The sequence below is a fragment of the Anopheles bellator genome, chromosome 1 (genome assembly GCF_943735745.2).
Source record: "Anopheles bellator chromosome 1, idAnoBellAS_SP24_06.2, whole genome shotgun sequence".
NCBI classification, from domain to species: domain Eukaryota; kingdom Metazoa; phylum Arthropoda; class Insecta; order Diptera; family Culicidae; genus Anopheles; species Anopheles bellator.
The window spans coordinates 15,390,748-15,531,019 of record NC_071285.1 but is presented as its reverse complement, the minus strand read 5'-3'; the positions used below and the strand labels follow the sequence as shown (position 1 = coordinate 15,531,019).

Genomic DNA, 140,272 nt, shown 5'->3' with positions numbered 1-140,272 from the left:
ATTGGTTGTAGGTTGGGGGCTGAATTCGGAAAATGTAGGAAAAACATAACTCAATTCCTGGCCTCAATTTTTTCTGTGGCCGATCTGTTTTAGATCCATGCAATAAATATTTCACATTGTTGACGACTTGGTAGGAGCGTCCGTGCCCAGCTGCAGTCGTAATGTTTCTGTTCTACAACAAAGCCAAAGCGGCACAAAAATGTGTCAAGCTTCGGGTGGAAATGCTGTTAGTGAATCCCAGTGGCCGCGAACGGTTTGCTTGATTCCGTTTCGATATCATCGATGGTGAAGGTGAGCAAGGTTTTAATGTGTAATTTGTGTGATTGGAAGGGATTCATGCATCAAGAACGGTTAAAACCTGATGAAGTGGTTTATTTGGCCCTTGAAGAAAATAATGTTAGATCACACACATCTTTAAAGGCTCGAAACAAGTCTAATGAACTTGAAGAAACTTTGAAGCAGTCACCATATAGCCGGGACCTTGAACTTTCTACACAATCTAATCGAATTTCTAATCAAATACTGATCGTAGAGTTGCTAATTGATCTATGTCTAACAGAATCCCATTAATCTTAATCATCTTAATCTTTATTTCACAGTTTGCAAAATATTGATTACAAATCGGTGCTGTTTTCACACAAATCGTTTCCACTATAATTTACTGCGAACCACGCTTGTCCCATAGCTCCATTTAATGCGTACTACAATCGTCACGTCGTTTGAATGAACAACAACGGGCAAAAATAAAGGATGGAATTTGCCATTATCATTAGCGAACCCCTCCAGCGGCCAGCGCCAAGGGCCAAGAGAGTCATCGCACAGACGACGCGGCAGAGCAGCGCCGGGGAAGATGCTAATCGCAGCCAGTCGAAGTGCCAGCGGCGGTTGTCCGGATTCCGCAAGCTCCTGGCCGGCGGTTCCGCAGAGGTTATCGGTTCCCTCCGAGGTACGGGGTTTCCAAAGATGGCGGGAAGCAGAAAAAAACAGGAAAACAAAATCCAACTCCGACATGCCGACGAGAACCACACACGGAACGCGGCGAGAGCGGCGTGGATTGTGAGCGATTCGAAAACATCATTCCTGCAACCTCATGCTGGTGACGGGTGTCCATGATCGCCATGGCAAAACATCGACCCATTGGGTGGTGGTTGTTGTCGAACCAACTAATCCGAACCATTCGTGGCTGCCAGACACGCAACGGATCGTCAACGTGCGCGTTAATATTTATGGAGTAGCAGTAGAACTCGGCCCGATGGATTCCTTTCTGAAGAGACTTAATGGGAAAATGCCAACCGCCACCGTATGCGGCAAGGACTCCTCCGAGTAGGAAAACGGAGTGGCCCCGGGCCCTGTCTGCTTACACGCGCCTGTTTGCATGCTGCCGACGATCAACATCCCGGCGATGGTACTGTGTGCCAATACCTTCCGTTACCGATGCAACATCCCGGCGGCTACCCTGCCATTTCCGGTTGCCTTTTTTTCTGTGCTATGTGACACAGAAAAACCGTAGCACTACCAGATTTACTACCGGCCAGCTGATGGGAAGTGGGAACTGAAAAGAGTTGAATATTGCTTCCGGCACTTCCGTAGGATCCTATCCCCCCCCGCCCGGGGTGGCAGCTGCTCCCGTGGTGTTATTCAATAAATATTTCATCGTCAGATTCTTTTCCGGCACACGAGCGACGTGTGCGCTGCCAGCATATGGGACCCCTCTGGCTAGACTAGAGTCGTGCCTGACTTTTTGCCTCCAGACCCCCAATTGGCATGCCTTAAACATGAGTGTACCGTACCGTGCGTAACCACAGGCCGCATCGTCCCCGGCTGGACCCAGACATTTGGGCTCCGACTGTGGTTTTGAGCGTTTATTATACGGGACATCATCGTACCGCCGATTCAAAGGGATTAAGATTTAATTTGTGCGCAAATTAGTGACTCACCGGAACGGCTCGGCCGTCACCAATTATTGGCGGTGCAAACAAAGTGTAATAAAGCTAATTAGATTGCGGTTGAGATGTCCAGCCCTGTGGGCGGCGGTGACCGTGGGGCGAAACGAACGGATTTGGTGATAATTAGATAAGTTATGCGCCACATAACACTGCCGTGGTCCGTTCCCCCGGTAGACCAACGGCCAACCATACATAATGCATGCAGATGATGATGATGATGATGATGATGGAAACGGACCGCAGTGTATCGGCAACCCTTCCCGAAACTAGTGGGGTCCTTCCTGGAAGCGCCTCGTCGCGTAAGACGCGCTTACGTTGGGCGAGGAGCAAACTTGCTAAGAAGCTTTAGCGGGAGAAGCTAAAAAGGTCAGACCAGGGCAAGGGGACTGCGATGTCCGTCCGCTCGGTTAAGTTAGCAAGAAGGAAGAAGAGAGCGTAAGAAAACTATTTGCTACTTGCTAATAGCGATATGGATGGCCGTCGGCCACTGGCCGGAGTTTGCTGAAGCGGCTGATGTCCTTATTAATACCCGGGAACTTTTCTCGTTACTAATATTTACTTATTTTTTATGAGCCCCAGCCCAGCCGAAGGATCGTAGTCATTGTGCTACGGTTGCCAATAGTCCGTGGTACAGTGGTGGAAAGTTGTAATTCTTTGTCGTCCTTTTTGTGGACGAAACAATACAAACTTTATGCGCAGCACAAAAAATCGCCGCACATCGCCGTTTTTTTGTTTAATTAAATTCGCCATTTCAAATGGACCCGTTCGACGGAAGCCACATTCAATTGTGGACAGTCTGCGACACTTGCACCGAGCACTCGGGGGAAAACCCGATTTTCCAATCGAATCGGATGAAAACAACAACCAGCAACCACAAAGCAAACTCCGGGCACTTTCTTGCTCGCTCTCTCGCATCGCGCATCGGCTACACGGGCCCTGTCCTTGTTGAATGTCCAACCGACGTAGGACGACAATGCTCGCTATACACACAAACGGTGTGTCCCAGGTATGCCGCACCGGTGAGGCGCCGTCGTCGTCCTCGGCGTCGTTGTTTATTTACAAACAGTCACACTTTGTGTGCTGCTGCAAGGCTTCAGTCTTCCGTCGCCGGCAGGCACGGCCTGGAACTGTGTTTGGCCATCCGCTTTCCGCTAGACGTCGGTCTCGGTCCGTTGTTTGGCCTCTCGTTTTGCCCCATTTTCCGCACCGAGAGAGCGAGCTGCGGACCGTTTTCTGTTTACACGCTTAATTTTCCAGCCCTTGTGCGACGACGGAGGCTACGGGTGGAAATCGAATGGCTCCTCGGGCGAATTCTAATTTCGATTCCGGCGGGTACAAATAAAACGCGTGGCACCCACTCAAAGTGCCTTCAATTAGGGGTAGCATTTTTTCGATTAACTTTTACGAGGTAGCGTGTAGCGTGTTTACGGTGCTACGTACTCTGTCGAGTTGACTTGACAGGACTCTGCCAGCGAGGTTTATGCCCGTTTGGTGCACGATTTTGATAAATGGAGGCCACCGCTGGTAAGGCTTGTCGGTCACTGTGCATGCAATGCACCGACGAACGGACGGGCAGCATTATCAGGACGCGAGCCTCCACAAAGCGAGTGCTTTTTGTGCTGTCTTGGAGTGGCGTAGAGTTTTCGCTCTGTGCTCCCCCGTGGCGGCAATTAAGCAAATCGCAACAAAGTGGACAATAAAGCGAAGCGGGGTGGTGGTGGGAAGCGAAATTAGGGACCAGCAGGACGGCAGCATGATGGCCGGCCCGTTTTTTCGCCGGTTCCGTTGCTCGCTGCTGCTCTCCGAAAAACCACCAGCTTTCGGGCCCGTACTGTGCTTCGTGTTGGCTAGTTTTATGTGCTTGACCGTCGCCGGTCGTTCATTAAAAATACGTTCCGAAAACCAAACCTGCTTTAATACATTGTATTAAAGAGCCCCGGCCAGGCGCAGGCCTGTTTAAAGGAGTTTCTTTTGGTCCGTTTGTTAGTGTGGTTTTTCATGGAAACGCCGCAAGCGTTTCCACGCTATTAAATGTCCCTAATTGGTTTTCGCAAACGACGGCGTGGTTTAAGGGAGACTGAAATGTGGGTTTTCGTATGAACACCGTGCACACCCTCGAACGATGCTCCCGGATCCTGTCCGATCATTAGACTGATTACGTTCGATTCGAGACGAAATGAATACGTTCAAGGATAATGAAAACACAACGCGCGGATGGTGTAATGGAAACCCACCACATGACCCACCGGAACTCCCGGGCAAATGAAATGTGAATAAAACCGCAATAACAAACACTTTTGCCCGGGAGCAAGGGCAAAACAATTCAAGGGCCCTTGAAATTCAATATCATGTTCCCAATCGGCAGGAAAGTGGAGATACGATTTCCCGGCTACTGCCAGATGGCGGTCACTGGATTTATTGGCCGACCACACGAAATCCGAGATCACGCCGGCAGCGCCAGGGGGAAAGCGCTATTGCGATGCGCATCGCAGCAATTAGCGCGCGGCGCAACAGCCGCAACATTAAGCGTTCGGGGCGTTGGTGGTTGGAATGTGCGGTCCGTCCGCTTTCCGTTTTCTTTTTCGTAAAAAAATACCGCCCATCAGCGCCAGCGATTTCCCAGATGGCGGACACTTCGGTTCGGTGATTCCTCGGCGACCAAGGTCAGCAGGGGAGCGCGCGCGCGCCCACGTGGAGTTTGTTGCGCATTTGCGGCAACGCATTTCGTTTGGGGGTCACGTTGAAGGATTAGATGGGTGTGTCCGTCCGCCCGATCGGATGTTACGCCGTTTAATTCCGCACGTTTCTATCCAACCTCGTCGGCCCAAGGGATCACTCGTTGGGGTTTTTGTTTTCTTTTTCGGTCACTTTTTATTTCTCACACGACACTACCCGGGGACACCCGGGGGGCAGGTTGTCGGTTGTAAAACGGGGTCGAAATGGTCGTGCCTTCCCACCGAACGCACTGCTCACACACGGCTCACCCATTATCATTAGCTTTAATTCGCAGAAACGGCACACATACAGATGCAGACACGCACAGCACATGCACAGCCCGATGACCCCATCTCAGCCCTCGGCGGGCGACGCGTATTTTTATTCTGGCCTTTCTGGCGCCTTTTTTGCTTTTTTTCCCCCATCGACCCGCCCGTTTGTTGATAGTAAGCCGACCTCCTGCCGTCAAATCCTGCACAACCACCAGCCGGTGGATTCGAGTGCCGCTTATCACCATCGGCGGGTAATGCGATTTTGCATTTCGCATCAGCCCAGCCCGCCCAGCCTTGGGCCTCGGTAACGCTAATCTTTTAACTGCTCACTCTCAATTTGCTCACAATCAGCGCGGCAGCAATCACACGCCGTGCACGCCGTACCGAAAACATGCGATTTGCATACGGCGCGTCGCGTAATTGGTACGCGACGCTCGACTCGCGGATTTTGCGCGACTTCGGCAACGGAATTCAGCCAGCGGCGACCCAGAGGGAACGTCTTCGGATGGAGTAGACACACGCTTTTCCTTCTGTCTCTGCTATCCGATTCTGGCGGGCGATGATTGGCCTTCGGTATTCAGCGAGCGGACCCAGCTTGAGTGGAATTTACTTTCACCGAGCCACGGAGAATATTACATTCTTGAAGCACCTTAATCACCAGTAGAAAGGCTTTAAAGCCGATACCCACCACCGTTCACTGCACACCACTGTTAATCCGTTTTGACGCTCTCGATGTGAACAGCGGACCGGAAGTTTACTTCCACACACACACAGGCACACGGGCACACGAAAACACAGTTCCAAAATACAGCAGTAGCAGGGCGAGGGTATTTATGATTCGATTCCGGATCCCGGATTAGCACGACCGATTCGTGTGGCGTTCGAGAATCAACTGCCGGTCCGGTGCTCGGCTCGCAATGTTAGTCTGTTGCTGTCTCGGCTCGGATGCTGCCCGACCGCCCGAGTGGACGGCTCTCGCCAAATCTCGCTCTCGTTGCGGTTCATTTCAGCGACGCGTGAGAATCGACACCGTAGCAAAGGAAGAAGTGCCGAAGTGCCGAGCGGCTGTTATGTTGGCGTTATGTTCTGTTTGAGAACGCGCTGCGCCTGGCATCGCGTGCCGTGTTTTGTTTTGGTCTAGCACGGCTTCGATGTCTCTAACGCCTCGTCCACACTATGAGTTTTTTCTGCAAGGTTTTTTTTTGCTATGCTAGCGTCCACACTAGCAGGTTTTGCTCCAGTGAGTGAAATGACAGTTCGTTTGTTTATGCTTTGACTTTTCAGTTGCCTTTCCTTCTCCTTCTAGTGCCATTTTTGTCAAAATCTGATCCGCTGTCGAAAACCTAGCCATATTTTTGGAAAGCAAAAAAAACTTGCAGAAATTTGGAGTAAACTGTCAAATTAAAAAAAAAAAACCCCGAAACGGGAAAATATCCCGTAAACATATGGCGCTCAAAAGCAACTCAAAGTAACTCACGGAACTCTAGCAAACGATTAACAGTTTCTTGGCCTGCCATACATTTTTACCAAGTTTCTCATAGTGTGGACCCCGGGTAATAAGGGGCAGCGATTCTTAAAACGGAGTTCCAGACCCCAGACTTATTAAAACATTAATCACACAAACCGCCTTGTGCCGCCTCGCGTGAATGTAATTTTAATCAAAAATTGAAGCACAAAACCTTCACTCTTTATTGTAAATTTACTAAACTAGCAAACTTTCCCATTCTTCGCGCGACTTCCGGCGCTGCAAAGTTAGCCGTTAGAAGCTACCGAGGCGCGCTACTCTGCTCACCGTGTTCATTCCCGTTCACTCACCGTTCACTCGCGCCGAAACCGTACGAAGCACCATGCGGTCTCCATCGCACCCGGGGCCACCACCGCCGCTGGTGGTCGCCCGCCTTTTAATGGCGGGATTATCGGTCCACGGCCCCAGGGTGGGTTGTTGTGCTACTGTGTATGGCCCACCAGACGACGCCGTCGCCACCGTCGGTCGGGGCAGCGTATTGGTTTGACGTTTATTAAAATTTTACTAAAACGCTCCCCGTGGCCGTGGCCCGGACCGTGGGTGCGAATGGGGAAAGTTGACGCCTTGATTCGCCGTTTTTGCTGGCCCGCCCATTGCATATGTATTAGCTTCATATGTTGCTGCCACCGGTCACCCTGCCGGCGGGTGGATCCTATTAGCTGTGGGTGCCCTTCTTTTTTCCTCCGTTTCCTTTCGCTGGCCACCGCCGTTGTCGGATCGGTTGCGCTCCACCGTGCGCGCGGTGAGCACAACCGACAAACAACAACTTGAGGTGAGGGAAAATAAATTGAATTGTCATTTCTTTAAACTCAATTTCCAGCACCAGGAACCGGCTGGAAGTGATAGCCGGTGGGTGGGTCGGTGCGTGCCCCCCCGGGGCGGCAATATTGCAGTTGCCAGTGGTGGTGCGAGTTTACACGCGGTGTTAGGATTATGGTTATTTTTAACCGGGTTGAGTTTGTCGCTAGCTTAGCGGTGTTTTCAAGGCTTGGGACCGGAAAAACTGTTTTGTTTGCCATGCGGTACTTCCATGGTCCGATATCACTCTAGCAAATTGCAGTGTGATTATGCTGTTTTAGCCTCGGCCACGGGGTTTCGGTACGGCAAACAGTGGAAACGATAGTGACATTATCGAGCAGTTCTAATCGGACGCTAGTATGGTCGCCGGCTGATGAGATAAGCGTATTGGATTAAGACATTAGGGCACAGAACTTTGTCTTAACTTTGCAGCGCTTCAGTCAGCCTCCCGCCGCCAAAAGAAGTGCCATCGTGCCCGGTATCGTGACAGGCGGATATGCGGGCTTGTAACAAATGTGTTCGTTAATTTTTTTCTTTTATTCTCTCTCTCTCTCTCTCTCGCCCTCTGGCGCTCGTGTAAAGCGCAAGTGAAACTTTCGTCATACGGGGAAAATTTAGTGGGTTGGTTTTCGTGGTGTGATTTATGGAGCCGGCAAATCTGTCGCCAGCGCGAAAAACTATCGACACACGCGGCTAACAAGTCACGGGAGCGTAGGAATTATTGACAATCAGGCAGCGGCAGTCAGCTCGGAGTAGCGTCGTGAGTCAGCAGCATTGGCCTGGGGAACTGTGGGAAGCTGAAGTTGCCATCTATCTTCGGAAACGGTGCACAGGAAAAGTCAGTTCTGTAAACAGTGTCGGGAAGGAAGGCTATTTGCACAGTGAGCAAATATTTTAATAGTGACTGGGTGTTTGCAGGAACCGAGAATCTTTTAAACTAAACTCACTGGTGGCGCCAGCGTTTGGGGAGCGAAATTGAAATATACACTCTCGTGGTGCCATTGAAAAACCGGATCCACTGAACGGTCCCTCAAGAACCATCTTCCCGCAGCGCAACGTGTGAGGCAGCGTTCGTAACCGAAAACTTTTGGGGCTCCGAATTATGGCCACCAGCTAGCGGATTCCATTAAAATTTCCACAAATGAAAAACAAATTTCGAAACGAACTGTCGTTAACGCGAGTGTGGCAAAACTTATTTAAATGTTAATTATGCTCAGCTCTCCTTTGGCAGCGGCCAAACATATGGCGCAGGATGGAACGATGGGAGCACAAATGGGTTAATTAAGTTACATGCATCTTAATGAGATTCTGTTCGCCAAATTTTATAATCTTCTACCCGGGCTCGGGCCCTGTACGGCTTGTCGATCGTGCAGGCGTGATCTGGTGAGCCCATCGCACCGCGCGCTCCACACTTGGCGTGCCGATGTAATGCATAATGCATTCGGTTTCCGGTTTCCCAAGAAAAAGCTACCACCGAAGTGGGGCGAGAAAAACGTGCAAATGAATAACACGAAACTTTGTCCTTTTTCTTAGGCCACGGGCGAGTACCGTGGTGAGTACTGTGAATGTGTATATCACTTCCTACACGGTTTCCGTTGCGATGCTTTCTAGATACAAACAGAACGCTGAAAACTGAATTTCTCTCTTCATTTCGATGAATTTTTAATATAAATTTCAATTAAGCAGTTTTTCCGTTCCACCAAATTATGCCTTCGCATTACGACATCAACACGGAGCGCATAATGAAACAGTGGGCCCATTATTTACGAACTTTGTTGCAAGTGGCACAGTGGAATAGAGCACGTGCCCACCGGAACGGAGGTACCGAAAAAATGCATTACGAATGCCGCATTTAATTTATGCCGACCGAAGGGAAATCGCATAGCGGACTCGGCTGGCGGGGTCGGGTGCGGAACGAACGAATGAAGACAAAGCACCCGTACTGCCACGTTTCAACGTATGCTCGCCTCAAGTACGGGGTAGATATGAGCATTTATGAAATGTTACCGCTTCGAATGCGTTACGGTACCGGCTCCGTCACAGCTCCTTGCTTGGTGCGTTGTGCGCTGTGCGGAGATTGGCCAGAGAAATTTCCCCGGAGAAACTATTTCAGTGTGGCTTCGGGGGCGATGTGCATGGTTGGAAGCGAAGGATGCGCTTCCCGGAGGCGTCAAACGAGTGGTGGTGGTGTGTAAATGGCTTAAAGTGCAGCGTGGCGGAATGAAGTTGAAGAGACTGGAGTGGATTAAAGCTGAGAGCTGCGTGCACTGATGCAGAGGTGTGCAATAGGCGTTTAGTTGGCTGACTACAACCCAAACATGGTGCTGTTAATCCAGTTTTTTTTCGACACACTTTTAAGTCTTACATCTTTTCCGATTCTAGCTGTCACCGTAACGGACATATTTTCCTGTCGGGTGCTGTTTTTGTGGGTATTGTTTTTGGTATTGGACAACAAGAGGGTACAAAATGGGCCACAACAAACCCAAAGTCTGAACCCAAACAAACGAGATTCTTTGAATCGAGTACATTCTTGTGATGTTGAACACATGCTGTTAGAGGAATGGCTACCAAATCGTTACGTAGTTTTCTTGTTACGTGATTCCGTGCGTGACAACAAGGGATGACATCTGAACTCATTTAGAATGCTTTCCAGGGACTAAATAATCGATGTGGCTTGCGCAGAATTTGGTCTCCTGTGGCGCTGCACTTTAAATCCGAAGAGAGTATCTGTTTACTACCATTAATCTAAAGGAAACCGAGATTTTCTTAGAACAAAATGTGATAAAGTAATCCTTTTGAAATAATGTGACAAACCTGATTGATTTTGTTATCACAACCCAAGCGGATTGGCTTTCAGTCAGCAAACACGATTCGTTAACTATTTTTGAACCAATTGGCTTTGAAACTTTCAGACTAGGCTTGTTGGTAAAGGGCAATGTTTAGTGTTGCGGAGGAAGTCTGTGGTAGGAAACGGAACAGCGATTAACATTAATTAACTATTAACAAGCGGTCCTGTCTACAGGAACATCGGCCACAACCTAGCGGCCCTAGTCAGCAGTTTGGTAAAGAATTATTCAAACAATTCGCACTTTATCTGTCCGTTAAACTTTGCAGTGCTGATTAGTGCCGCTGCCTGCTTCTTAACTTGTCACAATTGACGTGCTTACCGCCAGAAGCTAAGCGAGAGGAGCCCCGGCCCAGCGGAAACCTCTCCTCTTGCGTCGGCCCCTGTCTATCGCTTGTGACAGCCGCGACCATCGATTCGTGCACTACTCGTGCCGCCTTTAGCGGGATCCGGGCCACTCGGCCTCCAGCTCCGGTAGACTTCAGTTCCAAAACAAACTTCGATTACATCACCGGGAAGTAAAAGTTCCGTGCGCTGTTGTGTGTCGGTTGGTGTCGATCTCGGGCTGCTGTTGCCGCCCGGTGGAAAAGTTCGTGTACCCAGCATTCAAAACATTCTTTGTCCTGTTGGCCGTTCGGCTTCGGCCGGGGCTGTCTTTCGTTTATCTTTTCTTACACTGCTAGCACCGTAAGCCGCCACAGTCAGACTGCCGGATGCAGGATGTCTCCTTTCGGTTTTAACCTTTCAAAAACAGAGCGCTTCCTGAGCTGGAAACCTATTATGGAACGCCTAACCAGGGCCACCAGTAGCAGGGGTGTAGGTGTGCTTGTGTGCGCGTTAGAAGGAGCAACATTTGAGGGAGTAGTTGGCTGCACTGCCGCATCGGTTCGGTCGGCGTCATTCCCCGGTGGAGACGCATGGTGTCGCTGCCTAACCGATGGAGGCGCCTGGTGTTTTGTGTGTTCGGTGCCGTTCCTTAGGGACTGCGCTCTTATTTCAACAAATTGTCCTGTGCTTTGCTGCCGACCGAAAAGGGTTTTGCTGCCGAGAGCTGTCAGCAGTGCCGGACTGAACTCAACCTCGTCCGTCCGTCCGTTCGCCGGTCCCCGTGTGGGTTGCTCTTCCTCCGGTGGAGTTGGAACGGTTTACTAAAACCTCAAATTCCCGCACGCTAAAGCCATCCTTGATAGGTGGATTAAAACGGTCGCCCCCCCCGGAAAGTGAAAGGTTGGATGAACAGCACCGAGAGCTCGCACCCGTTCCCGAATGGAGCTCGGAAAATAAAACTCGTTCCAGGAAGCGAGCGAACGAAAGCGAGTGTCCTTTTTATTTTCGCTTGGAACGCATCGACATCTTCCCCAGCAGCATCGCCAGCAGCTGGTCGGAACGGATCTCGATTGTAAAAAGGAAGTGGTGCTCGCAAGATGGAAACGCTACGACACGTTCGCTTCCCCAGCGCAAGCCCGGTGTGTATGTGTTTTCCGCTTTTCTTTTGTGGCGTGAAAAAGTGAATATTTTTCGCACAGCATGAATTCGCAAAACTTTACGCCCGGAAGACCTTTGATGTCGACGGATGATTTATTCCTTCGCCCGGCAAACTTTTCCTCCGTTCACGGGGCGACGGCCGTCGCACCACCTACGTGGGGTTGGGTTTTCGGCCTGAGCGAACATTAGCCCCGCCGGGGATAGATAAAACCCGGCTCCCGGATCCTTCAATTGCATGTGACTTGCGAGTTCAAGCGGCGAAAAAATAAGCCTGGTTTGTTTCGCAGTTGGGTTTTATTGGTGAAAAAGCGTTGAAAACTTTGCTGCTTTTCTGCATATTCAACCGAGTTACACCACTTGCAAACAGCAGCACCAGCAGGTGAAGAAGATTTGGCGTACTTGTGGAACAATGCAGCATATCTTCCACTTCCATTGTTCCAGTTCTCTTTAATACCGTTTCTCAAAATGTCACAAAAGTTTTGTTTCTCTCCAAACAGCGAATTATCTAGGATACGGAATGAAGAGCAGCGAACACACGTTTGCAGGCAATATTTAAATATTTGTTGGGACATTACGTTTGTTCCACTGTCCACGAGTTGGCCATCTGAAATCACAAAGAAATACCGTGCATTCGTTGTCTGTAAAGTTATTCGCCACCAGCCGAAATAAGCGTCCGTTGGCTGGTGTGGTGTTCGTTGCATTTTGATGCTGCTCGAAGCAAGTTGGACCGGATTCCGGGGACTTCGTTTATTTCGAGTTATGAAAACAGATCCGAGTTTGCTGGTGAACTTAAGAAAACTCTGCATTGCTGTTCTTCTAGCCGGAATGTCAGCAGAACATAAAAAAATAAAGTTCAGCGGAAAAAAACGAAACTTGAAAGGGCGAATTATTGTTCAAAATAGAAATGTTAACCGTATTCAACACTCATCCGTGACTGCGTTGGAATGGAAATTGTATTCAAGAAAAGCTTTGCATTGATGGATTAATATGGGAAGTAAGCTAAAAACGCCGGGACGACCATTGTTCTTTTTGTAAAGTGGTTGAGTTTTTTTGATATTTCATGAGTACATAAGCAATTCATTCATAGATCTTTTGTCTACCCTACTGGTTGGTACCTTTGCGAAATATCCATTGAAAGTGAAATCCATTGTGAGGTTGCTCAACTGATGATTTAGATAACATGTTCAATTAACGTTCAATAAAAAAACACACAAATTACAGATAAATTGACTGATGAAACGATCTCTCTACAGACCCAATTGTAAGCATCGTTAGAGTTGGCGAATGCGTTTTCAGACAGAAAACATCACAGTACGAATAGCGTGAGCTCAACCTTCACATCGGATCGTCGTTTCTTGAGATTAGCAAGTTTTTGATATCTGTGTACTTTTCCTTGCTATGGATCCAACGGCACCAGCTCCCAGTATTCCGGATCGATTTCAGTACTGGAATGTTATCGATTCGATATTCTTCGGTATTGTCATTGCTGTTCATACGAACAAGTTGCCTCTTTGTATAGTTGGCAAATGCTGTTACAAGCAGATAACAAAAGATTATACGCAAAGTTAGCCAGCATTCCGATCGAACTTCTGTTATATTTGTTAGCCTCTCATTTATTATGGGGACTTGAACTGACTCTTCGCACTACTCGACCACTGCCTCGTTGGTCCTACAATCCAATGGCTTACAATGAGGATGCAAAAACGTGATAAGCAACGAATGCTATTCAACATGATTCCAATCCGAACAAAACATAAACAATTTTTTTTCAGAAAGGAACAATGCCGCAACATGAGTGATCAAGCAGCAATGATGCGCAGGCGAAAAGTTTTGCTCACAAAACTAAGTACATTAAATATTAAAACATAAATCGCGGAATTCTTGTTGCAAAATAGAAATGCTATCCTCTCGCGCTAATGTTACAATTTTTGTGCCATAAGAACTTCCCTTTCTTGCTTCAAATCGTTCTATAAGAAGAAGTTGAATAACAATTCTTTGTAAATACTGTAACGACGCTTGAAGGTAAACTTGTTGCAATGGTGCCACGTAAATGTTATTTAAGAAGCTTACTTTCTTTACCATAACTTTTACAGCAATCACTCGGCGCTCGCTGGTCAAGTAGCGACTACGACGCGGTGTGAGTTTCTTCCGCGCTAATCTTTCGCTGATCGCATAATCATTTCAACCTTGCTACTCGACGTACCGGACTGATGTGGGGAATTCCCGTGATCCCTTCTTCGTTTGTTCTTTAACGTAGTCTTCATCGACCATACTACAGTTAATCTATCGTTATTCCAACGTCTGGCCGTTGGGTCCTAAAACAAGCAACAATTTCGATTTGTACCCCGTCTGTGTTGATTGACGATTTGTTTCCGAGATGTTACTGTGCTCGACTCATTTCACGCCTCGAGTTCGTGCTCATTTTGTCAGTGTTTTTGCAATTCACAGGAGTTCCTTCAGCCCTTATAATATTTCTCTGTCGTCCTGCCAGATTACGTGTATTCTTTTACAAATGGAAACACAGAGCGTTCAGACAAAAGAGCGTTCAATGGCAAAAACAATAAAGTTGTCTTGAGTCTCCCTGTTCGTTTTGTAATGCTCCCGGACGGCTGTCAGCAAAGGGTACCTTTTTCCACAGACTCCATTGTAATCATCTTTTTCCACGCCATCGACCACTAACCCTCCTAAACCCTCACTGTGCGCGAAGTGTGCCTTCTCGGCGAGAGAATTTTCATTCTCATAACCAATCCAATCTGTACCGTGATACGCGTACGGGGCCATACTTTGCCCGTCCCAATCGATTGTCCAGCCCTCTTCCCGCACCTGGGAGCATATTTGGTTGTAGTCCATGAATGACGGCAACACGGAAGAATTACGATTGATAGGAGCATCAATGCCGTGATCGTCTGCGTTAGCCAACACGAATTTGATGCCACTAAAATAAATTTGAAGCAGAATCTTTTCACTGGGACACCCACGGTTGATCCAATGTTTGGTCGCTTCCACGACGTTGTAGCGCTCGTTGAATCGTGTGTCGAAGCTTCGTCTGTTCTTCGGAGACGGGACGTCCGTGTCCGTCGAAGTACGTCGAAGTACCGAAATGACAACAAAATCAGCCACTCTAAGGATTAGAAACATAATCGACCTTTAATTCCAGCTGTGGTAATGAGCATCAAACTGTTGCTACTACTAACTGGCAGGTGCGCTCTTGGTCGAGCCCGTCCTCAATGGCATCCGCCTTTGTTTGACCAATAACGGAAACAGTCCACGATTCGCGTCCTGCTCTCTTGAATGCTTGCTTCGTTTCTTCAATCAACGTAGGATAATTGTGTTTTGTGCGTTGGTTTCGCCATATCCAGTGATACGCTACTCCATCGAGATTATATTTCTTCAGAAGATTTATGGCACTTTCTATGAACGTTTCTCGGTTGTCGTTAGAATTAGCGATCGTTTCACAAACATTGATTGTGCACTTAACGCCCACCAAAAGCTTCACATCGGGCCGCCGTTTTTTTAGATCCGCCAACTGTTGGTATCTTTTCTCCTGGAAGGCGTGCTGTGCATTCCATGGACTCAGCTTATAGTGCCGCCCATCGATGAAACTCCCGTAGTAAATCACGTGCGTGCAGAGATCGATCGGAATGTCTTCGATTTGATAATCTTCGGCTCCTGTTGCCTGCGATTTGTACATACAAAACAGCTGTCTGCTTGTAGAGTTGGCCATCGCTTCGTCAGGCAGGAAAAAACAAAATATGAGCAACACCAGCCAACAGCTCTGTATGGGTCTGTGCTGTCTGCTGTGAAGATTCACTGGAACTGCTGTTTCACTAACGTTCGGTTCGCGAAATGGACTGCAAAACTTTACACACATTTCTGTTTTGGAAGAATTGAGTTGGCTACTGTTGACTACTAGGCTCACGTCTTAACACTAAGAATCACGAATTCAAACTGATCACAAGCTTAAGTGGATCGAACTGAACGATAGTGAAGCTCCGATCTGTTATCTCTCTCTCTGATTATTTTTCTATTGCTAAACCGACCCATCTCTCGACCCGACGATTGCCTCAACAATCCAAAAACGGATAGAAATATAGCATGATCGTTCCAGCGTGATAAGCAACGAACGCAATATAAGGGAATGTTATTATGAAACACGTAATACGCCACAGACATGCATGAGAATGAACAATTTTTGTCAAAGGATCGATTAGGACCAACTACCGAAAAGTCAATTTTATTTACATAACTCGAAGTCTCAGAAGGTCTTAACTTGCATATCACCATCCATCGCTTCGGCAAGCGGACGCTGCTTCCCTAATACTATATTTCAACTGGAAGCTTTAACAGTAACACCAACAAATAAAGTTATCAGGTTTAAGCTCGTTGCCGTCGCCACGTAACCGAACCGTTTCGTTTGTGGAGCGGCACCGCACAGTAATTACATCGAATAATCTTCATAATCGCTCCTGCCCCTGCCACGAAGGTATGTTTTTCTCGAGACCCCGGAACTCTCGAAGCCTCCAGGCGAGGCGACTGCCACGGGAAGCACGGTTTGTCTTGGCAGAGCCGCCCGGCGTTTTCCCCCTTACAGCCCTTTCCCGGCATGGGCCCGAAGATATTCGCCTCGAACGTCTCGAAGCCGACGGTTGAAGAAAAAGCCAAGTGATATTAATAATCACGAAACCACTTAAGCTCCGCGCCCGTCGCTAGTTAAACAGAAAGTTGATTTGCATTTCGGAAGGCCTCGGGCTCGTCGGTTTGGATTGAGTGGGTTAAATCGTTCGGAATTCGGAGTTTTTCGTCTTCACCACCGTCTAACACCGCATCGAACGGAATAATTGGAACCGGTGAGCGCACGCAAACACGGCCAACGGCGGTGATGATGGCGGCGAAACTCTTAAAGATTTTGCCCGTGCCCTGCCCGGGGTAAGGCTACGGGCAGTTTTCGTATAATTAATATTTAATTCAACCTGAAACGGAAACAAAATGGGTACAAAGTGAAGTCACGACCAACCAAGGCGGGACGCAAACCCAGCTTGCGGGTTGGGTGATTGTGAAGCATAATGATAACATAATCCAGCTACGGACGACGAGCAAACGATTAATGGGCTGAAACATTGAACCATTGTCCGTAAGGAAAACATACATTAAAGTTAAATTTCATAAATGATTGATGATTGAATAAGACCAAATTTGTTATATTGGACAGTCATTTGCAAAGCCTTTTGGCAAGGAAAAGCTGAACGAGAAAGTCGATAGATTGGAGCGCTTATGATTAAATTAGGGGCGATGTAATGTTCGGCCACTTACTGCCGTCCGTGATTAGGTTCATTAACAGTTGTTAAGATTGTTTCAATTTTTTCTTGTAAATGACTGCATATCTCCTTCATTATGCAACGTTCAATTTGCATCTTATGTGTCGAAATAAAACGGCACCATCATGTGATTTGGGAAAGACTCTCTGGTGTAAGCTGCTTCTCCGAGCTGTGCTGAGTGCATTTTTTTGCTATCACCGCGCCATTGGCCGGCCTGAACGGGCAATATAAACAGAACACCCCGTAAAACCGGAGTTAGCTTGAATTTTTCACTCGCACCGGAAACTCGCCAACGCCGATCGGAATAAAAAGGAACGCAAATAGTGAGCTTAAGGCCGGCAACATATCGCCAGCTGGTCCCGGATGAAAAAAAAAAAAACGTAAACCCCTTGAGGCTGTCGCGGTACCTGCGTCGGTGCCCCGGGCGCCGAGGTGGTTAAATTTTAAATTAAAATCCTCACTGGGCGGCCTAGGCGACGGCTCATCGAATGCTCGACCGCCCACCTACCGACCAGGCAACGATAAATTCTGTGGCCACATATGCTCCGACGCAGGTTTTTATTTTCGCAGACTCGTGCACGCACAGCTCAGGCCTTTGCGTTCCCGGGTTCCGGTTCGGGGATAGCCTCAAAAATCCGGCATTGTAAATATTGACCCAGGGAGGATTAAGTTTTTCCGGAACTGGGCGAACGGGCGGATGCTGGCCATCCGAAGCATCACCATAAGCATTTTAAAGCGGCAACCGGAAGGGTGCCACGGCTCGGAGGAACTGGGCGAAGTAGATTACTTTTTTCAACTCGCATATTTTGACTTGTGCGTAGGGCTTTGTTTTATGTTGGGTTCTATTTTTTCTCACCCATGTCGATACCGGTTCCGATGGGCTTTCCGAGTGCAGATCGGAACGCTCCGGTGCCACTGGATTGCTCAGCAAAGCGTGTACTAATTCTAATACTGGTCCGCTTCAATCCTCGGCCCAGTTTCTGTTATTTTGCTCCGTCGTTATTGAGGCGTGTAAGCTATCGCAAATTGAACTGGCTTTCGGTACGGACCCAGCGTGTGCAGCCCAATGGAACGGCTTCGCTATAAATCAATAACTGATTTATTATTGGTCTTTGTGGAATCAGGTCCGATTTCCAATCACCAACAAGCTGCAGGCGTCGAGAGAAGATGGAAAGATTTAATCGATTTAATGCACATTTTGCTGTGTTGTTCGCACTTCATTAGTTTACCCTTGTTATGGGCAACGCATTCTTACGGTTCCGGTGCCGGTGCCACCACCTGAGACCAGCTCGACAAATCATCGCTTTAGCTCAAAGATCTCAGACCGGTCCGGGGCCAGTCCTGGTGCTCGGAAAGTGTTGCCTTGCAGCACGCGTACTGAAACGTTTGTCAAATAAGGTACTCTGTTCTGTTTATTGATTTATGTATATTGTTTCGGGCCGTTCGGACCGGTATTGTTGATCCGCAGCTGATGATGATGGTTCGAAGACGTTGGATAAACATCGTTCCGTTTCAGCACCTTGCCGCTCTTGTGGCCCTTTTTTCTGTACCCTACGACCAATCTACCAGAAGTTTGTACTTTCCCCGATAAGGTCGGGTTCGGTTCGGCTGCCCATGAATATTCTACTCCAACACGGTCTCGGGCGAATCGTGCCAGGAGGTGTAACTTGGTCCGGTTCACTCGATTCCGGCGTCCGAGGAATTACAGTGCGCAGCACAACAGTCAACGCGAATGTTTGTTTCGTGTTGATGAAATCCGACATTTATTGTGTTAAAGTGTCGTCCGGCTAGAAATGTCCTAGAGAAATTTTTTTTAGTTTTCCATCAACTTCCATCAACGATTCGTGTTGCAAAATCAAACTCTCTAGCGAAACAAAGTAGAGGATTTCGGCCGCCCGGTCCACCTGAATCAACAGTCGATTACTCGTCAAAGTGCATCCCAATGCCCTGTTGCGGAACGGCGCAAGGAACCAATTGATGAAGGACCGCTCCGTTCCAGACCGGTTACTAGAACCGAACCGGCAAAAACTGTCATTCCCATCGAAGATAAACAGAGCGGCAAAAGAGCCATTCGTCAGGCTTCTGGCTCCTGGCTGTAGGCGCAGAGGCGATCCGTGCACGTTGCGTGTAGCTGTCTAAACAAAACGCGAAAGAGGCGGCCAGAGAAAAAAGTGGTCACCACCCGCTGTTGTGAAGCTACCGAAAGGCCGGCCGAATCACGTCGTCGCTCGTTTATCTTCAGTGTCTGCGGATGTGCGATGCGATGCGACGGGGCCAGGCTGAAGGTAGAACGATGATGATTGACACGACACCAGTGCCAGTGCCGGTGGAATCGGAATTCGGCGGATGGAGCGAACCTGCGAGCTGTCAAACGATGCAAATCCAGCGGAGCTTCAGATTTTGATGAAATTTCCAGAAACGTAACACTCCCGATGGTCGGTGGTGGTAGTAGTAGTAGTACCGGGGACATCAATCTCCTTCACCCGGCTGGGTCTGGGTGCGACCGTGAACAGATCTTCGATGGCTGCGTTACGATGATCGTAATTTTCGTAGCGATTTTGAACTTTTGGTTTCGCCGGTGGTTCTATTTTTTGCCTCCGCGAACGTTCGGAACGTTTCTGAAATCGAACGAGGAAATGTGCATCGAGACGGAAACTGTGTCATCTCTGCCACCGGAGCTGGAGCTAGGTTGACGTGGTTCGCGAAATCGTTTACGGAGGTCCGCGGCAGAATATGACAGTGAAGCCGCAGCGTACCCCGCTTTGTTTCGGAGTTTTTGATGAGACTTCAAGTGAAATGGTAATTCGTGTCAGGCCATTTTTCGCTTCCAGCGATCGCAAGGATCGATGCGGACTAAGGATTAAAAGCACCGAAGGGCTTTCGTACGAGATTGGCAATTTATTTTGTGCCTTCGAACGCTCGTGCTCCGGCTCGTCATGTCAATCAACCATTCTTCCATTTCAAAGTCTGGTACAGTTTCATCTCTACAGCTTTTGACCTTCAGGATGGTTTGTTTCGATTTTCTAGTGGCAAACCACAAAGGGTTCAAAGCTGGGCACTGGAAGGACCCTGGATATTTGCGTGCCAGGGAACCCCTTATTTGATGCTTGTAGTAAACATTCTTCACTAATTGATTAAGGCAGTACAGCAGACTGCATTCTGCGGCCCCGAACGGGCTTCCTGGCCGGCCCAGAATCGGGCCGTGTAATAGCGGAAGTGTTTTAGAAAGGCACCGGCAGGCGTTGAGAAGGTAATAAATTAAATGCGAAAAACGGCACTGCCTTTGACCGTCAACTCGAAGCGAGCCTCCTTTTGAGCCTCCCCACACCGACCGGATGCTGGTTGGCAGGTTAAGGACGGGCGAACGTAACCATTCGTAAGAACCCGTCCGTTTGGAGTTGTGAGAATTTTAATTAAAATACTTCGTAAACACACGCGAACGGGAGCCTTGTGAAGTGGCCGCTGTTTTTTTTTTTTACTTTCTCCCTCTTGTTTTAAACCCGCTTTGGGAACCCACGCTGGGGAGCACAAAAACTCCCCACGGTAGCCAACCACTTACTTAGCGTACATTAGCGTGTTTAATGTGGAATGCGTTTTTTATGACTCGCGTTACGTAGGGCTAGGGCGCATAAAAGGACACTAAATGTTTCGGTGATAAATAAATTCGCATCGTTAGCGACGGGACACACACACTTCACGTCACCGGAAACCACAGCAGCTCGACCCACTGGTTGACCAAAAAAGGACACTTTAATGGGGCACCTTCAAGTGGCATTTGCTGTGCGCCCGAAAATGCGATGTAAGAGGTACCGTATCACCGTTTGCCGAGAAGTGCTGCTTCACTTGATTTATTGCCACGCTCGTAATGACGACAAAAGCACGTGCATTCGATACTCGCCTGCCGATATGGGTATGGGGAGCCGAAAATAAAAAGCATCCGTGGGCAGCCCACGGAGCTGCCAAAGCAAAGCTTGCACGTGGTTTCTGCATTTGGAGAGCGGCACTTGGGGCAGAAGCGCTCCGTATAAATACGCTATATCCTTGCCCCGGCACGTCAGCGTCATGGCCGGCATCTCACCCGAGATAAACCATGGAAACCGGAAGACGCATCCATGAGTGTCCCCATTGACAGGACCGACGACGATGGCGAAAGGCACGGCGAGCGACGAGCTGACGACGACGGCTGCTTCCGAGTGGGATGAGCCCCGCTGCCGGATGAGAACGTCAAACGCTGACAGTGCCGGCTCAGCATTCGTCGCATGTACAGGCCATTGAATAAATGATGGTGGCACCTCATGCATAACATATGTGCCACTTCCAGGCTACGGTTCTGCGCGCTCCGACCACGACGACGGTGACAAGAAGCTGTTGACGTGTCCGGGCGCTTCGCAGGCCAGCGACACGCAGCATTTGGGGCCGCTCGCTTCCGGGGCAGACGGCGCGTGGTTACTAATTTTACTTCCCATTATGGGCATACGGGCGGTCACCCGACCCGAAATGAAATTGCTAATGGACTTGCTAGGTGCAATTTAAACGCATTTAGTGACACATTTGCCAGCGGCCGTTCGGAATTAATTTACTAGTTAAGGAGCGGAGCCAGAAAAAGAAGACCAGAATGAAGCACCCTGCAGCCACGCGCCATGTGCTTCGACGGCATCGGAAGAATGGCCAGTAAATTTCGTTCGAAGACCGTTGCCTGGCAATCTTCGTAATTGCTGACCTCCGAAACTGACTGGGCGTCTCCATCGCTACGGGCGTTACTTCGACAGAGTCCGATGCCGAGGCCCTTAGGGATGTTTGTGCACCAATCGGCCCCGGAATGCCGTTGGGCATGGTTAGTCATGCGCGAAAGTATGATAAATCATGACGACTTCAAACGGATTCCGACCATCTCGGACAGTTGGTTTCTGGAGGAGTGAATATTTTCCGACCATCGAGATGATGGACTCGGGTCGGCTCGCTTGTTTTAGTAATGTAAACTCAACAACTAGTTAATTTTTGACTTATCCGTCGGTGCTTAATTGAAACCGCTATGTTTTGGTTTCATTTGCATACGTCTCGGTGTTTGTGTTTCTCATTTTCCACAACGACCAGCGTGCCGGGATTCAATTATCAGAGCCAGGCCTCGGGCGGGCAGGCAGCGCGGTTTATTGGCGAATCAACTGTCCGGACTGTCCACTGTCGCGCACGAGACGCTGATGGCTGATAGGATCAGTGGAACGGTATGCAAAATTAATTAAAATCACTTTGCAACCTAATGCTTCATGCGTGTCGGACAGCAGTGCTTAGTCCGCACGAAGCGGGGAACGAGCTCCACGTTACATATGTAGATGCAGTGCCATCAAAATATGTTGGAAAGGGCCGAAAAAGTGTTTTATAATTCTATCACAACACTGCATTGTATAACAATCTCGTGTGAAAAGTTTTTTTGAGGCCTCCTTGGCTTTACACTGATTAATTAGAACCCGTGCGCCAGTAAGCCCAATGCCGGTGTAGGCATCATCGGTTCCGTTTTCGGAACACGGTCCGCCTTAGGCACGGTGGGCCTCATGCAAGTGTCAACGCATATATGCATAGATCAAAGTCAGGGTCCTTTGTTGCCTCGCGCCGTAGGCTAATTAATGCAAACATGTCATCTCTTCTGTCGGGTGAAGTGAGCACCCGACCTCGGTGACAACAACGAACGGCTCGTCCCGGCGCCCGGTAATGGCGCCTTGCCATGTAAGTTCTGGGGAACCCTCATGGGTCACAGAGCCTCTTATGACGTCCGCTACTTATCCGCGAGGCGTCTTCCCCGTTTCCGAGCGAGCTTCGTAAGCGTGTTGAACCGTGGTGAGCCTGAGCCTTGCGCTAATTGAGTAATGGAGGTTTCTGTGGGAAGTAATTTGGTTTGCCCGGCCCCTTGATATGCATCGGGCTCTGACACGTAAACAACCTGCTTACAGCATACCGTGGTGTACCGTTTTTTATGTGTCACTCTTCCTTGAACAAGGTCCTTTTTCGCGGGAGGGCCACCAACGTGTATGCATTATTTAGCGGGACGGCTTGCCAGAAAAGAGAAGCGCAACCGAAGTGAAACCGAAAATGAGCGAGCTTCTTACTTCCTTCAAGCCCGCGGCAAGTTGGTGGAGTCATCCTCTGAATCTTAAGCATCGCCCTGCAGGCCCGAGACCGTGACGGTGGCGGGTCGCTCTAATTGCATCTGCCCTGGTGCCGTTCCCCGGGCCGGGCCACCGGAAAAAAGCGCATCGTCCTGAAATGAAATTAAGATTTTCCCCGCACGTGATTTTGGAACAAATTAATCGGTCGCGAGTCGGGGCGGGCCCGAGTCCGATCGAAGCAGTGTTCCGATCGACGGCGAAAAAAAGGGGTCCATTGCGGGAATCGAACGAGAAGATAAATCAGCCATGGCCGGCACGTACCGAAATGAATCTTTCGCTGCCGGCCCGCATTCGGAGGTGCAGTCGGTGCAAATGGTACGGCGAAGAGTGCTCCAAAGAGGCAACTGGGTAAGTTTCTTTCTCGTTGCAAATCGCAAAGTTTCACCTTCAGCCTGGGATCGGCGGTGCAAAACAGAAATCAAGGTTGAACGTCAGAGCCCCGTGCTCCCGTGTTTTTAGCTTGATTGGGGTTTGCCTAGGTTTTATTGCACGACTTTGTGATTTAATTTTTTCGATTGAGCTCAGCAGTTTTATCAACTTGAAATCAGAACGATTCCGAATCGCGCGATGATTTTTTCCATAAATTATAGCTTAAAGTAAGGCGCTTGGCTACAGCAACGTGAAAATGTATTGCCCGTTGAAAGGAGCGAACGAACAACGCCTTCCAGACGCCTTTACAGCCTGTAGATTTGGCTGTTGCTATCTACGATAATACTGTACCGAATCGCAACTTACCACAAGCCCGGTCCCAGGCGACGAACGGAGCTTGTAAGCAGCACGGCGAATGGAGCCGCCTGGTGCGCCACTCGGAGCTGCGACCCGTGGGAAAGGATTTCAATTAGCATCGCATTTATGCACACGAGCATTTCGGTGCATTCCAATCAACTCCCGAGATGATGCATTGCCGGGTGCGAAGTGCGACGAACGCCGGACCGCCACCGGAAGCTCAGCCTGCGGAAGCGGACATCCTGTGGCAACGGTGGCACGGTTGTTCCTTTCACGGTTCGCTGGTTTTGTTCGCAGAGATTAGTAGAATGATGCATTGCCCGATCGAATGTTGAAATCGTATGCAGCAAGTTGATAAGGAACTGGAACTTGAGCGGAAACAGTGCACGTAACTCCTAGATCTCTCATTTACAATACTGGTCTGTGGCTGTTAAGCCGCAACTTAGTTACATTGCATCCCAATTTCCGTTAAGCCTTGGCCCTGGACTGGTGTGCACGTGTGTTTGTGTGCCCAGCAGCCATTCAGCAAACGGTTTCCATTATCTTCTTAAAGGATAATCGTGAGCAACAAGCTGAAGTAATGGGGGTCACCGTGAGAAGGTTGCCCGTCGGCGACATCAATAATTTGTGACAAGCTTCCCACAGGACGGAACGTTACATGATGTGCCTACCATCCATCCATCCTGGCGCCAATCCTCGTCTTGGTCTGCAGCCATAATCCTCATCATAACTGATGCTGTAGATGCTGGCACGCGGGCGCTTGTGTGACGCGATAAATGAGATGGCGACTCTTTTTCATCATCAAGAGACTTCCATCGAGGCCCACGCTCGGAGAGGGAAAGCTGAAAAGAAAAACCATTCGCTGTCACTATCGCCGGTGGCAACAAATCCATCCGTTTCGGTTATTCAGGTTCGGATATTTCGCCAGCCTCCGGATACCAACCCGCCCGGCTACCCTTTTCCTGTCTGTCGGCAGCGTGTTGGTCCCCCTGGGGCCTTGACAAGTTTTCTCCGACGATGACGGAAGCTGTTGGTTTAAAATTCGGCCTCGCCAGCCAAGCTGGGGCGGGTGGAAATATTAATCAATGTGGGCGAGTTTGTTTGCGGAGTAGTCATTTGCTGCTAGTGTTACGAGGCAGGACTCCAACCCACTCGAAAACGCCTGCCCTGGATTCCGATGCGGTGCGGTGAATTGGAAAGCACATGAATAAACATACCGAAACACATTAAATCCCGTGTAAAGGATGAGCCCGAGTCTCAGATTTACGGCTGCGAGCCGAGCTTTTGAGCAGCGAAAAGGAGCTGCACTTCAACTCATTTGGATCGTATGATATTGGTTTTCTGCCATTTCTTACGGTTCCTTTTTACTTTTCTTTTATATTATGGTTTTTCTCTCTTTTTTCTTCTCTCTTTTCTCTTTTTCCTTTTTTGTCTTCTTTTTTACTTTCTTCTCTTTTCTCTTTCTGGCTCAATCTGTAAGCTTTCACATTTAAGATCTTGACTGTCCCGTATTGACTCGCCAACACTCCTTTCTCGACTTAACAACCAGGAACTCGGTCCAACTTGGTTGGGCGGTCGTTTTCACCGGACATAATGACTCGTTTCTAGTTCTCTGTCGTACGTACAATCATTTCTCGTCATTTCTCTTTAATAAGACCATGGTCGTGATGTTTTTGCTTTCATGTCGTCTTAGTAACTACTTCATCGATGTTACTGTCGTGTATGTTCTCCTTTAATTACTGGTTACCACCTTCTGCGTTACTTTCTGTCAGTTGTGATTAGTTTTGGTTCTAAGTGCTAAGTTACGTTGTTTATTGTTACTTCTAAGTTCTAAGTTAAGCTAAGTTGTCTAATTAGGCTTAGTTGCGCGTTGACTGTTTTGTAATAATAAATAAATGAATAAATAGGAATAGATCTGTAAGCGACAGGCCATTCCGAAGAACTCTGGTTACCCACACAACTTCCAAACTTCCGCTCCGCTTGCACTTCCTAACTTCTGTGACAGATCATGGACGTTTATGGGTAACGCATTTCCAGCCCATTGCTCACTCGTTTGGAATGATATATTTCTGCTGCGCTAGCTTCTTGCCAACCTCCCCTCGGAACATCTTCGTCAACTTTTACCTTTTCATACGCCGGGCTCTTTCGGGCCCGGCCGTGAGTGTAAATAAATTGCCACTTTATTTACCAGCCGTTACCGATCCAGCAGCCACGCGGCCCATAATCATCATCACTCGTTCGGCCGTCGTCGTCATCCGCCAAATCGAAGACACATTCAACTTGGCAACTTGACGGTGGCCCCATTTTTATGGCCTAGAAAATCGATTCCAAATGTCAGCCTCCCGAGTGGGCCAGTTTGCCCCATTTATTTTCTCCACTCCAACCAAAGTTTTCCCCGACACGCAGCAGCGAGGGCCACGGCGAGCGGTCCCATATGTTCCAACTCCCAACCACACACCCGGGCGTTCCCCTGGTGGGGGGGACCATAACAAATTTCATAATCTTTCCGGTGCGTCAAAAGAGCAAAGACATCCGGGATCGGCGTGCAGGGATTTACGGCACGTCGTTGTTACGTCGTGCCGTGAAGCAGGGGCCCATTTTTGCGCACATTTCGCACGGCCGTTTAATAGTAATCAATATTTACTTTCGTAACCGTTGACATATCCGACCGGGAGTGGGCCACGATAATTGGTACGGGGTTTGGGGTTTGCCCATATGTCGGCGAAAGATGAATGACTCCGGAGGCCATTTCGATTTTATTTGGGTTTGCAAATAATTTTTCTTTTTTTTTTGGTGGAGCTAAAATTTGGCCGGCGGTGAAAAACTGTTCGGTACGTCGTTCGGATTCCCAGCCCGGCCTTGGTCTGCGACGCGAGACAGAAGCAGGCCCAAGGAAGCTTCGCCTTTACGGTTCGAAAGAAAATATCCTTATTTTTCACTTCGTCCTCTAGCCACTCGGCAGCCGCCGATGCTTGCCCGTATTTCGGAAGAGTTTCGTGAAAAATATACGATTCGGGAAACATTCCGGTGGAAAGCGAAATCCGGTACAACCCACCTGGAGGCAAATAATCAGGCGGAACGGAGAAAAACCGGCAGCTCCGAAACCGAAAAACACACTCCGGAGTGAAGAAACGTAAAATAAAAAAGGCCCCCGTAAACCCCGGTACCTGTTTGTAGGCAAACAGGACACACACGTTCAAGCGGACGGACGGAGCGGGCGCAAGGTGTTATCGGATTACGCAACACTCTTGCACACTGAAGATCCACCCGAGGCGGAGAACGGAGAGAAAAAGAAAATATTGTTTTCCGGCGTGCACTAAGGACACCACGGGCCATAATGGCCAACAATGCATATGAGCCGGAGTTTATTTTGCACCCGCGAGCATTGCGGGGAAAACAATACACAGCACCGGTTGTGGAAAACAATTTTCTTTCCACGCCAGAAACTAGAAATTTGCTCCGCTATTTGTGGTTGGTCGTTTTTCTTACTTTTTAATTATGTTGACGCAATGCACGCCGCGCTCAATGCTGCTGCTGCTGCTGCACGGTCGTCTGGGACCCTTTCAGAAGCGGTTCGCTCGAGAAACCGCGGACCGAAGTGAATCTAATATGGGTGATAATAAAAAGGACGACGTCGACGGTGATGTAGAAGCGAAACGAGAACACGGCGACACAAGGACAGGGATAGCAGGTTCCCGCAGGACTTTGTTTCAACATTCAATTTCGACGGGGAACGGAGAGTCTGCTACGGGTTTTCCTGCTAATGCCGAGTGGCAACTTTAACGAATGGAAGGGACGAGACAGAGCGGCGCACCGTAAGCCTCTTAGGATACGTGTTCAGAAGGAAACCATAAACCTGGCGGTGATGCTGTCTCCGTCTCCGTCAATAGTAGTGCCACTCAGCGGGGCCGCATCGAACACGTGACATAAGCGGTTGTAAGCAATGATTCGAAACCCCGACAAAGAGACAATCGTTAGCCGTCAGCGCCACGGCGACGGTTCCTGCGAACCCGCGTGGAGAATTGAAATTGAGACGATGTTTCATTGTGCACGTGGCCCTTCGGCACGCGGAACCAACCAGCAGCCAGCGCCATAGGTAGCTCCGTGTCCGCCTTGTCTACTGTCGCCTGCCGGTACTCCGCTGCTTTATGGTTCCCCCGGGAAGCCCTGACGGCGTTTTTCCGTGCAATTTGCGTTATTGCGAACGAGAACTCAATCACTCGGGCGATGATGGCAGCAGAGCGTAGCAGTTACGTCAAGTGGGGACGAGTCCTAAGCGAGCAGCAACAATGCTGGAGAATTGAAGATGCCATTCTTTCGCCGTTCGCCTTCGGGCCTTCCTATTGATTACTGGGGCCGCCTTCTCGTTGTTTGCACGCCGCTGATGAGCAGTGGAAAATGCAAAGCGGAATCAAAAGCGAAGGGCACACAGGGCAAATTATTATTTTCTTCCATCCTTCGGCAGTGGAAAACATTCACACTCGAGCGGCAACCGGGCCCCCTTTATACCTTCGGTGAGATCCTTTCGAGTCGGCCCCTTGATTGGACGGCTCGGCTCGGTTCGCCCCTTTGAGCGTGATTGGGAGATGCTGGCTTCATTATTATTGCATAGGAAGGGCCTACAAGGTCCTAAAAGGATGCCAATCTGATGGAAGCCAAAGAGCAAAAAAAAACAAACTACAGAAATAACCATCTCACCATCTCCCGTTACGGGTGGGCAATCAAAGGCCAGCGACCGAGGACTGGTTGACTGGGTCTGGGTCCCAAGGAGGGTGGCTACATTTTTTGTCATTAGGAAAAGTGCAGAAATGTCATTCCTATTGCGCATTGGCAGGGACGGGGAACGACGTTAAGCTAACAGTTGATTTTCAATTAAACACATTCATCACTGACCACCGGCCCCGAGTGTACCGACTCAGACGGTGACGACACCTCCTGTCTGGAGCCGGTTGGGATTTGTGGAAAACTTGTGCCAGCCAGCCATACCTCAGCGGTTGACCTGGTTGGTGTTGAAAAATGGTTCCCGTTCGGGTGGCCGGGCGGGCGTTTCCATTTTCCTATCCCCACGCGGCTCTGTTGTGAGATTCCTGGTGGAGAGGTTCGGTTTTGCCTCCCGGGTATAGCCCGAGCAGCAAAAACTTCTCTCCCGACGACAACCGAATGTGTCAATTCTGATGCTGATTTTTTTCCCGACCTGGACGTTGGCGAAATTTCCACGCTCGAAGCAACTTTTCCATTCGCAGCAAACGGCACGGCCTTTCTGGCCGCTCCCAAAGGACCACAGGCGCAATTATCGGCGAATGAAGTGGATGGTTGAAGTTTTCCCGATCGGGAAAAGGATTGCCGGATCTCGCACGCCAAAGTTGGACGGCCGATGGTCAGGCGTCGAATTGTGGTTCCTTGCTCGGGCGTCGAAAATGGTAGCCTCCGGGCCTGCGGTGACCATGGTCCGTGGGTCGTCGTCGATAAAATTAGGTTCACACCATTCCGGGTTCGGGCCGTCCGGTGGCTAATGCTGTAAATCCTACCGCGAGACCATAAGTGGAAAGTTGCGAACCATTTCAAACAATATCCGTCCACGGCCCTCGGTGGACCGGATTATGCAAGTGTGCTTGTGTTGTGAGTGTGTTTCTACCACTTCCAGACGGGCAGGACTTTATTGTTCTCCAATCACAGCCGGTGGGTTTCCGGGGAAAGCACACGGACGGGCACACATTCACGGCTCCATTTTTGCGCTTACATCTCTGCAAACCCATGTGGGTTTGATTTATTTGCTGCAGAGCTTCATGGTACCCGGGTCGCGAGAAAGAAACTTTCGAAGTTGGAACTAATTTTGGAAATGTTCGTCATACGGCATCCGGCGAATGCATTTTCGGGCTCACTCACGGCTGAGAGAAGGAGAGTTTTTCAACACCCATTCATTCATCTAAGTTACGGCACTAATTGAAATCAAAATATTTGGTCCCCCAAGTTATCGCACTGGGGCTGGAATGTTTCGCCACTCGGAATGTGATGGGAACGGGAAAATATACGTTCGAAAAGATTGGCAATTAGCAAAGTTTGGGAAACGTCACATCAAATACCGTTTGCAAGTTAAGCAAATTCTTATTCAATCTCTCATTTGTGTTGACGAAAGTTAAAGTAGCGAAGGTTTGTCATTACAAAACCCTCACATTTAAAGTTCCATTATTGTATTTTTAAATTTATTTATTTTTTTCAACTTTTCATTTTTTTCAAGACGAAAACGTTAATAGTAATCACCGTGCGAAGTTTATTGTTCTCTTTGGCGGTACCATTCATCAACTAGATAATCGCAGCCGTAACGAAACGGTTTCACGCTCCTTTAATGCTAATGAACGCTGCTCTAACTATTGTACGCTTCTAATCCATTCTCAGTCTAAATACCCCAATTTAAAGAAATTGAACTCCACGTTGCGGGGCTGTGTGACCGCAAGGGATAAAATTAATTTTCCCTTGCGAACGTTCCTTCCGGGTTCTCGGTGAGAAAATTGTCTTTTCTGAAAAAAAAAACACAGTGCAGCACACCAAAGAAAAGTCCTCCAGTTGCAGTGCGAGCTAAATTAACGACTGCACTTTCCCAGCCAGCCAGCCGATTAGTCAACGGTCCTAACGTTCGTCCATCCGTGTGGCGTCGGTCCTCGTTAGCCATTTCGACTACTACTTCCGACAGCACGGTCCATTCTCGGAAATGAATATCGAACTCAACCGTTCGGAAGAAGCCAAAATAAAACTTCTGCTTCGCTTGCAGCGAAGAAGTTGCAGCCGTGTTTAGCATCACGCGTCCAGTTTCCGGAGAGTTTTGCACCACCATTGCACGAAAGGCGTCGTCCCGGTCGCCGTCACCGCTGCAGCATGCGGACTTTGTCATGCATGGGAAATAAAATTAATTAGCTTCATCCCTCGATTTGTGTTCCTCTCGCAAAGGGGAACGCTTTAATTAAATTCTATTGCCGGTGGTGTCGAAGCGGAACGGCGGCCCGCCACCGCTCGCCTGCAGTCGGCTTACTGGTTGACGAAAACTTTGCAACTATTTCTGTGTCCCCCGGTGCCCGGTGTTTCCGTTCCCGAAAATCAGCACAATCATCGAGCGGTAGGCGTGAGGCGTGAAAAGAGAAACCCAAACGAGCATGCATTTAAATCCGAGCTTTTCGCCGAGCTCCCCGTGAACCTCGGGCCCGGGCCTGACGCTGGGAAGTGGAAATCTAAAACGCAAATGCAATCGTAGCGCAAAACTTAAAATAAAACCACTTCCGTACCTAAACACCCCGGAACGCAGAGCTTCGACGAAAGCTTAACTACAAACCAGCAAAACGGAGAGCAAACCAATGCTTTCTCGGTGCATTGCAACGGGTTCCCCGAGTGCTGGGGCTTGTAATGAACAAACAGCCACAAATTAAAGCCCGGAAACGGCTGAGCCCAGCGCAGCTCCGAGCCACGGCAAACGTTTACGCTTGATTAAAATGACTTTGTTTGACTTTAAGCTTCGCCGGACCGGACGGACGATCGCCGTCGCAGGCGAACTCGAAACGAACCGAAAAAATCAAACACAAAAAAGTGTCAGAAAACACTAGCGTAAACTGGGAAAGTGGAGCGATAGGAAAAAAAACACACCGGTTCACGATTCGTTTGTGGCGCGAAATGATGAATCTGCTTCAACACCCCAACCGAACGAGTTTTCGGACCGGACAGCATTTATCAACCCGGAGGGCCAACCCGTGAAACAACGGACGACCAACGGTAGTCCCTTTTACGGGACCCGCCTCTCGCCGTGTGTTCACGGGAAACAAAACGGTAAAACCCGCTTTCCGTGCACCGACAGGAGACAGCCAATTCAGCAGGTGAAGATTTATGGTATCACAAACCCGTGCCGCCTGCCTGCCTGCACTTCCCGGAAGGACACCACGAATTAAGGACCTCAAACTGGAGGACGCACACACGCCCGCGGCTGGCCCGGAAGTGCATCCCCCGGACGGGCCCCGTGCTAACGATTTACAGTCGCAAATTGTGAGCCACGCAAAGGCGCCTACGCCATTCCCGCGTGTCGTCGCCAGTCTTAATGATGAATGGCTCACATCGTTCCCCGCCCGCCCGGCCGCGCCCGGAGCCTGCTCCCTTCGGGTGACCCCTTTCCTTCGGATAATAATTAAAACCAACGACGACACCGGCGGGCTGGCCAACGCCGGTGAAGGCGTTGTCACGCTCACGCCGTGGTTCGTGAGGATTATTTCATCCGTAAAAGTTCCCCTCTCGAGTCCTTCGGGCTACCCATCTCCAGAGGGAAAGAGCGAGCGAGAGCGAGAGAGTGAGACACGGGGAGAGATTGAGAGACCGGATCCTGCTTTGGAAGGCATAGTGGAGCGCGAGCGCGTCATAATCACGTTTGGCACGTTCCACGTCGCCAATTACCGCTTACAAGGGGCTTCTCGGAACGCATCGTGAGGACATCCTTTTCTTGGCGATCGACAGTACGGTCGCCTCAACCTCATCCAATTTCCTGTCGACAAGGGCGTCCAATCAAATTCGAATCACTTCGAGCTTCATTTTAAGCTCCAACTCTCAAGTGCGCGTAATTGTTAATTATAAAAGTAGGATTATGTTTCACAAAACCTGCTTCATGAGTTAAGAAAAGGGTCGCTCACTTGAATTTTGACTCCTTAGGCAGTTCGACGACGACGAGTGGGCCCACTATGCGGCGACAGACAATTCGACACGGCCCTGATGCCACAAACGGTGGAAACTCGTCGAAGCAGCGACGGCAATTTCCCGCCATCATTAGAACACTGCCGTGCGAGCTCCCCAGCGAGCGTTTAGAGCTTTCCCGGGCTTGCGTGTGCGGCACCAGACAACGGTTTTGATCGGCAACCGACCGGCAGGCCAGGCCAGACCAGGCAAGCATTCAGCCCTACCACGGCATCAAAGGCAGGGCTGCAATTTATTTCAATTTTCCGGTGACTAATGTTAACGCCATTGTGCGATCACGGACCGGTCCGGTGTAGTCTGCGGGGAGAGTGAGAGTCTCGCTCACCGGGTCCATCCCGGTCTGGAGTCAGGACAGGACCCCCCCACCGACGGTGGTGGTGGTGTGGTTGGCTAAATATTGAAGCACAGAATATGGTATCAATGGGCCCTGGGACGTGCCGGGCCGGACCGGTGAAATTGAATCGAGGATCATCACCGTGCAGGCGTCGGTGGGTCTGTGTGAGTCGGAAACTAGTTCCGCTTCCTGATTTAGAGCCCGAGGAGGTGAGGCCCTTCGTTTGAGCTTGAGCAGTATGTTCGTGCCGCTTAACTCGAGCCAAGCCACCGTGCTAAATAGGCTGAATCCACTCCGGATCATGCTGCGGACACTTTGTACGCTGGCAACTTTCAGTAGCTTCGGATACGGTGTGGTCCAGGGAGTTTGTTCACTTTGCGTTTGCAAATATGAGTTCTCCACCCGTGACGGAGCGTGAAGCGCACACACATGGGGGACCGACTGACTGACTTTCCATGTTCCGCCCGAGACAGGTCCTTTTTTCGTTACTCGATCCGCACTTACTTGGTTACTGGGAAAGCATTGGATTTGAATTAAGTTAAGTTGCCTAATGGGCCTTTTTTCCATTCATCTTAAACACTGCACGGAAGACATGGTATTTGAAATCCATTCACTCAGATCCCTGGAGCAGACAATGGCCCGTCACCGTTCACTGGGCCCATAAATCTTGCTGCTCCGGGTTGCGATTCGAATAAACGATAGGCACGCAATAAATATAGACCAGGAGGCCACGTCCGCTAATGTTCGGCTCCCTAAATATACAATCAACTCCCCAGCCGAATTGGTCCAAAAGTTGGCCAGCTCAAATATTAAGCACCGAGTCGGGCGCCGGCTTCACCACAACCGCTCGCTTGCTTCACTCGGCTTTTCGGTGAACGGCGAAAGGCACGGTCACCTATCAATCTTCATGACCGCCCGGGTGGGCTGGTGGACAGGATGGTGCATAAAAAGGCAGTATCCCGAGCCGGAGGGCCGGGCTGTAAACAGACAAATGGCCCCATCGGAATACGGACGGACGGATAGATCGGCGAGCCGTTTGCCGTACGAATGACACGTTTTAGCGCCCGATGTCAGGCGAAACCATTAATCAAACACTTCCGAAGCGCAACCAGTGTGTGCCCCGAAAGGACACACAAGGACACACCGGTGGATTGATAAGCTGTTGCCGTGCCCTGGCCGTGAATAAAAACAAACGCCCCCCAAAACCGGACGAAGAAATTGTTGGCCGGCAGAGCTTGTGCCGCACTGGAAGCTTCGACCGATTTGTCCATCATCGATAACATCGCTGATTACGCTGAAATTGATGGATCGTTGGGGGCAGGTTGAACAACCATCGTCCGTATTGGCGTTCCCAGGCGTTCCCGGTAAGCTTCGGGGCAAGCGGAATGAAAAACCGCAAAAACGTTCCACGGAATGTGTTAAACAACCGACACGACTCGAGGCGTCCGAGGCGGAAGCGGAGGATTAGCCCGTTTTATCAACCCGCCACGGCAGCAAAAATGTTGCTCTGAACCACCGAAATCCGGTATTAGAAAATTGCTCACTCGCAGCAAATTGCCAGAGCGGCAAAAGCGGCTGCACTGCACGCTTCCGGTTCCCCCCCTTCAGGGATGGCCCCCGGGGGCCGCCGTTTGTCCATGAAAATATCGTGAATATATTAAACCCTCTCCCGTTGACAGGTGCTTTCATTATTCGGTCGGCCATTCCATTTTGCGCCGCCCGGCGAGCGGCTTTGCGGTACACCGATCCGTTTTAAATCCCTGCCAGCGGGCAAGGGCGGACCAATGAGGGGGGTTTAATGCACTCGCATCGAAATAATTGCAGACCCGCGGGACGGAATTACGTGCGCCCCGGCCCGAAAGCCAATGTGGTGGAAAATAATCTTTCCGGTTCGATGGCAAACCATCCGCTCCCGTTTGGTGCGATATCCGGACTAAGCGTGGATCTCCGTCCCCGAACCAAGTATTTTGTCCGCCACCAGGAAAAAGTCAAACCACCCGGTCCGTGGTCGGCCTGTTGGTGGCTTGCAATAATGAAACGGTGGGTCAGGTTTTTTCCGAAACTCATCGACACGAGAGTGGACCGAAACCACCAGAATTCGGTTTTCGGGATGCGTACTCGGGCCGATTGAATTCCGCCGGCCATTCGCATTGATCGAAGGTCGCGGAGTGTCCCAGAGGACCCCGAAGCGCGCCGATAGGGATGTATCGGGAAAGCGCATTAATTGTGGCACGGACACGATAACGTGGCCTTCAACGGTGGCGGCGGCGGCAAGCCGATGTCAGCATAATTTGCGGATCCGGGCTTAATGGCACGGACTTATCGGGCGGTGTTTGCTTGACAGCACAAATTGCCAACTCGCTGGGCACAAACGCTGGGTCGAGGGCACTGTTCTGTCGAGCATGTCAACGGCAACGGCCGAGAAGGATCCGTTTAATTCTCGACAATTTTCCTCGTTAATTTTTCGTCCTTTTTTCCCATAACCCAAGTGCATGTAATTTTTAACGCCACAGCAAAGTCCGGGGAACTTACGCAGTGCTATGCTGGCCTGAGCATCGGTCTGGCGCAAATTTAAAGGCGCAAGATTGATAGACAGACGCGGTACAATCGTTGTCCTAAATTTTTCCGCCCTAAATAATGAACTCCATCTCCAGAGTAAATGAAGTTGCCTATTTTGGCCGAAAGCAAAAAGCCGTTTCTCACTCATAAATGGTGTATTCTTTTTGGTCGGACCTTCGCCCGGTGCGTGGTGCAAACCTGTAGCCCTGGCCACTGGGGAGACCGTGGTATGGGTAGTAAAATAAACGAGAACTCGCAAATTGATCCGATAAATTAAGAACCGACAGGCGGCCCGACCGGTCCGCCACCCTCCCCCTCAGGGCACCGGGTGGCGTCTTTCGTGTTTATCCGCCGTGGTTCGTGGGTCGGAGCCGGAAGTCGCAAGAAAATCATTTCTGAAAACGAAACGAACCTCGGCAAAAGAAACGCGCGAGCTCGTCATGAAAAACTCATCACTCTAGACGGCCGCCTCTGCGGCGAAGAATCAGGACTTTACCATTCAAATGCCACACGGCGGCTGCACGGCGGCTGTACAACTTAATGAATGTCCCGGATGGCACTCGGTATGTGCGGTGCGTGCGGTCGCGGGTCCGGCGGCAGGCCTTTGGACGGATTACCACCACGAGATTAATCATTGAGCTTTCTTGAGGGATTTCTTTTCCCTTTTGCCAGTGGCCATCGTAAACTCTGAATGGTCCGAAGCATCACAAAAATCGGCGGAAATCACTTAATCACCCCCGTTTCCCTTTACAGTCGGCCTTTTTCCCCGGGTGCACCCGGGCAGTACAAATGACTGCACGAGAACGTGTCCAGAATGGTCAACATTCATTCCGGGCCGCTTGAGCCAATCCGGAAACCTCCGGGGTGTTTCACGCCTCCGGGTGGTTGTCGGATTTGTTGGTGATTTTTGCAGCTGCTAATATCGCGCCAGTCTCGCGGAATGGCCCCCCAGACTTTGGCCCCCTGGTTCGTTGTCGGTCGAATGAAGCTCAAACGGAATATTCTTCAGCACCATTTCAATGCTCCAATGCTTTGACCCGCAAGCAGCGCGGCCAGCAAACGTTCCTTGGCGCTGGCTTCCGGCGAAACTATGATGCGTGTTAAGCTGATGAATAAAAACGCAAAGGACCGTTCATTTTAATCATAACAAAATTGGTGAGGCGAATACGGGCGGCCTCGGGCACGCATAAAACCGTAAACCGTAAATGGAGGGTGGCCCTCATTTCACTCCGGGGGCCTTCATTTTGGTTGGTGATGCGTTTCTTTTTCAGTTGGCCAAAAACCGATTTAAAACATAATTCAAAATATTCCATCACAACGCAGGCGCTTTTTACTGTGATGGGTTTCCGTAATGCGTATAATAATAATTGCGTTGCTCCTGGCCAGGAAATTAATCCGCTACGATTTTCAAGATACGCGGCCAAACATACCAAACTAATGAACTTTTTTCGACCAATATTTCAATAAAATGTGTAATCTTGTTTTAAAAATAGCTATCGCCGACCGCGCTTTGTGGTTTACGTTTGCGTATCGAAAGAAAATCTTGTTCCACAGCTACGGATCCGATGTCCGCCGATGTCATAGCTTCGGGACGAAAGCGATTTTTTTTCTCATTTTTTCAGTTTTCACCCCAATAGGTTTGCATAATGCAGATAATTTTCACCAACCCACGCCACGCATCAATCATGAATGCTTTTTGCAGAATTGATGATAGCGATGAGTGTGGCGCTCCGACGGGCCAACCGAGAATCACCTACCGTGGACTTTGGCGTCATCCGTAGTGAGTGATACACGAACACGCGGACATTGACGAAATCGTGCCAGAGAAATTAATTATTTAACGAGCCACTTTTATCGACACCGGCCCGACGGATGGCCCGCGGGTTGTTGCGTGGAACTGAGTGCGAATTAAGTGTGGGTCAGATTGACCGAAAAATAATATAACTTATAATGTCAAAAATTGTGCAAATTTGTCCCGTTTGGCTGCACGCCATGCTTCAACTACACACCATTGCCTGTGCTTTCATAGTTCAACCTTTTGACTGGATAATTGATTGGAAAATTGGGCTGCGGTGGCCAACAGTTCTAAAACAAACAAAAAACCGGGCTTCTGTGGTCGCCTCCAACTTTGACACGATGCTTGTTCCGTCGGATGTCTTCTTCACGAGCAAGTTTAAACCCCAGCCAACAAAGACGAAACTTATGACAAAATGTCGGTTTTGTGAATTATTAACAGGAACGATGTTCTCGTATTTATGAAATAGTAGCAGTTCTCGGCGCTCTTCACCACGGCTCATTTGATTCTCTTTTCTCGATGTTCCGGCGTTGCAAAGGATCGGGCTTCCTGGTAACGTATCCGATCGTCTTTCCTTCTCGCTTCTCGTTGGATACATGGCAAAACTCGCACCAGCTGAATATGACCCTTTCTTTTCTTTCTAACTAACTAACACGACTTTCTTAAATATATAGATTTATTATTTATGCTTCCTGTCAGTAACAACAACTTTGTGGGGTTATCAATTTTCATCGGAACTCTCGGAGTCCGAGTATGCTCCGAGGAGTCCCAAGCTACCAATTCCAGGGCCGGTAGTGGCTGTTGCTGCTGATGCAGTTCCTGTTGCCGGAACTACTATCGGTGGTGGCGCTTTTGGCGGTGGCATTTCCTTCTCCGCCTCGGTCGGCTTCTTCTTGACGACCAGATTACTGAGTGCCGTTTTCTTCACACCGATACTAAAGTTATCCAACTTACGGGCCTTCGCACTAGCGAACGATAGAGCGTTGGAGGCAGCGGCAGTAGACGAACTGGCAACGGCGGAAACATTTGGTTTGGAATTCTCCTCCTTCTTCGTAACGGCGGCATCTAACTGCTCTTCCTTTTCGTCTTCAACAATTATTTCGGTCGCTATTCGTTTAACGCCAGCTTTGTTTTGGAATTTAACGGATCTACAAGAAACGGAAATAAATACCCGGTTACAGTGCTGATGGGCGATTTTAAACGTATCTCTGTACTTACTTAATAAACTCCTCATCCTGTCGCTCCATGCGTTCCTCACGCTCACGAATGCTCTCGGTGCGATCATACTGCTGCAGCATGCTGTCGTAATCGATGTCCTGCTGACGCCGGTTTAAATCCCTCAGCTCTTCCAGCGATTCGAGAAGCTCGATTTCGTTCCGCGACTGCTGCGTCCGGTTCTCGAGCAGCTTCATCGGATTGTTGGCCTCTTCTTCGCGCACCTCCTCCTCTTCACGCCGTGCCTGCTCTTCGGCCAGTTTCAGGGCCATAAAGTTGCGCGTGGCACCCGCCTCAATCTCGTAGTCCGTGTTCCGCGGATCCGTCTTGAACGATATTTCCTGCAGGCAGCGCGTACACTTGATGTAGAAGCGATAAATCCGTATGCCGAGGTAGTCCTCATTTTCCACATCCTCCTTGCGTGCGTTAAACTTTTTGCCCTTGTAAATGTACTCGCCACAGGTGGCACAGCGCATGTTGAACGGTGCCATCAATCGCACCGTGTACTGCCGGTTCTTCGGGAGCTTCACCCGCGGGATCTTCGACGGATCGAAATCCGGCGGATAGTATTTCTACAAAAGGAGGAAACAAGTACTATAGGAGCTGCGCCCGACCATTTATATGATGCGCACAATTGACTTACGTTTAAAACCTTTCTTTCCGACATATTTTGCGATAAATAAAGCACTAGCACGGAAAAGGCCGAATACGGTGTGATTTGTTTATGTTTGGCTCTAGCAGAGTGACAGCACAGCGGGCTGCGTGCGTACAGTTTTCCTTCGCCTCAAACGAACGCAGCCAATTATGGTTGAAATGTTTTTCACCGGGCGCTTTTCGGCGTAGGAAAAAAGATTCAAATTCTAAAGAAAAACGTTGCAGTTATAAAAAAAGAGTAACTTAAGTACATTTGATATTGGATGATTAAATTTTATTTCACAGTAGTACTACACCCCATCCAATCTCTTTTTGACACCAACTTTGTCCCATAATTCAACACGTTCGTTTGGCTGTTTCCGTTCCTTTATTGATAAAATACACTTTTGATAAAGTTTCACGTTATAAGTGGCGCGTTTTCGAGTTTCCTTTTTTGGTTTGTTCGCTGTGGATTGTTGTTTGTTTAATGTTTTTTTTTACTTTTGTTTCGCAAAAAGTCATTTTACAGTTAGCGATTACGAAGAGTAATAAAATGTGATAAGATTAGAATTACGATATGATGAAATAAAATGGGGCCACGCGCCGCCCCTCCGTTCGAATTTAGTACTCTTAAGCCACGCTTCTAATGCAACACGGAAAGAAGCGCATCTCGTCGCAAAGGCGTTATCAGTATATATTAAGTCTACGGCGTAGTCGCTGGTCGCCATCGTTCGTTCTTCTGTGGGGTGTTATGCGTCAGACGTGGACGATGCTGAGGAGTTTCTGTTTGCTTTCGTTCCACTCCGTTCCAACATGGCACAAGCGGAAGCACAAGCTTTTGGGGTGGCTTGAGATGCGCAATAAACATAAAACTGCGTGCTGTTGGGATGCCACTGTACAGCAAATTTATCTTCAATTTATCAAACACAAATGGAGCAAACAGTTCAACACAGCCATCGTCTAGCACTGTCGTGTATGTGTGTATGTGGAGCTGGTGTGCCTTTCGATACTGATTGCCGGTGATGCCGCTGGTTGGCCGAGGATGATCACTTTGGGCCCGCAAATCTTGAATGTGGATTCGCGTGCGTGCGTGTTTGTGTGCGTGTGTGGGTTGTGTGGTGTGTTCTCTCCCAGATGATCGCAGGCTACTGGCTTCTGGTGGGCAGGGCAGGCCTGGTCGTTCGATGTTCCAAAGTTCCACGAAAAATAATCATAATCTCTACCGTAAGCTTCACTGCAGCCCATGGAAAAACGTTTGTTCGATCGACCGGCGCATCGATCGCCGAGAACCCTACCGGGTCCTTCTGTGACTCTCTAATCCCTTTCCTTTTCTCCTTTTCGTTCTAATATTTGTACGAGCAGCAAAGCTTACATCTAGTTGTAAACAGAAAGAAAAAATCTTACTCTATGTTACGCAGGCAGAATCAATAGTCAGGGAGCGTCTAGACTAGAGCATCGGGAAGGTTAAGGAGAGAGAGAGAGAGAGGGAGAGAGGACCAAGAAAAAACTGAAACGTCGAGACGACCAGTCAACTTGGTGTCTCGGATGTGACTCGGATTCGGAATGCTGCTCGGCACGGGCACGGACTCTCTTGATCGCCGCGTGATCGGTCTGGTCTGTCCGGCCGCCACGTGTGCCGATTCGGGTGCAGAGCCGGGTTCCAAAGATCATCGTGTCAGAAAAGTCAGAAGAAAGTAAAAGGTAAGGTAGTCCATCACTGTCCTCCGAGAGTTCCGCTCAGGCCGGGCACCGGATTTAGGCCATCGTTAGCGCGCCTGCGCCCATGCCAAATCCAACGCCCCGTGGTCCGTAGTTCCGACCGTAGCAACCCCGGCAGTAGATTTCTCCGTTCGGTCCGTCGTTCAGGTTGGTCGAGTCGAGCGACTTGTGGCAGTCGAAGCAACTGAAACACCGCTTGTGCCACACGCGGTTTTTGCTCAGCATCTTCTCGGCCTCGTACACGGCGTATCCGCAGCGCGGGCATCCCTTGCCGTCCTTGGCCTTCGGACCGTCGGCCGGTTTCGCGTCGGTGCTGGAAAACCGCAGGACAACGATCAGATTGGGGCACACTGCATTCACTAGCTTAGGGGACACTTACTGTACGGGGGCCGACTGCACGTCGGTCGAAACCAGGGTTGGCGTGTGGCCAAACCCGAATCCCTTCGGTCCGAACAGCTTGCCGTAGCAGGCGCGGCAGTGAATCTCCCGATCCGGGCCGTCGCACGCAATCATGGAATCGAGCGGACGGTGGCACTCGTTGCAGTTGAAGCACTTCTTGTGCCACATCGTCCCCTTGGCCAGCTGCTGCTCGGCTGCGAACACCATACCACCGCAGCGCGGGCAACCCTGTCCTTGCGGCGCCTTGATGACGGTCGTATCGATGCTGACCAGCGGCTTTTGAGAAGCCAACTGATCCTCACTGGAACCGATCAGAAGAGCACGGGAGTAACTGAGGATGTTCCTAGCATCGTGCCACCGGCTGATACTTACGACATGCAATCGGTCTGCAGGAATCCGGATCCACAGGCGAATCCGTACCCATGCGGTCCCCACTTCTTGCCGTAGCACGTCTTGCAGTAAACGTCACGATCCGGACCATCGCAGGCGATGATCGAGTCGAGCGTCTTGGTACAGTCGCGGCACTTGTAGCACTTGCGGTGCCACTCGCGACCCTTCGACAGGACTTGCTCGGCCGCGAAAACGACTCCACCGCACCGGGGGCATCCCTGGCCCGGCGACGCCTTGATCGACGACGTATCCGCAGTCGATGGTCTGGAGGCGAACTCACTGGGCAAACGGGAGCGAACGGGAGGTGGGATTAGTAGGTCATCTCTTACACGGAAACAACGTGCACATCAAACTACATGTCCCTAACTGTGTACGGTGTACGGCGAGAGTTGGTGTAAAATGTGGACACATAAGTTGGACACACAATCTACCACAAACGAGTCTACGAAACGAACGGTTCTACCTCTTGTAGTCCAAATCTCGCGCATCACTCATTAAGCCAAGCGACGAGATTCCCGAGTGACCGTAGCCACGGGACCCGAAGCGACTGGCGTAGCAGCCTACAAGAAGAAGTGGGGAGAGACGAGAGAGATACCATGTAGTGGCAAGACCACGAAGGGCAAGATCTTCACAGTACACAGTTAGTGACAGGTTAGTCATGTGGCCTGCCTGCCGTTCCTCAGGCCTCTTACCCTTCGATGTAGGTACTGTCGCTCTGCAGGGCGCCACCGCCCTTTCCGTAGCCGTAGCCCTTCGGACCGAACTTCTTGCCGTAACACACTGCCACGGCCACGGGCACCACAAAGAGACGGAGAGTAACGGAGTTAAAAACAACGAACAACGGACGCCCAGGAACGGCGCATGAACACCGCTTACCTTTGCAGTAGATGTTACGATCCGGGCCCTCGCAGCAGTTTACCGAATCGAGACCCTTCTTACACTCACCGCATTTGAAGCATCCCTTATGGTAGGCCTGTGGCAAAAGGGGAAAGGACAACACGACAGCACGTTTTAACGGACACTGCTCAACGGACGCCACTCGCCGCTCGACGGGAAAGCAGCCGGGAGTTAGACGCGCACACGGCACAACACCATCGTTAGTTACATCGTTAGCCACTTCCGGTGGTTCGGAGAGGACACCGATGCGATTTACCTCGGCAGTAAATCTCTTTGTCCGGTCCATCGCAGTGCATCGTGGAGTCAAGCGTGCGGTTGCAGACTAAGCATTTGAAGCATCGCCGATGGTAGCCCTGCGGAGGTCAGCGCGGAACACAAGCGGAGCGTTGGCGGGATCGGGTGCATCGGTACAGAGGAAGAAACGAAACGAGTTAAGCCAGTGCGAGTTTAGGCAAGCCCGGCCAGGGACCAGGACGCGCGTTGAGCGTGTTAGGCTCCAGCAAGCCCCCCTTTCAGTTAGCGGGTGCTGAGATGGGATGGGTAGGGTAGTTCGGGTGGCATCGACAACATAAATTCAACTCACTCTTCCACGTGCCAACATTTGCTCGGCCATGTAAACATATCCGCCGCAGCGAGGGCAACCCTCTCCTTCAGGTGCCTTGGCAAAGGGTTTCGGCTCAGTGTGTCCGTTCGTGCTAGTTGTTCATAGGGTTGCGCGCGTTCATTGAGGCAGCACTCATTTTTGGGGGGCGGTCAAGGTTTAGTTTCCGGGGAGTTCAACGAAACCAGGGGCACACACCCGCGTCATGAAGTGGTACGATTTTTTGTGGGATTTATTTAACGTCAAATTGTGGTGTGAATGTGGCCAAATGTGCGATGAGGAATGGTGAGTGGGAATAGGCAGACAGAGAAAGGGAGAGAGAGAGAGAAGAATAAAAAGAAAGAAGAGAGAAAGTATAAGAAAATATTAGACATTCAGTGTGGCCTGTCTGATTCGGCCCGAGGATTGTCAAGGAACGCGAGAATATCCTTCAGAAAACGGAACAAATTTGAGTGGTTCTTTTAGATTTAGATTTTAGAGACGGTTCCCTACGGCCGGAGGAAAACGCAATGACTCCGGGACAAGGTAAGCTCCCCCCTCCCCCCAGGAGGCCCCGTTTGGGTTCGCGTATCGGTTCGGTTCGGATCCAGTTTCTTTCCGGTTCGGTGTGCATTGTGCATTGTTCTGGCACACCCAAGACATAACTTCGAATTCTCATCCTGTTCGCTCGAGGGCACTTTCCTTATCCCGTAAGACATTGGTTAGGTGTTAGGTGAAGATTGAGGGATTGAACGTAAAAGAAAGAAAATAAAACATCTAGAAAGTGTCACAGAGAGGAGAATAAATGGCAAATGAAAGGGGTAAAATGGGACCAACACAACATGCAACACGAATTTGGATGGCGCGAATGATGCAGTAGAAAGCGCTGTAGTGTTCTGTGCTGGTAGTGACAAGGTTGGCGAAACAAGCGAAAAAAAAAACAAAACCGGGAAACTCCAACCAAACGCCGGCGTGGGAAAAGTCGGTAGCGGAAACACTCCACAGCAAAACAGAAAAAGAACGCATCGAAAACAAATGGACAGGCACAACAGCGTGTTAAACAGTTGGAATGAAAGGAAGAAAAACAACAGACAAACAACAACACTGTTACAACGGGGCACAGAAAGGAGAAGGAGAATGGGTGAGAAAAAACGGAAGGAAGAAGGTACAAAAAACACTGAAGGGCAAAGTTAAAAACAGAGAGTAAGAAAGGGAGAGAGAGAGAGAGAGAGCGGCACAGCATCACCCATCGATAGTAAGACAACATCGATAACAACCACAACAACGAACAAACAAACGGGAAAACACATCAAGAACATAAATATCTCACCGGTCACGGGGCCAGATCGAGGACACACGGACGGGAACATGAAACAATGGGACACACAGGCACCACACGCCAGTGTCGCAGTGTGTGTTGGGTGGGATGGGCGCGAATGGGTACATTGACGTTCGGTGTCTTAGGTTGTACTGTTCCGGCTCTTGCCCTCGGGGAGCTTATCCGGGAGCATCGCTTTTCGGTCGTTGCAACGACTCTATTGCGCTTCCGGCCGTTGTAATGGTGATGCAGTTTTGGTTGGTAACACACGACGTACACAGATGATCCGCGTAACAACGCAACAATGAAACTCATACACACGAGCACAGACACACACAGAGAGACGTCACAGTGTGGGCATGGCATTGGGTTTGTACATCGGCGGTGTTTGGGGACCTCGGAAGCTCGGAAGGAGAAATTGGAACTCCGGGATGCCGGGAAGCTCCTGCAGAGTGGTGAGTCGTGGCGTGATTTGTGGATGGCGGTGTGGTTCTCGATCCTTTTGGTGGTGGCCATGGTCCTGCTGCTTGCATTCCTTCCGGCCGGCCGTGTGCCTGTGTTCACGTGCATGTGTGTCTATGAGTGTGAGCCATTGTTTCTAATAGCCAGTCTGGCGAACGAAGCAGATTGTGCATGGTGGCCAGCCAGTGGCAGCAGTGTTTACGATGCAGTTCTCATGCATTTTCTTTTCGGTGTGTTTGAGATCACAAAATTTACAAGACAAAAGAAGGACGACGACGGCGGAACCAAAAACCAACAGACTCACCAACCAACCAACCAACAACAACATGGACACAGTTCATTAGTCACAGATACATAATACGATTTATTTGCCAAATAACTCATCCAATATCCGGTTTCGGTACAAGTGGCGGATCGATCGGGTGGCGAACGGCCCCCATTTCAAAGGCGTTCAATTCGCGTCGGAGTTTGTTCACCTCCAGCTTTGCTTTGCTTTTTCGAGAGACACATTTTCGGGGAAACAGCAACAATGGGGCACACCTCAACACAAGAACTAGTGCATCTGTCCAGCTAGATGGGTTTTCCGACGGGGACGTCTACTACTACGCCTGCCGGGTGGGCCAAGCTATGGGGCCAATCGTAGTGGAGAAAAAAAAAACGCCAAACGCAACACAGAAAACAAGGAACCACGTGGGGAAACACGCCCGCTCTCTCTCTGCGCGGGTGTGGTTCCTGTTTTATGAACCTGTTTCCTGTTTCTACGCGGGACACGGGTCGTTTTGTTTGTTTAAATCACAAAGCCTTTTGTTTAAAACGTACGCACAACACACTAACAGTTAACGAAATGGCGCAAAGGACCTCCTTAAGCCCGCGACCCGCGGCCCAATTGGGTCCTAACGCCGGGCGAAACCTAAACCGGACCGTAACAAAAAGGGGTGATTTTTGGGGATATGTTTTGATGCGTGTGAAGAGGTTCTACCGGTTCCGGTCACCGCTAACACTTCCTATCCTTCCGCTAGAAACCTGCCTACATTTGCCTATCAATACTTTTAAAATCGGTGCACCGGTTTTGTTGCTACAAAATACTTCAATGGTTTCCTCTGTGCTGCACGGGGACAACGAAACTCGAAACATTAAAACTCACATCCGGATCACTAACATCCGGACGCTAGAAAGAGACAGAGAGAGAGAGAGAGAGAGAGAGAGGGCCCTTGCGGTTCCGGCGGTCGGTTGTGCGTTTAGTGTTGGTTTGTAACTTCTCTTCATTTTTCGCTTCTCTTCTGTTTTACTTTTTAACGGACGTTTTTTTGTGGGGGGGCTTGTTGCTTGGTTTGCTAGTACGTAGTGCAGGATTTACTTGCTGCTCTCGAAGGGCAGCGATCAGAGAAGTGATCGGCATCGATCGGTTCATGAGTTCGTTTGTTTGAGTGTTTTCACATACGATTTCGGGGAAACGATAAACAATCGATAGGATGCAGCACAATCGACAGAGAGTGAAAGAGGGAGAGTGAAAGTTGTTGGTAATGGCCGACGGCGACGACGAACGGCGAACGGCGGTGGTGTTGGTGGTGATGGCGGTGGCGGATGTAGAGTGAAGGTAATAGCAGTAGTGGTAGCAATAGTAGTTTGTTGGTGTGGTTTCATAGTTTTTTTTTTGATTTGGTTTGGCATGAAAATGTAAGAAAAAAATAACAGAAAAGTGGAAATCAGCATGCAGTCTTATCGGTGGTTTCTTTAAGGGTTTTTCATACTGTCTAACGGGTTTTTTTTTTCTTATTTTCAATATATATAGCAGATACCGAGAGAGAGACAAATGAGGTAAGAAAAAGGGAACAATGGCACTGTGTACAGTTCCGTCGGCGAAAGGGGAATGATTCCTTTTTCGATGCCCGCACCGATCCGGCGAAGGAAGCGATCAAGCGGTTCGTTCGGTTAAAGCATCGTGACCGTGATTAGCGCGGTGATGGATTCGTGTTTTTTAGCGGCCCAAAAGTTTTACTAAGCCAATACTCATAAACGTAACCCGGGGTCCACAGTATGAGAAACTTGGTACAAATGTATGGCAGGCCAAGAAACTATTAATCTTTTGCTAGAGTTCCGTGAGTCACTTTGAGTTGCTTTTGAGCGCCTCATGTTTACGGGATATTTTCCTGTTTCGGGGGTATTTTTTTCAATTTGACAGTTTACGGCCAATTTTTTTTTATTTTTCCCAAAAATATGGCTAGTTTTTCGACAGTGGATAAAATTTTGACAAAAAATGGCAGTAGAAGGAGAAGGAAAGGAAACTGAAAAATCAAAGCATAAACAAACGCACTGTCATTTCACTCACTGGAGCTCACGGAGTTTTTCGCCCTAGTGTGGACGCTAGCATATCAAAAAACCTGTAGACAAAACTCATACTGTGGACGAGGCGTAAAAGACATAAAAATGAAATGGTTTAGGATGATGCTTCACCGAAAGCGCATGACACAATTCCTTGCGTGTTGTTTGTCTTGCAACGAATCTTACAAACATCGAAATAGCAAAACATCACCCCGAGCAGTACGGTGTTTGAAACGGCCATTGTTTTCTTTTTTGGGCAACGCAAAAGGTTGATGTGTTTGTGTACAGTATATAGACACGGGGCTGGGATGGTCCAGGAAGGTGGGTTCATCCGTTCCTTCCGGTCGGTTTATTAACAAGAAAGCACTCGAAACAGTCTAAGGAAAGGCCCCCGGCGAGATGGGTAAGAGAAACGATCGCTCCTCCTGCACACTGATGATCGGAACGCAAAACGCAATAGAAACACCCAAACTTCGAACAGGTCGCTGAGATTGCAACTCCGAATGGGAATGTGCCACAATGGAGGAACCGAGTGGTGGGGGAATAGGGGGACTGTGAGCTCGTGACTTACCCGTCGGTCGACTGAAACTGGGCGCCAGTGTCCATCGAGAGGCACCCGGCGCCTCCACCGAAGCCGTAGCCCTTCGGTCCGTACTTGCGTCCGTGGCAGTTCTTGCAGTACAGCTCGCTTTCGTGCTCGGCGCAGTTTGTGGAGTCAAGCATCTTGCCGCACATTCCTGCGTGGGTTCGGAAACGAAACGGAAAACAACGTTGTAGAATGTATTTCGAGTAGTTCGATTTAAAAATAACCTGCCGGTAAGAAATATTGATTGACAACCGCCAAACCGCCGCGCGGCACACGCAGCTAACCCGAGTGGCAACGGATCAACATCGATCGTGCCGTCCAATCGCGGACAAAGGGGTGCGAAAATGTGCTTTTAATTAGCGGCCAATCGGGCGGGGGGGGGCGGTTCGATGGCGTTCGAGGCGCAGGCCGAATGACCACAAATGGGGTCACATGCTCGCCACGTCGCCCATGTTGCTGCCGCGAACCGCGAACTGCGTGACCCCCGCGTTCACGACGCCCGATCAATCGGCCACGAAGAAGAAGCAGAAGCAGTGGTTGATCGACGGCCTGCCTGGGCACGTTGCCAGGAGCCGGCCCCACCCGGCACCCGGGTCGGCTAATTAGCATTGGCAACGATCGAGTCGCTCCGAACGGCCTCTGGAACCGCTGGCCTTCCGCACCAATTAAGGTGCTGATGCTCGGAACTCGGATTAATTTGCCTAGAAAAAGGGACCTCTGAACTTCGAATGGTTGAGAGCAGGACTTCTCCGGCTTCTCCATTCCTGGCGTTCCAATGTGGCCGAAGCAACACGCAAATAATGGGCCGAAGCAAAGCAAAAACTGCAACTTCTAAACAACTGCAGCAACGGCAGCGGCAGTGTGTGCCCTCGATGTTCTATTTTGGGGTTGCGTCAACGACACTTGGCCGTCTGCCGGTTTCGGTCCCTTCCCCTCCCGACCGAGCCCGGCTAGTTGTCAACAAAGCGACAGACAGGACGATCGGTAGCGATTCGTTGCCCCGCCGCGTTTCGATTCCCACAGCGCGATGTTCGCCCTTGCAACGGCAGACCCGGCATCGAGCGCATTGCGTAACAGACCCCCCCGCCCGATACTTACCGCATTTGAAGCAGCCCTTGTGGAATTTGTGTCCACCGGCGACACGCTCCTCGGCGGCGTACACCGACTTGCCGCACTTGGGGCACTTGGGGTTCTCAGCTGGCTTGAAAGGCATCGTGGGGCGTTTGGGCGGTTCTGCTACGCTGCAAAAACTCTCCGGCTCTGAAGCACACTCTGGAAACGGGAACCACGGCGGTCGGCGAGTACTCGGAGTATTCACACTGACTTCGACGGACCTTTAGCGGACGGGGTTAGGGTTTTAGTGAAAATGTTGCTTATGTAAAAGCGTTGCACTTGCGACGCGAGCCACGCGATACGCGATCTCGGGTGTGATCTAACAATCTTCGGCTTTTGCGACGGATTTTCACGTGGAACTCAAGTCACTAAAGTCAAGCGCCCCGCCCCCCGGGTAGGATTCACTTTCTAGCCCTGTAGCCACCCTGAATCGAAACCGACCGTAAACCGTGTGTCCCGCCCGATAGTGCTGTGCGTGCCGCTGACGACTGACTGCTCTCGATCGCGGATGCAGCCCTCGGCGTAGGCCTTTCGGTTAGATAACCGCCCCGGTCGGTGCTCACCCCGTTTGTTTTTCCCGCCAGAGGGCGCCCGCCCCAAAATCCCGATCTCGCAGCATCCTTTTAGTGTGTCGCAACTTGAGTGCGTGTCGCGTGTACTAGCTGTTGGTGCTTTAAAAATATCCTGCGTCAGCGCGAAACTCACGCGAGCTCCACACCGTAAACACACGGGCCCAAGAAGTGCATCTTTCCCACAAGAACAAGAAGAGCGCGGGAAGAAGCAAAAGAAAGGCGCGGCAGGGCAACAAAGTTCCGCTTGGGAGTGGCGCAGCTCGCGCTCGGGTGTTTGTGGACGGCTAGCGTCAGTGCGCAAGGACCACCTGCCGATCGCGCTGTTGCTAGCGGCGGCATCGCGTGCCGGTGAACTTTTCCATTTTCCCGGACCGAAAACACCAAACGGCTGCGAGAGAGCGATATTAATACCTCACCACGCGTGTTTGTGTGGGTTGAGAATTATTTAATGTTGGCATTGGGCCAACATTAAACTCCAACCAGCATCGGAAAGGTTTCCCGACGGCTAGCCGCCGACGCCACCGCAGGAAATCGTGCCATGGAATGTGTAGCCATTTGGAAAATGGATGAACGAGATGAAGCGGCACAGCACAGTAGCTAGAGGGGCAGAAGCTGACGGAAGAGAGTGCTGCCTCGCGTCAACCGGGACAACTGCTGTGCCCCACAAATCATTACTCTCCTCGAGGATGCGTGTGGCCACAGTTTTGCCCACTGCACCAACAACGTTCCGAAACCGCGATCCGTTCTGTGTGGGCGAATGCTGCTACCAAGTCGGGACCGGGATCAGGTAGGTGTTGGAGTTGGAGCTCCCCTACTCGATTCCGCGATCAGTTTGAGAAATGACTAATTAAAATAAGTCAATCAACACACGAAAATGATGAAGAATATATCGTCTCCAAAAAAAGGATTCAATCAGAAAGTAATTGATTGGGAGCTTAAAAAAGGCGTTTGAAGGCCTAAAATGTCATTAGTCCTATTAGTCCTTGTTCACTTTTCGACCGCAACCCATCACAGTTCAATGACGAACGCTGCGCTAAGAGCTCATATTTTTGACGAGTCGAAACGACACATTTGACCTCGCGCGCTGCGCTAAGAAAACTTCGTCCATCCATGGCCCTGGGTCCATCGAATCGTGTTCATCATCGGAATCATCACCAAACCGATTTACCGAACGCTCACGCACACGGGGTGTGTGTCCCTTTTTTCACACTTTTAAAAATAGTATCTTCCGCTCGGCTCCAAACGTCGGGCAAGGTTATGTAAATGTGGAACGTAATGTTTCCCACGGCGAACAACGGCACCATCGCAGGCTACACATGCACGCTGTTCGTCCTCGTTTGTCGTCGAAACTGGGTTAGAAGGTTGGCCCCCATGTAGTGTTCCGTTCATTAATCACTAACATACGATCGGTCCACTGGCCACCGCTGGCAGTGTTTTTGGGCGAATTTCTGGGCCACAATTTCTTCTTCCGTTCACAAAGATCACACCAGTGTTCCAGATCGGACACCATGCTCACAGAACTATCCCGGGTCGAAGTCGAAGAAGGTTAGATCACGGATCGTCGCAGTTCGTAGTGGCTGTCCTTTGGTCACACTTTGATCACCGCAGAAACGTCTGAGGTCCCTGTTTCACAAAAGATCAGCAGTCAACTGTCACTCTCCCACAGACTTGTGGCGATCGCACCCCGGTCTCGGTACTAACAGGGATTGAAACAGAAACTTCTGCTGCTGCTGCTGCTGCTGCTGCTGCTGCTGCTGAGGCTGCTGGCCGAGTGTCGAGAAATGCTGGACAAAACTGAGGCCGGAGGTCGGAAAACAGAACTGAACTGAAAACGCAAAACACTTTCGAAGCTCTCGCTAGAGCACTCTCCGACTACTAACCGTGTGTTCGAATGATTGACTATGGTGCCGTGCACTCGGTAGTCTATGTATCAAGGATGCACACGGCACGCCACCGCTTTATTCGGCAGCAAAACGGACCCGGTGCGGACAGCGACACATACACACCCAGGCGCGCGCGGACACGGTCGTCGATACTGCAGTCCTTTTCTAGCCAAACGGTGGCCACCGGAGAAGGTGGGACAGCCCACTGTTCCACCACGCCGGAGCGCCGGGAAATTGAAATGGAAAACTCAGGCCATCACATTCGACATCCGTTGGCTCGACGGGCCTCGACGGACCGGTCTCTGTCTGTCGGTGTGTTGGTTCCCTCGTCGAAAAACACACGTCACTCTAGCTCACCGTCGTCGTCGTCGTTGTCCTGCCACCTGACTCCCAGAGATGGCCGCGTGAGCGCTCGCCGATGAGTCACCGGTCCGGTTTGGGGCCTGACGGGGTCCGCCGGGTTTTCGATGACGGGATGACGAAGATGACAACTGTTTGATCTTCTCCGACGATCACCGGCGATCGCCCCCTCCCCGGCCGTCCGTATAAATCATCGATATCTTCCGTAGTTCGAGGGCCCTTTCGACGCAGAGACGATGGCTTTTTAACTACTTCCCATCGTTAAAGGTTTTCACCATGCCGGGGGCCATGAATCATAGTGGCCAAGCGGGGGGCACGGAATGGACCTCTCGAGCCCGGGTTCGGTTGGTACGTATGCTTAATATCACTTCACCGAGCAGAATGGGGGGAGGCCATTACTCACTGACGATGCTGGTGGAGTTTGATTTGCCGTTCCGGAGCCGATCGTTTCGCGTTCCCCGGTGGCCCGTTGAGTAGATTTTTATTAGTTTGTCCGACCTCCAGACGTCTTAATGCTGTTTTCAAATTTGGTTTTGCTTTTTTTTGTACATCGCAAAACTATGCTGGAAGTGTGGGTCCTACGAACGCGAGGATTGTGAAGAACAAAATTACAAAACTATTAGGAGAACATTTCAGAGAAAGATGGAAATGTTGCGGAGTATTGTAGGGGCAGAATTCGAATTAAATCCGCAATTTGTTACGCAGATTGCCTATAAACAGAATGCCAGCCTATGCTACCCTGTTATCTTATCAATGTTGCTCGATTTTTACGTTTGCGTGCTTAGCGATCAACGATTTTAAATTATGTTAAAATTATGTAGAAATGTACAAGAAATTGAATAGAATGTTCTGGTATTACTCTGGGTGGGAATTTTGCTGCTTCTTGCAGCAAGCAACGGTGACTCGTGTGCTGCACCTTTGCCATTTCCGTCGGTCGGTCGTTGGATGGAATTTTAATTATGTTTGCTTACGGCGGTCTCTCGCCGGTGTCGGTGCAAGTACCTTAACCAGACCAGAGGGTTGAGCATTACCCAACAAAGTATTATAATCGATTCTTCGGTATGTCTCGGTCTCGGTACCGGCGGTCTGTTTTGGCAACTCGATATCGTGACCCGGCCCAGGGCCCCAAGGCAAGTAATTACTCTTCACGCGGTGTGGAACATTTTAAATCTCATCAATTATCGTCATCCACTCTGCTGCTCTGCGGCGGACAACACGAGCGCGAGGTCAAAGATGACAACCCCCGGCCAGCCCGGCCGCGGAAGGGTTCCGTAGGCGTTCCCAGGACCCCGGGAGCCGAACATTATGCACATTGGCGATGGCCCCGCCGGTGGCGTGCATAATTCCGACCGAAAACGGAACCCTGGCGTCGCAAACAACGGGCAGCGTTATTAGAACGGTGGCCATTAGAAAACGCAAGCGAACCGAACGGTGCTCACCCATCATCCGAACAGGCATCCGAATTCGGGGCGCATGAATCACGGCTAGAAACGGGTGAGGAATGTTTTCTATATCTCGACACATCCCTCCGGGCGGGCTGCGGGCGCACACCCGTGCTATTTCTAACCCGGCACGGCACGACGCGCAGGCGATCCTCTCGGGCTCGGGCCGGTCCGGAAAAAGCTGGCGGCGCACGCACGGGTTTGGATTGTGCAGCGCGATCGGTGAGGAGAAAAATTTTTCGGTACACCTTTCGGTGGGCCGGCCAAATTTTCGTGTGCATAGCGCTATTTTTAGTGCCACATGGCGGCAACACCTTGCGGCGACGACGGCCGACGGCCGACGACGAGGCACTTTCGACTGGTGGAAAAGGTAAATAACGGGAGCCGGAGTGCGATATTCGGCCCGGCTTACGGCCGGCAAGGGTCTGGACTTCTTTCTCGGCAGCCGCTAGTGGCCGCCTAACCGCTAACCGCTATTACCAAGCATGTGGTGTGCAGCGCTGGAGGAGAACCATTTTCTATTTTAATCTCTCCCGCCTCCCGGGACTGGAGTAGGAAAATCGGCCGGCGGGCCGCTATGCCGGACTCCAATGAAAACGTTTCACAGATCATAACAATCGATAAAACACGATTATCGCCCGAAGGCACCGGATTGCACAATGATTATTGTTCCGCGAACAAACAGATAGCCCGGAGCCCGGTCGAATGCGGGAAACCCTAAACGGGTCCGTGGAAAACCCCCCGGTGGCCCGAAGATTCCCCTTTTTCCCAATTAGGCCGGTCGGAATTTGGTCGGAAAGGTCGTTCGAGAGTTTTCACACGGAAAGCGCAAAACAAATCAACGGAAAATCTTGGGAAAACTATCCGTTGCGATGGCCCGGAACACGGACCACGGGCCCCGTGACAGGTGAAAGGCGTCCTACGGTTACGGCTTTTCCACCTCGTTACGCTTTTTTCGCCACGGACCGATGGATGGAAAAACCGGCTTCGCCTGCGAACCGAACAGTCCAAGCCGCGCCGGTCGTCGTAGTGGTGAGCAGCTCGAAAAAATTGGAGCTCCACTAAAAATACATCTCCGGCCTCATCTGCCCGAAATAGATCCGCAGGAGAAAATTCTTCGTCAAAAAGTCGACGGTCCGACGGTCCGGCTACATGATCCCTTCGCCAGGCCGGCCACACGCCAGCCAGTGGCCGGCGGCGGACGGTGGTTGGGTGAAAGAAAAATCGCCACGCATTAATATGTATTTTTCACCCCGTCGATCCATCTCGATCTCGAAGCAGTTGACGAAAGCGCCCCTGGAAAGGTGGGGTTTCAGGTTGCCCCACGGCCGACAGCCGTCCTGCCCAAAAGGTGATGCCATCTCGGGATTGTGCAATCGGATTGGGCCGGGCCGTAATGGAATGTCCGTAGTCGTAATGGTCGGAGCGCACGCCACGGTACAAAATGGTTTCCCACGCTAAGGAGACATTAAAATATCCCCCCGAACGATGCCGTTGAAACAAAACGTCCCATAAACATTTCCACCGAAGCGGCCAATTAAACCGACCGACCGACCGACCGGCCAACCGGTTCGCTCGATGACGGAAGCGACCATTTCGAGTCCCCCCTTCGAGTCGGACTGGGAACGGGTCTGGCCTGCATCCGCCACCACACGGCAGGATCGCGCCGATGACGACGATCGAAACGGCTCCATATTGGTCACGGTGGCGGCCATCAGTCATGCTTCGACGGTTTCTGGCCGTTGGCGTGATGATTCACGCCTTCGGTGCTGGGTTGGCCAAACGAGAAGAAACATCCGCAAAGCTGGGCTTACGAGCGAACGGACAACAACAGATGATGGCCGCCGGTAGCGTCGCGTCACGATCCGGCACCGTCCACCGTTGGCCACTCCGGCAGGATAATGGGTTTAAAAATAATGTTGCGCATCGCCAATGTGCACTTATTGGCCGTGTATTATTAGAATGATATTATAAATAAAAACCCACGTAAATATATGATGCCAATTAGTAGTGTACGGGAGCAAGTGGCAGCAGATTCCACGGCAGGGCAGGATAATAATGGCGCGCTTGAGAGTAGCACAGGAAAGAATTCCGTTTCACTGGTAGATTGTGGAACTACTATACTGGTGTTGTGGTTAAAAAGTATGATCGTACAGTATTCGTTTACAGAAAAGAAATGCCTGGACTTTTGGATGGACCTATCAATTAGCAAACCCTTCGCGATCTTCCTATTAACGAACATTGATAAACGTTTCGTTACTTTAGTTACTTTAGTTTGACCCAATAAGATGACAGAAGGAAGTTATTAAATGAACTAAATCATTATGTTTATTTATTTATTTATTACAAGACACAGCGAATGTAGCTACTAGCTGTTCCCGGCGTGCGTCGCCACGCCTCATTTCATATTAATTTCTTGATGATCCGTCGATTCCGAGGATCGGGCTTCGTTATTGCGGCTCCAGAAAATCGGGTCGACCATTTTTTTGGGTCGTCTAGCCGGAATGACGAAGTTTTTACGAATTTTTGGAGTTGAGTTTTCCTATTAAAAAAATGACCACACGCTGATTTTTGTTATACTAGTTTTATAGTGAATTCACGGGAAGGCGGTCGGATGTGGTAAAACTTATTATATGTCCCTCTTCTGATTCTAAGCTACTTCCCCACCAATTTTAAGCCAAATCGGTTCAGCCATTCTTGAGTTATGAGGGTCATCGAAGCGTTTCGAATTTGTATCGACTTTCACTGAGTCTTTTTAACCTGCTTCAATGTTGCAACTGTAACTGTAAGGTTGCCTCAATCCCATTGCTATTCAAAATGTATGTTTACTGATCATTAGTGTTAGAGAAAGCTCTACCTTCAACGCCACCAAATAAACGTCGACGTCGATTTGACCAACACTTCTTCAGTCCTGCGTTGGGGATGGGCATTGGTTTTGAAATATTTGAAAATACTGTGCTATGATTACTACATTAATGGCCGCATTCAAAAGCTGCTGTAATATCAATCAAACACCTCGAGATCATCGCCTGGGACGTAATAAAGTGCCGAAACATGACCGGCCCCGTCCACGCTGTTTGGTGCTTCCGTGCACGATTGTTAACAAACTAATAATACTTTCGCTCTCAGCCGCGCGCCGAAACCGCCATCGGCCTGGCGCACGGTTATGGCACGTGGAAATCGTCCCCCCGACGAAGGAAGACGGTCAACGGGCCACACACGGGGCACGGGATTCGTGGTGAGTCACGGACGACAAAGAAATGTTTTCATTGCTCACGGCAATCCCACGCACGCCTCGCGCTCCACGTCAGCCACTCCGCCGCAGCGCGTGTCCGCCCAGAGGCTCAGAGGTCCACCCGAGCGCGTTTTTGCCGTATGACGTTGCAAATGAAAATGACACCGCGCATGCTGGTCTAAGGTGGTTGAGATAGAACAAAACGGGCCTCAGTTCGGTGTGCCAAGAAAAGAAGACCGACGGTCAGTCTGATTGTGCCTCTTGGGGGTCCTTGGTCATAAAATCGGTTGCCTTAGCCGGAATAGCGCGGGACTGCAGGAGTGGCAAGCGGGCCGTGCGGCTCAAGAATTTGGACGGTAACTTATAATTTCCCCAGCACCAACCGCGGCGACCACACAGGTATCATCATCCTGATGAGAGGGGGGACTTACATCAGGGCCGAAAAGGTGGAACGGACCACACCTTGCGTCCTCCGACTCCTGACACTCGAATGACACTCCATCGAGGAGGAGGGAATCTATTTTCGAGCGTACACAAAAATGACGATATGCTGCTATATTTAGCCGTGGGCCATCGTACAGTTTTTGCCCGTTTTCATTTTCGATTCCTTTTCTTTTTGTTAATTTAAAACCCCTCTCTCTATCGCGCTGGTGGGTGGCACCTGATCGGTCCCTCGATAGTCGACGGAGTGTCAGCCTTATTTGTCCGTAAGGTTACGCAAAGGGTATTTAGTCTGCACTTGTGCTGCTGTTGCTGCTGCTACTGATGATGTTTACTTTGCTAATAAGCGTTGCAATGAGGTCCGTTCTCGTCCTCCCAGCCGTGTCGCCTTCTAGCTCTCTCTCTCTTGCCCGCTGTTGGAAGGTGAAAACCCGGTGCATTCCGATGGGGCTACCCATCGGGGGTGATTTGTGGTGAATTATTTCATGGCCCTCGCTTACGTAAATTCGCAGGTGAGAAAATGGGCCAGCGGATGAACTCCTGAGCAACTCCAAAATGGCTGGAAATGTTTGTAAAATGATCGATTGAAATGGGCTGAAATGTACTTCCTATTTGGATTGGACTGCGAATGTGCAACAGCATATTTTGTTTGGGTGTTTGAAAGCATGTCTGCTTTGAATAAATTAAATGTTTGAGCTTTGCATTCTGGAGTATTCTATTTTATTTGATAAAAATCCATTTCGTCCGTCGATTATACCCATGAAAAAGTAAATAGAATTTAAGTTAGATTTTTGCATGAATAAATTCGTAACAATAGCATGCCGAATACTTTAGCGGTACGATGATCTAAAGTTGTTTTAGATTTATGAGCTCAGCATAATTAAATTTATTGAAAGTTTTTATTTAAATTAACAAAAAAGAAAGAAGCCAACTACTAAAAACGCCGCACCAACATAGAGTTTAATCGCTAAAAATATATACGACGCGTAAAACATTTAAAATTTAACAGTTGCTTCCATTCTAAACCAATTCGAACTGTGAGCGGGGCACATAATTTTCTCTGCCGAATTTTCCTGCTCTCTGTCGGAAAAGCGCGCGTCCACGATTGCGAACAGGTGCAAGAGTTTCCCTGCAGAGGGCATTCGCATCGGTTGCGTGCTGCATCCGAGACACACGGCACCATGTTTTCCTTCAAAACTCTGCACCAAACCTGTGTAAACAAAGTTGCCGATCAGCTAAACATCGGGCCGGCGATCGGGTAGTAAAAATCGGCTGTGCGAATCGGCAAAGACTAACGTAAATAAATCTTCGCAATCTTTGCACTGCGGTTCCCAAGCTAAAAGCTGCGCCCTGCATACGATCTTTCATTTCTCATTTCACCCACAGAAAAAACCTGCTCCATTAATACGCTTCTGTTACAACCAATCTTAGGTTTCGAATCTACTGCGTCCTGCGCCGGGGCCACACAAAATTAGCGCGAAGGTCTGCTCGAGCTACGAGTGCGAGTGGCCTCCAAAAGCGGAGCGTGGCGAAGGAAAAACAAACACGCAGCTGGCAGCGATCGCCACGAGTGGAAAATATCCTCTTAGAAACCCCCGGCCCTCCCGGTTGTCCGGTTGGTTAATGGACTGGAAAGTTCTCGACCTTTCCCCCCACCGGTGTCTCTCTCTCTCGCTTGCTCTCTCTCTAACGCATGCGATCGCGAGTGGGACACATGGCGAAACGTGCTCCCTGTTCAAGCGTGGGGACGATTTTTATTAGCTGTCAGCGGTGAAGTCCTCGGGCTCGTCCTCGGTCGAGAAGTAACACACTTCTCGTCGTCTTCTGGCGCGCGCGCGCGTGGGATGTCTCAAATGATGCAATAGGTCACCAGTCGCAGTGACGGAAGATTTCACCGACATGGCCGTGGAATGTTTTTTTTATAGAAATATTATTAATTTTATTACAAATAAGTTATCAACGAATTTGGGTGCCCTCACTCAATCAACGTTCGCCAAAGACGGACGAACGGCACGGAAAAGCTCCTACAATCTCCTACAGATGTCAGGTAGTCGTAGTCCAACATAGTTACTTCGAGAGGCCGACACCATTCCCCGTCACCTTTGCGGACTCCCTTTCGGCCGACAATATCTTACAAATTCTTTCTGGCTACCATCGCTCTCTCTCTCGCTCACCTCTATCTAACATAAAATATTGTCGGCGGGAGGCGCCCCCAGGGACCGGCCCCCTAAAGGGGGGGGGGGTGCGTGTGCTGTGTTATGCGATGTGTGGGTGTGTTCGATTCGATTTTTTGTACACGTACATTCAGCCTGGCCACGGCCGGACTTTACTTTCCGAGAATGATTTTACGACCGGCGCCAATGTTCTGGCCGGCCTGCGTCGCACCCTTGTTGGTTCCCGCCTGCAGTCCGATGATGGCCTGACCCGCATTTAGCTGCTCCTCGGTGAAGTTTCGCTTGCATTCATCGGCCGGCTTCGGTCCCAGGAACGGTCCCTTGAATTCCGCGTGTTTGTAGCACTGTCGGGTTAGAGTTGGGCAAGAAGTTAGTACACCGCATGTCCTGAAGATCCACACACGCGTTACTTACCGCACGGCCGAGGGCAAAAATAGTGCTGGTCACCTGCGCGATGTCCTTCTTCTCGTACAGGTCGACCGTCTGGAACACGTCCAAGTCCGGCACGCCATACTTCTTCAGCGCCTGCTGGAACATGTTGATGTTCTCCATCATCTTGAACTGGCCACCGGACGTGTTGATCTTCGGGACCGCGCCCGGTTCCAGCTTGTTGATCAGCTTGCACAGGATCAGCCCGTCGCGCAGCGCATCCTCGTACAGGACGCCGGCCGGGAACTTCTCGCCGAGCACCTCCTCAACCCAGTACTGGGCCTCCTTATCCTTCTCCAGGTCGCGCTTGCCGGCGATCTGTTGGCGTGCAAATCAAAAACCACTCACAAATTAGCCACCCGCAAACTTAGCCACCGAAACTCACTGTTCACACTTCAACCCTACCAACCTTCATGCGAACTTGACGCTCCAAAGCCATTGCTGCTTGCGGTTGTTGGTTGCGGTAGTTGGTTGGTTAAGCACTGAAACTAACGCTCCGACGGTACGGCTGCTGCTCGAATACTGACGATCGCTACCCGCCGAGGGATTGCTTTTAAACGGCTCCCGAAACCGATCCGGGACATGCGCAGGAGCCGTTCGGCGTAATGGAAAAACAGCGCTCGCGTTTGCGCACCCGATGGGTGACGCGTTGGACACGACACGGCTTTTGTTTTTCCGAAATTCGACCCCCGGGGGCCTGGGGTGGAACATTGTGGAAGGGACGATCCCATCGATGTGTCCATATCGTGGCCGGGCGGGGCAACCAAGAGATTGGCCGCGCCGTGACGTGTTTACAATAAAACACACATCATTATTTCGAGAATGTTCGGCCCCGGAAAATGGCCCTCGTGAACTCCATCCCTCGGGGTGAGTAATTTATTTCCGTCCAAATGACAGATTTTTTGCCGACTTTTCCTTTTTGTTGATGGTTTCTTTCGGAATGCCGCGCTCCGGCGATCGAGCCCCGCGATACTTGAGATAAAAGGCGGCCCCTTTGCGCGGGATCGTTATGGAAGATGGATGCGATGGAGCCGGGGGCCTCGCTTGACGTAACCAGCTCATTTGCTGGCGGCCAGAAGCTCTGAAACCCAACCCAATGCGATTTGCTCAATGAAGCAAATGACCGACCGACCCGGACCGACTGTTGCCAATTTGCCCGGCTCAACTCAATAAACAGCTCGGTAAGCGTAAATATTCGGTTTCCGGTTGCATATCGGACTACAGGATATCAAATCCTCCGATGCAATCAACATCTTTCGACGCTGGATGCAACTCAACGGTATGATCCGCGCCGCTTACACGATGTGTTAACGACGGCGTCTCTGCTGGCTTCCAACTACAATGTTTACTTTGAACGATGTGGCCATTTTGTAAAGAAAAACGATTTAAACCATTTGCTGGCCTCTCGGGCCACTAGGGCCGAGTGGATAAACAGAAACACCCGCCGCTGGGTGGTTGATTGATGCACCTCGAACCTCGGTCCTCGATCATCAATTTTGATATGCTTCGTGGTCGGAACCCCGGTGGCAATGAGTCAGTGCTCGATTGCTAAGCCTGGCCACGTTTCCGATTGTAACAGCTTCTTTCTATCGGCATCTGTGGGCACGACCCCCGGGTGCTCCGGATTTAATTATAGAACCGGACTGCCGGAGAACACCAGCCAATAGTTTGAAGGTTCTTTGCGTGCCACTCAAGGTTAGCCACACGATGTCGCAAGATGATCGTGAACCTTGTTTTCCCCCCACATGGCTATTTCTCGGTGTTTCCGCTCGTCGTTTGTTTTCATTTTCCATGTTTTTTTTCTGCCGCGCTCCGTACTCCAAGCCGTTTGATGATGGCCGCACCGGCAAAACGTGGACGCCGGACGCTGTGTCCTTCGCTTCGGTTTTATTGTGCGCGATTTGCGACGGATGCGAATACGGATCGGGATCAGCCAACCGTGCGTCGATCAAGACAAGTGAAGTGCCGGTGGTGGAAAACCGGTGGCCATTTCCCGTCCGGAGTGTATTTTTGGTCCCACTCCTGGTGACTTCGCGTCGAGTGGAGAAATGATCACTGTAATGGGCTAAATTTAGCGATGCCGTGTGCCAATTTGGAAACAGGTAGCAAACGCGATCGGCGACCGTCGATCCCCAAGGATCCCCTCTCGCCGGATTGAAGGCAACAATTTCAGTGTCACCACTGGCAATCGTCACCACCGGCAGCTGAAGCCATGGTGCCGATGAACTTCGTACGTACTTAGGCCAACACTCCACGCAATGCCGGGGATCGGCTAATGTGCGGAATCCCGGCAACTTTCGTCATCGATGGAATGTGCCAACGGTCCGAAAGCGGATTGAGTTGGACGCCCCAAAATAGCGCGGTGGCGATTGGCAGTGTTATGAGGGCCACGCTTTGGGCCACGGTGTTACCAGTCGTTTAAATTTAGCGTGCCCCATCACGTCCATTGTTGCCCAGTATGCTGCGCGAACCAGAAAGGCATTCCAACGGTATTCGTCGACGATTCGACTCACCAGACGATCGACAGACAGACAGACGGACAGACGGATGGACGGGCGGAGATATGCTTCTGTCTGTGGTCGTTTTTGTTTTTTTTTGGTTCCGATTCTTAGTATATTTCACTTATTCGTAGAGCGTCAACTTATCGTACAATGTGCTTCTGCTTACAACGGTCTTACTCATATCTTCGTGCATGCGTTCGAATAGTCGGAATAGGGTTACTCTTATGCTCTAGCTTATGTTTTGCCGATATTCCGCCGCCACCGCCGCCTATTGTTTCACAATCCACTTCAAGCGTGACTCCGGAGACGGAATCCTTGCATGCGGACGATCCTGCCGGGACGGGACTAAGACCTACTAAGCGTTGAAATAGCCACTGGGGGTTTCCACTGTACCGATCGGGACTCGGGGCTCTCTCTCTATGTGTAAGTTGCTCTCCTCTGTAGACTATTTACAGGCATGGAATGTCTCCTAAGGAAGTATTATCTAATTTTTGGCTGCAGCTGTGTGTCACGACTCCCTCCGGTTTCCTGTTTCGGTTCCATCCCAAACCTCCGTGTCTACGCTTTTTACATCGCCCTATGCTACATCGCCCTTATGCTGCGAAACTGCAGCGGAAATTCTCGGGCTAACGGGTCGTTATGGTTCATGTCTATGCTAATCGTATGCTAATTGGGTGCTCCGTATACCGATCCGATTATTGATTATTACATCTTCCCTATTGTACTGGCGCGATCGAGGATGACTCAACCTACTACAAGGACTGTGACTATGGTTTCGCTCGCTCTCTGCATCTGCCGCGTGGGATGGACGTTTCTATATTTTCCGTTGGGAAAAAACTTCTCGCGCCCCACTTTACGGTGACTTCCTGTCCACGATTTTTGCGCACGTTTTGATTAATGCCACCAACGCGCTGACGTTGACAGACTGACGGTTGGCGGTTCTGTCATCGTGAAGTGACTACTGTGTTTGGTCCGGACACGGTCCATGGGACCCGCACCCGGCACGGGGCATTCCAGCTAGCGGGAGGCGTGCTGTTGGACACCTTCTGTCTCTCTCTCTCTCTGATTCTGCAATTAATCTGCCAACACAGTGGCTGGGGCCGGGGCGTATTTATAGCACGCCCCACACTCATGCCCGGACATCGAGTGACTCAGAAGAAAATCATATCAAGCACGGACGGGGAGAGTGACGTCCGAGGTCTTCATGCCGGTGCGGCACGGACCGGACGACCGGATCCCCAGGGCCAATTAGAGTGGTCCTTAAAACAGATGATTGGCCGCGGTCGTCTTGTTGAGTCCACCGAGTGGATCCAGCAGATAGCCGGCCGCTCCGCCACCGGCCGCCCCGAGCAGGGACGAGAACGGTGACGACAGGGCGGCCACCGCATGGTGATGGTGGTTCTGCAGGTTATGGTTCATGCTCAGATGGTTCGTTTTCTGGTTCTGCAGCGCCAGCGGATTACAGGATGGGCTCCACTTGCTGTTGTTGTTGTTGTTGCTGATGTTGTTGTTGTTGTTCAGGTGGTGCAGGCTGTTGTTGTTGCTCGTCCCATTGCTGACCACCAGGTGATGGTGATGGCTTGGCCCGTTGTGCAGACTGCTTCCGTTCAGATCGTCCGTCAGTTTTCCTACAAGAAAAACGGGAGCACAAATCAGATGTAAGGTACTTGGTTTATCGGTTTAGAATTAGATGAATTAAAGAAAATGAAAGGAGAGAGAATTGAAACTCCCCCCCAATAAATGAGACTAAATGTGTGCAATCGAGGACAAATTGAACCAGCTTCACTGTCTGCCCTTTATATCTCCGGAACGTTTAACGAAATAGAATTCGTTACGAACTTTTTGTTGGGCAAAAAAAATCCCCATAAAGCATACGAAAACGAAGCCCCGAAAGCAAGGACGGGGCCACCGGGAACGATGGCACGAGACTATTGCCAGCGTTTAGTCACACGAGTGCACGATGTCCTCTATGACACACGAGGAAACGAGTCGCGACAGTTACGGATGATCGCTGGAAACGATGTCGAAGGGACCCTTATGCCATGTTCCTCAATTCCAGCCAGCCCAGACCACGAGCCACGAGCCGAGTGCGATGTATAGTGTTCGTCCACCCATGCCACAAAAGGACAGCAGCAGCAAGACAAACCCGCCAACCAGCCAGCCAAGGACGCAGACTCCATAATTCATAATTCATAAAGTGAAAACTTGGAAACCGGAGCCACTTGTGTTCATGAAACGTCCCCCCCGAAAAGGCCGGATCACGGAGAAGGGGGACAAAAAAAGTGTCCTACAAAAGGGGGCCAACATGCTGGGCTGCTGGGTCCCACTTTTCTTGCATCGGAAAGTGCGCTTCTTCGCCAGACTTCTTCTCGGCTAGCGGCGGTTCGGTCCAAAGATTTACCAAACTCTGTAACCAGAGTGACAGTTCGGGTCCAGCTAGAGCGGCGATAAACTATCGTTTATCGAACTCCGGGCGGCAATCGGCGAAGATGAAATATGTTGCCTTCTACGCCATTGGGCGTTTATTACGCTGAGGGTAAATCAATTTATTGGAAGTCCGTAATTAGGCCGCTGAAAACATCGCGCGTGCCTATCTTTTCGCTTCCTTAATCGGCGACCATAAACAAGATGCAATTACCATTATGCATGTGGTGATAGGTAAGACCCAAGGCTCCGATGTGCAAAACAATTCTTGCTTCGTTTAATTAAACGAACCAAGCGCTAATGGGCAAAGTTACCGAAGGAGACCGGGAGGACCTTTGCGCCAACTCTTCATAACGCTAATGCACCTGCCACGCCATGGCGCCGAAGACAACCCCCCCAATCTCTTGTAAAGGCGGCGCGACACGAGTGAGAAATTGGTGTCGTGCACATGCAAAAACCACCTGTTACGTGGTGTCCTCCATGCTGGCGCGAACCGGAACCCAAATCAGGAACCGCTCCTCGCTCCGCCGCCTCCGGAGTCCGTCGGCCATTTTGCTGGGCGCGAAGAAAATATATTAAATTGGTTTAATCAAGAAAATTGCCTGTTACACCGTTCATTTATACGAATTAATGTCAGATTATTTCGAAAATGTCGCGCCTGCTACCGAGGACGACGCGATGGGCGGGAAGGAAGCGTTCCTTCCTTTCCGCCGACGACCCGTCCCGACGTGTCGATGACTTGCGCGCCATTACGCGTACCAAGGCGTGCCGCGTGCGCATTACAACCGATCCCGAGTATGGCCGACTCCTAGACGGTTCCCGACATCCGGTTCCGGTGTACGTGCGTGCGTGCGTGCGGAGGAGAAAAACTGGGGCAACTTTCTACGAAGCCACGCCGTTTTCTCTTGATTTGTTTTTCCACCATCAGACAGGCGCCCTCCGTGGCGGCAGGAGGCAGGATCTCAACCCAGCCCATCCCAGCCGCATGGCTTCCCCGTGTGGCTCCGGCTTCCGGTGTCTTTTATAATGAAAAATTTACGACCACCCCGGCCCGAAACCAAATGGGACCACTTTCCTGCCGAGGACCGAGGATGGCGCTGTCGTCCTCATCACGCCCTAACCGATTGATAATGCGTAGCTTGGGACGGGGGTGGCTGGGATGGTGGCACCGAGAGAGAATAGCAAGTGTGACAATCACTACCCAACTACCCAGCGAGCCAGCCAGCCAGCCAGCCAAGATGTCTTCCCTCTTCGGGGAACAGATCGGAAAAAAAGCAGGACGCACACACTGGAAGGACCTGGGACCGGCGTCGTGAAAAACACTTACCATTAATTGGTTTGATATCACCGTTCGAGTGGTGGGACGAGGCGCTCGAGTTGGGCGTCGTGCTGAGGGTGGTCACGGAGAGGCAGGGCGAACCGGGGGGCTTGATGTCCTTCGGGGTCGTGCTGCCACCGCCGACGCCAGACCCGCCCAGCACCGACGACTTCTGCTCGCTCTTCACGGACGATGAATCTTGATTATTGCTCGAACCGGTGCTACCATTGCTGGTGCCGTTGTTGTTGTTGTTGTTGCTGCCGCTGTTGTTGCTACTACTGCTGCTGCTGCTACTGTTGTTGTTGCTGGACACCTTCTGCTGGGCGATCCGTTCCTGTTTGCGAAACTTGGCCCTCCGGTTCTGGAACCAAACCTGCGAACGAAAGCGACGGGTGAGTTCTCTTTCGTTCCGATTACTGTGGATCGGCAGCTCTGCAAAGAAGCGTGCAATATGTTAGAGATTTCGAAAGAAAAGTTCCGCTAACTATTTGATGGCCATCAATTACTGTTCCGCCGATGGCTACTCGATCGTAATGGTGACGATAAATATTTTAGAACCGAATTCATTCTCATTTCACCAACGCGTGTTTCGTACAAGTAAACTCACCACCCCGAAACTCACCACTAGCGCGAGTTTAAAGTTTACCACTTTTGATTGCCATTCCAGGTTTATGTTTACCTGGCACAAATGTTTGTCTGTTTGCGGCCACCACCTGACAATGCACCAACCAACTGCCAATAAATTAACCGCCGCGGTTCATGAAAAATAGATTTGCTTTTAACGCAAGGCCCGCTTCAACCACACCACGACGCGCGCCCTGATTGCGCTCACGGTTCTATCAAACATTTATAAAACTCACCTCCGAACCGATTCCCGGTGGCTGCGTACAACTAATTATGCTCGGGGAAATAAATATCGGGCACAACAATAGAGCTAACCAACGTGAGCGTTTGGGCGGGTCTAATGCACTGTTTGCGAAACAGGCCGGGTCGGGCTGGCAAATCCTGTCAATCCGCGGAGAACGCATCTGAACGCTGGAGCTCCAAACCTGTCGGGCACCCGGCCTCCAACATGGCCTCCCTGTAGCGGTGTTGCCGTAAGAGGCATTTATGAAATATTCAAATTAATTAGCTAATATTTACGTGCGCCAATTAATGAAATGACTACGCTTGGCGTTTGGCGTATTAGCGCGCGCGCCCGCCCGCACAACGCAAACTTTGGGTTCTTGCCCCTCCCGTTTCTGCTGGGTTCACCCTCCCTGATGCCTGGCAAACACCCCGTGCCTTCACGTGCCGTGAAACTTCACGGTGACACGAAACGGTGCACGGCCAACACAGGCGGCAAATGCGAAGCCGCCCAAAAAACCTTTCGAAGCAAACATGGCACCGTACCGAAGAGCATAAAAAGTGGAATGCCAAATGAAGCGCAACGACCCCCACCCGTTTCTGGGTGGGGGCGGTGGGTGGTGAAACGGTGTGTTGTGTACTCGATTTTTTTTGTTTGGCGCGCGAACGCTTCATTTTATCACGCGTGGCCATGTTTAAACATCTAATCAACTTTGCAAATTCGCGCCCGAAACGGAATTTTGGCCGGCGTGCGCGCGCCCCGGAGGCCGGTGGTTTCCCGGGGATTTCCGTTTGTTTTGATCCCCCCCTTTCTCTCCCAAACCCATTATTGGCCTCCGGTATCGGGGGGCCGAAACACAGCACTATTGTTGCTATTTGTTGTGACGTTTGTGTTAAGCGCGTGTGTGGTGATTCACATTGTTGTTGGTCGCCACCGTGTTTGTTGGGTTTAAATTGTTTGTGGCCGGCAGTTGGGTTTACTGCGAGCCAATCAGTTGTGCAGCTTGTGTTTGTTGTGTCACGAACGCAAAACGGTAGTCGGAAGTAGCTATTTGCTCCAGTTTACGGCATTTGCTCTTCGATAGTGAGAGTAAATGTCGGGTCAAACAGCGCCATTACTGTTGGACGTCGTGGTGCATTCTTCAGAAATTATTGTGAAGTTTTGGAATAGAGGGAAACATGTTTAGGGCATATATGAACCTTGGTGATAGCGGTGCAGAGCCCTGTTCGGTTTTGACAGATGGAAATGAGCCGTACAAATCACGTGGCCGTCGATCCGAAAAATCCAATACACTACTAGGCTGTTCAATAAGTTCGTAGCCTTGAAAAGAAAAATACATTTTTACGGTTTGAAATACACTTTGTTATTCAGTATGGCTTTCCTGAACATCAATGCACTTGATCCGACGAGACCCCAATTTAAGAATTCCATCCTTAAAGTGATAATCTGGAACACCTTCAAAATAAGCCTTTGTAGCTGTTATGACGTCATCATTTGATGGAAAAAGCTTTTCACGCATGATGTTTTGGGTTTGAAAACAGATAGAAGTCACTAGGGGCCAAATTTAGTTAATACGGTCGATGCTCTTAATTAATAACCTTAATTCATGGATTTTTGCAATTTTCAAAATGCCCTTTAGACATGGTACATTTTTCCAATTTTAGCGAATACGGCACCCGTTTTGCAAACACCTTTCTGGAACTCAAAACTTCAGTCAAAGTATTGGTCATACTGCTCAATGAAATGCCTAGGCCTTATACTAAATCTCTTTCAGTGATTCGAACATTTTCCAATACGATATCCTGTTTTTTTTCTACGAATTCAGGTGTTATTTCTGTTTTTTGACATGGATCGTCTTGTACGATCTCTTTTAATTTCAGTAACCCATCTTTTTAATATACTAATTGAAGCTGAAGAGTCCTTATAGACTTTCAACATTCGTTCATAAATTTTATTTGCTTTAAAACCTTTCAAAAAAAATTTAATCACTCCACGATAATTGATTTTTTCTGTTGTAAAAAATACTGTGACACGTCGATACTAAATGGCTTTTTTCAAAGAATTAAGTGACCGATAGAATTGAAACTTCACATATGTTCATATGAAGAGTGTATCAACATAACAAAAAAGGACTCCTAGCAGTTTCCTGTGTTATCGAGGCTACGAACTTATTGAACACCTCAGTATACAATTTTACAGTTACAATTAAACTATTGATAATAATATTGCCCCAGCAACCACATAAATCGCTTTCTTATCGACAGATGGAAGCTAACAACAACGAAAGGTCGGTCAAACAATGCACCGATTCTTTTAATTGCCAAAACACTGTTTAACTCCAGCACTAGCGGCCCACATTAACGGTGCGCACCATAAGTGTGCGGAAAGAAATCACATCCCGCAGCATACGATCGGAAGAAAAAAAACTTTTCCCAAACCAAATCACTGCCCAGGAGGTTCCGTCGATGTTTGATTCCAATCAACGGCGGTTTGACTCCTCCAGCCTCCCCCGGCCGAAGTGTGGTGTTTCCCCTGGAAACCTTTCCAGACTTTTATCTTGGACCCCGCAAGGACGGCCAGGACCTCCGGGCTAGGACCCGTTTACTATTCAGGGCGCGTCCGAAGTTTAGTTGTTCGCTCACCGCCCCCCAGGCGGGGGGTGGTTCCGTGGTCAGTTTTGTTCGGTTTTCCTCGAAGGACGCCCGTTCGTTTTTCTTTCTCGTCCCGTCCCGTGCTCCGTCTCACTCGCACCGTCTTGACCCAAATCGTGCTGAATTTTAATGCAATTAGTGCGGAATCTTGGGTTCGGTTTCGTTGTTCGTTTTTACCGGCCCGAGGCCGACTTCCTGGCCGCATCAGCCCCCTGCCCTCGTGGCCAATTGGGAAGGCTAAAAGATCCCATATTTTTGCCCCGGTCCCGGAGCGACCGGCATTTCCCGGCGTGTCTCGGTGGTGGTGGGTGGCGCTCGAGGAAAGTTCAAGAAAGCCATCTTAAGGCATCTGCAATCGGACCGAACCGAAGACAAATGACCAAAGTGTCCTGTGTTTTTGTGCCCGCAACCACCCGGTCGGGCACACCCGGCCGGGACAGCAAACGATCCCGACTTCTGGTCCGGGCTGCCGGGAAAACATCGTCCACAGGACGACTGCCGCATGTTGGTTGTGTTTAACTTTCTTAATTTATTATTTGATTAGGAATGATTAAAATAAACAATTCATTTATAAATCCTGCACAGTAAATGTGTGTCCACCGTGCCGAAGAATGTGTGTATCGGTTCGGCGAGCGAGACACATTGGGTTCCGATTTCGATTCGAGTTTTATTTACTGTGCATCGGGGCTTGATCATCACCGGTGCTCCTGCCAAGCCCGGTCCGTGCTCTGAGAAAGTGGTCATCCTTTATTGGCCGAGCACGAGCATCTTGTTGGATGTGTTTACCTTTCCCATCACCAACTAGCGTACGTTGTTTTACTTTCCAATTCGAGTGTGGCCACTTAAAGATGCTTAACTGTAATCAGCAAACCGCAGGATCTTGGCCAGGGCAAGGTGACAAATCCTTCCGTTAAAAATAAGTCGCCTAAGATTTTGCCCCACATTAGCATCTCGGGTGGTCGATCACTAAATTAAGTTAGATGGGCAAAAAGTGTCGGACCTTACCTTTCCCGTACGTATCGGTGGGCTGCCAAGAGTGTCGCGAAGCCCCCGAAGGGAATTACCTAATTAAATGATTCACCACCAAGCGGCCTGAAGTTGCTTCTTCGGATTGAAAATCTTTTGCCTTTTCTGGGCTTGTTCTTATCGCCAACAGCCAATAGGTCACGCGGTCACGTCTAGTGGCTGGCTAACGATGAGGGCACCTCGAGGGATCCTCCAATTCAATTTACGGCATGTCCTTTCGCCCTCAGACCCCTTCCCTACCTGCGGGCGCCCGTTGGGTGGGATTTTTATGATCAAAAATCGTCCATAAAAAGTGGTACACAAAATTTATTTATTGCCCACGATGTTCTCGGCAAATCTTTTGCCCACCCAGGGCCGGGCTCGAAAGAAAGCTCCGGACAACTTTTGGGGCCCAACAAGAAAAAGGGATGCTTTTTATTTCCATCACCCAAAATATCATTTACAACCCAACAACTCCCGCTGCCCCGCAGAGGCATCAATAATTAATTCACGGCCAAATGGTTGTTTGCAAAATTAATGCCACCCTTTTGCGATCGGCCATGGCCGGGGTATTACGAGCACGGCTTTTGATTTGGTTAGTCAAAAGCAGACCATAACGGCGCGAGACGCTTTTCTCGGCGGCGCGTTTTAACCCACACTCCGGTTCCGGTTCGTTCGTTTAATTCGATTCCACTTTCACTTTGTGGCACATTGGTGCCAACCGTTTCCTGTGCGGTCGGATCGACCGTCGTCGATTAAAAATCCGTCAGATCCGTCAGCCCTGCGCACGCGACGCAAAGTAGCGCGCGAAGGTCCATAAAAACCAACATAAAACACGGCGCGTCCCAATGGACGGGAAAAGGATTTGTTGCAACATTTTTTTTTCCCCCCTTCCGGCTCCTTTACGATAGTTTACGAGCACCCTCTGCAGAGTAGGGCGCAGAATTGGCCAGTGTCAGAGAGAGAGAGAGAGAGAGAGAAAGAGCTTCATTGCCGATTTTTGGGGTTGATTGAATTAAAAATTTAAACCATTCGCCGTTGCCCTTCGGCCACCCAGCTCCGGGAGATCGATCAATCGATCAACCATTTCGGGCCATAAATTTGGTCCCGCAGGCCGTTAAAATGTGACACGTACGCAGATGGCCATAAAAGTGCTTACGCCGCGAGTGGGCTGCGTGCTGCGTCTTTGGAGGTCCTGGCCTTATTTTTTTTTTTTGCTTCTCGCTTGTCCTGTGTATTATTTGATTGAATGTTTTCTTTTCGATTCTTGTTCCACTGCGAGGAAAGTTTCTTAGCCTGTGCCTTTCAGGACATTTCAGAGAATATTTTGTTTTGCTAAGGTTTTTCTGTTGTTATTCTTGAAATGATAAAGAAATGAAATCATTTTTGGCAGATTTTAAGATAGGATTTCGAACAAAATTAGAAGGTCATTTTAGTCAAATACCGTTGAAAACTTTTCATTGAAAACCAGCGGAACTCTTTCTATTTCTTATACTTTCTGTATTAACGGCTTAGTTCAGTCTTACACTAGCTTACATCATCCGAATGTGGTCGCAAAAGTGATCAAAACCAATAGAGCACAAATAGCGACAGATGGTGCGGCACTTTCGCAAAACACACTGGCAGAAGAATTGTTGGCTTCCGAGCCGGATGATGGCTTCATCGGGCCGAACAGATGATGGGCCACGTGCTCGCGCGAAGCAGTCGCCGAAGGGTCGCCATCCGCCGGTTCGGTGTTTGTTAACAACGATGTTGCGAGACCGTCGCTCCTTGAAAGGAAACCTCTTCCGGTGACACCTCGACCTTTGGGCGAGGGATGCCCGTAGGGGGTAAAAATGGTTCCGCCTGTAGACCGGGTCAACCGGGCAAGTCTGGCAAGTGGCGAGCGGCGCCCGGAACTCGGAGGGTGAATAAAGCAATAAACTAAATACAGTGAGCATTGTTTATCCTGCTTAGTGGATAACGAAGCACTTGTGCTAATATTTTCCCTTCATCACGCCGGTGTACCGGTGAGCGGGACCGTGTCATTCGATGAAAAATGTCGCGCCCAGGGGGAAGACTTCGCACCCGGGTCGAAGGACGAAGGATACACGGCCACGGGCACGGCCGTCACGGTGGTGAGCAGCGGCACCACCACCGTATTTACGACGACAATTGTCCTCCGGCCCTGGTGTTGGTGGCGTTTGATTAGCTTTTTCGGAAGCTGAACGATAAACAACCATACGAAGGGAGTTAGGGTGCAGCAGGTTGCAGAGGCCACGGGCAGCGAAGGGCCGTCGGCACAGGTCATCAGGCGGTACAGCCGTGTTGCTGTCGCCTTCGACGAACTCCACTCCCCCAGCGCCGGGCGTTCGACTTGTTAATCGATGAATAATAATCCTGACGAAGGGAGCGCCCCCTTGCGCGCTTTGTCCGCCGACCAGGACGGGCCGGCGGGTAAAGCAAAAATCACTTTTCAACCGTGTTCAACTCGATGTTTATTCAATTAACTTTACAAACGTTCCCGGCTCCGCAAACAACTACACCGCCAGGAACCTCGGGGATGCTCAAATCATAATGCTCGCCCCGGCCCTGGCAGGATCATTAAATCGATGTTTTTTATTCATCGCCGCGATAGTGCTGCGGCAATGTTGGACCATCACAAACAAGCCCTTTATTGGTCCCTCGGTGCTCTCCTCGGTTGCTCGGTCGTCCATCAGGATTTAAATGTTTCCCGTTTTTTTTCGTCGGACAGAACGGACGAACATTTAGCGACTCCGTTACCACTTGATATCGCCAACGACAACAACAACACCACGGTGACAGATGACAACGTCATTTGTTACGCTCTTCGTTTGTCTCGTCTATCGAAGCAATAGGGAACCGGGCCGGGATTCTTTGTTGCTAGGGACACTCTTCAATGACAGGGTGCGGGATGGCACTGAAAAATGATGTCCTTTTTATTGTTTTTTTATAAAGCAGCAAAGAGAGCGTAATATTCATTAGCCGTGGCCGTATTCGATTCTGACGCAGCACAAGAGGTCCACAGCAACGATGTTCGAGGTTCGCTTCATTCTAGAGACGGTTGGAAGCCTTGATCCATTGTCCCAAAATGCTGTTGTTTCTCATTGGGATGCCTATCGGTCCCCACTTTATGTTGCACATTTTATTGCCGCACCCCACGATCTCTAGGGAGACGTTTCTAATTATTGAAATTGTTTTCTAGATCACCAAACACCAAACGGCCTTCCGAGCTGGGCCAGAAATCGGGAGCTGTCGGGGCTTCCCAGAATCCCCAGCAGGGCGGGCCCTGGCGTGGTTTCAATATTGCAAAGCCTTCCCCCGGCGAGCTACCGGAAACCCGGCCCGAACGGCCACTCAGGCTAATCTGCTTCGATTTGTCGATTATAGTTTTTGGAAGGCTTTTCAACTGGCGAGACCCCTTTTTTGCTGGCCGGCCGGCCGACGTGTGGTTGACGATAATTTATTGGCTTAGAGCTCTGAGCGATGCGGTTTTTGGGGGATCCGATTTTAATACGTACCGCTTCTTGCCGATGGCCCCCATTGGAAACAATCGAACGAAAGCGACAATTTGTTTGTCAGTTCGCCCGGACGGACAAAACACCGGACCATGTCATGTCCACAACGATAAATAATTGAGCATGAATTTTGAATTTCGATTAGACAAACCACAAACCGGACCGGGGACGCACCACCGGAAATTGAGTGTGGCTTTTCGTGTCGGTACCATCGTTTCACACTTCCCTGTGTGTTCTGTTTGGCCAGTGTGTTTGACCACCATCAGTCTGGGGTGCTCTGTTTGGTCGGTAGTAATTTTCCAATTTGCCACTGCAGTCTGCATATGTTTGGCGAAATTATGTGCCGTCCGCACCTCACCTCATGTTACCTTTTCGTGCGCTTTTTAAACTCAACATGTTTGGAACACACCCAGCAAGAAAGAAAGTCCGAGCAGCATTCCATCCCGCCGATTCAACAAACAGATGCCACGGTTCCATCGGCGGGACGGATTTTAATGGCGGGGGGGATGGCGGATCGCGAGCGGATAATTTTCCACGCCGCGGTTTTCCCGGGGTCCGCTGCTCGTGAGCATAAATTTTAATAATCATACTCCAGCTGCTTCTAATAACGGCCTCACCGGAGCACGCCCGGGGTCATTTTCCGGGACGAAATGACCAACCGCCGGAAACCCGCGCCGGAGCTGATGGTTGGCCAGATTGGGAATCGGGCTAGGAATCGGGGTGCCGGAGTTTGGAGAGTAAAAACCGGTGATCATCCTTCGCCGTGCCATTTCGCGAACAAATGTGTGGTGTTTTTTCTAGATGCGTGGTGGATCCTTTTACGAAAAAACAACGCGGAACGTGTGGCGGACCGTAGGTGGCACGAAAAAGTGGCCAATCTGCACCCGGGCGGGTTTCCGTATTTCATGATTTGCGGTCCCAGCCACCAACCCCGGCCAGTGGTCGGTCCGTGCAATAATGGTGCTGCGCGAACGCGATCCAGACACATGGGATCCACGGGGAGCCCACGGGGGCCACGGGATGCCCCCGTTGGTCGACGACGATTTATATTTATCGAGAAAAATAATTCCATCCTTGTGCACCATATGTGAGCGGTACCCCATACGTTGCGGCACTATCATTATTGGTCGTCTGTCGGGGCAGGCCAAACCCAAGCCTGAGCAGGTTGCCCGGGCCCGGAGTTGATGATGATGGTGCGCTGGCCGTGGAGCAAATAATTGAGATTGGATTCGTGGAAAACAACGGATTTAAAATTCGAGAAACCAAAATGTTGTTCAAAATACGAACCAGGTCTCTCTAGGGTCGTGTTTGGCTTAGTTGAAATAAAAATGTAAATGTTGTGTCCAAAAACTAACAAATCTTCGAGCACGAGTTTAGAACACCCCTTTTAAAGGTTCCAATAAAACTGCCAGTTTGTTAAATAATCAATGGACACCATAAAATCCCTCTAAAGTCGTTCCTTTTCGCCGGTGCTGTAAATAAACGGTTGGATCGGTGGAATGGTGGGTTTTTTTTTTGGTCCTGGCCCCCCATTTCATCTTCACGAAAGTCACGACGACCACCGGGCACACCGGGCACTGCCAAAACGGACTCCATGCATCACGCGGGCCACATATGGTCCAGCGGCCATTGCCCAGATGGATGGCGTAATTGCAGATTGTTTACTCTACCTTCTCTCTCTCTCTCTCTCTCTCTCTCTCTCTCTCGCGACGGACATTTTTCGCCGTTCGATTTGTGTTTGTCCGAAATTCGAAACTCCAATCGTCCAATCATTAGCAACGGACCGAGCGCCGTGAAAGGAATTCTGTCACATGCTCTCCGTTCCGTTTGAAGCGATCAGTTTCCCGGAGACAGATCGCCGGACCGGGGGGGTTCCGTAAGAACCGTTCGCTTACACTTCAATCAATTATTCATTTCATTAGATCCACTTTTTAACGACGAAACGAAAAAATCCCGTTTCGTCCACTGAGACGACCGTTCATTATGGAGTGGACAGCGTAACACAGTTTGCATACCTTGGGACCCTCCATTAGAGGGGTCATCAAATGCTGCTTACTTGACTGTATGTTACAAGTTTCGTAGTTTTCTTACAATCCCTCTATATCCTTCCGATCCTTTTTTGCACTTTTCCACTCAAGGTTCCGGCCCACCTACCTTAATGACTGACTTTGGCCGTACCTTGGTGCCCTATTTTTCCCGATTCATATTTGCGCCCACCAATGTGGGATGGAAATAAATTTTTCAAGCTCCATCCTGCAACATTCTGTTTCGCCAGCGGAAGCATCTTTCCCGTGCCTCATATTGCTTCGCATTTTCGCAAACATTTTGCTACCTTTTTGGCCACTCGCTCCTTACGGCGCACGGCTCGGGCCGGCTGTCAGTGGATTGCCGGGCGTGATGAATTAAATTGTTTCAAAGTTTTGACATTCTCGGGCGCGCACACAGCACGGCTGCTTCTTCTTTGCTTTGGGGTGGCCAACCTGAGGGTTGGTTGCGTGTTCCTCGTTCGTCTTCGTCTTACGCCGAAGGGTGTTTCACGAACGTGTTTTCATTTTCCTCTCACGTTGCCGGAAAATGGAGTTTCCTTTGCTTGGGCCCGTTTTCGTACGATTGACCCAAGCAACGCACCGAAGCTTTGCTTTTCTCGTGCGTCAATCTGCAATCCTCGCTCCGACTTGGGCGGCTTCGCGGGTCATTGGTCCAGTGCTCTCATGTTTTTTGGTGTGTGTCTACGCCATTTTCTTTGCAATCGTTTAATCTTCATTTTATCTTCCATTTCACACATTTGTTTTAATTTTTTCCATTTTCAACTGTGCGTAAAGTAATCCATCAGCTGGCTGAACGGAGCGCCATATCCTGCCAAATTGGTGCGTGTCCACGGTGATGACGCACTCAGCCAGTCATGAAAAATGATGCGTCACCAAAATGGAGTGGCCAAGCCGCGCGGTTGGTTGTGGCGAAAAGTTCATTGTTTCGCCATTACGGCAGAAGCATCGAACGGCAATAATGACCCTTGTGCAGTTTCATTAGCTTAATGCGCCCTACTTTCAAGTAACGCTCATAATTGTCGCGTTTGTCGATCGGCGATAAAACTCGGCAAACTGTCCCCGATCCTTTCAACCAGGCCCGGCGCATGAGTCGCAGATTGTTTGCTCACTTTTGAACCCCTCGTCAATGGTTGAATCCCTGGTTCTGGGTCCACGGAGGGATTACTGTGGGCCGCCGCGTTCCGAGACCGCCGAAGGCACCAAACACCACAGATGTGTGATGAATTTTAATTCAATCACCGAACGGAACCGCAACTAAACCCTCGGCTGGTTTCTCCCTAAATGGCTGGGTGTTCCGCGATGACACGGGGCACACAATTCGCGCTGAGTGGCACAAGGTTGAGAAGTTGTTTTCGATGTAACAAACACGCTCATTGAAGGGAAAAATCGAGTGTCCTCGGGTGTAATTGAGACTCCTTTTGCTAGTACGGCTATGGCGAATTTTGATCCTATAAATGTTTGTTTCTTAGAATTCGGACCATAAAATGCCATTGATTCAACATGAAAACATTGAATAAACCCAACTCTAGCGTGGTGCGATTTCTACCATCCTTCTGTTTATTATAATTACACAAATATGAAAGGGTTGGCATCGAAATTCCAAATGTTTGTTTTTAAATTAAGCAAACTTTTGCTGTCTCGGCGGTTCGACTTCACATATATGTCCAGCGAGAGACCGTACCCGGCCCAAGGTCCACATGGCGGGAACACCTCGCGTTAATTGACAGACTAATCAAAACGCAAACGCGCTCCAAAACGGTCAGCGAATCCGCGGCCCCGGAGACACACAAATCTAATACCGCGCTTTTCGGCCTCAACCGCGCACCGGACTCGGTGTCAACGTCAACGTCAGCCACTCCGTTTTGACACTAATTACGAGCGAGATTGGAGCGCAACCGAGACGGTTCCTGATTGACGGTTCCGGATGGCCATACTTTGTATGCTTGACGCGCGGACCACGGACGACCGGTCTGGTCTCGGCCGGTTTCGAAAGCAGTTCGACAGCCGAACCGGACGAGCCGTTGTTTAATTTCATATTTCAACAATCGAAATAAAATTAATGTGTCTGCAACTGGTGAACGGCGGGGAAAGGCGTAGCCGCTTTAAAATCTCCCTTCGAACGCCACATTTTCAGTTCCATCGAGCTATGTATCCGGTTTGATACTTTAAACGCCGAGTGGTGGAAATAAAAACCAAAAACCTCCAACGAACACCAAATGGATGGATTTCATTAACAAAATGCATTTACGTCCTGTTTTGTTTTTTTCGTTTCGCGTGTTTTCAACAACTTTTCGCGCCCATTTCTGCACCCGAGAAATGGCAATTTTATTTATGATTTTCGCCCTTCATTTTCTCCTTTCATTCGATATTTTTTGGACCATTTTGGCGCACTGTTACGCACGAAATCCCACCGGCGTCCGACTATCGGTAGGCTCCCGGAAACGCGTGATGACACGCAATAATGTCCCATCGATTATTAACATGGCCCACTCGGGGCCGACAGAGTAGTACAGTCTCCGTTTTGGACGGCGATTTTGGGTGGAAATTTTCGAACCGAAACTGGCAAACCGATTGCATTTCGGACGTTCGTGCTCCATCATCGCGCCACTGCGAGTATAATGTACGATAATTGAATTGAAATTTCAATTAAATTTTATTCCAGCCTCCACGGTGAGGCTCACCGGGCGTAGCAAGGACCCCGCGGACGATGCCAGACACGATGCGGCTCGCGCGAAACGCCGCCGTTCGAAAATTGAATCGATCAACACTTTGAGCAGTTTTGACAGCAACGGACAGATCGGATCTCGTTTGGCTTCCATTTCCGATTCACCGTTCGATGGCGCTGCACGGTGGACCAGTAATTGCACACCGGAGCCGGAAGTTGCTCGGAGAGCGGAAAGCGAAATGTTTACGTTAACCAGCGATAAGCGTCAACACGTCGGTGTAATTGTATGTAAATTACCGACGCCCCGGTGTGGCCTGTGTGGCCCCCGCCACCGGGGGCTTACCTTCAATTTCTTGAGCAGTCTCGTGCAGTTGAGCGGCCTTATTCCCCCCTAGGCTTGGAGCGCGGATCAACGGCTAAATTGAGAACAATATTGGCACAATGTAATTAAAGATAACATCGGCGTAATTCTATCATAACACCCAATCCAGGAGCCGTTCGTGACGCCCCAATGTGAAGGACACTGTTTAAAACTAGCTTTGTGTTCAATTTGGAGCCGTTCTCACTTCTTTTCATCGTGAATTACCGAAAAGTTTCCCATGAAATTTTTGGCATATTTGTGCTGCAGTTATCATAAAGAAAAAAACAAGGAAAATGGGTATATTTTCACGCCACATTTTCCGCCCACTTATCGCAGCCATTTATCATCCCCCGGACCAAGCTCTTCCGGTGCCACCCGTGATAGGAACCATCAATTCCGAATCACTTCACACGCTCTCGGGATGCCGAGGATGAGCCTCCTAAGGCTGCCTGACTTTCCCAGGTTCGAGAGGCTGAGGAAATCAATTTGTTACACTTGTTTTACAACTTCCGCCACCACGCGTCGGTCCCCTCCGGAACCGGATCGAATGAATCTCGTGTGCAGATTAGATGCACCCGTTGTGATAAAAACGGGCCAGGCGAAAGCCGAGACGAAAGTGTCCCCGTAGGCGTGTGGCAGCGGCAGCACCATCACCGTTCAAGGACCGTACGGCTGACCCCTTCCGTCTCGGTCGGTGCGGGTCTGCGAACGAGGGCTTGATTGAGACATCAATCCCAACGATCCTCTCTCATCAAACGACACCCCAATAATCCATCATTCTTTCCTTCCGGAGTGACCGCGTCGGGTGAGACTTTCGACTTGCACTTCCAGCACGATATCCGTGAAATGAAGGGTGACGCCACCGAAGCGCTGGTACCCGCCCAGGGTTCGACCCGAAACGAACGGCCCGACGGTCGAACGGCGGCGAAGGTGATAAATTTATGACTCGCCTCTAATCGAAAGGCATGTGTCAGGCCTGCCCATCGGGCCCTTTCTTGGGTGCCGTACCAGAAAGTCAAGCACACGCATGAAATATTGAGCAAGGCACGTGTCATAAATAATGGACTTTATGTACTCGACTCCATCAGGCTGATCAGGAGGAAAGCAGGTCTCCGTCATTTTCGTTGTCCTTTTTTTGTGGGCCTGGCACACATTCGGATCGAAAGAATTTCCAGGACACACAGGACCGCCACATGCCACGGGAAACAATTTAATCAATCAAGCCCGAGAGCCGTACGGCTTCCCGGGAATGAACCCGACATCACCATCGCCGGACTCAATCTCAGGACTCGGGAACGGCCTACGAGGATCCCTTTCGGTTTTTTGCTATGATTTTTATTGAGTGCCTGAGAAAAGGGATAGCGACTCACCTGTACCCGTGCTTCGGTCAGATCGATTTTCATCGCAATCTCCTCGCGCGTGTAGATGTCGGGATAGTGCGTCTCCTGGAACGCTCGCTCCAGTTCCTTCAGCTGGGCCGACGTGAAGGTCGTTCGTATCCGCCGCTGCTTACGCTTTTCCGCCAGCACCGAGTCGTGTCCGGCGTACACCTTGTACGGCAGCCCGGCTGTAATAAAAAATGCACAGAAAAGAACGGATCAAGAAACGGCAACTGTTGCCACTATAAAACCGGGACGCGCTGGTCTGCCCTGGCCTGGTCCTGCGTAGCCTCCAAAGGACCAGTCAAATTAATGCAATGGCGCCATTCATTATGGTGTTAATTAATTGAAATTAGCTGAAGATTTTTATATCGGTAGTAAAATTATTTACAACCCAACTGGCTGGCTGGCTCCCGCCGAAAAGTTGAGCCGCCGAGAACCTCCCGAGCCGTCAAGGCCACGGTCGATCGCAGACGTTACGCTGCGGCAACCTTCTCACATGCGCAACTTTGGCTCGGGCCGCGCTTAAATAGGGTCGCCTTTTTTGTGGGGCGCCCAGAAGCATTAAAAAAGAACGATGGCGTCCCGGGCCGGGCATCGTCGTCGTCGTCCTGCTTTGGTGGCCGTTAAATGGCGCGTGTGCCCGTCGTCGTCACCACTACAGTCAAGCGGCACCGCCAGGAGAAGCACTTCTTCTTCGTTCTCCCCCATTTTCCAGGCCAAGCCGTCCGAGCCGACATTAAAACCGGGGCTGTGGCCGAAAGAGACGGATATTAGTGTGCTCGTGCTGCTCCCGGAGCGTGACGCGAGTGCGCGGCCGTGCGAGTAAGAGGGGAAGTGCGCCATGTCGTCATTTATCTTCCACCCCAAAATGAATAATGGCCGCACGGGAGCCCGTAGCGAAGGGTCCACCATCTTCCAGGAGCAGCGTTCAGCACGTGGATCCTTGGTTCTTCGGGTTGGCATTAGCGTCCTTCATCTTGGTCGGTGTGGCGTCTTTTCAACACAAATATAAACCCGTCTGCACGTGCTTATCCTGCTCGCTGGAGCGTCCCTTCGGTGGTCGGCTTCTTGGGGCTTTCCCTGCCCGTTGGTTATGAGCATTTCTCGCCGTTTATCTCTTTATTTATCCGCTGTTGTTATCCGCCGCTATATTTATCTGCTGTTCGAGTAATGCGTGCTAATGTGTGCCCTTGCGAGTCCTTGTGTTTTTGTGAAGCAATCTTTTAGTTCAATTCGAAATCTCAATGTGTGAAACTGTAATGTTAACGAAATATGTAAAGACAAAGTCCAAGATGCTCGATCTCAACGACCATTTTACAAACAGCGTGCTCTAATCATTCTTTCTAACAGTTCGATTTAGCTATAAATTACCGGAAATCCTCGAACATTTTTAACGAACGAACGGAACATTGTACAGCACACAGAGACACCATCGTAAATACTTAAAATTAAAGCAACGCGATAACAGAATGGAAGAATAAACCATACACACTCACTACCGTAAACGGCCCGATACGCAACCAATACATTCACCTGAGAGCGAAAACGGAACGGACACTTCGAAACAGACATTCATCGCAATCTTCCGGCATCCGGCTCGGCGGTGGCCCTCCGGTCGGTTCCCACTCGGTCCTGTGCCATATTTATCTTACTGATAAAATTCATCCCCAAAAAGCAGAAACTCCTGCGGCTCGAACCGGCTGACGTTCACGGTGCCGTGGCTGCTGCGGTTTGCAGAACATTTCGATGGCCCCGGACGTTCCCCAATGGGGACAAGAAAACTATTGGACCGAAACGTAGAGCATCGTCGTCGTCATCGTCGTCCACTGGCACTGGTTGGTGTGGTGGGAAATTAAACATCGAACCACAACCAAAACGGAACGGCATCCGGAAAGGTGGTTCCCGACATGAGCGCCACTTCGTCTGGCTCGAGAGGCAGACTTGGGACCCATCTCTCTCTCTCTCTCTCTTTCGCTCACTGATCGTTCTAATTCTCCGACGACGACGACGACGACTAGTGGCAGAATATTTGCATTAGCGAAACGAGCGTTCTCTGCGGGGATCAGCGGAAAAAAAGCGTCCGGGAACCATCGGGATTAAATGCTTTCTTTCTATTGATTTTTCAACAGGTTACTGGAAGCCGGCGGCTTGCGGTTCCCGGCAGCGCTAGCGCCTGGGGGCCAGCCGACGACGGAGGCCCGGTGCGAAGGATCAATGTTTGAGCAAAGATATTCCGGGCACGATTCAGCACGATTGAAAGATTTCAGCCGCCAACAGCTGCTCGTTCGGCGCCGCTTCTGGCTGCGGTTGACCGAAGCAATAAGAATCGGGGAAACGGATTTGGCTAACCGATTTGGGTACCATTTTTATGCTTCTCTGGGCACCGTTTAACGGTGTTTCACGATTCAAGGGCCAGGGCCCCTAATACCGAGACACTTTTCGGTAGTTCTCTCGTGTTTTCGGGACAGTGTATCTGAAGTTGAATTAGCACAAATTCAATTTTAAATCGCTTCCTCTAACCATTACAAACCATCTCTTGCATTTGACCAAAATTGACTGACACTTTACAACAAGCTACTAAATTAGCGTAAAAGCCACTCAGCCCGTGGAGCACCAGGCGTCTCCATGCTCCCCATTTGCCAGCGCCACCGGGCGTCTCCATCGTCTTGAAGTTTTCACGCTCTCTCTCTCTCTCTCTCTCTCTCTCCCTGATCAATGAGATAAAGTTTTGCTTAATGGAGCAGAATTCTTTAAATTTGCCCCCGCCAGGCCCATTTTCCCGACAAAAGTCTTGCTCCCCCGATTCAGCCCCGGGGCCGCCATTGTTGATTTATGCACATTGGCTGCCCCTGAAGCACGGAGGTTTTCCCGGTTTTCCGATTTTCTTCGGCTATTGTGTGCAGCTCAGCAGTTCTTCCCCTGACTGGCATGACTGACTGGCAACCTCATGCGTCCTCATCTTCTCGTGTCATGTTTTGTTTGTTTTTACCACCGGTCCCTCGGCCGGTTTGCTCGGCCCGAACGTTCGGAACGTTCGGAACGACCAACGGCCGAACAGCCGACCGACAATTGGCAATGCTCGAGCGGGCGGAAATTTCAATGCAAACAAGCTAATTTTCCACCGAAAGGCCTACCGAACGAGAACGGGCAAGGCAAGAGAGCGAACGGAGCCGTCGACGGGCAAAAAAAACCCGGCGAACCCCGAAGCCGATGTATATTTGATGAAGAGCGTGCAGGCCTCCGGTCCGGTCCGGTCGGGGCAAAAATTAGAACCGCATGGGTGGAGGCGATGGAAGCAAATATTTACCACTGCCACCTTCTGGCCAGTTTTGGCCGCCGACACGTGAGGTCCGCCTTCGGGAGCCTCCGGTTCGCCGATACCTTTAATTCCAGCTTCCAGACATTGTTCGCATAGATCTTTGTCCGATTTTACCGGTAAAATTGGAACACTGCTGAGTGTAACGATTGATGTTTATCCGCAGTTTGAAGAGATTGTTTATCGCTTTGAATCCTTCCGATAAGTTTCCATTGCTGAAAGCCATTTGGAACCGTTTTGACATTGGCCGAGGGATAATCCTGTTCCGATTGCTCGTGCGCCACGTTGGGGGAATCGTACAAGAGACAGTAGCAAAAAAGGTTCACCCTCCTCACAGGGAGTGATGTGAAACTGTTGGGGCGTTACTCTTGTTACGGATTATGGTCAATCGGTATTAATCTGCCAGATCGGCCAGAGCTGAGCGTCGCCACATTACGCTACGGATTGTGTCTTCATTCACATCCGCCGCCGCCAGCGAAGGGAGCGTCACATTTCTTTAGCGCTGAGAAGCATGAGAAAAGATGAAGACACGTCTCGTGTGTCCATCCGGTTCAATTACGGTGGCAATCTCACAAACCATGCTACGGGCCAACAACTGGACGCCGGAGCCGGAGACTGGAGCAGAAGATATGTTGAATTGCCGTTACTTTTTGCGCACCAAAACTCCTTTTCGCCCTACCCAGAGTCGTCTTAATCTTCATCGAGGTGCGAAATCGGTGTCGAACGGTGGCGGCTCGGGTTGAAGGTTAAAATGGCACACCTAGCCACAGCCACAGGACGCCGGAGGATTGATGCCGTGCGAGTGAGGTCATGCAAAATGCACGAAAAACACCGACGAAAACGTGATGAAATCTCCGCACAAAGCGGGCATCCTGTTTTCGGAGGGGTACATTTATCGCAGTGCCACTCAGAGGGTCGCTGGTGGAGTTGCTGGTTATTGTGTCTGACGAATGCCTGACGTAAGGAATCAGCGGACCGTTCCGTCCAAGGAACGAAGCCGTTCAGCGTTTCATTTTCCGTGCGGCCACAGGTGCACTCGAGTGCTTTTTCCACGTCGCCGCGGAAGATGTTTTGCTGTGCTCGGAAGACGGATTGCACTCGAAGGGAATATTAGGTGAGCTTTCACTTCCCGAGGCCTGATCCGTCATTCCGTTCTTATTCCTGAAGCGGACTTTGTTGTTGAGGGGCAGCGCAAACAATTGCTGCCGTTCCCGACGAAAGATGTTTGGTTTGTTTGGCAAAAACGGAATGTCGAGCGATTCATATTGCACAAATTAATACCAGAACGGTGGTAAATTAAAAAAAAATGAAAAACCATTAAAAGCTGACGACAACCATCCGTACCATCCACCAATTATGTCAATAAATCATGAAAGTGTAATTAACCTGATTTAAAACGGGCAACAGGAAAGTGCCCTTAATCAAGGCCCTTAACACTTTATAGCCACGGATTATCGCTGGAAGGTGGAAAAAATCGCACACTCCACACTATCGACCGTGCCAACCAACCAACCAACACCACATACACATGACCTCGCCCAACCGGTCCGTGGTCACCGTGAAATATGATATCCGATTAAATGGCTACTAATTGCCGGGTAATCCAATTTGTAAAATCATTCTCAATTATCAACAATTACCGCCGCCGGCAATCGAATTAAAACAGATTTGAATCTTAAAATCCTGAGCTGCAGCTGCTGAATTTATTATGACCCCGTCTTGTGGGGCACAAAAACCCCACCAGCCACAGGACACCTTCAGCCGGGTGCATTCGGTGCGCGTGTGTTCCGGTTTACGGTGTCTCTCTCTCTCTCTCTCTCGGCTCGGCGAAAACGATTGACTCGGGCAAGCCTAGCGCGGTCGGCGTGGTCCACAGGATGGGTGACCCACAGCCAACCCGTGTCCCGTGAGGACACGTCCAAAAACGAAGGGGGGCCGATAGTTTTCCACCAACCCCCATGGGCTGCCATGCTAGTTTTGTAGACTTTTCAAAATTCCGGCTTTTCTACAAATCCCCAAAGATTTGCGCCAGACCGGCCCAGACCGAACCGTGCCCCGAAGCCCCAGGCGCGTGTGGGGTTTGTGGTGAAAAACATACACACATACACACACAGACACGTACGAGGCAGGCTGAACAGAATTATGGTCTAGGAATGTTAATTTATTATTACACTACCAATTAAGCCGGCATCAGTGATAATCATCGTCATCTGGGGAGTAACCGGGCTCCGACCGACCTAACCGCCACACTAAACCACACACATGGGTGTATATGTGTGTTCCGTGGGGTTTGAGCTATGTCGGTCCTTTTGGTCCCACATTGTCGCTCACATCCGGTTCTTGGCTTTAGAACGCACACTCTCCGTCCTTGCTCTGGTTGTTGTGGTTCCGTGACCAAACACGTACACACGAGGCTCTCGATGCAAAGTTTCTTCGCAGCACTACGTCCCCGAGAAGCTATCTCTCTCTCTATCGCTCGAATCCTAGTGGAATTATTTATGGGGCCTAAAGCACCAGCTTTCCGCGTGAGTCGAATGAACAAAGACCACTAAAGATTCCACAGGACTCAGCGGCAGTGGAAGAAAGCCGAGCCAATCGTGCGTCGTACGTGTAATGTAAATTTAGTGCCTATAACATTAACGCTATTAGAGCAAGGGCACTGGGCGCTTTAGAGAGAAAGCTAATGTGGTTTAATTGCGGGCGCCGTAAACGTCCGGTTTGAGCATCGAGAACCCGGGATGGGGGAGCTTACGGCATCACGTACGGCTGCCAATTAGCCGCCGGGGTCTGCTATTTATCGTCTTGAACCACAGAAACCGGAGCGCCTCAGACGCCTCGTGAATCTTGGTGTAACTTTAAATCACGGAACACTGACCGTTGGTGGTTTATGTTGGTGTTGGCCCGTGGTCGACTGAGCATTGCTTCCGGATCGTCACCTCATCGAGGGTGTTTTGGGGTTCCCGGGTGGTGACTTAATTGCCCACCGGCACGGGTAACTTTACTCCTGCGGTCGATTAGTTACGATAATGGGTTTTCGGTTACCGAGGGGTTTCTGTCCCACGCTCTCGTCCGATCCGATTCTGTGGAAGATTCTCTTCTCAGAAAACTTTCCGGCAGCAGCATTCAATTTGGGTTTCATCGTGCTTGCGCCTAATGGTAGGCAATCCGCCGATCACATAGAACTGATCGCCCGCTGGGGGAAATTCAAAAATAAACACAACGATTGTTGGTCGCATCCGACAACTGGGCCCATAAATCTGCTCGAATGCATTCGACACGCGTCGTAAAACCGAACCAGTGGATCAATCGGGCGTTATCCGGGCCGCGGTGTAATCATGTCTCGCCACCTGTTTTTTTTTTTTGGTTGAGCTCAACCATCTTATCACTACGCCCTTATCGGGGCGCGAAGTACTATCTCCGCGAGGGCGTATAATTCAATAAAATTGAACCTGATTTCGCATTAACTTCAATCGCTTCGTATCACCTCGATGACCAAACAAACTAAAATTGGAACCCGCAGCCCCATAAAACGCACCGTAATCTATTTTAAGCCCCCTGATTTATGGCTCCCGGAATGGTCCTTCCGAAATTCCGATTCGATTCCGATCTTCCGATTGTTTTCCAAATCGCTCAACGGCTGCCGAGTAATCGTTCGTGTCATGCAGCGAGACAATCGGATCAGCCCCGCAGACGGGCGCTAGAACCTTAAGAGCCTGCACTCAATGTCCCCAGCATTCCACCGACCGACCGGCTGTGTGCGTCACGCAAACACAGGGTTTCGCAGGGTTCGTTATCATAGTAATATGTTTATGATCGTGTTTTTATCGTTGCCCCGGTGACAGCTTGCAAATCGGTGTCTAACCTCGGCGCAGCTCGCTGATATAACATCGCATCCACCGAAGACTTCATTTGAATCTCCGGCCGAGCGGGAGATGCTTTCCGCCGCCGTTTCCCACACGGCGGAAACGGTTTGTGACCTTATTCGGGACATCGCCGCACGGTGTGTGACGCAAATCCGGAGGCCAAGCTCAAACCGAAGATTTATGCCTTTACAAGGGAGAGTCGAGCGGAGCGGCAATCGGCGGCACGGGGTGTATCTGGTTCGCGTGACGCGTGCGTATCGTCATTATCAAACACGTTTATCGTACTACCGCCACAGTGCGCACGCCACTTACGCGAGAAACTTCAAATTTCAATTAGCAAAATCAATTGGCTGCCACTTCGGTTGGGTGGGTTCACGGGGCCGAGTGGCGTCTCCCGCGGCCGCCGGTAGCGTGTGCTTCCCGGGAACTCGCACTCTTAATGGTCGATAAGAAAATTGACGAAAATCTATCATCCCTGGCACGTGTGTGCCCCGGTACAGAGTGAGTGTCACCGCCGTGCATGATCGTCGCGGCCACTCACGAGAAACTTTAAGAGAGAGCGTGCGCTGGCGCAAATGCTCTCGGTGCGTGACTTAGCTCCTTAAGCGCGAAAGAGAGGTGCCCCCTGAGAGGGCGCTTATCTTTGCGAATTTTCAGTAAAACGTCCACATCCAAGTGCGAGTACCTGCGGGCGAGTGACCGTCCTGGCCCGGCTCGACCGCCGTAGATCGATTATAATTTACCCGCTCGCCGGACCGTTTCGGTCAGTAAACCGTTGACGCACGGTACGGGCAGAAGCCCCTTTGAGCGGTGCAGCTAGGACCTTGTCTCTAGGCGGTGGCCGCCTTCATTCCCTGCTGCCGGTGCCAACGGCGAGCACAATTTTCTGGTTCTTCCACTTTGTTCGTGTGCCGGTTCGTAGAAGAAAGTGCGCGATCCGCCCGTTACCGGTTCTCAGAAGTGATCCTGATCTTGAGCTCGAGCGAGGTCTGACACGACAGCAACCGTCGTAAGGATGTCGTAAGTAGCTTCTTTATTCGCCATTTAAAGGGACCGACAAGGGGATGAGCTCACCCTGCCCGGCCGTACCCAGCTCTAACGGACGGGACCTAAATTCGCACATTGGCCTTGTCGGGTCGGCCTAATTAAGTGCCTCTAATGGGCCGGTCGTCGTTTGTCGAGCGCGATTGTTTCTAACACACCGACCAGCAGCTTCGAGGGCCAAGGGACATCGAATCAATAGGCCAAAGCCTATAGACACTGTGTCAACATTCGATCGCATCGCACATCCGATTAAAAGGGAAAAGGTTCAGTTATCAGGGCGCCAGCGTCTGGAGGGTGTCTTGTTCCTACTTGACGTGGCCTCGTGTGCTTACAAGCTTGTGAAACGTGTGGTCACTTTACGTTCCAATCCGAAGCCATTTTTATCTAAAGCTCCGTCTGATGCAATCCACGCGCCCTCCACTCGATTTCTCTTGTTGATTACCAATCGACGAAATCAGAAAATCTTATCAAGGATTAGGAAGTGTCAATTAGATTTCATTCAATCAGTGAGTAAGGAGCGTAAACAAAACAGTAATGCCACGGTGAGATTGTGGTCCGATTTCAATCCCCCGAATAGCCGTTACGATTTGAATTGATTGCAACGGCCGTTTAGATCCGAGATCAGTCTCGCCATGCTGTCTACGCCCAAGACGCGGTTAAGATACCGAATGGAATTTTCTTTCTGTCGCAAAGCTAAAGTTAGACCAGACTGTGGAATCGGTGCGATCGGCGCACAGAGCATCGTAAACCACGGCCTATCGAACCCACGTGACGCATCGTAAACCGATTGCACGTTTATCGATCGAACACGGATTACCTGCACCGATAAGAGCCTGCCTGCCTGATTCATCTTCAGGGTTATTGTCAAGTGCAGTGCCGTAGACACCCACAGAGAATGCTAATGGGTAGGCCCAGCATAAACTGGCTACATAAGCTACATTCTAGAACCCGCTTATCATCCTCAGGATCTCACTCATTCAGCTTCTAAAACCGTCCCGGTTACATACTACACTTCTCCATTCACTACGACCCCTGCTAGTAGCGGGTTCAGCGGTAACGACTTTCGACTTTTTAAACCGAAACCCCATTAAGATACTAGGCCACCAACGGGAATTCCAACCGGAACACACGACGTCTGACGTTCGCCGGCCGGACAGTTAAACGATCTTTACGGCTGATGCTTGCTCATCATCATCATCATCATCATCGGCACACGTCAAACGATGTTGTTGTGTTGCGGATCGGTTAAAAAAAAGACTTCTTCGTTGTTGGCGTCTGAACGACAGTTTGCTACAGGTTTCGTAAGCGACGTCCGAACGTCCGAACGGATTCTTGGCAGACTCCTGGCCCCGAACCGGTGGCCGATCGGTTCAGTCAACCGCGAGCCATCGGTCGGGCAGCATAAGTGGTTAAAAAGTGCATCTCCACACAGGGGTGTTTCCTGCGACGGATACACCACTGAACCTTTACCGACATGGCCGACAACGAATCGCTTGGACCGGCTCGGACCGGCCTCGCCATACCCCGGATACAGATTAGGTAAGGCGCACACCGGTGGCCAACGTGTGCGATCGCGTGACAACAGTCAGGGGTTCCGGCGGTGTAATCGCAAACACGAGACGCAGGTGACTAAGAGGAACCCCGAAAACTTCGGTGCAAACCCGGAATACCAATTACCGGGATAGATAAGGCCGGGCCATTTTATGGCCACCGCCCCCAACCTAGCCTTTTTAGTGTTTCCGATCTGTCAGATTTCACCTGCACACCGGCCCCTTATCTTTACTGATGCTGCCGAATTGCTCTGTTTTTCTGCCCGGTGGTTGCTGCTGTGCGGAGCTGTTCGGGGCTTCGGCGCAAATACTGATAACCATTTTTGGCAAACAGCAAACAACTTGTGCTGTGCTTTGAAGCGGCGGCGGCGGCGGCAACATAGGCCCCGATCTCGCGAAACAACTTGACAACGGACCGGCAACTGTCACGATACTGTCGGAATCGGATGGATGTCGAACGTGGCTTCGTTGCTCTTTGTTTCCCTTTTATTGCCCAAATTAACAAGCGCACCTCGCGCCTCTTATCGCGCTTGTCGCGAGTCCCAGGTTACTGCCAGGCCAATGAATGATGGATGGATGTCGAGCAAGCGCCAGGAGGGGCCTGCCTGCCTGCCTGCCTGATGCACCGGTGCATCTACTCATAAACCCGGTTCTCGTGTGGCCATTTGATTTGACGGGGAGCCGGAAAAACTTTTCCCACCTCGCACGGTTCGTTTTATTTTTATGTCCACCCAAGCTCGCGGCTGGGCGCCCCGAAATCCACCAGCTGATTTTGGTCCGAACCGAAACCGCGAGCCATCTGATCGGTTCGGTTTTCGGCGACTGTCCCGAAATAGACTTACGGACCAGCGCGGACGTGGGGACGTTCTTGAACTTCGCGCCCGGTTTCGGTTTTCCTTCTCGTCCGGACGCGTGTTGCGATGCGAGGTAACGTCAGTCACTGGTTGGGACCCGTTACCAGCCATTAACCTCCTTGAAACTTCCGTACTTTTCCGAACCCCGATTCGGATGAGCTCCGCCCGCCCGCGGAACCGTCGTGTGTCACGTGAGACTTATGCTCTCGGTTTCGTTTGTGTTCCGTTCCGTACTTTTTTTCTGCCCCCAGTTTTGTTATGGGAAACGGCCACAAGCACACGAAATCCGGGTCCGGGTGTGGCGTGTCCGAAATCTGGCCCTTCTCCGCGCGGGTGCTCGGTGCCAACAAATTCCGCCTAATATCCGTCGTGTCGAAAAATCTGTTCATTACCCCTGGTGACGGTCAAAATCAAGGCCGTCCGATGCACTGCACGCGCCGGGGTGCTTAGAGCCAAGTACTTGGCACCCAACAGACCGATTGCGAAGGTGACGGATTTGTTGTGAGACCGATGTCCGGGCAGGTGTTTCCTGTGGCCGGTTTCCGGAACCGGAACGTACGATTGTTTCGGCTAGTGGTCGGAGATTTATCACCGGTCTCCCGCGTGTGTTTATCCTCCGGATAAGGCGGGATTTATGACGCAACCGCATGTGCATGGCACACTTTATCTACGAGGTTAGCGTCATTTACAACCGCCAAACGTGACCACGACCCGTGCCAGGAGGTGTGTAAATTACCACTTGACAGAACCGTTCGGTCGTTCGAAGAGATATGCGAAAATCGCGTTCCCTCCGTCAGCTGATCAGCGCGAGTGATTAGAGCGAGTCTTCGTGGTAGGACGCCTAGGGCCGCTAGGGCTTGGCGTCGTCACCCGGCAAGTACTGCGTGCGAAAAAGTTTAATTTTAGCGCACCAAGACCGCGAGGCGACCGAAGCCGATTGTCTTGGGAACCCACCATATTCTCGATGTTGCCGCTTGGTGGCTTTCCGAGAAACACGACCGTTCGCCCGGACCGGAAGCAACGTGAAACATAAGATGGGCCAGGCACGAAAGCGAACGGTTTCGGTGTGACTCAAGACATTCCCGGGTCCAGTGTCCGCACCGTGAGCCAAAAACCCTTACTACGCACTATTAGAGCACCCCAACCCGCCGATGAGTCACCAGCTCGCGCGAAACATCTGACACCTCGCTCACTAACTAACGCAGACTAACACCTCCCTGTGTCATCGCTTCCCAGGCGGACGTCGAGTGACACGCAGCTGGACAAGGCCCAGATCAAGTCGGCCTCGGTCTACAACATACACGGCCTAAGCGGTTCGCAGCACTCGCTGAGCATCACGCCGATCCACAAGGATGTCGTCGGCTACCGGGGCAGCAATGAGTTCATACGTAAGCTAGGGCTTCCGGTTTCCGTTACCTCACACAGCTGGAACACACATCCGCATGACCGCATACTCCCTCTCCCCGACAGTGACCGACGATAAGCAGTCGACGATGGATCAGATCCGTTCGATCGGACCGTGGTGCCGGCGCAAGTACAAGAACGTGTGCCGGCGAAAGATTCTCTACAAGCGCGTCCCGGTCCTGAACTGGCTGCCACGCTACTCGGCCGACGATGCGGTCGGTGATCTGGTGGCCGGCATCACCGTTGGCCTCACCGTGATCCCGCAAGCCCTCGCCTACAGCAGCATCGCCGGCCTTCCGGCAGCGGTAAGTGGCCCTTCGGAGCTCGAAGCACGAGCACTAACACTAACGGGGTCCGTGTCCTTCCCACAGTACGGTCTGTACGGGTCGTTCGTCGGGTGCTTCGTGTACATTCTGCTCGGCTCGTGCAAGGACGTGCCGATGGGACCGACGGCCATCGCGTCGCTGCTCACGTTCCAGGCGTGCGACGGGATCTGGCAGCGGGCCGTACTGCTCTGCTTCCTGAGCGGGCTGATCGAGCTGCTGATGGGTCTGTTCGGGCTCGGCTTCCTGATCGACTTCGTGTCCGGCCCCGTCAGCTCCGGCTTCACGTCGGCCGTCTCGCTGATCATTCTCAGCTCGCAGGTGAAGGATCTGCTTGGGATCTCGGCCAAAGGGAACACCTTCATCGAGCAGTGGACATCGATCATCGATAACATCCAAAACACGCAGCTCGGTGATGCGTTGATGGGTTTCACGTGCATCATCGTACTGCTGCTGATGCGTCTACTGCCCCGGATTAAGGTTGGGCCCCCGGAGCCAGTCGATCAGTCCATCGCCCAGAGGATCATCAACAAATCGCTGTGGCTCGTTGGAACCGCTCGGAATGCGATCATCGTCGTGGTGTGTGGTGGCATCGGAGCAGCGTTCTACGAGAACGGCAAGCAACCGTTCCGGATGATTGGCGAGGTGCCGAGTGGGTTACCTTCCGTGCAGGCTCCACCCTTCTCCGTGCCCGAACTCGTGGGGCCCGATGGGAACGTTACGCAGGCGTACGAAAGCTTCGGCGATATGCTGTCGAACCTGGGCTCGATGCTGATCGTGATCCCGCTGATTGCTCTCCTGGAGAACATTGCCATCTGCAAGGCTTTCGGTATGCGTGGACTTAAGGACTTCCGGTCGCCGATCTCTGACAATGTTTTCTCTCCCCGACAGCTGACGGAAAACCGGTCGATGCAACGCAGGAACTGATCGCCATCGGAGCGTCCAACATTGCCAACTCGTTCGTCATGGGCTACCCGGGAACGGGAGCCCTTTCGCGTGGTGCGGTCAATAATGCGAGTGGAGTTCGCACTCCATTCGGTGGTCTCTACACCGGGCTGCTGGTTATACTGGCGCTGCTCTTCTTTACGCCCTACTTCTTCTACATCCCTCGGGCGGCCCTAGCGGCGATCATTATTGCCGCGGTCATCTTCATGATTGAGGTGCGCGTCGTGAAGCCGATGTGGCGCAGCAAGAAGACGGATCTGATACCGGGGATTGCGACGTTCGTCGCCTGTTTGGCACTCCCGCTCGAGTACGGCATCCTCGTTGGGATCGGGCTGAACATCCTGTTCATCCTGTACCACGCGGCCCGCCCGAAGATTCACATGGACCAGGCGGTGACACCGTGCGGAGTGAAGTACCTGATGCTGACACCCGACCGGTGTCTGATCTTCCCGTCGGTCGACTACGTGCGCAACCTGATCAACAAGCAGGGCCTCAAGAGCCAGATCCCGCTGGTGATCGACTGTACGCACATCTACGGTGCCGACTTTACGGCGGCCCAGGTCATCGACACGCTCATCAAGGACTTCAAGAGCCGGAACCAGTTGCTGCTGTTCCTCAACCTGAAACCCTCGGTCGGCAACGTGTTCGAGGGGGCCGATCTCGAGTACCGGGTGTTCTACGACTTCGAGCAGCTGGACAAGGCGATCCAGGAGTGCCGCCGGAAGAGCATCCAGCCTTAGCCGCCCGTGCCCGGTCGCAAGTGATCTGTACAGTTTAGCCTTAACGATAAGAGTCCTCTCCGCCCCGTCAGTGTACCGTAGGCTACCTCATAGGTGGACCAGTCCGTTCGTTCCTAGACCCCTTCCCGATTTTGTTGTACTATTTAGTGAGTAACCGGAGTAGCCATGTAGTCACGCATCGAAAGACACCGTTAGCTCGTAAGCCATAAAGACGAAGACCAGATAAACGCTGAATACTTATTTGTAACGGGGTTAAAAGGGTCCCACCTCAATCCGGTGTACTTACACTGCAGATTCATCGACGTTTGGAACATCGAGGCCCGGTGCACGTCCTGGTGCGTCCTGCCACCCATGACCGAGCACTGCGATCCTGGGCCGGCGGCAGCCGCCGCGTGATGCAGGGCACTCATCGTCACGTTCCCGGGACCGACGCCGGTGCCGACGGGATTGTAGGACCGGGCCATCGAGGCCGCGGCCGCCGTGTAGCGGTAGGCGGCCTGTGACATCTGGCTGCAGGACGTCAGGTCACCGTACGAGCAGGGCATATTGCCCAGCCCGGTCGGGTCCATACCTCCCTGGAGGCAGCTAGAGTCGAAGCTAGCTGCCGCCTGGTTGAGGTACGAGTAGTCCATATCGTGGGGATAAATTTTGGCGACTTTTATGTTTCACGGGGCGGGGGGACAAACAAACACCTCGGCCAACTCGCCCACCGGAAGCGGAAACTGTCAGTTTCGGTCTCACCGTTCACTCGCGCACCGTTCACTTTACCCGATGACGATAATGTTGATGGCAATAATACTTTCACTGATGCCAGGATCAGGGATCCCGGAACTCCTTCGCCCAACTTTGGCCACCACACCTGGCGGCCACCCCGCGGGTTATGGAATTAAATTAAATATTAATTTCCTGCCGCATTTCCGGCCGCGGCCATTACCGTCGTTCCGTGCGCGGAAGTGTTTGGCGGATTCCGCTTGTGATTGTGTGTTTTTCCTGGGCTTTTTTTTACGCTCGCTCTCCCTCTCTGTACACTTCCACGCGTCGAAATGTCTGTCAGTGCTCGCTTTTTTCGGGGGACCACCGATTTCCCCCGCCTTACGGCCCCGTTCCGGGACTTTTATGTGCGTCGGTGTTATTTATTTTTATTATCCATGAATTTTGCACTCAACACTCCCCGGGCTCCCGGAGGTTGCGCACACAATTTGCACGTCGTCACGAGGGCAGTTTTGGCGGCTCACGAACACAAACACCGAGATCACTGGGCTGGGAGGATATTTGGGGGCCTTTCGGAATCGCTACTTAGCGGGGTGGTCGATGATGGCTTCGACTTTTGGGGGTATAAATTCGGAACCAACTTCAGGAAGAGAGCCTTTCAACTAGGAGCCCGTTTTGATCACATAAATATCTTTACCAGGCTCGTTTTGGGACACTCGCATCACCACAATCCGTGTTCCGCCACAACATTCGGTAATTCGAATTCGGTTGCTCGGAAACAACAACGCGCAACACGCAACGACCGCTCGAAACAACAAACTGACCGACTCAGACGAACGTCACGCCAAGGACCTGCTGCTGCTGCTGCTGGTGCTCCCGCAACTGCGACCGGTTGCTTGCATTCGCCGAAATCAAATGATAAGCTTAATTCAATAACGGTGAACTCAAAGCCTGACTCTCGCCAGTCCAGTCTATTGTTCCAGGCGCGCGTTCCCCTACGGGTGTTGTGTTAGCGTTGGTTTCTATCCTGCCAAGGACCTCGCCTCGCCTCATGTGTGCTGTGCGCGAGGGTGCCAAACACCCAGCACACTGGCACAGCCGTGCTGTCCTTTGTCGTCCCGTGGTGTCCTTTTCGAGCTAGCGTTCCCTTTTCGACGCACCACCTCGTACCGTTTGCGTAAGCGAGAGCGTCTCGTTCGCTGCGCAAGGATACGCGTGATCTAACCTCGAAACAGGGGAAAACCCGTCTGCTCTGGGCGTGGCCATCAGATCAGGGCCCCTCGTCCAATGGGAGCGCGTTGCGAACCCGACACAGGACCGCTGCTTCGGCGAGGAAAATCCGTGACGTCACCGTTCCAAGAGATTCCCCAGCCGCCTACTTGGTGTGCGTGCGATGCGATTACCGACCGCGGAAAACTCCAAGGAGTCCAAGGCGGATGGGGCCGATAAAGAGAAAGAAAATGAAGGATGAAAAACACAAACAAACCGCGGAAGGAGCTAGCGAGGACACGCGGATCACCTAGCAGCTCCGACTGCTAGGTGCGAGGCGGGAAAAACGAGTGCACCATTTTTATTTGCCATTTCAGTTTTCGACACATTTCGGAACACAGATTTCCCTGGCCCCACACACTCATATTTTGCCGTGTTGGGAAAGCCTCAACCCGGAGTGCACTTGGTGGGGCTCGCCCCTACACATAGACAAGACATTAACGGCCGTTCTGGAACTTATGCGCCGACAGTATCTAGGTTACTACGACCCACGGATGTTGATCGATGTGCACCGTGTCTTGGGTTTCTCGCCGCTCCTCGTCGAGTGTGCCTTGGAGGTGAACTTTTATTGGATTACAATTGATGTGCCGTGGGCGCCCGTCTTAAAGAAGATGTTCGCCCAACATTGGCCGAACCGGAACCGGATAGCTCTTTACGCCACCCGGCGTGTGCCTTTAATAAATATTTCGTTGTAGATTACATGGTTTGAAATACGATTACACCTCTTTTCCAGCTCACAAACACTTAACCGTGAGTTCCTGTATCTGATCACTGGCATCGGCCACCGAGTAAGGAAACTCTTCCATACCGTGGCAGGCCGCCCCGTGATGGCCATCCTTCGTAGCCACCACGATGCCACCCATGAACGCAGGATAGTACTTGGCAATGCGCGCGATAGCCCGCTGGCCAGCCTCGGCCGGATCCAACCCATTGCGCATTCCCTCGACGGCCAGCAGCGCCGGCAGGAACCTCATCATAACATCCCCATCACCGGTAGCCACCGCGGCACCCACCTCAGAATCCGCATACGCCCCAGCTCCCGGTATCGGCGAGTCACCAACGCGACCGGGGATTTTGTGTCTTGCGCCATTCGTGGACGTTCCGGCCACCACATGGCCGGACTGATCGATCACGATCATACTGATCGTATCGTGGTTGTACCGACCGAACGTAAACTTTGTACGATCCGCCGGTGGTGGTGACTTATGGTTCACTTCGTTCGCGGACACCGGTTCATACGGTCCACAGGACATCGATGGTGAAGGCATGACATTCTAAAAGAGATCGGCAAATTAGTAACACTTTTGCACTGACCCAATCGATGTGCCGCGCCGTGATACGACTGTGATCGATGGGCCTCGAGATAAGAGGACAGTAGCATCGCCAGATAAACCGAGCTGCTGGTTGCGTACCTTCCAAAAATTAGGCTGACAATGGTTGGCCCTCCACTGCCTCCACATGGTCCGGGACGAGACGGTCTGCAGGGATTCGCGACGGAAGCCCATCATGAGGGCAAAGTCCGTCGCCTGGCTCCCGGCCAGCAGCGTGTGTTCCGTGTTGCGCAGAACGTGTTTGGCTACCTCGGCCGCATGTTTCACTTCGCGCAAAGCGGCCACGGCCCCCACGTCCATCGTGCTGCCGTCCATCAGGAGCGCATCGAGCGTCGTCTCGCCGTTCTCGTCCGGACTGCCACCGAATCCGACCGTTCCGTCGCACTGCTCCCGCTCGCAAACGCTACATCCCTCGACCAGGGCATCGATCGGATAGAACTCACCGACCGTCAGCGACTGATAGGCTGTTTGTGATGGGACGAGAGATGAGTATTTGAAGTGTCCACCGGTAAACGGCGTTACCTCGTAATGTGGCGTTGGTGAATCTCCATGTAGTGGCCACCAACGGAAGTCCTGCGTGGCTGTTGGGAACTAGGGCGAGGGCTACCAAAAAACTGCACGCAACCGTGAACCACATGACGACGTGCGATGCGCTGAACCGATGTTTGTTTACTGCCGATGCCCGTTATCACTGGAACTGTCAATTATCAGCTCGGCTGGTGGTGTTTGTGTGGCCATCGCTCGCTGACGCTAGGGGTATGCGTGAAGTCGATCACTCGCTCGTTGATAAGTCCGTCAAATGATCTCGCTTTGTTTGGATAAAACTCAGCCTCTGCAAAATTATAAAAGTAAACCAGTCAGTGGAGAAGATACTAAAACATTACAAGTCTTGTAACGAATTTATGACCTTCATTTCAACCTAAAGTTGGCACCGGATTTTTCAATACCAACGTTCACTTTTTTCGCTATAGGATATTTTCCGACCAGAAGAGATTCGCCAGTTCCGCAATCGCCAACCAATTGTTAGGGAGAAAATAAGAATCTATTTTTCCATCCAGATCGCTACGCACCGTTGGGGGTCGCCCGGAAAAAACATCGCACCCTCAATGCTTTGGCCGCCGAAAATGGGTCTGTCTGAGCGATGGCCACAGCGTTACCATTGATCACACCGGTGCCGGGCTTGCCAAGGATAACCAACGCCCTGGACCCCATCGGCAGCACGGTCAGAGACCACCGGGATTCCCGGAAAACGCAACCCGGGAAGCCGGGCCCAACATTGTGTCATGGTCGCCGGCGGGCAAAACAAATAAATTCATTTAATTTCGTTAATTATTTTCCATCCTGACCAAACAACGCACGACACAACCAATCACTCGCCCGACCGAGGACATCGGTGAGCCGAAAGGCTCACCAGCTCACGTCCGGTGGCTCTGGGTAGGATTTTTTGTGTTCGGCCACCGCGGCACCGATCCAAGATCGTCGACCGGGCGGCTTTGATTTCCGTTCAATTTAGTGCCACCGTCAAACTCAATCACGCGTCCGGCGGATTGCCGGGAAAAGCGAGGGAAATTTATGGTCCCCGGGCTCCCTGCGACCGTGCATTGCGTCTCGATGCATTCCGTCGCGAATAAATCCTGGATCCCCGCCGTGATGCACCGAAATGCATCGGCGGTGACCGCACCGGGCCACAACCGGAACCGGCAAACGGAAACCAGCGGTCCATGCGGAATATCATAAATTATCCGGTCAAACCTCTGGGCCTCGTGACGGGACACGCAACGATGCGCAACGCCAGGCGCTGCGAACCGGGCGCTCATAAATTGCATCCTGCATCGTTGCAACCGTACACAGCTCCGGGTTCCGGGGGGGAGACGAGCCGAGACCTTCAGACATGCAGCGCGCAATCCGCCGCGCGCCTCGGTGCGGTAAATATTATGTAAATTGTAATTGACATTAATCGAATTTTTTCCGGCCTCACGGGCGCAAGCACTGCATTCAATATTTGCATTCTCAGTTGATCCTCTCGGATGCACCTCGGTGGCCAGGGAGCCACCGCCATTGTTGCGAGCCGCGATCGGCCAAAGGGGTGTGGCTGTGCAAACAGGACGCAGCCTGGCACACCACGCGTGTGCCCGGTCAGGTTGCTGCTAATTACTTTAGCACTTTAACCCGAAGGGGTCCGGGTGAGTACTTAACTAATTTAGCCATTTTCTGCAACACCGCACTCGTGCGACCGTTGGATCGGACGGACGGAAGGACGACCGGGTTATGCCGTGCCGGTCCGTGGCCGTGGCTGATTTGGTTGATTACAACGCTGAATCCACCCAGCCCAACCATTGTGCTGTTTGTTGTTGTAACACACGGGCGGAAAGGACGAAAAAAGTGAGGGCCAGGGGTGACGCAATATTTGACGCAGGACACTCGACGCCCAAAAGAATCAACCGGAACGGGTTACGGAATTAACGACTTTTATTTACCAAACGCCGTATTCAACTGGAGTTGGAATGGAATCAAACGGAGGTTTTGCTCCTAATTTTAGTAAATTTTCCAGTCATCATGCCGTCTCCATATTCATTATCTCCCTGCGCCAGTTATTGCAAACATTAAAAACTCCCCGATTCCCCGTCGTCGTCGAATTCTGTGGAGCAGAGCACCGCACCTAAGCACCGTCCTGATTGGATGCCATTCCGAGAGCATGTCCAATCAAAGAAAAAGCTCCACTCGCCGGGGCCCGATCCGTTGGCTTTTTCATAAACTTCAAGCATAATTGCAACCGTTACTGATAAATAAGCGCGAACTAATAGCATTAGCGCGCCAAATGGAATGCCGGCACGGGGCACGGCACAGGACACAAACCACAGCCCCGAGCTGCGGTGCGGTGTGTCGGCTTTGGCTGGTTTCTAAATTCACCATCTGACAGGCCACCGCTACGGCCCGCGCCCCAGGTGACGGTGTGGGTCCAGCGCAATCCAGAGCATCCTCATAATTACCGAGAAATGGCCATTTACGTGCGCGAATCGGTAGCCCCTTTGCGTGCGTACGCCACGCGGATCCCAATTCCGGGGGCCCATTGTTTACAGGACTTTTGGAAAATCTTTTACTTCACTGTCCGCACCAGGAACCCCGGGACGGGATCGGGGGGACGAAGACGGTGGCAACGGTGAACTCGGCAGCCCTCGGTAGCGGAGACATTCAATTTACTTAATTAGATAAGCGAGTGCCATTATTAAATGAACCCGAAACCCGCCCGACACACACCGACGCAACCGCTCCTGTGTTGTGGGTGTGTGGGGGGTGTGTGGGGGTGTGGGTCCTTCCATCGGTTCCCAGTGAAACGGGCGGAAAAATTGAAAGGAATTCCGCAAATTAAATCGTAAATTACAGACGCCAACAGACGGCCGTTGGGAGCTACCTTGATTCTCGGGGCTCTGCTTCTTGGAAAATTCCGGTCCTTTTCGGTTGGACTATAAAAAAAATACAAAAAAATGTAATCATGAACGCATCGTGAGAACCACGCAGGATTCCCAAGTCCGCCGCAGGAAAACATCCCCCGGGGCCAAGAAACACTTTGCCGAGTTTTCCACCCAACAACAAGTGCATCAGCGGGTACCACCCCCTGCAGGACGCAAATCAAACTGTTATTTATCGTTCAATCGACCAGCAGTCAACGCCACGACGGTACCCGCTGCAACATTAGCGCATTAGCGGGAACCCCTCGTGCCACTTGATATTCTCTGCCCTTACACGGCCTGTCGGCTGTGGCACGTCGCCGGTAAATGATCCGGCACGAGGATCTGGAGCAAGGGTCGGAAAATCGGTTCCTTTATTTTGCGGGCCCGGAAAATTGGTTCGGCCCGGCAGTTGCTCCGGCCACCGTCCGCGTGCGCTGTGTCACGGCGAATAATGGGATGCTTTGGATGTAGCGAAGGACCGCGGCTGGCTTCCCGGCGCTACGGTGTCGCTGTCATAAATATGTTTTATATTCATGTTTATCCACCGCCGCGTCGGCCCTCGACGGGTTGCGGCCGGGATGACGACGACGACGTCACGCGTGTGCCCGATCCGTGTGCTTCGTGAAACCAATATTTTAGTGCCTATACGCCTGAATCCGTCCCGTTTTCGAAACGGATCCCGGTGGATTGACGAGTGCCGGGAATATTGTAACGTATTAGCGAAGAAGCGAAAATCATGGAATAAAAGTGTTGTCCTGTTTTCCATCAATGTATGCTTTGATTTCGCTTCATATAATTTCAATTACTACACGAAAAAGCTGTAAGGAGCATAAAGTTCAAAATGGCACTAAAATCAAACAGAAGCCAATTTAAGGTCCCTCCGGTTAAATTCCAAACACTTTTCAACGCGCACTGCCCTCCGCCGACCGGTGCGAATCCGAAACCCGTCGATCCGAAAGGCCGGGCGTAAGGGGGACGTGCAGCACAACAAAGAAGGGTAATAGCAGCAACATTAACCGGGCCGCGTTAGTTGAATTTTGATGATGCCGAGTGCACTCGAACGCACCCCTTGGACGGGACGGGCACGCGTAACGTTTTATGCTGCCGCCATCGCTTGGCCCCTCCGAGAGGACCGGGGACCGAGGGCCGAGGCTCGACGTTCGAACGGCCACGAAACAAGTGTCGAGCCCTCGACGCCTCCGAGTGGTGATTTTTGTTGGTCCACTGGGAATCGAGATAAAATTCATTTTCGCTCGATTCGTGAAATCATTTTTTTTTTCTGCTGTTGGATGAGCAGTTTTTCTCACAGCAGGAGTCCATCGCAGGATATGAAAAAAACCGTGCCAGGAATGTTCTCACGCTGGGTGGGCTTGAAACCGGTCCCGGGAATTAACTGCTCGTGTGGGTGCAGATATGATCCTTGGTTCGATCTTGGGAGGGCGCATTAAATATGTTTCGTATTAGGCGGACGGTTCGATTAGCTAATGAAACACTTGTGTAGCACCTCGTTCGTTATCCTGTTATCGGGCCAAAATCCTCATATTACACTTCATTCTGTTCACTCTATTTAATTTAGTGTTAGAACTGTAAACCGTTTAACGGGCAACGATTGTTATTATCTTCCCATTTATCACTCCCAAAAACAACCCAGATGACCCTTGCTGAAATCTTTGCGGAAAGAAAATCTGCTCAAAAACTGCTGGAAAATCTCGGCCCCGAGAGCATAACAAGCACACATTAATATTCCCACGCCGACAGAGCGGGCGCGAGATAATTATGCAAATAATGATTATGCAAAGTTAATTGACTCCAAAACAAAATCCACCCAAAACGGTCTCACTCCCGAAAGGACCGGCAAACTTCCTGTGTCCGCTTGCCCGGTGCACTTGCATCCTTTGTGGCGGGCGGCAACGGAAGCTTAGGAAGAGTTACAGCGCTGCCATTCGAGGTAATTAGTGCAGTCCGGTCCGGTGGTGCATGGTTAATGTCCCGCCAGCTCCCTACATCGCGCACCAGGAATCAAGATTTATCGGGTCAATTCGAGGAACGTGATTTCGCCGTTAGTTGCCATTGCGTCCTCCGTGACCGTGCCCTCGTTGGCACGAAAAAGTAAGGCCATTAAACAACATCTATCACTGCGCCATCGTCTGGCCCGGCGGCGGCCGCAGCAACCGACGATTTAAACCAAAAGTTTAATCCAATTAACGATGGGCACCTGCACCGGCGGGATTAGAACTGAGCCCTCTGCAGCGGTGCACTACGCCCGTTGCTGGGACGGCCCCTCAGGACCGCGTGGCCGGGGTGTCACGTGTGTCACCGACCACCCGACCTCTCGTGGCTCGAAAATCGTTTCGATAATTGAATCACCCGATCCCCGGACCGGGTGCCTTTTTTTCGCTCACTCTTTCTCCCGTCGGTCGTAAAGCCATTTTTATGAGGCTCCCGCTGCGCGTAGCCACGCCACGGGTTGCGTAGGACCTTTTTGGGGGGGGCTTTAAAGGAAAACCCGGGGGCCACGGAAACCCATGCCCGGAATGGGCATTATCGCTGTGCGCAATGAGCAGCGCCGGCAGAGGAAGCTTCGGTCGGTCGAAGGACCGGCCAGAAATCGGACCGTACCTTGATTGGACCGGCCCCTTATTGAAACAAACGATCGCGGAACGAGAATCTATGTCCGGCCGAAGTGCATTGAAGAGTGTTTGTTCGTTCGTTCGTTGTTTTTTTTGCCGTTGTTTTCCAGTGCGGGAGGACTGTTAATCACTGTTGGCCATCCTTGGCATTAGGCGTTGGGATTGGCGTTCGCTGTGTGTTCCACCTTAATTGCAGCACACTATGTTGTGTGGACACTTCGAGCTCGATTCGGACCCGATCCGTAACCCTATCGCCGGACAGGACCGGTACCGGACAGGGTGCCTAGCTGCCTGTGCACCTGGCCCAGACGTTTGACAAGACAATCAGGGCGGCCGGTCCTCTGCTTCGGCTTCGAGCCGGATGTGCGGATGATTTAGAAGTGATCTGGAGAAAAGCACTAATTGACATTAATTTCGGGGCCCGGGCCCGGCCGGAGAGGCTCGATTCGATTAGTGTTAACGAATTTTTGCGAGCGAATGCCTCTGGCACATGTGACGATGAGGCGCCGGACTAAGAATTTTCCCAGTGCTCGGCAATCATCATCCGACGGTCGTCCCGGATGTTCCGGACTAAGGCCATTAATTGATTGATTAGCCCAGATATGCCGGTGATCACCAGCTGGGGCTCCTGCGATCGGCGCCGACAACAGCGCCATCCGGCTCGAGCCGGGCCGGGCGTCTCGGGAAGAAGCCGAGAAGCTGAATTTTTGGCTGATTAGAGAAATGATTGATTGTCGTCGTGTCGTGTTCCGGTGGATCCACGCTCGTCCTGCTCCTTCATGGGTAAGGCCCGTGGCCACGGCATTCCCCGGGAGCCCCGGGCTGATCCAATTATTGAGTTGCTTATTTATTTAAAATCATCTTCTGCTGGCCCCAGCCTCGCCCGGGACTTTCTCCCGGGCTCGTGCTTCCCCGGGAGCTCGTAAAGTGTGCGGATTTACGGATTTACAGTCCGGAACTGTCTCACACTCGCCACTCGGTTGAGGTTTTCCTTCCGGCGTCCAGGCCGGAGGCGTTCAGGGAAGATTTGCCTCTCGAATGACCATGATCGCTTCGGGGGAAAAAAGCGGGCCCAAGGGACGCGACGGGATTCCGAGCTCCGGATCCAACCGACCCCAAAGGAAGATGGGTGGGAAATCGACTGGAAAACCGTTCCACACGTCACGGCACATTGCAATGATCGTAAAGTCCTTCCCGGCGAGTGTCCCGCGCCCGTCGTAAGCGATTCCTGTTTATGGAGAGGAAACTAGGGCCACCCCACGTTGGGTTCCACGGGTTCCTTAAGAGGTTATGTTTCGTGCTTCGAAATGCATCGGGCGTGGGGCTGCACTGCATCTTGCGTTGTCTGGGGCGCAGAGCGACCGGAGCCGGAGATAATAAAATCCAACGAGTTGTAAACACCGGTGATCCCAAAATGGCTGCCGGCCCGATAATGGCGGATGGAAGAAAGTAACCCACCAGCAGGAGTAAGCTCCATCGCTCCGTCTTATATGTCGTTCCGGTCGGTTAGCCCGGTCGGTCCGTAATGAATCGAAACGATTCAGCTTGAAACAGTGGCAGTTGGCAGCGGGTTGAGCTTTCCTTCATAGAGAGAGTCCACATTATGTCCACATATTTATATGTATGCCAGACTCAACAGGCCCTCCACGCAGCAAGACGCAGGTTCGGCCAAGTGGAAAATGTTTCCCGCCCAGCTCCTTGACCTCACTCGCCGCTCACTCCCAGACACCGACACCCGTTGCTGCCGTGGCCCGGCGCGACAGTTGGTCCTGCCACGTGGCCCGCAACAACCTGCACACCGAAGTGCGCATCGCAAGCCGCGTGTAGCGGTCTCGGCACGTGGCCCCGCTGACGGCCCCGGGAGTGATTCCCGGCCTCCCGGCGGGCGTTCGACTGATTGGTGTGATTTGGATCCTCCTGGCGGAAGGAAGGTTATGGTAAACTTCGAGTGTCCTCTCGAGGGGGTACCGGAAAAATCAACAAACAAAACGCTCTCCGAAGGACAAATAATCGTCCAGCTTTGGGAGAGCGAGAGAGAGAGAGCGCGTGCCGTGCGTTGCAACGGCCCGGCAAGGATGCGAAGATTGCAAAACGATAAATTTCCACATCATCCTGATCATCAGATGGATTACATAAATAATTTATCACATGCCGGAGCCAGGCAGAAAGGCAGGAGGGGTGGTGGCTGGGCCAGCAAAAAAATGGCCGAACGCCCCAGAAGACGGACCCGCCACAGAGGCCTGTCACAGAGCGAGACACATCATCTGCACGTTGGTCGATTTATAACGATTTTCCTTTTTTCTGCTTCTGCTTCTGCGACAAGGACTGTCGTCCGTTTTCCGCCCCGTCCTCGGTAGGCCGGCGACCGCTTTCCCCGGGTTGGGGCGCGCTTGGCTCATCAATTTTGACTCACCCGAATGGGCGACTGATGGGGCTGTGATTCGCGGGCGCGTCTGGGTCCCTTGAAGGTGACGAGGACGAAGAAAAATTACTCACTCACTTGCCGGGCAGAAGGAGCAAAAAAAACGGCTACAGGAGTCGAGTCCGCCAGCTGGCCTCGGAAAGGGCGGGACGGAACCAGGCGAGTGGATGACAATCGTGAAATAATAATAATCAATCAGGAAATATTAGAACGTCGTTCACGCCACGTCTGCGCCGCACGCACTCCGGACTCCTCTGGCGCTGGGACGGTCTTCGGGGAAGCGGTCCCAAGGTTCCCTTCGGAGGCACCGACTTTCGCTGCGCTACTCGGGGTCGACAAAGACATCACCGGCAGGATGTGTGCTGGTGCCGGAAGGAGCACCAGGATTAATAAATAAGCACCCGCTGCTAACCGCACCAAGACCAAGGCCGAGGCGCCTAATCTGCTGTCAGCTATCGATGCTTCGAACGACGCCCGCCCGAGTTGTGGCTAATGAAATTTTAATATTTGTCTCCTTCCGGATCCGGCACGACACTGAAATCTCGGTTCCCGGCAGGTAGTGCCGGAGGACAAAGTGCAAATTAATTGTCTAACCGAACGCGAATCCATAGCCAAAGTCCCAAAGTAATGCTCGCGTTTGGGGCGGGAAAACTTTCACCCCCGGGTGCCATTACCTGGAGGTGGGACAAAATTAAAAGACATCACGGCCCCGGCATGGCCACCGTTCGAGTTTACGATTTTCGATCTTCGACGGATCCACCGGAGTAACGGATCCCTCCTCGGAAAACCAAAACCCTCTACACCTTAATCGATATCCTAACTCCGGCTAAGGCGAAGCACCTTCAGGTTCGAGGTGTCCCCGTTTGGATCCCCGTTTGGTCCATCGTCATTCGGAGGCGCACACACAGCAAACAGGACCGTATGTCCGTGATATTTGAAGAGCTAATGAGTCGCTTGTTCAAGAGGGACAAAAAACCCACAAGGACCCCCGACCATCGGGCTCGAGGCAAAAAAACCCGCCACCTGGCAATCGTTGCTGGACCGGTGGACCTGCGAGGACGACACCGGAGGTTCCGGAACCGGAGGTTTTATTATTTGCTAATATACACCTGGACAACCCGTCACCCGTCCGACCGGACGGTGTCCGATGGGATAACCGGGAAGTCTCCGGCCGTGGGTCCGCCACGGTTCAGCAAAGCAAACACCGGCGACACCGAAAGACAGCGACGGCGGTCCCAAAAGCTGCTGTCCGGTGCCCCAAGCCGCGAAGGTATCCTTCGTCCCCCCCGGGAGGAGACTGGATCGGGGGGCTTCATCGCCACACGACAGCAAGGACAAGTTTTTCCTCGCAACACAAACATACACGACGCAGCACGTGAAGATGCGGTTCCGTGCGGTGGCGGTCGCGGTGCCGAGGCGGACATAAATCAATATCCTTTCCGGCCAGCGGGGACGTGTGTGCGTTCGTTTACGCTCCGGCGAACCGAATCTGCCGAAAGTGTTCTCCGGGGCCGAAAATAGCACACCAAAAGCGCCACGGCGTACGAATCACCTGCCAAATCAATCCGTCGGAACCCGGCTGGCCGGTCCGTGGTTTGATGGGGGGACCAGGGATCAGGACGAGCAACAAAAGTGCCGAATGTCGATCGTACCGAACGCATCCACTAATCCTTCGCGGATCCGTCCGGAACGTCCTTTCCGGGCGTTCCGGCGAATGAAACGTTTTCTCATCTCAGGATTTGTTGGCAGTGGCCAACTTCAATCCCCGGAGCACGTACCAAAACTTCAACGTGAAGTGACTCACACCGGACGCTGAAGTTCGCTCGGAGACGAGTGTCCCGGAAAACCCCGCCCCCCCGCGACTGGACACGAATTGTCCACCGACGGTGACGGCGGCAGAGCGATCGCGTCAGGCAATAAATAGAAAATGAAGATTGAATAATAAAATGCTGTTTGCCGTGATGAATAATTTGTGGGTCACTGAATGGTTCCATCCATCCGTCCGTCCAATCGGCCGCGCCAAAAAGGATTTTTATTGGCAGCACAACCCCAGCACCGCACGCCCTTTCTAATCCCGTGAACTCGGCAGTCCTGGCGTTCGATCGGTTCGTGCCGGCTTGGCCAGCAAGTTTTTCTGGTGGATTCCGTCGTTCGCGGTGCTACTTCGAAAAGTGAAAGCCAGTTCGAGCCCCAATACTCTGCTATTGAGCTTTTGCCAACGGTTGGAACTACACTCCACCATTACGTAGGCAAAAAGAAACGAAAATTTGGCGAACCTTCTTACCACCCACGGGCACCGATGCCAATTGAAAGCGTAAGTAAGCGCTTGGATGAATATTTAAAAAACAACCGACACCGCAGGATGCCCCGTTGGAAAATGGCCCCGATTATCTTCACGCCCTGCGCCAGGCCAGCTCCAAAGGGGACGCTCCGGTGTCTGCGACAAGTTTCGTTGAACGTCTGTCCGTTCGGATTGGCACTACCTCAAGGATCAGTGTTTTGAGCCGCGCGGCGCTTTAAAGCCGGGAGAGAGAACCGAGAGGAGGCCGCCAGGATGGTGTAAACTTGTTCCAACAAACAAACTTTCACCGGTTCGCGTTGCGTCTCCAACGTGGCACGTGATAATATATTTACAAGGTCGGGCCCGGGACATGCCGGAATCGGAGACACGTACAATTTTAAATTTCTCACTCACTGCGGCCTCATGAAAGGACCTTTTGCGGAGGATCGGAGGAAAAAAGAAGGAAACGTCCGTGCAAGCAGCATCAACCATTCAATTGGCCTTCACAGTGAGCTCGCCTCGTCCCAGTCGGTGACACTTTTTTGCTCAGCTTATGAATAAGAAACCAGCAGAACTTTGCGTTAGGTGCTGTGGTTTGAAATCCTGTAAGTACCTTAAATTTGCAACAGTGAACCTTTAATTTTATTCCAAGATGCTTGAAGCTTCTGCTCAACATGTGCCCTCCCCAAATTAAGCGAAACTACATTATTTTTTGTATTGTTTTATGTAATTTTCATACTTGTAGATGTAATTTATTTTGGAATAATTTTGAAAAAACTTAGAGCGAAGTTTTCGCATTGTTCTAAAATTGGTTGTCTGACTGTACTAAAATTTAAAAATCCCGGACAACAACCGATGGTCACATTCACTTGCCACTAGGTGGCGCTAGTTATGGAGTGTTAGCCGGGACACCCAATGGCTTCATTGTAGAGGTCGCTGCTATCGGAAAGGCAACAACAATTGAAATTTTGAATTTTGGCCAGTATTGAAGACAATCGTTACTCAATGAATGCTAAACCTTAACATTAACTTCTTAACTCTGTCAAATCGATCGCAGCCATATCTGCTAAAACTTTACACCATATGGAAAATTGAATTGCTACGACAAAGTTGCGACAAATAATGCCGAAACCTTGTCCTTGTTCGGATAAGCCCGGTAATCGATGGTACAGCTTGTGCGTCCCCGCGAACCAGTTCTGGTACTAATTTATAACAAATTTTTCATCCACTCGGAAATTTGTAGCTTTTTGGCATCGAGCACCAGGCACGGCACGGGTAAAAAAAAGGTCACACATCGAAACAAGCTTCATATTTCACGCAAATAAATGCCCTTTCTCTGATCCCCGACAATAGGCCCCGCCGTGCGTACGAAGCCAAGCAAATCAAAAACTCGGAAAAGGAAGGGAGCGAGCAGAGCAAGAAAAAACAAGAAAAAACATGTCGACAGAAACGCCGGAAGAAAATGGGGAAAAAGAAATGGAAAGCCAAGGCGGAAGGATGAGTGACAAAACGCGCGTTACAGAATCGCAATTGATACCGTACAGAATGGGTGAGAAGAGTAAGACAATCAAGAAGAAGAAAAAAACGAGGAAGTAACCGAAGGGAGATGAAGCGGAAGAAATGTCCTAACACCGCAGCGCACACGCACACACAGGGAACGGGCACGGAAACCGGAAAACAGCCAGCGGCAAAACCACGGACAGAAACGGTCGAAAATTATGCCCGAAAGGACCCTCAGGACACACGGTGAGGCGCAACCGAAAGAGACAACTCACGGTGGCCAGCGAGCGTGGTGTGTGACCGTTTGTGTGCCGAACGCGCTGGGAAAAGGCTTAAAAGTCCCGCCGAGGCTCCTCACTTCTCACTGAACCCTTTATTTTTTAAATAGTTTCCCTTCTGCCCTGAGGCACCGGGTAGACAGACGGCGGTGCCCAGTTAAGGAGACCTACGTCGATGATTGAAGCTTCCTTACACATTCACTTCGGCCAACTCCGTTGGCTCGCGGCTCTCGGAAGCCTTCCCTAAGCCTTCACCAGTGAAGGGGTTGGTCAGTCTTGCCGGGCTGGCTGGCTGGTCATTGACCATCGGTTGGCCGAACGGCTTACAAGTGATTTAATGCGGTCAGTCCACCTCGACTGCTCTCGTTTTTATGGACCTCCTAATGGCCATGTTGCAGGCGATAAAAATTTGTCCCGATTTTGTCAACGGCAGCTAGGGTCCGAGAAGCCGTCCATTTTGAGCGTCATGCATGTTATTAGCCGGTTATCAGCGATGACCGTTTAATTGAGGACCGTCGAGTGAGCGGGACCCGAACAAGGGCCACCGGGGTCCTTCGGGAAACGATCCTTTAAAAATATTGTGCGTCTACGCCTGCGAATGAATATGTTGCAATTTGCGATTTAATGCGACATTAAAACCGATCATTCGATTGATTTATTCCCGGTGGCCCAACCTTCTTTTAGAAGGAAAAGAATGCCTTCGGTGCATTTCGGCGCATGGAGGCACTTCCGAAACCGTTGGCATCCTTTTTCCGTTGCGGGTAGGGCTGAGAAAATCCTTCGCTGCTTCCGATCGGCGAAGGCGAACGCTTCTTGCGAAATGAACCATTTTATGGCGCATGCATAACTTACTCTCGGCTCATCATCTTCTTCCCTCGAAGCGGCGCCCTTTTGCGAACCCTAACCGCCACCCAACAAAGAAAAAGGGATCGGAACCCGGTTAAGAAAGTTCGGGCTCCGGAGCAAACGCACATTTGATACATTTCGATCACATTTCACCGGCAGCACCGGAAGGAGACAGAAAGGGCGGCGGGGCACGCCCGAAGATCCTTTCGAGCGGTTCTCACCGCGCACCGCGGCTTTCCAATCGATTCCGTAACGTTGAGCCCTCACTCGCGAGCCCGGATTGCCAAAGTGTAGCCAATCCTTAAAGACGGCCCGGACGGCCTCCGGACGGAAATTTAACGGTAAATCACGGACGGGCACGGACGAAATCGGTTAACACAGATTTATGTGAGCCAAACGGCTGGTGGCCCCGTTTTGTGAAGAGGCCAACAACGCATGCAGAGCGCGAATAGTAAATTGCACCCAATTGTGCCATGGTGAGAGGGTCCGCCTTTGATTTGAGGAGTCCCCGGTCGAGTCCTCGCTTTCGTTCGCTACCTTTGCACATTAATTGGTGTTTATGCGGCAATAAATCTGAGCGCGGATCTATGCGTTCCGACCGGATTCCGGAAGTCCTTTCACCGGGTGCTTCCCACACATCCTCCGTGGCGGGCCACTTTCCGGGCGAATTTTCCCACCTAATCTAATTTACATTTTCCTAGCTCCGGAGCGCTGCATTGCCCTGAAAGGGTCCCAATCACACGGTTATTTGTATGCGCAGCTGCAGTCGATCAACAGAAAATAACATCCCGTCCGAACAGGCTGCGTCGGAATGCAACAGAGGGTGGCCACAACCTCACCACCCTCGCACCAAAAAGCTGACGTCCAATCGGAAAATAACGACACACGACGCTTCAGTTTTTTTTATTGCTGATCATTTAATCGATAAGCGCCTGCGCATTGCGTTACTTTTGCGGTCCCCCGAAGGACCTCTGTCGCGTGGTCCCCTGAGCGTCGTAATTGTTGCATGAAAAAGTGCACTTTCATCGTTTGTGTTCCAGGAGGTGCTGGCGGAGGTGGAGTCACGCGGACACCCCATAAGCCACGCCACATAATTTAATAACACTTAGTCGCATTCCAGCGGCCAAAGGACCACACCATCTGAGGACACTTTTTGCATGGGTGCACCGTTTGATGACACGTTGATGGCAGAGTCCTCCGAGAGAGAGAGGTCCTTGAGGGGGCGCACGCGCATACCGCAACCACGCACCGGGGTTCATCATCATCATCATTAATAACAGCGCGGAGCGGTCCGTAATCATAAAATTGGGTCCACTCCATTATTGTCACACGGTCGGCGGTCGGAAAACGGCCAAAACGGTGACCGCAGCAAAAGTTATTTATTCAAAGTGTCCTCGGCTCCCGGCACGCGAAGGGTCACAAAATTAACGATCGGCGCGGTCATTCCCGGACGGCCCGAACCAAACGGGGGTTAGGTAAATAATGGTTCACGCTCACGGTTCGCTCCTCGCTAAACGAAGCAGAAGGCCAGAAACCTCGCGGGCCCAGGTCGCGATCAGCCCAAAAGGGGCGAAATCACGTTCCGTCCGTTAACCTCCGCGGTGACCGTTCCGCGAAGGTCAGGGTTCAGGGCCCTAGGTAAAGGACCCGCGGTGGACCCGCGAGCCCGCGATCCTTGTTGATCCTTTCCCCCGGCGAAGAAAGTAGCGACCGCCGGCCAAGAGTCCCGCGAGAGCAGAGGGTCCTGGCCGCGAACTGACCTCTCGCGGTCTCCGGGGCCGCGGTCCGTGCGCTGACCACCGCGCGTGGTACTTAAGTGGGTTTGAAATTACGATCCGTTTGGTGGTCGATCCAATTTCACGGTTCCACCACGGAGTCCTTCTCTGTGGCCACTGAAGAGGTCCGCATCCGATGGGCAAAGGGTCAGCCGCGTTTTGTTCGCCAATAATGCCATTCGTTGTGGTTTAACCCTTACGGTGAGCCGTTTTAACGTTTAGATTACACCGTTTAATGAGTTAATGAATTGAGTTCCCGATGTCCCGATGTCTTAAACGGTAGCTACGAATTCCAGCACAAAATGATCGATTAACGATTTCTCCCGGGATAAAGGACCCCAGGTTTTTCCGTTACGTCCGATCGCGGCTCAATCGATGACGACGATGATGTAAACAATGCTGAACCCCGAACAGTTAACCCTTGCGCTTGCGCCCAGGATCGCGTCCCGCACAGCGCCAGCGCCTGCGGGGCCATTCTTCAGTCCTTCCGGGAGTCGGCCATTCTTCGGGGCCACTCCGTGGGCACCGCGAGTGTGGTCCTTTGTGTGTGCGGAAGAACAGCAAAACAGCAACAAACCGGCAAGCGGTCCCCTAGGCGGCCGGTCCCGGGGCAGGACACTTTCACTCTCACGCCACGTCCTCGTCGTTGTCGTCCTTCGTCAGTGACGCGAGCTCGTGGAGAAATTAGTCCAAGTGTGACACTTTCTCCTCCTATTTCTCTCACGCAGAACCGGGGTACCGGCGTGCCGGTTGTTTCGGGAGAACGGGCCAAAAATTCCACGGCGGGATCACCGGCGGGACTCCCGGCGGTCCTGCTGGCATGTAATTACGGATGTTTGGGCAAATGAAAGGGTGTAATAGCGGCAACCCGAGCGCAGCCATTGTGCGCACAATTACAGCTCGTTAACTCGGTCCTGGCGGAACAGGCGCGAGAAGAACCCGTCGGTGACGCAACCCGAGATTTTCTCACGATGCCACGATGTCCAGAAGCGCTTTCGGGCGATTCTCAGTTCGTTTCTCGGTTCTCGCGGGCGCATCTTGAGTAGGTTTTCATGTTCCTCACACGAATGGCCCCGCAGGACACTCGGGCGCGGTGGGTCCTACGCCACGGCAGAATGTTTCACTGCGGTTCACCGGGCCGGGAACGCTGTCCCGCGAGAGATGAGATCTTCATTATGGCGCTTGGCGGAGGTCGTAAATAATCACGGAACGAACGTCTCCCGATGGCCATTCCTTCACCCGCATAGGCCGGCCGGCGGTCGGTGAAAGTTTTTGGCGATCAATTGCCGGGGCAATAAATTTGTTACACCCGCTCCCGAAACAAGCCACATCCTGGGGCGGGCCGAGCTGGTGGCCTGATTAGGATGAGCCGGTCCAAATCTTAATACGGGGTCGGGGTCCGTGTCCTTCTGGCTTCTGGCGTTCGGCCTCGGCCTCACTTAATTACCGAACGGTCAATTTGAGACCCGGCGTAGCTCGTAAAAATAATAAACCCATTTCTCCCGGTTGCCCTCACCCTGTGTTATTGCAACTGGCTGCTGCTGGCCGCCGGAGTGAAATTGTATCCACCTTCGAAAGTATCGCCTAACACACGGACGGGCGGGACCTGTGAAACAGAACACTTCCGCCCTCAGCCGAACCGGGTGAGGGAACCCAATTTCTAATTGACCATGCGGCGCCCAACGACCAGAGCTCGAGGCTCTCGCTCGGTGCAATACGCGTTTGCAGTGGTCGCAGAAAAACAGAGTCAAGTCAGTCCGTCAGTCAGTCATTTCGGACTAAGGACTCGAAAACGACGCGAGGGTCGCAATATTTAACGGCCCGTCACGGGCTGTGTGGGGTTGCGTGAGGCTCCGCAATTAATAGAACCGTGTGAATGGGGTTGTTTAGTGATGTTTTGTGTGCTGGCCATCGTGCCCTTCGAAAAGGTCCTGTCCATTTTTTAGCATCCCGTTTTTGGCCAGGATAGCTGTGTTGGATGGCACATTTTTTTCTTTCAAGATCCTTCAACAGCTTTCCTTAGCTCCATTGTGCGTCAGGACACGCGCACGAACGGCACACGTGGCCATTGATGACGCTCAGAAGCGTCTGAAAAAAGTGTCAGCCACACCTCCGAACGACAGCTGCTGCTGCTCCTGCTACTGACCACCGGTTGCGTCTATCGCTCGGAAAGGGATCGCCGGCCAAAAGGTCATCCTCGCGTCCCCGGGCGCGCGGTTTCGGAATCGATTTGGTTGTTTGTCCTTTCCCTGTGCGAAGAATCTCCGAGGCGGACAAGAAAATCCATTAATCTGCCACGAAGAATGACATGCATATCTGTCCTGAGTCCTGGGTCCCTCCGCGTGCCTGCCGTTGTGGCCATTGTTCCCTGCGGAAGGCGAAGAAATTGCATCGGCCTAGGTACCGAAAATGGCAATGGCAGCACGAAGTGCAGCAAAACCCAATCACGACGACGACGACGGAAAGGACGAAAAGGACGACACGCCGGGGTCTTAAAGATTACACTTTCTCCTCTGCTCGGCTGCTGCTGCTTCGGCTGCTGCTGATCCTTCCCTTGGCCATTAGATTAGTTAAGGTCCTATTGTGCCCTAGCACCGTTTGCAAGATTGTTGAAGGACACACCGGGATCGGTTCGGAGTTTGATGGCCGACAATCGTTGAGATTTTCGTCGCCACCGGACCGGGTGCAGCTGCAGCCAGCCCCGTCTTCCAATCGCCCTGTCATGCTCCGGTTCCAGACGCTACCCAGAGACGAGTCGAGACTTGATACAGTGTTTACTTTGCAAGGACGCAACGAGTTTCTGCTGGGTTCGGAACGGTGAACCGATTTTCCGCAAATTCCAAACGCCAATTTGTCTTGCGACTAGAAGATCGATCGAGAGAAAGAAAGGCAAAGGGTCGGCAGGATCTTCGCATGCAATTTATCTATGTAGCTCTTCCGGGTTCCGGGTTTTGGGGAAACACATTTCTCCGAAGCATCGTTTTTCATCCCCGGAACTGTGCTAAATGCAAACGCTAACCGCCGAGGACGAATGGAAAAGAAATTTATCATCATCCTCCGGTGCCGGTGTCACACGGTAGCGGAATGATGGATGGTTCCGCGACCGGAAACGCGTCCTTGACGAGTGCCAGCACACGGTAGCGAATGGGCGAATTTGAAATACATTTTCTTAGTCAGCATTTCTCTGATTCAATTCTTCAAATTGATTGGTCTGTTCCTATATTAAAGAAAACGGCTTCTAGAAGCTTCTAAATCCTTTTAAAATATGAAAGAACTGAAGCAAACACAGCCCTTAAAATACTCTGCCAGGACTTCTCAGGAGCTTGTCTCGACTTGTCGCAACACAACATCGTATCAGCGATCCTTCTGTGAATCCTCAAAATTCATTAGCTTCTCATCAGGGGCAAAAAAGGGACCAGTTGGGAAAAAGTGGCTCCTTCGGCCGAGCCTGTTTACCGGCTTTCTCTCTCTCGCTCTCTGCCGAGCACGGTAATATCTAAAGCGCATCTGATTTGCATACATGCCGACGTGTCGAGACCCCTATCGAGCTGCGTAGCGATTCCAAAATCTTCCCAATCATATGCACGCCGGTTGATTGATGGGTGATTTAATGGCAAGTTTCGCTTGATCCTGCCGGCGGTGCGACCGTCGGCAGTCGGACTGCCGTCACACCGGGTCGTCTTTAAGTCCTCAATGTTGTTGCTCAACGCTGCCACCACCGGCTGCTGGTCTGGCTAATGTTCACAAGTTGTTCGTTTGTTCCTTCGTTTCCCCTTCACTGTTCGTTGCCAATCCGTGGAGGTCCTGTTTTACCGTTTATTAAACGACTCTCTCCGACGGAGGGCTCGTTCACGCGAATGGCTTAGTCCTCGCTGGTGGCCGAACTGTTGTGCTTCAGATTGGTACTGGTTTTTAGGTGTATTGTTTCCTGCACCGTGACCTCTGCCCGGCCCGGCCCGGCTGCCAGGTTCGTCATGTGCAGGGCCAACGAAAATTTGCCAACAAACACACAATCGAGTTCAAAGGACGGCTCCGTGGGGAACTCCAGCCGTGCTCCTCGAGGCGTTCAACCCAGCATCTGTCGGAATTTGCATAACGCGAACGAAGCCACCGGCCGTCTTCCTTGCCCGAGCTCCTTACACGCACTCGAAATGTGTAACGTTCCGTTGGGGTCCAACGGACGGGCCAACCACTCCGCTTCCGTATGACGGTACTTCTTCCTGTCAAAGGAAGCAAACAGTAATAATGGTTGTGGTTTCTTTCCTTGTGCGGCGAACACCGGCGCACCAGTGCGACGGGAAGATCTTCGAGACGAGGCGTCTTCTTGGGAGTCGCTGGTCCTGCCCTGCCGACCAACTGTCGTTGAACCGAAGGATCAATGACACACGCTGCGTTCCCCCCATGAGGTGCGAACCTCCTTGGGAAGCGGAGCAACTTGAGCCACCCATCGATCGGTAGGGTTATTACAGATCATCGGCGATCACTACGCCGGTGGTACCGATCGTCAGAAAATCAAGTCACACACAACGACGGAAGCCACGACATGACGGAGCTTCTTCGACGACACCCTCCGGAGGCTGAGGGACCAGACCGAGGGACGATGAAGAGAAAAGTGTTAGAAACGGATCGCCGCCGCTGACAGGGATGAGCAAAAAGCTGATGGCCTACGGTTCCGTCGAACGATGGGAAAGTATCCGATTTCCATTAGAAAAACAAAGCGCAGGATCGGAGGCAAATTTTCCCGGTCACCGTGTCCAGCTGAGAGCTCGTCGAGAGGCTGGCGTCGAGGTCCTGTGTGTGTTTGTGGGAAACTGCAGTGCAGGTCCGCAGGTCAACAAGCAGAACGAGGATCCAGTTTCGACAGAGGCAGAGCTTCAAGTGCAATTTAAACCCACGAACGCCATGATCGCCACGATCATCATCAGGGCTTCCTGGGTGTGATCCCAGCTGGGTGCAGGTTCAGCAAGCACCCAATACGTCCGAGGACGCTTTTCCACTTGCAATCAGATACGGGAGTCGTCTGCCTGTTGTTTTTTGGCAGAATGACTTCCTACAGAGAGAGAGAGAGAGTGAGAGATTGGAAAATCAAATGTATCATGTTTTGGGGGCGCCGGACCGATCGGACGGCAAACAAGATCTTACTATCCGACGATCTAACGAAGCTCAAGTTTGCTTCATTCATAAAACCGCAAGCCATCTTCGGGCGGTGGATCGCTTAGCCGGTGGTCTTTTCACTTAAGGTTTTTTAATCTTTAGCTGACGGCCAGGTCAAGGATTCCCGTTCGAAGAGGATCTGTTTATTTTTGACATGCCCTTACAATATTATTTCTTATTGTCTATGAGGACTAGATTTCTCTAGAAGGCGTAACGCGTTGTTGCTATGGTTGCTTCAAATATGCATTCAAATAGCAACGCTCGTTGCAACCGTCAACCGCCGTTTACGAATCGATGTGACCAAAAATGTATTTCCACGCTTTCCTTATTAATTGTCCTTTTCTTGAAAGTACCGCAAGCTGCATATCGATTTTTTTGTTCATTTTCCTGGGAAACCTGGGTATGTAAATAATTTCCAACATTTTTATGCCATCGATGCCGATTCGATACGCTTCTCGGCCTCACGCTGGGAAAAGAAGTCACAAACGTTTTTGAAAAACAAAATAAGGCTTTTTGCCTTCTTTTCCCCATTGATTTCCGTTTTTTTCGAAAATCCCATCCACCGTTTACGGCAAAATCAACAACTGCTCTCGGCGCGCCACACAATGCCTCCGAAAATTGCACTAACAATCGGCAGGCACTTTAATTAGAGGGGAATCCATGGTGCGACTGATTAGCTCAAGCGGAGGACCCGTCAGTGGCAGCATAAGTCTCCGGGCGCATGAATGGCCACGGATGGCGAGGAAACGTAGCGGGGCAACGGGGCGAAAAAAAAAACTCATAACTTCTCGCATAAAAATCTTAACGAGAGACTCCGGACCGAAAACCCACCAGCTCCTTAGCTCCCATTATTAAGGTCCTTGCGCCTACCGGGAAGCAATTTAAACAGAATCAAAAAAGCGAAAAGTCCAGGAAATAAAATTTTACGATCCGATGCGATCCGATCCGAACCGTTCCGAGCTTGGGGAGAGTGGTGAAAATGCACCTTTCGTGCGCTAGGGCAGCAACGCCGTGCTGCCTCAACGGCCGGTTGCAGTGATTTCTTCCGCAATCTTGCGAGCGAACCTATTTTTCCCCCTCATCCGTGCGTCCGATAAACGGCGTTCTCGGCGGCGGCGGCAACCCACTTTCCTTCCCCGCTCCCTAGAGCACCGTCGGAATGCCGGAAGAAAACTCGGAAGAAAGTAACTCCCCTCCTCTCGTTGGGACACCCGGCGACCCTTCTCGGGACACCCTTGCCGTGTGTGTTTGAGGAAGCGAAAAATGGACCGCTTTGGCCGAGGTTCATAAATTTCCCTCAAATAATCCCTGCCTGCCGCCGGAGGTCTTCTCGTCACCATCGTCCGAAACACTGTCATCCGTCGGGCCCGAACACAAGAGTTTGACGGGAGAAAGTCTTGTGGGACCCTCCGGCCGGGGCCGGCCGGGAGTCGGTGCCCGCCACAAGCAAGGTCCCGATGCAGCAGGCTCGGTATCGAAAGCAAATAAAAACATTATCAAGGCGTCCCTTTCGGAGGGACGGTGACCAGGTGTGCGCTGCACAAGATCCCTCCGGCCCTGGGGAACGTGTTTACGATTTATTCGTTCCAAGACCGTTCCAAGGACCAAACGGAGGAGCACCGGGCTAGGACAAGGAACCGTTTTTCTTATCCATTTCACCGCTTCGCTCGATCGAGCCGAGTTCGCCGGCGTGTCCCAAAGCTGCAACGGCCCGTGCAGAGATTGATCTAGATTTTTTTTTCTTTCTCGGGATGAACCGTTGAGCCATTACTTTAGAGGCAGCTAGAGGTCTGTCTGACGCAAGACAGAGCGTGAGCTCATATCCCGTAACTTTCGATTTTCTTTCGACCGTTCGGGACAAGCAGTGCGATGCATTCACGACGATCCTCTAATTAGAAATGCATTGAAATGGAATTCTTGCCGACCTCCTTTCGGGTTACGGGTGACTGAATGTCTCCCGAGTCCGCCCAAGTCGGGCGTTTGTTGGTTGTGCCACTTTCAGGCCCATCGCCGAGAAGGGTGCCAAAAAGCTATCGACGAAATGTTCTCAACCCAAATTGGGTCCTACCGATCCGACTCGAAAGCTGGATTCTGATTACGAACAATTTATAGTACCCCGTCGATGGGACCCGAAGGACCCGTAAAGACATTACGGAGCCGAACGCGGCAGCTGCTGGCGTGTCCTGGTGCGCGTGGCAAATTGTTACATTGACCAGGCAGCCACCTCCGCTCAGGTGTTCGCCCGGCGAAGGTCTTGATAGTGCTGCCAGCACGTGTCCTAGAGCGCCCAGACAGCTGAAGCTGGCCCGGAATAACCCGTAATAATGCACTTTTTTCTCAACTTCTTCAAGACGCGCCGCTATTGTATTGGAACCCAACTGCATCCTCTGCGACGGAATGGACTCGGCGGACAAAGCAACGGCAGGGGCCACCGGATTATGGATCCGTGTGGCTGCAGACCGAGGCGCGCTCTTTTTTTTGCCACATGTTTTGTTTACCAATATCTCGGCCTCGGGCTCTCGTATGCAGCGCGACCACCGAGCCAACATCTGCCACCTAGCGCCACGGTGGTTGCAGAGGGCAATCGATTCGGCGAAGACCACGCCGCAGTGAAGAAGCAGAATTCCTGTCTTTTGCTTCAGTTGGTTTTTTTTTAAACCCGCAAGTGTTTGCTCAAGCCGAAGACGGGAAAGAAGTGAGCAAATTATTCAACAACGAACCTCACCGGCAACTCCACCGGGACCGTAATCCTTGCCCGCAAAACGGTGGGCACGGATGCTGCGTTGCATCTGCGGGCGGACAACTGCGGACAGCCCATAATAAAGGCGAAACGAATACATTAATGAGCCGCGCGCGAGCTTTTCGCTTTTAAAATCGAATTTCGGATTTTTGGCGATCGAGAACTTCACCCGACTGTTGACCTTCCGGGAGGACCACTTTCGCCTTACCTAATCCCCTCCCAGTCACGCAACGACGCAACGGTGAAAGTCTCACATTAGAATACGGCGTGTCCACCTTACCGGTCAGCTACCTGTCCAGTAATCCCGGCCGTCACTCGGTGGTGCATCGTAACCTGAAACTCCGAGAAGCCACCAAGCCCGGGAAGAAATTCGCAAAGCGACAAGTGACAGGCTACATTAGGCCACTTTGTTGCCGGCCGACCACCGGCGTTTAGGTGACGGGTCGGATTCCGCCGCCAACAACACCCACGAAGGGGTTGCAAGAAGAAGCATCCTTTCTGCCCGTGTGCATCTCCTTCTTATTTGCGTTCGCTTCCCTCGCACGCTCGTTGCCCGTTTAAATGATGTCGTTTCTTACGACCGGCCAACGATCGGACCCGGTTTTGGGTCCGAAGCTTCAGGTCTCATCAGGTTGCCAAAGCTTCCGAATCCTGCAGAGCGATCGCGCTTAGGAAACCCCGAACCTGTCGGCGGCAGCAAGGATCACAGCGACGCGCCAGTGGCCCGTGTGGTCAGGGGCAAGGTAGCCGGGGGCCGCAGTTAGGATCGGTTCGGAAAGGTTCGAAAAACCCATTAGACCGTTACGGAAGAAGGTTGGCAAACAGGCGAGCAGCAAAACAACACACCAGCAGACCGGTGGAGACGATAATCATTACCCCGTTCGGCCGGCAGAGGTCCGAGGGTGAACACGGCGAGTCATCTCTCGTTCTCTTTCTCTCTTTCTTTGCGGTTTTCTCCCCCTAGCTCGTCCTGCAGTCCTCGCCCAAAATGGCATACCGGTAAGAGAGTGAAGCCCTTCGGAGGACGTTCTTCTCGCGGCCAAGATACTGACGGCGGTTTGTCCACACGGCCAAGGGCTGTTCCGGCGAACAAACAACGGCAACGACGAAGACGACGACGGCGACGGCGACAAAACCCACCCAAAAGCCACGGGCACGATTAGAAGAGCAAATAATTGTCCCGGGTGTTCCCGAGATTCCTCCCGAAACTCTCCCGGGGCCGGGACCGTGGGCATTATCGTGTCCAGGATTCGAGTTGCACCGTCTGTTGGGTGCCCCCTCTTTAACCGTCGGATGTGGAGTCGACAAACAGCAACGGGCGGGAACGAGCTTCTCGTTGACGGCGGTGGTCGCCGCGTATGTGCCGCCTTTTTGTTATTTCTATCGTTTCTCTCCCAAAAAAGTGTGGGGTCTTCGGCCGTTCCCTGGCCGGTCCTTCCATTTTATTTATTCACCAAACACGGCGCGTCCTTTAGTCGAAACTTCACGTCCGAGGTCCTTTAATCAGCGGAATTCCGAAAGCGAGTATCACGATTTTAAATTGACACCTTCCACACGAGCACACTAACACCGAGAACATCGGCCATTGTGCTGTGATGGTGGATGGGAAAAAGGATGCGATCGTGCGCAACATTCCTGGGCTCTCTCGGGGCTGTTTGCCTTTACGATCGGCACGGCACGATAAGGACAGCAGGACGCAGATCCTTGAGACCGTCCCCACACACTCACGCGCGATCACTCTCGATCAAAGGATGTGAATGGCGAGCCGGGTTTGTGACTTCCGAGAAGCATGATCGAGCACGGACACCGAGCGCTCTTCTTGCGTGTTCAATCAACACGCCATCAACACCGGCGTCCTCCGGAGTCGGGTTGATTTATTTCTCCCGTCATTAAGCGGAGTGTTTAATCAGAGGGCTGAAAGAGACCGCCACCGGTGAGAACCAGAGGTATCCTTGTGCGTGCGTGCTGATGCCCGCTACGAAACCAAGGTAAAGGACACACCATTGTCTGCCGACCGTTTGGCCGACTTCCTTTTGAAGCCAAAGTGGAATTCACGGAAGGGCACGTTTGTTTTTCCGCCACCATGTTTAAACACCGTCCATTTAACATCCCTGGGCCCGCTCAGTGGCTGCGTGGCCAAAAGGTGGTGGTGGCCCGTCGGACCCGCCGGACCCGTCGGGGAGAAGCAAGAGAATTAGCAGGTAAATAGTTTGTTCAAATATTTTTCACCACCGCCATCGGCTGGTTGGCCTTTTTTTCGAAAGGATGCTTAGACCCCTAGAGGGCAGCCCATTCATTGTTGCCACGCATTTCAAGTACCCCCACTTGGGCAGCAGCAAAAACCGGGCTGCGATCCTCCAGCGCACATTCCTGTGTCGCACCCACACGGCCACGCACAATTAAGTTGTTAGGTGAGCCGCTCTTCTTGCCCCATTAATGGTCGTTAGTTAGTAGCGCGGCACAGGGTCCCTTCTCCACCGGGGCCCGTTTCCAATCCGATCGGTCCGGTCGATAAGTGCGTTGCGTAGAAACGACTTCATCATGCTCATTTAGCCCCGGGATGTAGCGCCTCGTCTTTTTGGCCGAGCGATTATGCCCCAGCCTCGGCGACAGGCCCTGCCCCTGGCCGGTGGTGTCCGAAAATCACGAGCGAGCGAAATGGACGCAAACGCTTCGTTTCCTCATCCATCGGTTTGCGCGCTGACTCCTGCGGCAGTGCGGCACATCCGTCCCGTCATTAGGAGTGCTTTCCGGGGCGCTCTTCGGGCGCGCAGCCTATTAAAAAAGACAAACGGCCAGTCGGACCGCGCGAAGGACCCACCATAAAGAGGCTGCTCGGAAGTCCCTTCGCCCGGTTTGGGTTTCTACATTTTTTTTTGCCAGGTAAATCTTTGCCAGGCTCCGCCACGGTAAACGGTCTTCTGTGGCCCGTAATGTGGCTTGCTCTCCGTTTCGTTTCCGCTGGCGGTGTTTCTCGTTTCTCGTCCTTGTCCTGACCGGCTTCGATGGACCGGCGGCGCTGGCTCCGAATTGTGACGCAAAACCCCCGGCGAAGGAACCGGTGATGTTGACCATAAAAAGCGTCCTCGGCCGACGCCATCGCCACCTTTTTGCCGTCCGAAGTCCCGTTTGCCGATTTCAACACCCATCGTGCCACCGCGGCTTGAGGTCCTGGTCCCGTCCAGGTGGTGGAACGTCGGTGTTCCTGCGGCTCTCTCTGGTGGTGGTGGTGGGGCCCTCCTTTCGGCTCTCCACGAGTCATTGTGTTCTGCTGAGCTGAGACGTCGGACGGCTCATGCGGCTCGACGGTAGCCCGCCTGACGCGAACCCGGGGTTAGAAATGATTGTCTGCAACTTTTCGCTCCGGTAGCCCAGACCGGAAGGAGGTTCGCTCCTGTGGATCAGTTACCCCTTTCTGGCGTCTTCAAGGAGAGCAAACCACTCTTTCCTCGGCACGCTTCCAGAGGGGATCATTATTCGACTTCCCTGCGCCATCAAACGTAGCTCCTTCCGCAAGGCACCAGGGGAATGCACCGCAGGACGTGGGCCACCTTTCGTGCGTTTCGATTCGATCTGACGGACGGACGATGGTCCCCCCGGAGTAGCGCAACATCTGACGCGCAGGTTCGTTGTTGGAAGTTACTGACTCATAACAAATTGCTCCACAACTAGCTCAACCGGAGCGCCAGGGCACACTTCCTTCTTTCGGTGCGGGTCGCAGCGGGGACGGCAAAAAAACGTGAAGCAACGAACGAACGAGGGCAGAACTAATTTGTTGACATCTTAAGAAAGTGCTTCTGAAACAATGTGCCTGAGGCTGTCGGCAGCGGCGGTCCCTTCCGATCGTAACACGCCGAACACGATCGTCATCCTTCGCCCATCTGGCATCTGGTGGGGCCGTGGTAATGATGGCGTCTGGTGTACGTAGCCCGGCGGTTGACTCCTACTTTCTCGAAAACCATCAGCCTCGGATCGCTGATCTCGTTTGCTAGACGATCAACACTTGTTGATAGTCTAGGGGGTTTCCAGATGCGATACACCAAACGAGAGGCTTTTGTTTTAGCATTTCACACCGATGGGAAGAACGCACATCAATGCGCTATCTCTAATGCATCCTTTCCCGTAATTGTCTTCTCATGGTACGTCTCATCTAGCTCGCTGCTAGAATCGGGTTTGCCGGGTACTTGAGATTTTACCGACACCGGTTTCGGTACCCGGCGGCTGTTTTCCGACTTTTGCGTCTCCGGTACGATGTGGCCCCTGGGGGAGGGTGTTTTTGGTGCTTCTCAAACGACAGAGAAAGGCGAACGCATTCCGTTTGAAGTGCCTCGATCGACTTTTGGGCAGACCACGGGTAGAGAAATGTTGGTCCGTTAGGTCAGGTCTTTTACAACGGCGTCCAGGCACTACGTAAAACTCCACGTGAGCTCTCACATGAGCCGGTCCTGGTCCTAGAGCTGGTCCTCCCTCGTGTCAACTTTCCCGGCCACACGGGCGTGAATGTGATGACAATGCCGTGCGATCCTCATTCAAACGCCATTCGAAAGTCAGTATGGGTTCGTGTTTTTATTGTGGCACTCGAGGCCTTCCAAAGGATCTCCAGGACCAAGCTTATCGGTCAAGGTTGTCAAGCCGCGCCGTGTCCTGCCGTGGCGGTACCTGAAACGGATCGGCATGGGATGAGAATGCTAAGGAAACCGACCGGGACATAATTATGTAGACCTCTTGAGTAGAAAATATTTCACACTTCTAATGCTGATGCCCACGGCAAGTTCTGGGGTCGCTGCCAAGCCGCACATACGCTCACACACGCGCCCGGACTCTAATATGCAGAACACATTTCGACGACGTCGCCTGACCTTGAGGATGTGTTTCACTGAACTCCACTTCGCGGCTCGCCACTCCACCCGAGGGGCTCAGGGCGCGATTTGCCTCCAGTTCGCGATCGCTTCTATCTCCCTGTGTGCCTGTGTTCGTTGGGGATATTTTATTATTTTATTTAGTGTTTTTTTTCTGCTCTGCCCGTTGCCGCCGCTTGCGCGTTTCCTTTCCGCGGCCAACACTAACTAATCAATCCACATGGCGGCGGATGTCTTGGAATGGAATGGCTCGGGTGCGATAGATAGTGGTCAACGGCGCACCGCACACACTTTGCGCTTCACACATTGTTGGAGAGCGGAACACTTGACACCCGACGATCAGCCGGGGCTCGGTGGTGGCCGTAAAACGTGATAGAGAGATAAAGTAATTTAAAACAGCGCTCGAGGCTGGGGCTGAGTTCCGCGTAACAGAAATCCACCCTTTTTACGACGCTCCTTCACGCACGGTTCAAGCGCGGGTTTGCTCCTGGGCCCGGACGATAGGTGCGCCACGTCACGCGAGCGCGAAGCCCTAGAGGATTACAAAATCATTCCGGGGGTCAAGCAAAAAGCGGCCCGTGGTGCCCTTCGCCAGGAGTAGCTCAGCACAAATCGGTTTGATATCTAATAACCACTTGAATTTGCGACCCCCCACCACCCCCCCTCACAGACGGTGGAGGAGATGTTGAGCCAGCCGGCGGACAGGAACACTTCAATTCGATGGAGCTGAAAAACTTCTAACACGCGTGCGTTTTTTTTTTTTTTCGCCACTCCGTAGCCTTGTCCAGCCGAGGTTTTTGGGCTCGTGTATGGCCATTATTGCGTTAAACGGAACGCAAGGTTGTTGACTGGGGCACGGGCCCCAGCATCCCCCTGGCCGGCCGCGCTCCTTCACCCGCCCGCCGGTACCTGCTGTGTGGGAAACGATTTCCGAATTTATGAATGGTGCGGCAAAAAATTAACATATCTTACGACCGACCGACCGTCCCGCCGGACCCTACCTAGATCCTGCGTCGCACGCGGGGTGGCACGCAACATTGGGCATCGGTGGATGGTGGATCCTTAGCCGGTGGTCGTCGCTTTGTTTACAAATCGCCCCTCGCGGCCCTCCACCGAGGCCTTTCCGAGGCCACGACCGCATCGTCTTAATGATCGTGCTCGCGTCGCGGTTTAGCGGCGATCGCACGCACACAGGCGTACCGGCACATCCGCTCGCGAGATTCACCCAGCGGATCGGTGACGGAGAAAATGCCCGGTCCAAGTGAGTCCTGATCACCAGCAACACGAATTAGGATGACCGTTTTGCCGTGTTGGTTCGGACACTCTAATTGAATCTAATAATTATCTGCCCGTTCTTCGGCCCGTTCCCTGGTGATCTGTTTGACCTGATCGGTATGATCTTGGTGAGATCGGTGTGATTGTTCGTTGTAGTAACGAATAGGTTACAAACAATTAGGGTCGTACGTACTGTGATGAGGGCTATCGTTGGGAAGCGGGAACTCGGTCGCAAATTGTTATCGCAAAAAATTATCCAAATCACGCTGTCACTGAATGTATGCATAAAGTTGGAAACCGAGCCAAAATATCAAACGGTTCGTTGCTGCACAGCGCGCACATTAAAGCATTTCTGCACATTCCAAATAGTAAAAATGTCTCCAAATAGAAAAAAAGGCCTTAACAAGGCTTCGGATCGATGTATTTCGGATCGTCATTAAACATCTAATTTAGTTATTATTGTTGCTTTTTGCTTTCGATGATTTTGCTTTCGATGATTTTGCATTCGATGATTTTGCATTCGATGATTTCCAAGCACGAAACGAGAGAGAGAGAGAGAGACGGAGCAACTTTATTCTCCCTTTCTCACTCTGCGTTCCCATGGTGTTGGTGCAAACCAGGCCAGGGTCAGGTTTGTCATCAGGTTTGAAGGTTCAAAGTGACGTTCAAAACGGTTGGGATTCTCAGGAAACAGCAGACACCTTTTTCTTTCTTAACTTTTCCAACCAACCGCTGCTGCGCGAACACCGTTAAAATTAAAATTCGAGCAAGAACGAATAAGAAAATTTGAGAACTTCTCGTCGCTCAAGCTCGCTACAAAAGGTGTTTGTTTGACTGAAAACTGCAACAAGAGATGAAAGAAGCTTCAGGCTCAACACCTCTGTAATCTAGATAATAACAACAATCCACCGCGCAGTGTCGTTAGTTTAACTGTTAGTGGCCCGAAACACGCTGATCTGCCTTACCTAGTGAAGTCACTTTTGCCAAGTGCCGGTATTATCCGTCGAACAATAGCACCGATATCCGGGTGCCGGGAGATTACGGTATCAGCGCCCGGAAGGCTAGTGATTGTGAGGAAAAAGTGTTGCCGAAAACGTTGTCCACCACACGCAGAGTGTAATAATGGGAATCGGAAGGAAGTAGATCGACAGCGGTTCCTTCCGGCCAGTCACCCAATTTGCGCACACCGGATGCGGACGGGCTGATAGTGCCGATCGGGGTACGGCAATATCGCTCGCTGGGATTGCAACGAATATGAAGGAATTTTCGACGACGTAATTCGGTCTAGACCCGTGTCTAGTGTGCGTGCGCTCCACGACAGCACATTTGTTGCGACGTTTCCGACATTGGACAGGTAAGTCCCCTCACCGCCGGGTGCCATCGGGGGTCGGAGCCGGGGTTTTAAAACCCCGTGGCCGTGCACACAAATACGCTCGCACCTCACGGTCAGCCGGCCGGCCGGCCGGCGCCGAATACAAAGTGTCAACGAGCTGCGGGCGCACTTCGACACGTCGAGTCGCGATCCGGTGGAATCGGTACGCACGCGCGCCCCGTTTCCGTCCGATCCAGACACGCGTGAGACGGGGTGGTCGCACCGCAGGAAGGTAAAAATCCGCCACGAAAAACAATACAAGAGCCGCTTTTTGTTGTTGCTTTCTGCGTGATCGGCTCTCGCTCACCCCGTTCGTGCGTCGTGGAATACATCGAGTGTGTGGAGTGTTTTTGCTCGTGGGCCTAAGGTAGGAGGTGGCGGTGTGGCCACGACACCGGCTTTTGTATGCGACTCGCCAGCAGTAGTAGTAGTAGTGCGGTCCCATTTTCGGTCCGTCAATTTGGTGCCGGCCCGACCCAGAACGGCTCTCCGGGGCCCATCTCGCTCTGATAGCGCACCGATAGCGCGGCGCCCGAACACGAATCCGACCGAAACCGGACGAGCTGAAAATTGCCCGAGCCCCATGATTCAGAGTAACGGGACTTTTTTGAAAACGCCATTGTCCCGTGTGATCGACCGGCCCCGTGTCCTTGTGTCTATTGTGGCCCCGTCCTGTTTCCCATGCTCTTCGTTCCGTTCTCTCTGTCTAGCTTCTGACTAATCGGCACACACATTCCATATACTCCACAGCACAGGCAACGAAGCTGCAAAATTGGACTTTGGAGTTTGGCGGATCTGTCTGTTCCGAGGGAGAGTACGATCGGTGGTGAAATCATTTGCCCGTGGACGTCAGCCGCGACACCACACACAAGAGCCCCACAGGAGTGACCGGAATCCTTCGGATAAGGGCTTAGTAACAACGAGTGATTTTTGTGAGATCGAGTAAAAAAAAAAACTATCGCGAAGAAGTTCCCCACAATTTCTCGCGAAAAAGACTGAAAGGGACAGAACAGTGAGCCTGTGTCAGACGGAGTGAGTAGCAAAAAGTGAACAGTGTGCCCGCGCGTGTGTATGCGTTGAGCTCAGCGCCCGCGGACGTGCCTGAGCCCGACGTTCGAGGAAGAAAAAAGAAACAATCACACTGCTGTGGATTGCAAAGGCGAAAAACGCAATTTTCGGCCATCTTTTAGTGTCCCCCGGTAGTGTGTCCCTCTGCTGTAACCACCATGGCACCGCAAGCTGAAACGGGAACGACCGTGGTGGAGGGCAACGTGGCCGCCACAGCCGTGACTTCCGCCGCCGTTGGTGGCCCGGGGATGGCCGGCGCCACCACGCCCGCCCTGCCCGGTCCCACGCCCGCCCAGTCCGGTATCAATCAGCTGTCCTGCGAAGAGAGCATGTACGAGGAGACGGGCAGCCGGTTGGCGGAACCGGACCACCATATGATCACCGACGACCGTGTCATCCGGAACCTGCTGTTACTGCAGCGGCTCACGATACCGGAGTGCAACTACTTCCAGGAAAAGCAGCAGGACGTGAAGCCCCACATGCGCAAGATCGTCACCACGTGGATGCTGGAGGTAAGGGGGGGACGCTCAGGGGCACACGGGGACGGCTTTCTTTCCTTGCAGCTCTGCCATCCGATGTTGTTGCAGGTTCCCTTTAAAATTTAAAACCCACAGCACGCGGTGCACGGCGTAAAAACTCCCACCCATCGCGCCCTCAATCGGACAGACCGTGGCCGTCTCTCGGATTCGCGCAGAAGTTAGATACGGGATGGTTTATTTATTAGTTTTATTTTCGCGCTTCGGCTGCTTCGGTGCGCCGTGTTTTTGACTTATTTGGTTGCCTCTTGTAGGATGGACCCAACCGGGTGCGGGCCCAAGAGGTGGTGCGGTGGGCGCGAGAGCACGGTTTTAAAGAGCTCCGCGGGAGCATTGACTCTTGCGTTACGCCGGTTGCGTACACGCGCACACAGGCTGACCATGTAAACCGCGAACCCCCGGCCGTCTGCCTGCCCGTGGCCGTGGCTCTGTGTGCGAATTTTCGGCAATCCTTCTCTCCTTCTTGCTCTCTGCCTCTGGGGGCTTCTAATAACATTGCTTCTTATCTTTCTCTTTTTGTGCTCGTGATCGTCGCCGGCCGGCCGGCATTGTTCCACCACTACCACCACCCATCATGACGACGTGATCATCATCATCGCTTTCCGGCCGATCGTGGGATGGTGACACGCGCCCCATCACGACGATCACGGGTGGCCGTCACGCCGTCATCCACAACAACAACCGTCCCAGGTTTGCGATGAGCAAAAGTGCGAAGAGCAGACCTTTCCGCTGGCCGTGAATTTCTTCGACCGCTTCCTGTGCGTCCTGCGGATCAATCGCTACCACCTGCAGCTGCTCGGATGTTGCGCCCTGCTGCTGGCATCGAAAATTCGCCAGTGTCAGCCATTAACGGTCGATGTGCTGAGTGCCTACACCGACCATGCGGTTTCACCGGATCAGATAAGGGTAAGTGTCGTCCCTCCACTCCCAGCCAGCCCTGTGGGGGCCACCGCGAACATATTGGGTGCTCACATAAGTGTGTGTCCCACAGAGCTCTTCGGTTTCTGGTTGCCCTCTCGGGAACTTTCGTATGTGGCTGACACGCTTGGATGTGTGTTTTGTATGTACTTGGCGAGCGGGGCCAACCTCCTCCACCATCTATATGTATAATGTGCACATACATAATGCGTTTATTTTTGCTCCTTCTGCATTCCTTCCGCGACCTGATCGCCGTCGCCGTCTGTTGGGGCTCGCGAATTCTCCGCACCACTCGCGGCCGGCCACCCCGTTCGGTTTGGAGAGTTCCAGCACACGACTTTGGTTCTCAGCATTCTTTAAAGAGATTCTTTTTTTTTTTTGGGGTGGTATGTTTGCAAATTGACTCTACCCGCGCGAAGTTGCGCGATCGCGCACTTCTCTCTGTGTGTGCGTGCGGCGGTAGACAAAGTGGCGTAAGTGATGGCGAAAAGAGGAAATGGCGAAAAATAGCAGAAAATAGCGAAAAAATTAGAACCGGCCACATATACACCATAGCAGCTATAACGCAGGTCAAGTGAGCAGTGGCGCGGTTCGCAGGCCTTTTTTTGCGTAGCACTTTGTGTGGCCTCCCAATCTTCACTGTTGGGACTCGCATTTATTTTCCTTTTTCGCTTCATTTCGTTCCGCCCCTGGGCCTGCGCCTGTATGCGTGCGTGCGTGTGTTCGGAAGTGGGGCCTTAAATCATGATGATGTCTGCCTGCCCACTTCTGCGCACCGAATTCGACCAATTTTGCAATCGCGAAAAAATCGATCCCGCCACGGATCGCGGATTTGCGGTTGGAGAGAAACCACACAATTGTTTCCAGTGGCCCGAGCGAAACGAATCACAACTCGCGGTGATCGTTGTGTGGATGGAACTATAAATTATTGTCGGACTCGGAATCGATCGCGCCAAACACCACGGTGCGTAAGGCACGCGAAATTGAGTTCGGTTCAGTGGGAAGAGACTAATAGGGGGCTGGGAAGGTCCGAAGAACTTCCAGCAGACGGGTTATATCATGCTTCCGGTTGGTGAGCTGGGGAAAAGCAGAACACGCGCCACGCCGAGATCCGATCGTGTTGGAAGAAATGAAAATTTCTCCTTCTGTAATTAATATCCCGTGAAGGGCAGAAGGTCCCCATCCTGTCTCCCGGATTATCTCCCGGTGTTGGCATGTGACTCTGGCCACAGTTAGCCCCGGCCTCTCTCGAAGGTTTCGGTGAAGATCCTGCTCGTTTGTACCGTACCGTTTTGCAACCCTCGGGCGCGCGAGCATCATCGTCGCCAATTTGCTAGATAATTGGTGAAAACTACCATCAGACGGTCCGGCCACCAATTTGTGGCACCTTCCGTCGGTGGAACGCACTCGAGAAGGATGGAGGAGCGATCGTCAACGGACCGGAACCGAGGAAACGATCTCTTTGCTCGTCAAGTGGGGTGGCCCCAGAAGAGATATACGGAAGGGGGGATAAAGGGGAGCCACCTCTTGGCCAGTGGTTGTGTTTGTGTGCGTCGCGGTGATACGGATTCGCGCAACACGCAAGCAACATAAAAAGCGATGGGCACCAACCACCACCCCCCCAGGGGTGTAGGGGATATGGTCATCGGTGTAACGACGTCACCTTGAGGGGGGGCCTTAAAGGGGTGGTGGTGGCTGCTACACACCTCAGGAAGCAAGGAAGGAAATAATAATAAGCTCTCGCCTGCTGACCAAATAGTGTGGCGACCCCACGGTCACTACACTCTCCCTCTCTCGCTCTGTGGGGCCAGCGGATTTGTAGAACCGACGGGGCGATGGCGGGTGGGATTATGGTGTGTGGCCATTTAAAAACCACACACTCTTCGCTTTTCCCTCCTCTCCAAGCGCCATTTAAATACCGCCCCGTCGCCCCAGACACGGTACCCAACTAAAGCTCAGCGAGGAGCGGCTCTCTCCGTCTTCTAGGATGGGTGGGTGTGCTGCTGACCGCGCGCCCCACGCGGCCTACCCCAGGAAGGAGGAAAGTTAATGCCGTTCAACTCTCGCTCGCTGGCGGTGCATTTAAAAACCACCACACTTGGCCCTCCGTGTAGGCTCCGTCTGAAGGAAGTCTGTCTGTGGGATATGGGTATTATGGGTGTGCGTTCTTGCGAAAAGATGACGTCCGCGCCACTCACTCATTGACGCAAACGTGCGCATAAAATTTGCAAACGGCCACACCAAATTCTCTCACACCGCGCACCGCGGGTCAGGGCCCTCTAGCTCTCTAGCTACGGGATGCTGTCGTCTGGAGAGCACCGTCTGCTTCTGCTGGGCCATCATCTTTTTTGCAGAACAAGAACCGGAGAACAGAACAAACGTTGAAATCCGACCATATTTCCCACGCTTCCGCGGCGCAAAAGACGGCGCCGCACTGCTGCTGCTGCTGTGGTCTGGTGTGTTGGCCAAATTAGGATGGACAGACTCTGAGGCTCTCCCTCTCTCGCTCTCTGGTGGTGGTTTGCTGTGTGTCCTAAAATGGGCTTAATTAAACAAATCCTGCTGCTGCTGCTGCAGTTCGTTTGCAAAATTCTCCCCCCAGGGGAAAGGCTCTCTCTCCCGACCCTGACTCGACGACCGGAAAGCGAGCGGGGCAGTGGAAAGTGTCACGAAACGTGTCTGTGCGCCATCATCTCATTTTGCGTGCGGTCTCCTTTTTTGCGGCCGCCACCGGATGTCTGACGCCCGCTAATCCATCATCGTGCTGCGTGCCCGAAACGGGGCCCAAAACGGGGCCCAAAACGACGGAATTTTCTGGTGGTGGTCCCGAAAGGATGGCGCACACACAGGTTGCCTGCGCATAAACATCCTGCGCGGGCGCGCGCGCGTCCTTCGGCCCCGACCCCCGGGTAATACGATATCAATCAAAACCAATTAAGCGCAAAATTTTCTTCGCTCTGGACATCGCCCACACCCAACGGGAGGACACACGGAGGGGGGCCCGTATTGTGTCAGCAGCATCAGCGAGGGGAGGACATTATTTTGGGCGATTCGGAACTCGTGCCCTCGTGTGTCATCCTGCTCCCGGCCACACCCGCAAGGAGCGCGCAACCGGATGAAGACAGGCGGCGGCGACGATCACGGGCGCGCTGCCGTATCCATCTTCATCAGAGAGCGTGTGGCGCGCGGCGGGTGATCTCGGTAGAAGCGCCAATTTTGCGCCGGATCCCCCCCCTCGCCCAAACAAATTCACTTGCAGTTTCGAAGGTACCGGGGGTGGGCGAAACCGGGGGGCGCGATCGGTCGGTCCCTCTGTGTTCTCACTCTCGGGGTCTGCGGGAAGGCAAAAATGATTTACATTTATTGTGTTGCCGGGCTCTGTGGGGCGTGGTGGTGGTGGTGGCGGCAGCGAACGCCCATTCTTCTTCGGTAACGCCACGCCACGCCAGCTTCTCCGCGGTTCCCCTTTCCCACCAACCACCCTTCTGAGCCAGTGTGCGTGCGTTGGAGCCCCAGCGATCTTCCAAGCAGAGCTGCCGGGTCCGCCGCGCTCTGGTACTTTTCTCAATGAAAAGAGCGGGACGGAGAAGGAAGCGTAAAATCTGGCGCGCTTCAACAGGCAGTTGCGCCAACCCGGCCCCGTTCCCCCCGCCGGTTCCGATCCCCGGTGATGTTTTATTGCAAACGCTCTAAACGCTCCTCATTTTAGGGGTTCCCGCTTCTTCAAGAGGCTTCTCCGATGCTGATGGTGCTGCGCCCTCCACGGCCACGAAAATAACAACACCTACTAATTGGGCATTAGGATTTGTAGCCTTGTGCTTGTTATGTGGCCCCGTGGGGAGCCCCGTGTTGCGATGTTTAGTGTATCGTCTTTCAAACTCCCCCCACCGGGGACGAGGTCACCACCACCAACCCAGCGCGCACCGGATGTGGTGATGCTCGGGCTCGTTCTGAAGAATTTGAAACCTGATTCAGACGGAGCCGCGCAGCACCAGCCCCCGTCGCAAGATCCTTGTAGTTGGCTCGCGCACAATCTGTGCCGCGCTAATCTGTATCCGCAAGATCTGTACCGCGCCCCCATGATCACTAGTCTCCTGTTGCCGGCTCCTTTCGACCTTCCTTTCGCGCGGCGGCGACGGCGGCAGCAGCTCGCGCAAAGTTCGTGATGAAGCGCTCGAATTTCGGCAGCGCGCTCTGGAATCTTGACCCCGTCTGTCCTTTCTGGCGATCGCCGCGGTCCGGTTTTGTTGCGGATCTCTCCCCCCGGCTCCAAAGTATCCTGTGTCGTGTCCCCCCCCAAGGAGAGGTAGTTTGGTTCCTTTCTTCCTTTCGGTGGTGAACCCTTTCGACCAACAGGCCCGATCTCTAACGATCGGGCTTCTCTCTGTGGTCTCCTCTTGCTCTTTGTGGTTGGTCTCTTCTGCGGTGTGTGGCGCAAAGGACCACCGGAGCATAGTTTTGTCCGCGGCCTCGCGGGAAACACAACCACCTTCGGTGAAGGAGCAGATCCTCACACATATACACGGGTACCACCTTCCAGACATCGACGGCGCGATGGTGGTGCACTCTCTCCAACGCAGATTCCAATGCACCCGGGGTGGGGTAGTGGTGGAACCCGGGTCGCGGCGGCCACCCGGTATGTGTCGAGTGTTGTGTGATCAGCACTGTGTGATGGAGAGGCAGGCTGCAAGGCGACGGCCAAGCGCGCGCGCGCGCGCGCAAAAACACACAACAAACACAATGCCTTGTTGGCCAGGCCACTGCCGCCGTGTGGTGACACCACCAGACATACCGGGAACCCCCCCAAAACCACCCTCCCCCCCCCACACCAAAGCCAGACGGACAGACGGGGACAGAAAGAGAAAGGTGCCCGTCGTCGTCGTCGGGGCCGCGCAAGCGAATTAGAGAGCGATTCCTTCCCGTGGGGCGCGGAGAGGACACCGCCCGAGATTCGCGCGCAAAGGAGATGGAGCCAAGCCCGCGCATCAGGTTCTGGCGCGATCGCGCGCGCAAAATTCTGGAACTGTCACGGGGAGAGAGCGAGAGAGTGTAGCGAGCCCCACCAGAAATTCCTTTCGTCTGTTTCCCAGAAAGACCAGGGAAAGACCATAAAAAATACAAAACTCCAGAATGAATTGGCCGTGGATGGGCTTGGCGGTGACGGCAGAGGACGGAGAGAGAGAGATGGTGGTAGGACACAAGCACGCACGTTGGTGGAAGTGTGACAGAAGATCGAGGATTCCAGAGGCGCGCACGCATCCCGACCGAATCCCGGAGCGCCCGGAGTTAAACTGGGCATCTTCTTTCGCGCAGGCACTTGTTCTTTCTCTCCCTCTCTCGGTCGACCACTGCCTGCCCTGTCCTGTCCTGTGTGCGTTGTGACCGTTTCCTTGCCATTCCACAGCGCGCGCGGTATGCTCCTTGGCTCTCCCTGGCCAGTGCGTGTGCTCACTCGCCCGGGAGTCCTCTCGCTGATCCTCGCCGCCGCCGTCGCCACCGCCGCCGCGACCAGAGAAGATCCTGAAAAATGAGTTTACAACATTTTCACACGTTATTCAATCGGTTTGAGGACGAACGGGGGACGCAGAGACGGTGGCGGCGGCGGTTGGGTGAAGGCTGGGCTTCCTTTGGACCGTTCCGCGATCCATCGTGTGTTGTTTTACTGTTCGTTATTTCGTTGTTTGCTGCTGCGCCTTGTCTCTCTCTCTCTCTCTCTCTGTCCGTTCCTTCTCCGTTGGTCGGTCATCCGGTTTTGGCCTTTTAAAAAAATAAAATATGTGCCTCCTTCTTGTTGTTGCCTTGTTGCTGAGTTGTTGGTTGTGATAGTTTTTGTGCCTTTTTTGCGTACTTTACTCGCTTTTTGGCTGCTGGCTCGTCTTCTTCTTCTTCACCCTTCGCCGGCTTCTTCGCCGCCGAGAAGTGGTTCTGTCGGTGCGCCTTTTTGGCGCGTTCTCTTTGCCTCCTTTACCTTCGGGTTTCTTGCCGGTGTCTGGTGTGTTGTTTGCCGATCTGCGCACACTTCTTCTTCACGCTCCGCGCGCTGTTGTTTTGGTGCTGCAGCATTCCCTCTCCGTCTCTGTCCCGATCGTGTCGATCCTGCTGATCCTCTGGCTGCTGTAGTTTTTTTTCCGTTTCGGTCCTCGGTCGCGCGGTATCTTTTGGTATTCCGAAGAAGGCGAGGATCGTTTTCCAGTTAGAAGTTCGCTCTTTAAATGGACTCGCCTTTGGTCGCTGCGCGCTGCATGCGCCGCTGTCCCCGTGGAAGGATTTTTTCGGTTTCGCACACATACACGACGCAGGCCACAAGGGCCCGGTGGGCCCTTCCGTTGTCTCCTCATTCACATCTTCTGTTTAATGTTTAATGTTTAAGGTCGAGCTCTCGTGGGGGGAGAGAACAGCAAAGAGATTCACCCCAAAAAATTCGGAACGAAATTTCGCAACGAAAAAGAAGGCAAGGAAGACGGCGGGGTCGGCTCGATAAAAATGTGAATGAAGAGCCAGAACCCCATGAGCTGAGCGTGCGCGCGACTTCTTCTCGTGAGGATCATCCTCGTCGTTGTCGTCGCCATCGTCACGGTGGTAAAGAATTGAAGGTTAGAACGCGAAGATAAGACGTTCGGCCGACGGAACGGGGCACAGGATGTGTGCGACGCCGTGATGGCACTTTGAATGAATCTTTCGGCATCGGCGCGCGAGAAGAGATGTCTCAACTCTCTCTGCCTCCATCGGCCTTAAAGGCGGCCCCAAACGAAAGAGGTTGGCAATCGGGCGGGGTGAATTCTCTTATCGCCAGCAGCATCCGAATGTGTGTGTTGGTGGTGGCCATTTTATGGGCCACCACACACAGAGGCCCCTTTTTTTACGATTTCCACGAAGTCTGTTCGGGGGTCTCCACGAAGAAGAAATTCAAGTCTTTGGCGCCGAAAATGCTATGACGCCTTCGCCTCATTTGCTTTGCTCCTTTTGGCGGGACAGAAACGGCAAAGGAGAACCGCAAGGGGTAGAACCCCCAGCCAGTGCTTCTCCAGCCCACCACCGCCACCACCACCACCGGCAATGGAATGTCGTCTCTCCCGTGTGTTCTCACTTTTTTGGCGGTCGGTTTGCGTGCTAAACCGCCCGCCCGCCACCCGCAGCCCGTTACGGCGGCGCGCGGTTCCTGTGGGAAGATCACGGGAGTGAAAGAGAGATCGAAATCTCGGTGAAAGAACACACCATCCCGGCGGTGGTGCTGATATGTCCTGTGGTGGGGAGTTTCTCGGCCTGGACCGCCGTGGGCTCGCTCCCCGAAAAAGGAAGACCTCCTCGGTGGCGGTGGTGTGGAACTTGTTGCCGTTGCCGGTTGGCTCCTTCGCCGATTCGTGTGTGTGCGTTGGCCTTTATAGGGCCCTCCGGCGGCCCTCCTTGGGAACCGGAGCGAGCGCCGGCCCTGCTGGTCCTGGGCGCTGCGACCGTGTTACCTGTTATCTGGCCGAGAGATCATCAATCAAATCGCAACGGAGCAACGGACCGCGCGCGGCCACTTGAGAACGAAGCTTTTTAATTTTTCCTTAAACATTGTCCTTTACAGTTTCTCGCCCCCTACGAGATCGCCGCATTCTGCGCCTGGTGCTGGTGCTGGTGGTGGTGGTGGTGATCTGTTGCCTGGTGGCTTTTGCACCTTTGTCTGCGTTTCGGCAGGGTCCGACTCCGAAAAAAGGGCGCCCCGCGGGTGTGCGGGCGCAGAATTTGATCGGTCGGCGGCGGCGTCAGGATGCCGCCTGAGTGCCCTGTGTGTGACCGACCCGGTCCGAAAAATCGAATTTCTCGACCGTATCGAAAGGAGCACCACCGGACACACGATGGCGCAGAAGGAAACGGTGGACCTCTCCTTGTGGTGGGACCGTTTCAGTTTTTGCTTGCGCGCACCACTTTGGCCCCTTTTTTTTGCTCCTTACACACCCCCGAAGAGTTGGTCAGTCGAGGAAGGTGCGCACAAAAGGAGGAGCTGCCTGCGCATTCCCTTTAGCGCCTTCCCTGAAGGATGGAAGACCATTTGAAGGAGCGCCGCAAAACAAAAAATGGAACAAAAACACGATCTCTTGAGAATCACGCACGGCGCGGCGAGCTGTTCTCTGTTGCTCTGCTCTAGGGCCCCAGGAAGCTGTGTGGCAGAAGGGGGCGGCCCTGTTAGCTTTTGTATGTCCAAAATAGCAGCGCGCCCGGCGATTTATTTTTAAAAGGCGCTGGGCTTCTTCTTCTGCCGAGGACGCCGCCGGGTGCTGGGCGCTCGGCGATGATTTGGTTAAATTCTCTGATTTCCGTTGCTATAAGGATATCTTCCCACAGCGGCACACTCGTTAATCGGGATGTGGCGCGGCGGGAAGGACAGAACAGCGGGAGAGACCGTCCGCGGACACGCAGCGCAAAGAATGGGCCTTCATAATCATTAGGAGAGCCCCGGCACTCCAACAACAACGACGACGACGACGAGTTGCTGAGGAGGGATGATTTGGATTCAGCGATTATGAAACTTCCTTTTCATTATGGTTTTTTGCCGTACGGAGAGAGCCGTTCGACAGGTTCCAATCGCGCGCGCGAACAAGACGCAAAAAGGCAAAGTGGCGGTCGATCCTCGGACTCGGACGCTTGATCGGCCCACAGCATCCTTGAGGAAAGGGTGGTGTTTGGTAGCCACTAATCCCGCGTGCCGCCGCCATGAATGCGCAATGAGGCGCAAATAGGTCCAGCAAACAATTCATCATCAGCCAAAGCCGCGACCCGACTCTCGTTCCTGGGAAACAACATGGCTATTTGCTTCCCGGGTTCCCTGGCCCGCGGACACAAGGAAGCGGCGCAGGGCATAGGGATCAAGGACGACACTAAAAGTGTCCGCAAGCCGCGCAGGATACGACGGTGCGCGATGACCGACACGACGCGCCCGAACCCCCGTACATGATCGTAGGAAGGAAAAACAAAGGAGTGTCCTCGGCCCAGAGCGAGCGACAGAGAGACACTCCCAGGGTCGAGAAGATATTAATCAATCAAAACCCTCCGGAGAGGCGACGGGACTGATGGTGGCCACCGCTGCTGTAAAAGAGGATGCTGTGGCCAAACGGCAGGAGGGTCCGTTCGGGGACCGGGACCAAACCCCCGGGACAGCACCCTGTCCTGTGGGGTGAGCATTCGATTTATTACGGCCTATAATTTTGCGGTCAGTCACAGACAACGGCGAGGGACCTCACCACTCGATCCGCGCGCTCCGGGTTGTTACAACATATTTGCATAACCTCAATTGACCGATGCCGATGCGGCAAGACACGAGACGTGAACAACCATTAAAAGGCGCAACGTATAAAACGGCATCGCGCGCCGCTGCTGCACCCGGGAAGAAAAGGAACCCCAACGACGTCGTTCAAACAATTTAACGGTTTTTCCCCCTGCAGTCACCATTCCGTCAGTGGGCCGCGCAGACAGAGAAGTCGTGTGGCCTAGGATTACGATTACGATCGTGGTGCGCTAGAGCGCCACATGCTCCTCGGGGGGCCGGGACGCGCCTTCGCACGCGCGCGCGTTTCACGATCGACGGGGCACGAAATTTATGCAACAGAAAACCGTGCTCCTTCTTCGCGTGGTCCTTGAGCCCCCCATCAAGGAGGAGGACAGTGCATCCTTATTGGCTAAGCCACGTTCCAGAATAAATTTACGGTGTTGCGTCGACTAGGGTCTTAAAGAATTAATTATGGTTTA

At 51.8% G+C, this 140,272-nt stretch overlaps 9 protein-coding genes across 13 annotated transcripts in view; 2 read left to right on the top strand and 7 right to left on the bottom strand.

The window, feature by feature from the left end:
• The window catches only part of LOC131215108 (spondin-1-like), an 8,955-nt gene extending 3,217 nt beyond the window's left edge, over positions 1-5,738 (bottom strand). Inside the window, exon 1 of the mRNA XM_058209488.1 lies at positions 5,622-5,738. The gene's annotated coding sequence lies outside the window, so the exon portion shown is untranslated. The remainder of the gene's footprint in view (positions 1-5,621) is intronic.
• An 8,143-nt stretch (positions 5,739-13,881) lies between these two features.
• LOC131212278 (endochitinase-like) lies at positions 13,882-15,477 on the bottom strand. The gene is made up of 2 exons (XM_058206081.1): positions 14,781-15,477; positions 13,882-14,707 (listed from the first exon to the last, which is right to left on the bottom strand). Exons 1-2 carry the CDS (start codon positions 15,455-15,457, stop codon positions 14,116-14,118), a joined length of 1,269 nt encoding a protein of 422 aa, XP_058062064.1. The 5' UTR covers positions 15,458-15,477; the 3' UTR covers positions 13,882-14,115.
• A 22,438-nt stretch (positions 15,478-37,915) lies between these two features.
• On the bottom strand, positions 37,916-39,135 carry LOC131216384 (splicing factor YJU2). The gene is made up of 3 exons (XM_058210863.1): positions 39,056-39,135; positions 38,416-38,984; positions 37,916-38,345 (listed from the first exon to the last, which is right to left on the bottom strand). The coding sequence occupies exons 1-3, from the start codon at positions 39,077-39,079 to the stop codon at positions 37,919-37,921; spliced, it is 1,020 nt and encodes a 339-aa protein (XP_058066846.1). The 5' UTR covers positions 39,080-39,135; the 3' UTR covers positions 37,916-37,918.
• A 1,530-nt stretch (positions 39,136-40,665) lies between these two features.
• Positions 40,666-51,307, bottom strand: LOC131205413 (muscle LIM protein 1). Of its 5 annotated transcripts, XM_058197495.1 has the most exons (10): positions 51,105-51,307; positions 48,817-49,052; positions 47,704-47,869; positions 43,034-43,145; positions 42,430-42,526; positions 42,262-42,333; positions 42,017-42,113; positions 41,536-41,832; positions 41,144-41,464; positions 40,666-41,077 (listed from the first exon to the last, which is right to left on the bottom strand). In XM_058197495.1, the coding sequence occupies exons 2-10, from the start codon at positions 48,929-48,931 to the stop codon at positions 40,801-40,803; spliced, it is 1,554 nt and encodes a 517-aa protein (XP_058053478.1). In that variant the 5' UTR covers positions 48,932-49,052; positions 51,105-51,307; the 3' UTR covers positions 40,666-40,800. The 5 variants fall into 5 exon arrangements, with proteins under 5 accessions (XP_058053478.1, XP_058053479.1, XP_058053480.1 ...); XM_058197496.1 differs by lacking the exons at positions 42,262-42,333; positions 42,430-42,526 and adding an exon at positions 42,707-42,803; XM_058197497.1 differs by lacking the exon at positions 42,017-42,113 and having other exon boundaries at positions 42,246-42,333.
• A 7,674-nt stretch (positions 51,308-58,981) lies between these two features.
• LOC131205475 (muscle-specific protein 20) lies at positions 58,982-59,883 on the bottom strand. The gene is made up of 3 exons (XM_058197581.1): positions 59,777-59,883; positions 59,353-59,685; positions 58,982-59,282 (listed from the first exon to the last, which is right to left on the bottom strand). Exons 1-3 carry the CDS (start codon positions 59,804-59,806, stop codon positions 59,091-59,093), a joined length of 555 nt encoding a protein of 184 aa, XP_058053564.1. The 5' UTR covers positions 59,807-59,883; the 3' UTR covers positions 58,982-59,090.
• A 3,245-nt stretch (positions 59,884-63,128) lies between these two features.
• Positions 63,129-94,758, bottom strand: LOC131205473 (paired mesoderm homeobox protein 2B-like). Its single transcript, XM_058197579.1, has 4 exons — positions 94,413-94,758; positions 80,076-80,272; positions 65,620-65,983; positions 63,129-63,496 (listed from the first exon to the last, which is right to left on the bottom strand). Exons 1-4 carry the CDS (start codon positions 94,756-94,758, stop codon positions 63,129-63,131), a joined length of 1,275 nt encoding a protein of 424 aa, XP_058053562.1.
• Positions 89,703-94,276, top strand: LOC131205472 (sodium-independent sulfate anion transporter-like). Its single transcript, XM_058197578.1, has 5 exons — positions 89,703-89,849; positions 91,951-92,102; positions 92,185-92,423; positions 92,490-93,270; positions 93,333-94,276. The coding sequence occupies exons 1-5, from the start codon at positions 89,785-89,787 to the stop codon at positions 94,124-94,126; spliced, it is 2,031 nt and encodes a 676-aa protein (XP_058053561.1). The 5' UTR covers positions 89,703-89,784; the 3' UTR covers positions 94,127-94,276.
• Positions 94,759-96,351: 1,593 nt separating the features above from the next.
• On the bottom strand, positions 96,352-98,095 carry LOC131211217 (N(4)-(Beta-N-acetylglucosaminyl)-L-asparaginase). The gene is made up of 3 exons (XM_058204619.1): positions 97,960-98,095; positions 97,519-97,901; positions 96,352-97,380 (listed from the first exon to the last, which is right to left on the bottom strand). Exons 1-3 carry the CDS (start codon positions 98,072-98,074, stop codon positions 96,841-96,843), a joined length of 1,038 nt encoding a protein of 345 aa, XP_058060602.1. The 5' UTR covers positions 98,075-98,095; the 3' UTR covers positions 96,352-96,840.
• A 31,152-nt stretch (positions 98,096-129,247) lies between these two features.
• Positions 129,248-140,272, top strand: part of LOC131215107 (G1/S-specific cyclin-D2) — a 25,553-nt gene continuing 14,528 nt past the window's right edge. The window contains exons 1-2 of the mRNA XM_058209487.1: positions 129,248-129,601; positions 130,316-130,531. Of these exons, the coding sequence (XP_058065470.1) occupies positions 129,248-129,601; positions 130,316-130,531 (570 nt within the window). The remainder of the gene's footprint in view (positions 129,602-130,315; positions 130,532-140,272) is intronic.

What these genes read in the sequence shown, in the direction of transcription:
- LOC131212278 (XM_058206081.1), bottom strand. Translation starts at nt 15,457, where the DNA reads ATGTGTGTAAAGTTTTGCAGTCCATTTCGCGAACCGAACGTTAGTGAA. An exon ending in GACCAAGAGCGCACCTGCCA is followed by an intron (nt 14,708 to 14,780) that starts GTTAGTAGTAGC and finishes TCTAATCCTTAG; the next exon opens with AGTGGCTGATTTTGTTGTCA.
- LOC131216384 (XM_058210863.1), bottom strand. Translation starts at nt 39,079, where the DNA reads ATGTCGGAAAGAAAGGTTTTAAAC. An exon ending in CGGAAAGAAAGGTTTTAAAC is followed by an intron (nt 38,985 to 39,055) that starts GTAAGTCAATTG and finishes CTCCTTTTGTAG; the next exon opens with AAATACTATCCGCCGGATTT. An exon ending in CAGGATGAGGAGTTTATTAA is followed by an intron (nt 38,346 to 38,415) that starts GTAAGTACAGAG and finishes CGTTTCTTGTAG; the next exon opens with ATCCGTTAAATTCCAAAACA.
- LOC131205413 (XM_058197495.1), bottom strand. Translation starts at nt 48,931, where the DNA reads ATGCCTTTCAAGCCAGCTGAGAACCCCAAGTGCCCCAAGTGCGGCAAG. An exon ending in CAAGGGCTGCTTCAAATGCG is followed by an intron (nt 47,870 to 48,816) that starts GTAAGTATCGGG and finishes GAACCCACGCAG; the next exon opens with GAATGTGCGGCAAGATGCTT. An exon ending in TGGCGCCCTGCAGAGCGACA is followed by an intron (nt 42,114 to 42,261) that starts GTACCTACATCG and finishes TTCTTCTTGTAG; the next exon opens with GCTGCTACGCCAGTCGCTTC.
- LOC131205475 (XM_058197581.1), bottom strand. Translation starts at nt 59,806, where the DNA reads ATGGCTTTGGAGCGTCAAGTTCGCATGAAG. An exon ending in AGCGTCAAGTTCGCATGAAG is followed by an intron (nt 59,686 to 59,776) that starts GTTGGTAGGGTT and finishes GCACGCCAACAG; the next exon opens with ATCGCCGGCAAGCGCGACCT. An exon ending in TTTTTGCCCTCGGCCGTGCG is followed by an intron (nt 59,283 to 59,352) that starts GTAAGTAACGCG and finishes CTAACCCGACAG; the next exon opens with TGCTACAAACACGCGGAATT.
- LOC131205472 (XM_058197578.1), top strand. Translation starts at nt 89,785, where the DNA reads ATGGCCGACAACGAATCGCTTGGACCGGCTCGGACCGGCCTCGCCATA. An exon ending in GGGCAGCAATGAGTTCATAC is followed by an intron (nt 92,103 to 92,184) that starts GTAAGCTAGGGC and finishes TCTCCCCGACAG; the next exon opens with TGACCGACGATAAGCAGTCG. An exon ending in TCGCCGGCCTTCCGGCAGCG is followed by an intron (nt 92,424 to 92,489) that starts GTAAGTGGCCCT and finishes TCCTTCCCACAG; the next exon opens with TACGGTCTGTACGGGTCGTT.
- LOC131205473 (XM_058197579.1), bottom strand. Translation starts at nt 94,758, where the DNA reads ATGGACTACTCGTACCTCAACCAGGCGGCAGCTAGCTTCGACTCTAGC. An exon ending in TGACCGAAGCACGGGTACAG is followed by an intron (nt 65,984 to 80,075) that starts GTGAGTCGCTAT and finishes TTTCGTTCGCAG; the next exon opens with GTTTGGTTCCAGAACCGGAG. An exon ending in TGATATCAAACCAATTAATG is followed by an intron (nt 63,497 to 65,619) that starts GTAAGTGTTTTT and finishes TTTTTCTTGTAG; the next exon opens with GAAAACTGACGGACGATCTG.
- LOC131211217 (XM_058204619.1), bottom strand. Translation starts at nt 98,074, where the DNA reads ATGTGGTTCACGGTTGCGTGCAGTTTTTTGGTAGCCCTCGCCCTAGTT. An exon ending in CACCAACGCCACATTACGAG is followed by an intron (nt 97,902 to 97,959) that starts GTAACGCCGTTT and finishes CATCACAAACAG; the next exon opens with CCTATCAGTCGCTGACGGTC. An exon ending in GTCAGCCTAATTTTTGGAAG is followed by an intron (nt 97,381 to 97,518) that starts GTACGCAACCAG and finishes GATCTCTTTTAG; the next exon opens with AATGTCATGCCTTCACCATC.